We start from the raw sequence: 144,179 nt of genomic DNA on the forward strand, positions 1-144,179 counted from the left end.
TTGACTATATGTGTCTGCGACACTGTGTGTGTGTGTGTGTGAATAGTATAGTGTGTGTGTGTACACGTGTGTGTGTGTGTGTGTGTGTGAATAGATTAGGGTGTGTGTGTACCGGTCCATGATGACACCGTGGGGTATGTAAACACTCTCCACGTCCTCGTGGTAGTGCTCTGGGTAGGTGAACAGCTTCAGGCTGTAGCCGGGCCACTCGTCTTTGATCTGGGATCAGCAGTACACAGTACAGTGTCGGGACACGCAGATAAACAAACACTTTACCATAAATCGATCAACTATAGCCTCAATAGGTCATCCACGGTAGGCCTATAGGCAACAGGACACAAAACAGGAAAATATTTGCACTTACAAAATCGAAATATGAACTATACATTTTCTTATGAATTGTACACATTTATTTTCCAGCCATAATTCATATCTTTCTATGACCATCGAAGAACATTTACAAATAAGGTGGCTTTAGGTTTGTTATCATGAACTCAAAATATACTCATCCAGATCAGAAAGAAAGAAAGAAAGCCAAGTAGCCCAATTCATGCATCAAACAGCAGTTGGAACAATAAACACCAGTGTACATTGTGTGTAGAAGAGAGAGCATCTTACCACGACTCTCCCTTTGGTTGACCTGTTCTCCATCTCTGGCGCAACCTGTCTCGTCTTCTCCAGAAAGATGATTGTTATTACTCGCTTCAAAATAAGAAGCACCTGTAGACCTAGATTGTGGAGGGCAATAGAGCATCAATATTGACCTTCCATCTTCCGGGGTTGAGGACTAAATCGATGACGGCGTGGCTGTGGGCCACATCAGGCCATAGAGTCAATGATAACGGCCTTCTGAACCGCCGAGGAGGTTGAACAGGAACCGACTGGCCCCTAGCTATGGGGCTGATAACCACTGACAACGTCCACTCTCCTGAGTGATAACGTTGGAAAGGGTGCATCAGCGCCCTCTGCTGTCTGCGCACGGCACTGGTGAGACTCGCAATACTTCTGAACGCTTCTAACACCTGTACGATTATATACGAGTTTCTATCATATTAGAAAAAAACAACAACACCATTATAAATATAATGTATAGTATAATTTAACCTAAAAAAGTTGTGTGTTCGGCCCAAAGAGCCCGTTGTCCGGTAGAGGGTACACGATAGCCATTGCAGCCCTGTTTTTGTCTTTTGGGTTTAGCAAAATGTTTAGTTGTAGTAGGTTGTGTTTAAACCTTAGAACATCCCCACAGTACACTTCTCACTCATCCTTACACTACACACACAACTGATTTTACCGATTACATGTAAATTCTTCAATTATTAGTTGTGGTTTTTCTGATAAATACCTACTACTTATGCTTCAATCATTTGTGTACTCCCATATTTTCTCCAATCACTGAGGCTGGTCGCGTAACCCTTACACTTCTTAACATTTTACATTTTAAAACTTAACCAAATGCTTACCGTCTCGATCAATGACAAAAACTCCCAAAGTAGCGGCAGCGCGTCTTTGGGTCACTGAGCCCTCCTTGATAACTGCGTTACCCCCTACCCCTCGTGAACGGGACGTCATGGAGCCAATTACATGACAGCTAATGAACCGCATGCGACTCCTGCTCAGCGGTAGGAATGCCCTGCTTTTGTTTTTTTTTTTACAATGAAAAGTAAAAGAAAGATATATATATATCTTTTACTTTGCATTAAAAGAAAGAGATATATATATATATATATATATATATATATATATATATATATATATATATATATATGTAGCGCCCCCATGCCATGGCTATGAACATGATATTCTAATTAACCCAAAAGTTAATTGGGACGCTCCCAAGTTCACTTTAAACTGACCACACGCTATATGTGGTAATCTACCCGATTTTATGTTTAGTTGTGTTGTAGTGTCTTGTAGAACTAAACCCCTAATGTATAGGAATCACTGCATGGTAATGACAATAAAAACACACATTATTTACTATGAAAGATGGTTTCATTGAATTAACACGTTAAACGTTAACAAGAATCATTCTGTGCATCGACCCACAGGTAAATCAATTCACACATGAAACCAAATGCATTTTGGAAATGTTCAAAGCAAAATAAAGTCCTATGCCGGCACGAACTATTTATCCCCACGTTGCAGGCCTGTGTCGTCGCTTGGGTACGTGGAGGCCAAAAACAGAACAGCCGCTTCACTCACAGGAGCAAACAATCAAATGTACCTTTCACCTCACTTGGCGGGGTGTGTGTGTGTGTGCGTGTGGAAGCGATCGGACAGTCGCGGTCCTCGGGTCGACTGGTCCACGCTGGAGTTTTATCCAAACCGACCGCACTCAGCCTTCTGCCGCGTCCACGTCTGGAGGCAGGCTCAGCATCTCCAGAAACCTCAGAAGCACATCCCCGATCACTGATCTGGTGGTTATCTATCCGACAACCGGAACAGTATACCTCTAGTCCATTTCCTAGACAGAGTATTAATCGCATGTAGGTATAATTAGATCACGAGCTCGGACTAGCCGTCCGTACTCTTCCTGGTTCACACCCTTCAGCTGCCGAGCTTCCAACCTTCTAACCCTCCGGTTCAAAGGACACGTTAAGAAAACAACCAAAACGTACATACTCAAATGAAAATTAAATACAGGCCAGGCCATAGGAAAATAAAACATTCTGCATAATGCATTCAAAATCATTAAACATTTATTAACACCTTTTAACTTAAAGAAAATTAAAGGAAAATATAGCACAGGGCTACATATATATATACACCGGTATATATATATATATATATATATATATATATATATAAATATATATGAAGTCTTATCGAAGTTCCTTTCATCCCGTTTAGATGGTTCCCTTGTAGGCCTACTTTACACATTTACGTCAATATTTAACATCTCATTTTTGTATCTTCTTTTCCCCATGTGTGGAATAAAATACCATAAGACATCCGACCTCTGACCATGTCATGTTTAATCACATAGTACACATCACCGTCATGATCAGGGTTCTTGAAGCCTATCAGTACCAACGAGGGCTAGTCGTTGGCCACGTAGATGGTGGTGTACCGCTCCAGCATACTGATGTGGCTCTCCAGCTGCCGCATGGCGTGCTCCAGGCGCTCCTTGCGGTGCTTCTTGGTGATGGTGTCGGTGACCATGGACAGCCCCTGGTACTGCCGGTTCAGGTCCTCCCAGTTCTTCTTCAGGCCCTGCGGTGCAGCGGGGAGACCCAGTCCTCAACAAACCATAGTATAGTGTATATATAACCACCACACCTGTTTGTCCCCTGGCAGGTACTGTAACACTACAATTTGTATCACACTTATAGACACATGACATGTGACAAGCGTCCAACACGTAGGCTAGTACATATTTTGTGGCCAGTTTTTGCATGTTTTGATTGATTACTATTATTTTCTTTATTTCTATAAGAATCAAATACAAAACATACTAAATATAATAAAGTCATTAAAAAAATAAGCATCTAATTGAAATTCTTCTGTTGTTAATAATACAAATTTGGCCAACTTGGATTGTCGATGGTCCGACTCTGGGCCGACATGGGTCCGACTCTGGGCTGTCTTTAATACCGCCTTGAGGCTAGGAGTGTCTCTGCTCCGCGCCTTACCACCATGATGGAGCTGCGCTCCTCCGCAGAGAGCACCTTCATGGCTCCCTCCTTCATCCGGTCGCTGACGTACTGGTCGTACTCCTGCTGGGCCCGCTGCACCTCCTCCCTGCGCTGGTTGAGGTACTGGGGGGTCTCCCCGTAGTCCTGGGGGCCAGAGGGGGACGACAGGTCAGGCTCCTGATGAGTGACATGGACAGACACCTGTACCAATTCCTTTTCCTCCATAGTCTCCTGATCATTTTGTGGTTCAACAGAAACATTGTAAAAAGAAAGAAAGAAACAAAACCTGTTTTGAATTAGATCTTTTTCCCTTTAATTGTCTTGCCGTTTATTGCCCTGAGTGCTCAAGAACATTTATTTTGAGAGGTTTTTGCTTCATTCATCGTTGTGGGACTTGATGACCAATGCAAAGCTATTCAAAAACACCATCATTTTTAAAGTTGTCTTCAAACAGTTCAGACAACAACGCAGGATAGGCAAATAGAAAATCCATTAAAACCAACATCATGAATTGGTGTTATTCGTCCAAACCACCATAAGGATAGAAATGTTACAGCTGAACCCCTGAGTGAACCCCTGAGTCTACCCCTGAGCCGACGGCGAGTCTTCATCTCCAGGCCCCCAAGCCCTCCTCCTCCTCTACCTTCTTCTGGATGTACTTGGGCACCAGGCCCGAGTCCTCCAGCAGCTGCCTGTGGCCCCGTTTGGTGTCGGCGTAGATGGGCTTGGGCTTCCTGGGCTCGGACATGGTGGTCTCCACGACGTTGGTCTTCACAAAGTCCTTGTTGCTGTGGAGACCCATGAGAGGGACGTCCAACCTGGTCGGGACGTCCGGCTTCCTGTGGGTGTAGCTGTGCTCTCCGGCTTTAGTAGACGCTTTCTCTGAGTAAGTAAATAAATGTATATATAATATATACGTCATCTTTATATTATACATGAAGAGATGGTGCAACATTACAGGGAGAATTTGAAAACAAGACCTGGCATGTTTCTTTATTTAACACCCTTCAACACAAGCTTTATTGGTAGGGATCACATTATAAACACATTAATGGTTACACGTCGTAAAGACATTAAAAGGACAATGATTCCATGACAATGAAAGATGATCCATTAAAAGAGGAATGTAAAATATTATTTGATAACCAATAATAATATGGTAATCAAATAAATATAATAGAGAAAAGCCAACTGTCAGTGTACTAAGATAAGGCTTTTCAGAGAACAAAAGCCATCTCGTTCTTATGACTGGTGTACAGAATACGATTCATATCCTAGCACGACGTGCTCCACTCACTTTCAGGTAGTTTGTTGTCTCTGGAGTTCTTTTGTAAGTATTTGTCTGGAGACGGCATCTCCACCTTTGCAGGCCCCATCGTCTTCATCGCATCTTTGCTCGACTTCTTTTCCTGCACAACCGTCGTCCTGAACCTGGAAGTATATCTGGACATGCAACCAGTTTGTGATGAGTATGTTGTTATTATTCCAAATATGGATGTCTTATTGATTATTATTCATTCTCCTTTAAAATGTAAACAGAGACCGAAAGACAGTCAGACAGACAGACAGACAGAAAGACAGACAAGCAGGCAGGCAGACAGACAGACAGGCTTATACAACAGGGTACGACCTCACCTCTGAGGTTTCTCGATTCTGACCTCCTCCCTGGGGATGAGGGTGTGGATGCTCTCCGGTGGATACTCCATGGATCCGCAGGGTTCAGGTAAATGTACAGTAAGCGGTGGTTCAGGTAAACTAAACGCACTATGACACAAATGAGTGGTCTGCTGCAGGGGGGCGGGGCTTGGTTTGTTTGCAAACATGCACCCTGGGATACGGTTGCTAGGATACTCTAGGGAGAAAGCCGAGTAACTACTACAATAATTGTAATAATTGTTGTTTTTATTTTCTATTATAGGCCCATTTTCTCGAAAAATGAATAACGATTAAATGGACATATTAGCGGCAATCCACATTTATATTTTATTTTGAGAAATTTGACTTTAGCCGGGTTTGACCGCACGGCCACACCGTAGCTCGAATAGAGGGGCGTGGTCTGCACACCGGACAGTAAACAAGCCTGTTTTCCTTCTGTACCGTTAGACACGTGTCTTAGTGGTCAGTGAAGTACAACAACATAACGTAAGTAATATAACATAACAAGTCACGGTTGGAACTGGTCACAAATACATAGCGTTGACTTTAGCCGCAGAGGATGTCTTAAGCCGCCGTTCCCTCCACGGAGTGTCCTATTCATGAAAATATAAGTCTTATCTGAATGAATTTAACAGTGATGAAGTCACCAGTATTGCTCCTCTACTGACATCGTGCGTAATCCTCTTTGCATCTGCCTTTGGTTTCACAAAAATCTACGTTTGTCATGTCTGAGCAGCTTTCTGCTAAGAAGTCTGAAGCGTCTTCTTCAAAGTGTTCTGAGGTGACTTAACTTCAAAGCCTTCCTGACAGAAAGCTTCTCATGCATGAAAAACGCACATCTTTGTGAAACCAAAGGCCTGTGATACAAAGAGGTTCACCCAAGCTGTCCTTAGAGGGGCTATATTGGTGAGATTTAACTTGCAATCAGAGCAGATGGGGTTCTCCATGGAGGGAATTGCGACGTCCTTTTGGTCGCTGGCGGCTGGCATTGACATTAAACTGGCAACGTCAACACTATGAGATAGAACATTCTCGTTAAACATACACAATCCAAATAATGTCATGATTTATCTCTTTACGATTCACAGGCAAGCCCAATGCGTTGGTTAAACGCCAGCCGTGCTGCACTCGGAGCTGTCAGACGCTACAACCCTGGTCCCTCATCAGCTGCTACTGTATCATGGCTTTCTACCAAGAGCTGCTGGCTGGGAGACCAGAACATCTTGCTCATGGGCCCGCCCGGAGCAGGGAAGACATCTGTGGGGAGAATAGTCGCCCAAAGACTCGGGGTTCCCGCCATCGACGTCGATGACGACATCCTGGAGAAGGCGTGGAGGATGCCCGTCGCCACCAAGCTGGCAGCCGTCGGCGGCGAGTGTTTCCTGGAGGAGGAGGGACAAGCACTGTGCGGCTTCTCCGCGGCGGGGAGCGTGGTCTCCCTGAGCGGCTCCAACCCTCTGCACGCCGCCGCCATGCAACACGTGGCGCGGAGCGGCGTGGTGGTGTACCTGGACGTGGCGGCAGAGGACATCCTCCAGAGGCTGTCCCTGATGAAGGTGAACCGCATCGTGGGGCAGGAGGCGGGCGTGTCCATGCGGGACATCCTGGGCTACAGGAAACAGTTCTACGAGCGGTGGCTGGACATCAGGGTGTTGTGTGGCGTCGGGGACACGGTGGAGCAGGTGGCGGAGAAGGTGGTGACCGCCGTGGAGCGGTACCACCACCCGGACGCGGAGACCTACGTGTCGACCCGGGGCGACTCTGAGTCCCCCGCCCGCAGCAGGACACACTTCAGCGACGTGGTGATCGAAGGCCTGGCCCCGGACGGCGGCCTCTACGTCCCCCGAGGGGGCTTCCCCAAGATCGACGCCCGGGAGTGGCTGAGGCTGGCCGACATGTCGTACGCCGAGCTGGCCTCGGCCATCCTGGAGAAGTGCATCCACCCGTCGGACGTCCCGGCGGTGGACCTCCGGGCGATGACGGCGCGGGCGTACGGCGACAACTTCTCCAGCCCCGCCGTGGCGCCGGTGAGACACCTGGAGGGGAACCAGTACGTCCAGGAGCTCTTCCACGGCCCCACGGCCTCCTTCAAGGACCTGGCGCTGCAGCTGATGCCCCAGCTCTTCTCCCACTGCCTCCCGCCCGACTGCAACTTCCTGGTGCTGGTCGCCACGTCCGGGGACACAGGCAGTGCCGTGCTCAGCGGCTTCGGGGGGCTCGGCGGTGGCGGGGGCGAGGCCCGGGGCAGGACGGGCGTGCTGGTGTTCTACCCCCAGGACGGTGTCAGCGACGTCCAGAAGCTGCAGATGGCGTCGTATCGCGAGGGCAACGCCAGGGCGGTCAGCGTGCGTGCCGACTTCGACTTCTGCCAGCGCTCCATCAAGAGGATGTTCGGGGAGGGCGGGCTGGCGGGCCACCTGGCAGTGGAGTACGGCACGGTGCTCAGCACGGCCAACTCAATCAACTGGGCCCGGCTGCTGCCGCAGGTGAGGCGCCAGGCTGGGGCTGGAGCCCAGCGGCCCACGGGGGTCGGGGATGAGAGCCGTCCTAACTAGCCGTATGGGGGTCCACTGCATGTCGGCTTTCTGTCTTTGAGATTTTATTGTTGCGGTTACACAGGATCCAAAAGTAGGTTTGAATTTTTGTCATCAATCATTGTCTTTTTTTCGTGTCACTTTTTTAATGATTAGTATTTGACCTGTATTTGACCTGATCGCTCATGCTTGGTGTGTAGTTAATACTGTACACGGTTTCCCGCAGGACATGTGTTAGTTAAGGGGGTGGGGTTTGCCGTCAGGCCGGGAGGGTCTGCTAAACAACATTGACAAAATGACAAATGAAACAAGAACGGTTAAATAATATGTGCACTTTAAACTGAGCTGTAAAGTGCTGTTGGACACCCTGCTCTACCATGTTTCGCTGACCTATGACCTGTCTATCCCAATGCAGAGCTTTTCCAATCAGCCAACCTTTTCCAATCGTTTTCGTTCAAAGGGACAAATGCAGATGATTACTTTCTTTGAGATTGGTCCAGTATTGAGTTAGAATGCTGCAACCGTAATCCACAAGCGGGCTGCAAAGTCATCCTTGGGGGCAATAGCGCCCATCGATCTATTTCCTAATTTTTTCACCACTGACAGACTCGGATAATATCTATGGAAAGGATCTGAAATTTGAAAGTTAAATTGTCTCAGGATATTTCCAATCTCAAAATCGTACTCTGCCTTCTTCTCTTAGACCCAAAACAATCGGTTAATGGTTCCAGCTTTAAAAGTCGAACGGTTCGCCCCATGTTGCCCGCCAGGTCGTGTACCACGCCTCCGCCTACCTGTCCCTCTTCCGGGAGGGTGTAGTCCGGTTCGGTGAGCCCGTGGACTTCTGCGTCCCCAGCGGGAACTTCGGCAACGCCATGTCCGCGCTGTACGCCAAGCGCATGGGCCTGCCCGTCGGGAAGGTCATCTGCGCCTCCAACCGCAACCGGGTCATCGCCGACTTCATCAACACGGGCGAGTTCGACCTGCGGGGCCGCCCGCTCGCCGCCACCGCCTCGCCCGCCATCGACATCCTGAAGCCCTCCAACGTGGAGCGCCTCCTGTGGCACGCCAGCGGTGGGGACGGGCGCCTGGTGGCTGAGCTGTACGGCCGGCTGGAGCGCGAGCAGCGCTTCGTCGTCGCCCCCTCGCTGCTCGCCGCCGTGCAAGAGGAGGTGCAGGCGGGCTGGTGTGGCGAGCGGGAGTGCGCGGCCGTCATCCGGGACGTGCACCGGCGAACGGGCTACCTGATGGACCCTCACACGGCGGTGGCCAAGGCAGTGGCGGACAGGCTGCAGGGCGGCGGGGCGCCCGTGGTCATCTGCTCCACCGCGCACTACGGGAAGTTCGGGCCGGCGGTGCTCGGCGCGCTTCAGGTGAGCTAGCACGTTTGCTAACACTTGCGCTCGCGCGTCTGCCTGCCTGCCTGTCCGGACGTGCGGAACCCTCGAGGTGTTGCAGTACATGCTGGGGTCGACTGTTCTCCTCTGCCCGGTGTGCACGGGACTGTAGACCGACTCCTTATGATGGGAAGATGTAAATGTAAAAATGTTTAGAAGTCTTTTGTTTAAGATCCCAAAAGAACCGACCACAAGAGGCAGAAACTGGGAAGTTAAATAACATGGAGCATTAGCCCCCATCCGTAGTAAGACAGGGGGCAGACGTTTAACGAGTCACGGGGAAACAAGAAGTGATCGGGACTTTGATGTACTCTAAGTTACAATTATTTTGTCCTGTAATTCTACTTTGTTAACACAAACATTTACAAAGTGAATTTTTCTTTAACTTTAGTTTAAATTAGTTTATTCATTTGTAGTAACCTAACCTAACCTCCACCTCACCTCACCTCAGGTCGAGCAGGCCCCCAAGGACCCCCTGGAGCAGCTGCAGAGGCTGGGGTCTCTGGCGCGGTGCGGGCCGGGGGTCCACCGGCAGGTGGTCCGCTGCGTGGAGGGGGGCAGCGGGCAGCGGCCCCGGGTCTGTCCTGCAGAGTACGGAGCTCTGGTGGCGCAGGTGGAGGACATGGTGGAGGCCTGCTTCCTCAGAGTCATGTAGACACACGCTCTCTGTGATGGAGCTGGATTCATTGCATTGGACTGAATTCTATTCACATCATGTATCATGATATTAATTCATTGCATTGCATTTATTGAATGAAGAACTCAAAGTGCATTACAAAATAATGCACCATAATAATAATAATATCTTGTGTTGCCTGTTCCAAATCTTTTGATTCCGATTTTAGGATATTATTTGCCTGACGCTTGTAAATTGTCATGAAGGAAACGGACAGAGGAGGTTGTGCTTGTGATTAAGAATCATCTCTGCTACAAATACATCTGTTTACCACTAGATGGCGCTATCTACCTCATGGCCTTGACAGTCAGCGTGATACTGTAATGGTCTACTGTAAAATAAGGATGAAACAAGACAGGGAAAATGGAAACAGATCTATTTCAACCTCCCTCAGACCATCTCCACGGTCTTGAATGATGCCATCATCCATCGAGCCTCCAGACCATCTATCAACAAAGTCATGTCATGTGACTGTCAGAAGTTATAGCCATAACTTATGTTCGGTTGAGTTGACATTGTAAATAGGAGGGACAGTGTAATCAACATGTCTGAATCATAATTGTTACTTCCACATTCTATAATTACTCATTTTCAATGTGTATATTTTTCAAATATAACTATTGATAAAGGGATTTCAAATAACTTGTTTTTGCATACTGAAATATTTTTGCCAATAAACTACAAATATCACAGATTTTTTCTCTGTCTCCTTTCTCTCATCCCCTCTTCTCCCCCTCGCTAATTATCTCCCCCCCTCTCCTCAATCCCCCCCCTCTCTCCTCTCTCACTTGCTTCCCCCCTACCCCCCTCTCATTCTCTCTCCATTTCCCTTTTTCTCCTCTATTTCTTTGTCGGTCTCTCTAGCCCCCCTCTCTCCTATCTCCCCCCTTCTCTATTTTCCTCCCCTCTCTCTCTCCCCTCTCTCTAAGTCCTCTCTAATGATTATCTTATAGAAGGCTACGGTCCAGTGCCTGCAGAGTCGGGAAGGGGCCCTGACAGCTGTGAGTTCATTCCTCTGCTCATTACCAGTTGCTGCTAACCTAATATTTCTCCAACAGGGTGTCTCTTAAACAGTGTACGTGTTGGATATCTGGAGTGCGTGCCTCGATATTATCCTCTGGGACCGCAGTTACAGAGCTTTAGGACTAACAGTACCAGTTCCCAATAGTATTCTCTAGAAATGAGTGACATGTGTGTAGGAGGTCTTTGCTACAGCCTGAGCCTACTAGCTCTGTTTTACTCAGACATTGGTTTGAAGCTGCTGTAGGCTGTAGTAATGTATAGAGCGAAAGCAGAAAAAAAAGCTTCTGATACTAAACATCCTAAATCAAGTCCCTTCCTCTCATATAAGGCCTGGTGTGCTGATTGGTCAGCATATAAGGCCTGGTGTGCTGATTGGTCAGAAAGAGCTGGGAGCGTTCTAAATCTAAATCGCCACATATAGGCTATACGATACGATAATACTTTATTGTCAGGGCAAGTCTAAAATTTAGGGCAGAAAGCACAACATAATCGTACTTGGCATTTCACTCACCAATAGCTGAGGGATATAGCTATGCCTTTTCTAACACTCTACTTGTCTAAATATTTATTTATGAAATACAGTATGCGTTGACATAGTACAAGAATCTGAAATGGACGTCAAAGACCGCAGGCGATCGCTCCCAGAGGGAGCGGGCATGGCGTTGTAGCATTGCTGGCAGGGTGCATTATGAAGCATTGCTCTCTTTGGGAACAATATAACATGTTTTATGATTGCTCTCTGACCTCACGGTAAGTGATACGTAGAACCGGTTGACCGATCCTTTCATTTATTTGATCATTCTGGGAGTGTGTGTGGGTGATGGCTGGTCAAGCCTGGCAGAATCAGACTGATTGGACTCTGGGGCAGGGTGAGGCTTGCACACCCGTGCACATTGATTGCACAATGTGCAAAAAAAGTGTGCAGCCTCGCCCTGCCCCAGAGTCCAATCAGTCTGATTCTGCCAGGTGAGGCTGCTTAAACCAGCCATCAACCACACGCACTCCCAAAATAATGAATCATTATTTATCCTAATTATTATGCATTATTATTGTTTTATAGTTCATTTGATTGTTTCACCCCAGCAAGAACCAACAGAATGGGCCTATAGGTTTCCAAAGTATGCCTCACTTTAGTAATATCTCTCTCTCTCTCTCTCTCTCTCTCTCTCTCTCTCTCTCTCTCTCTCTCTCTCTCTCTCTCTCTCTCTCTCTCTCTCTCTCTCTCTCTCTCTCTCTCTCTCTCTCTCTCTCTCTCTCTCTCTCTCTCTCTCTCTCTCTCTCTCTCTCTCTCTCTCTCTCTCTCTCTCTCTCTCTCTCTCTCTCTCTCTCTCTCTCTCTCTCTCTCTCTCTCTCTCTCTCTCTCTCTCTCTCTCTCTCTCTCTCTCACGTATCTCTACCTGAGGGGTATTCCATCAACCAAGCTAAAGGGAAAGCCGGGCTTATTTCGCTTAGCCTTGCTACTTTCAGCTAGAGTTGCGTTCCATTAACCTGATTTATGGGAATCTCCGCTAAGTAACCATGGCAACTCATCCGACCTAACTAACTGGTCAGTAGCAGGCTAACTTTCAGGCTTACTTGAGCGGTAAGCCTGGATTACGCGGGCTCACGAGATATGTATTACGCGAGCTCAATATGTACGATGTTCAATTAAAATATGTTACACTTATGCATTCAACAGTTTGTCGATTTTTTTTTTGGTCTTTATTGACACTATATCACAACATAACGGAATAAATAAAGGGATTTATACGTTTCTCTTGTCCGTTCTGTTTTGTTTTATACTTAATTTTTTACTATTGTTTTCTGTAGTATGGGCTGTTTCACAGCGTTTTTTAATATGTTCTGATGAATCTGACGTCAACGGAAATGTTGCAGCTGTTGATGGTTTGATAGCATTAAAGGTTAAGAACACTGTTTTAAAGACCAAGGTTAAGAACACTGCCGCCGGCCGAGGGCCCGAGGGCGGCGAGGGCGGCGAGGGCCCGAGGGCGGCGGCCCAACATATCCTGAAGATCTCCAGGAAATGTTACACATTATATTTGTATCCTGGAAATGTTAGGCATTATTCTTAAACTTTAACTTCAATTCACCTGTGTCACCTTCATATGATGAAGGTGACACATTTGGACAAGTGTGTTAGTTATTTGGAGGCTGATTCCGACTTTATTTTCCGACCAATAACCAAATCTTGTTAGCCAGTTATTAAATGATAAGATTAAATGATTTCCAGGTTTTCCATGGATACTGGCGCCTGACTGGTATCCTGTTACAGAACCTCTGTTACATTTGTAAAAAGGAATCGCTATTTTCATAGTTTTTTCTCGTTTATCACGGCTCTAGTTTTGCGCTTGAATGTGAATGTAGCCTATATAGTCTGATACTTTTGCTTCAGTTTTCAGTGAGTTTGACCAGTTAAGATAGTTTAGATTAATTTGGCATTTTTACGCATTCTTTTTTTTTTGAATAATCCTGTGCTATTCCAGAGAGATGCTCCTAAGTAACCAGGCTGCGAGCACTCCCCTGCCCAATATACCTGCGGAGATACGAAGGCATGGACGTGGAACCAGAGCTGGAGTGAGTGTGAACCATGAGCTGGAGTGAGTGTGAGAGTGAGTCGCGAAAGAGGGGCTAAGGTACTGAGTCAGAAAACACTGGACATTGAAAGAGTGACCATAGATGGAGACGTTCCGTCACCATCGCCAGGTTCAGAAAGCGGCCCTATCGTCCGGCCTTGCCAGCTCTACTGCTCTCCAATGTAAGATCTATCTAGAATAAAATGGACGAGCTTTAACTTCAGACCCACAGCAACTGGAAGTACAAGGAATGCTCTGCCATCTGCTTGACAGAGACCTGGCTGGATGAGTAGGCCTACACCCCAGATGTGGGGGTCACTCCCCCCGGTTTTTCAACATACCGGGCAGACCGGTCAGCTCATCTATCACTCAAGTCTAAAGGAGGTGGTCTATGCTTCCTCGAGTCATGGTGCACCAACTCTACCATTCTAACACAGTTCTGCTCCCCGGATCTGGAGTTTCTTATTGTTCCATGCAAACCCTTTTACCTACCATGAGAGTGTGCGTCTATCGTCCTAATAGTTGAATAGTCTTTACATCCCACCACAAGCCAATGCTATCACTCAATCAATCAATCAATGACCGCACACACACATACACCGCACGCACGCACGTATGCCCGAAATGTCTTGCGATATTGATTTCCCCCCTCCCCCTGCCGACTGTTTTCGTTTTTTTATTTTTCTAATGTTTTTTAGGCTATGTGTGACTGTAGGCTACTGCTGCCTGACTTTGCTAGGACACGTGAAGAGCAGTATTCTTCTTGCAAAAAAAACATATAAAAAATAAAATCTTAAACTCTCACTTCAGGTAGCCAATGTACAATCCGCAATCTTGCCCTCACAAGCCCCCTTCTCCCTCTCCCCCTCCCCAACAAAATCATGTGCTATATTTCACTATAGTTAGGTAGGTTGCTGCCTTAGCTGTTGTTACACTTTCACTCGTTACTAGTTTGTTATTATTATTTTCAACTAACCAATTCTAGTTACCATGCATTTTTTGAATGTCAATGCACTTTGATCCCTGAATAACAGTAAAAGCTATTGAATAATTGATTTGCATGCGTAGTATACTACACTTTCCATTGAACAATTACCCCTTTTAACCCATAAATTGACTAATTTTACAATGTTGTGGTGACCCACAACTACAATGATAAGACATTCACCCAGGGACTATACCTTTTAAGGAAAAGGGCTTTGGGATAACAGTTCCGGTTTACGACACTTCCGGTTTACGGAAGTTACGTTTTGAGTAACACTTGTTTAATTAAAGTGGAGAGTAAAGCCGACTCGACCCATCTCCGTCTCTTGTCTCGTCATTTACCGCACTCCACAATTTACGACCCCCCTGATGCGAGTTGGATACGGCTGAATTATGTTACACATCGAAGGTGATAACAACGCGCCGCTGGCGGCGCGTTGATGACGCGGCTAACGTCGGCGCTATCTATGCTGCCACCGTCAAGTAACCGGACTTTTGGCAGCACAACCCACGGCCGTGGTTCCAACACATCGAAGCCCAGTTCCAGCTGAGAGGAATAACGCAGGACGTGACAAAGTATTTCCACGTGGTAGCAGCCTTATATGCCTCGATGACGGCCAGGTCTATGGCGTGGTTGGAGGCTCCTCCAGCTGTCGGCAAGTACGACGCACTCAAGACGTTCCTCGTGGACCTTTTTGAACTGTCGGAGCTGGAGAAGGCGGACCGGCTGCTTTCCCTGAATGGCCTGGGCGACAGCAAGCCATCCGAGTTGATGGAGAGGATGCTGGCTGTGCTGGGCTCGGCGGATCCCTCCTTCCTTTTCACCCACATCTTCCTGCGGCAGCTCCCAGCACCCGGGCGCATCACACTGGCCAGCTCCCCCCTCTTTGCCTCCAAGGACTACCGGTCGGTGGCTGTGGAGGCCGACAGGATTTTCCTCGCCAACAGGCAGCAGTTTGTTCATGCGCTGCTGCCCCCCCAGCACACGTCGGCCCCGCTTCCGCCCCCGGGGTACGACCCGGAAACCGCAGCCGCTGTGACAGTCCGCCGACAGCGTGACGACGGGTGTTGTTAATACCATGCCAGGTTTGGGGCCAAGGCCAAGCAGTGTCGCCAGCCTTGCAGTTTTGGGGCCCTGGGAAAAGCCCGGGCCAGCGCTCATTAACAGCTGTGAGCGCTGGTCTGTGGCTGAGCATGGTGTGGAGCACTACATCACTACGGTTGGCCCCCCGGTCTATGCACGGGCCCGGCGCCTCGACTCTGCCAAGCTCGCGATCGCCAGGGAGGAGTTCGCCACCATTGAGCGCCTCGGCAATCGTACGCCGTTCCAACAGTCCGTGGGCCTCCCCCCTGCACATGGTGACCAATGCTGGTACACGGTACCGCACATTCAGGACTTCTCCGCCCACCTGGCCGGCGCCGCCATCTTTTCGAAGGTGGACCTGGTACGCGGTTACCATCAGGTCCCCGTCCGCCCGCAGGATGTCCCCAAGACGGCGGCCATCACGCCCTTTGGACTTTTTTAATTTCTGAGGATGCCTTTCGGCCTCAAGAGTGCAGCACAGACGTTTCAGCGCCTCATGGACTCTGTGCCGCGGGACATGCCGTTCTTGTTTGTCTACTTGGACGACATTCTCGTTGCCAGTGCGTCCGCAGACGTCCACCTGACGCATCTACGGCAGCTGTTCGGTCGGCTCAGTGAGCATGCTCTCATTGTCAACCCGGCCAAGTGCGAGTTTGGCCGGTCATCCATCACTTTCCTCGGCCACCACGTCACCCCGCAGGGGGCGGTTCCCCTCCCGGTGGACGCCATCGCCAGTTTCCCACGCCCACGCACTGTGAAGTCACTGCAGGAGTTCCTGGGCATGGTGAACATCTACAACCGTTTCCTCCCCCATGCGGACCAGCTCATGCGACCCTTGTACAACGCCTTGCGGGGCAGGAGGCCGGCAGACGTGTTGGATTGGTCCACAGAGATGACGGCTGCCTTCGATGCTGCCAAAACCGCGTTGGCCAACGCTGCTCTGCTGGCTAACCCGTCTCCGACCGCCCCTGTTGCTCTTACTACAGACACCTCTGATTACGCCGTGGGAGCTGTGTGTGAGCCGTGGGTGGGCGGAGCCTGACAGCCGCTGGCCTTTTTCAGCAGGAAGCTCCGTGACAACGAGAGGAAATACAGCGCCTTCGACAGGTAGCTCCTGGCTCTTTTCCTCGCCACCCGTCATTTCCGTTTCCTGTTGGAGGGCCGTCGGTTCACGGCTTTCGTTGACCACAAGCCGCTGACGTTCGCCATGGCCAAGTCTTCGGAGCCATGGTCTGGTCGACAGCAGCGTCAGCTTTCCGTCATCTCTGAGTACACCACTGACATTCAGCATGTGGCTGGCAAAGACAGTTTTGTAGCCGAATGCCTCTCCCGGGTCAGGGCCTCACCAGGGACTCTGAGGTACAGGCCTACAGGACGGCCCCCACGGCACTCCTCATGGAGGATGTGGTATTTGGCACGGCCAACACTACGCTCCTCTGCGACGTCTCCACTGGCCAACCGCGCCCCATGGTTTCTGCTGGTTGGAGGCGTAAGGTCTTTGACACGATCCACAGCCTTTCCCACCCGGGGCTGAAGGCCTCTGCCAAGCTGGTGGGGGCCAAGTTCGTCTGGCCGGGCCTGCGGAAGGACGTCAGGGCCTGGGCCGCTGTCTGTTTGGCATGCCAGGCTCGTCATACCAAAGCCCCCTTGGCACTCTTCAAAGTGCCGGAGAGGCGTTTCGACCATGTGAATGTGGACCTGGTGGGCCCGCTTTCACCCTCCCGTGGTTACAACTACCTCCTCACCATGGTGGACAGGACCACCACGTGGCCAGAAGTGGATCCCCTGTCCTCCACTACAGCAGCTGAAGTGGCCCAGGGGTTCGTTATGGCTTGGGTGGACCGTTTCGGCACACCGTCCGACCTTTCCTCGGACCGGGGGCCGCAGTTCACGTCGGAGTGCGGTCGCCGGGGTCCTGGGGGTGAAGGTCCACCATACCACAGCCTATAACCCACAGAGCAACGGGCTTTGCGAGCGGTTTCATCGGGACATGAAGGCCGCGCTCAGGGCCAGCCTTACGGGCAGCGTCTGGGCTGACCGCCTCCCATGGGTTATACTGGGCCTTCGCTCCGTCCCCAAGGACGATCTTCAGGCCTCGTCGGCAGAGCTGGTGTACGGCCAGCCCCTGCGCATCCCTGGGGAGTTTCTTCCGGACGCCACAGCCCCGTGGTCGGCTGCCTCGCATAGTGCTGCGTCCCGGGACATTGCGAACGCTTTTGTTCCCATTCAGACGTCTCACCATGGCCTCCCCCGGTCCTACGTTCCCAGGGATTTACCGTTAGCCAAGTACGTTTTCATCTGCCACGATGGCCACCGTACCCCGCTGCGGCCCCCCCTACGATGGGCCCTTCCGCGTCTTGGAGGGTGGGCCTAAGAACTTTGTTGTGGATATGGGGGGCAGGCCTGAGCGGGCGGCTATAGACCGGCTCAAGCCTGCTCATGTGGATATTGGTGAACCGCTCCAGCTGGCTCAGCCCCCGCGGCTGGGGCGCCCACCTGCGGCAGCCTCGACACCTGCTCCTGCCTTTTGCCCTTCTCCTGTTAAGCGCAGCCGTTCTGGCCACCTGGTCCGCCCTCCTAGGCATTGATTTTTCTAGGGACTGTTATGTGCTAGTATGTTCTGTTTAACACTAGTGGGTGTCCAATGTTCTCTGTAGGTTACCTGTTTGGTCTGGACCTGTTAGTTTGGGTGAATTCTGGGGGGGCCTGTGTGGTGACCCACGACTACAATGATGAGACATTCACCAAGGACATCTGTGCCCTGAAAATCTCCTGAATAATAACCCTATGGTAATGTGAATGACCTTATATTTGAATGAGGAGTAGAAGGTCTGTATTTCTCACACCACTTGAGTGGGCTAGTTGATGATGCTTCAGCATGTCATTGAATGGCCCCTAAATGATAATAAGCGTGTTGCCTTTTGTTCGCGGAATGGTAAAAATCCCATCCTTCCACTCCCTGTATTCTCAGTTAAACAGAGAAATCCACTACATTTGTCCAAGTGTTAGTTATACGTGGAATAAATAAAAAAAACTCTCTTTCTCCGGTAACGCAGTCGTTCGCGACGCCTTTCTTCTTCGTTGTTTCTTCTATTAGTCTCTAACTCATGCTCCAATCTTTCATCGATAGATGCTACATATTTTATGGATGCAATGGAATATATGATGCATCATTTTAGCAACATTTAAGATGATCGCGATGAGTTCTCCCCGTTCTGCCTCCATATTGTCTATGGTCACCCTATGTCATATCCCGCCCCTTGCAAGCCCTCCCCTCTGAACCCCCCGTTGATTCTACTGATGTCTGAACGACATCGATGTTTGCATATAAGGCATCAAGTGTGAATCACCCTCAGGGTTGAATCTCCTGATATACAAATGCAGCAAAATGTGTGAAAACGGCTTATAAGTAGAAAATGATTATCTTTGCTTCATAACATAAGGAGAACATTATTATGCTTTATTCATTGCGTAATAGGTGAACCAAAATGTTATACGTGGTAACATTATAGGCAAAATGTTATATTATTATATTATGCGCTCAGAAATATGTTACATTATCGACTGGGGTAACCAAGCCAGTTGAGGGCATAAAAGCTTAAGCTGACACCTTTAAAAATAAAAGTGATCTTAAAGGCAGTATGATGTATCTTGTACTAAACTACAAACAAAAGTGTGAGAGTAATGTTATATGTTCAGAACACATTATTAGAATACTGGGGGAAGGCGGAAGCAAAGGCAACAATCTGACACTTAATAATTAACCTCCCTACTGATTTCCTTATCAACCTGTAGATGTGTTATTATAGGAGGGGTAACGTAGAAATAAGAGTACTTAAGGAAGGTAAATCCAAAATACCAAGCATTATTTTAGAGGGCTATATAACAAGGTAATACCTGCATTCTATTTCATGTTAAAGTGACTCATGTGAGTGTACCACTCCGACGTTAACACTACAGAGGAAAGATGCCTAAATACAAAGGGGTCATAACGACTGAAGACCGTCTCCTTGCCTCCACTTGGGATCATGTCCACATTAAACTAGTGGGGACAGAGGGGGAGAGCCGACGCAAAGCTCTTTCTACTGGACATTTTTTGTTCAAGGCTTGATCTGTAAGTTTGACATTTTAAATACATTCCTAGACAAATATTGTCAACTTGTTTATTTTACTATATTAAATAATTGTCAAAGTAGTTGACAATAATGTTTGTGTAATAAGGATTTACATGTAATTTACCTTTCATTGGACCTAATCTTTCTCAATGAAAGATTAAATCATCAAAGATGTTAATGATTGTGAATGCTAATGCAAATAAACGTGTTTTTAGAACTAATGACAAGCTATATATAGCTTTATAGAAGCTATATCACACTTCTCTCTCGCCCTGTCCACCTGTAGGTTTTAAAATTTGAGCTGGACTGCAAAAAGTCCATTGGCAAACTGGTACTGATTGAGCTGAACAAAAATCCCCGTCTTCTGCTGCCACAAGACCCCTGGTTCCCTGCCAAGGTGGAACTCAAGTCCCCTGAAGGAGAGACCTTCCTCTTCCCCATCCATCGCTGGATCACCAACAAAGAAGTTCAACAGTTCAGAGAGGCCACAGGTACATGGAACTTGTCACCAAATTGGTTATTGTATTTTGTATTAAAGTGCTATAACATACCTATGTTAGTTCTGGAATAAGTTGTATACAATTAAAAGGTACATTATGCAAGATTTTACATTTCAAGTTAGCTTCAGTCTAAACCCTGCTTCGAAAAAGTAAGGCATGTTGACATTTGTTTTTTAATGAAGCAAAAAGATTTCTCTATGCTGCCTATACCCGTTAAAGTTAGCATCTACATACGATTGTGTTTCAGAGTACAATCCAAACAATTATGAAAATATATGTATTTGCATATTTTACCTTTTTATGGTCTTCTATCATGCGTTGCAGCTTGTTTAGTGTTTGATGACATCCAGCCTAATGCGAGCCAAAGCAGAAAGAAAGAATTGAAACTGAGAAAGGAACAGTATTGGTATGTAATTTATATTCATAATTAATTAATTAAATAATTTATAATAGCACAAATCACATGCTTATTGCAATAATTGTATAATTGCTTGCTTAGGCAATGAAGTAAGATCCCTAATCTTGACCTTCATGCAGTTTGTTTGTTGCCCAGTCAGTGGGCCTAATGTAGAGATGATATGAGATCCGCTCACAAAGCAGCGAACATCAAGATCACAAGACACTTTGGTAGCAGGTGTCGGGGATCAGAAATCCCGATGCAGAATATCTGATCTGGCGTAGCTGAGACCAAATATCAGATTGAAATGTAGCGCTAGCATTTCTTAAAGAAGTTCCAAACCCAAAAATCTTAATCAAATGCATGAAGTTTTAAAAACGTAGAATAAAGTGTTAATATGGACTCAAATTGCCGACTAGGGGTTATACACATGGTAGTGCGCATGTTAAAGCTATACTGTACGATGTGAGAGAGCTAGCATGATTTGAAATTAGCTTCTCTTCGGAGTTCCGTTTAACTCCTCCCCCACCCTTCAGGACTCCCTGCCCCAACCCCTCGACACAGAGCCGTGCACGAGCGCTAATGCTGCTTACGGCTTACTTCAACGGCAACCATTGCGTCACTTTTCAGGCCATTCAACTCCCTCAGCTGTCGCCATCGCTGAAAAGAGAATCCAATATTTATTCTCGTTTTTCCTCGAGCATTCTCCAACTTTCCAGAGGGGAGAGAACGCGCAGGCTTGTGATTGGTTCTTTAGATTCGGGTACAATGTCTCCGATTGGTAAGCATTTTAACAGGTTTATAGCAGATACAGAATTCGTTTTTTTTCGCTTCTTTTTCATTGCCCATAAGTTATTTATTGCTGTCAGGATGTAAAAACCAATTTCAACAACATATTAAAAAGTGCATATCACTGGAATCGTACAATATGCCTTTAATTGTAACTGGGAGTTTTGGGTTACCAGATAAATCAATCAAAAGTTGGGACTACCCTCGAATCTATTTTAAGCTAATGGAACTAAAAAAGCCTGAAAGCGTTATGGCCGTTTTTTACCTTCGGATTCTGGCCGGGAATAGCTCCACAATGGTGTTTGGTTTTTCTTCTACGTGAAAGGTTTGCTTAATAACTATTAAAGGCTTCCACACATCATAGCTCAAGTGTATAGTGCAAAAGTAAGCTGAAGTTTATTGTTTCCTTGAATTCATCCGGAGGCATATTAAATCCTGCAAAGACTCAATCATCTAGTTCAATTTCAATTGATAAGCTGGACTAAAACGCATCCAAAACGCCAGGCGGGAGCAGCATAAATAGACCCCACGTTGGAAGAACCCCCTTTAAGAATAGCCAAAAAGCAGTGTTAAATATAATTATTTGTGAATATGTTTTTACAAATAATGCCGCATCCATGTACTTTGCTATCAAGAAATATGAAATACAAATTTAGGACAAAAGGACCCTGGTTCAAAATAGCTTTGGTGTGTGGAGCCCTCACGGGAGAAACTATTTGGTTAATTTTGCATGTTTCCCTAGCACATTTCAACAATTCATATGACAATTTGTTATTCTAGTGAAACCAATCTTACAGTTTTAAGCTAACTATTCTAGCATTGATAGTATTGAATTGTTATTAATAAATTGTTGTACTTTTATTATTAAATTGTTGTACTTTTTGAAATATTTTCCCCAGCTGGAGCATTTATGCAGAGGGGATTCCTCACTGTATGAAGGTTCACTGTGTTCTGTCCCTACCTGATGAGGTCCGGTTCTCCTTCACTAAAGAAGTACAGTTTGGACTCAACGCTTTACAAGGGTATTGTTTTTTTTGTAGTGTTTGAAAATTATGCTAATCATTTATTTGAGACAAACTAATAAATAACATCAATTGACAAACAGTGACAAGTAACACAATTCTGAAAATGGTGTGATGCTTTTTAAATCAACTTTCATCAATCAATAGGCTAACGCCTCGTTTCCACATACTTACATTCTCGTATGCGATCCAACCGTCTCCGACCGAAAGTCCATTCATTCCTATGGGATTCTCCGTAATGTCCGTTTTTCCTCCGAGACTCCTCCCCTCCGTAAAATTTCTGTCCGGTATGTCCGTAATATACGTTCAAAAAGTTTAACTTTCGCCGTCGTTTTACGGAGATACCGTATGAAAGTTTTTATGTTTTTCACAAAACTTGTAAGTACCTGGCAGGCCAACGATCTCTTTCCAAGCCTGGTTGGTTTTGTTTTTATCTCTGTATATGTCGATCCTCATGTTCCAAAGTACCGGTCTCCTAAAAACGGCCATTATCATACCCTCCCACATCTTTTGTCTCATCTAATTTTCGTCCGCTTATCCGGGGTCGGGTTGTGGGGGGAGCAGCTCAAGCAGGGGGCCCCAGACTTCCCTTTCCCGGGCCACATTGACCAACTCTGACGGGGGGATCCCGAGGCGTTCCCAGGCCAGTGTTGAGATATAATCTCTCCACCTAGTCCTGGGTCTTCCCCGAGGTCTCCAGGGAGACGCCAGCCACCCTTCTGAGAAAACTCATCTCGGCCGCTTGTACCCGCGATCTCGGCCTTTCGGTCATCACCCAGCCCTCATGACCATAGGTGAGGATAGGAACGAAGATCGACCGGTAGATCGAGAGCTTTGCCTTGCGGCTCAGCTCTCTTTTCGTTACAACGGTGCGGTAAAGCGAACACAATACCGCCCCCGCTGCTCCGATTCTCCGGCCAATCTCACGCTCCATAGTACCCTCACTCGCGAACAAGACCCCGAGGTACTTGAACTCCTTCATCTTTTGTCCGTAATTAAATTAATGCCCGTACGTAAAACACTAGCGACTCCTTCCGTCAATTTACGGAAGCACGGATACGAAAAACATACGTATGTGGAAACGAGGCGTAAGTGTGGTACTATGCTTAAAGGGGACATATTATGAAAACAGCACTTTTCCTGGGATTTGGGGTGTTGTTGTGGGTAGATGGTGCTCCCACACGCATACAAACTTTGAAATAAGTCTGTACATGATTCTTTGAGTGAGATACGCATTTCTGGACTCAGCTCGCCTCCGGCTACCAAACGAGCGAGTCAGATTCGGCGCACCATCCTACGTAGGAAGGGGGAACATTTGAATATTAGCTCCCACTTCCCCTCTGCCCTCCAATCAGAGCATCGCTAAGATTTTGTGGACCAGCGGACGAGCAGCTCCGGCGGGGTGAACTCGGCGCTTTTTTTTCTAATCCACTTATTTTGATTATTTGTCAAAATACAGCAAAAAATTTGAACTGATAATGATTAATTTTTAGTTTGACTACGGTTCATGGATGCCCAACGCTCCACCGACCCTACAGCGCCCCCCGCCGACCAACAAGGGAACTGCAGATGAAAGGTCCCTCCTGGAAACTCTCCCTGACATCAACGTCACCGTTCATGGCATGGCCATCATGTGGCTGCTCAGCAAGCAGTCCAGTGATTTTGTAAGTTTGCCACACTGTTATTTTGGGAGAACATATACTGTACATCCCTCAGTATTCAGTAGACCTATACTTACTTCCTTGAGTTTGTATACTTATTCCCTGGAGAATATGCAGTATACTTCTGATAATGCCCAGAGTAGCCTATGCTATTCAAGTGTTTAATGTATACTAAGGTTTACTTAAGGGGCGGCATGTGTTTCAGGAGGAAGAGCGGGTTGGATGGTAACCGGAAGGTTGCTTGTTCAATCCCCAGCTCCTCCTAACTAAAGTGTCGAGGTGTCCCTGAGCAAGGCAACTCACCCTAACTGCTCCCAACGAGCTGGCTGTTGCCTTGCATGGTTGACACCACTGTCGGTGTGTGAATGTGTGCATGAAGGGGTGAATGTTCGGCAATATTGTAAAGCACTTTGAGTGGCCACTGGTTAGAAAAAGCTGTATAAATGAGGTCCATTTACTCCCTGTCATATTTGTAGTATGCTGAATCAAATGGGTTATATTCAATGGGTTATAAATCTGTTATACTATAGGCCTAGGCATTTAACGTGTACGTGTGTGTGTGTGTGTGTGTGTGTGTGTGTGTGTGTGTGTGTGTGTGTGTGTGTGTGTGTGTGTGTGTGTGTGTGTGTGTGATGTATTTAACATGTGTTTATCCCAACAGGTGCCCCTTGGCCACTACCCTGAAGAGCATTTCTCTGAAAGAATTCCACGCCAGCACATGGAGATCTTCAAAGGGGAGCTTGGACTTTTAAGTGCACTTATTGAAGCCAGAAACTTGAGTCTGGAAATCCCGTGCAGGTTTCTGGACCCACCGTTTCTGGAGAATAGCGTAGCCATCTGAGTAGTGGAGCTATGGGGGGCAGGAGGCTCTGGTCCTGGAGGTGGACTCCCAGCTGAAGGGTTGGGTTCAAACTCCATTGTCTACAATAGAATAATTATTCGATTTTTATAAAGTAATTGAATTTGCACACACACACACACACACACACACACACACACACACACACACACACACACACACACACACACACACACACACACACACACACACACACACACACACACACACACACACACACACACACACACACACACACACACACCTTTCAATCTTAATTAGGTAATTCCATAGATCGTTTCAACAGAACTTTTGTCATTTGACATAATTTTGACTGTAGCCTACAGCAAAATCTATCCAGACATGGGTCTAAGAGGCTGAATCCTCAACATGCAAAATAAGGCATGTACACCAAGTTTCTTAATTTCTAATAAATCTATCGTTTTGATCTTTTAAACTCATGCCGCAAATGATAGCGCCCCCTACGCACCAAACTTTTCCAGTCCACCTCGGAGATACATGCATTACCAATCCGGAATATTAACACTCACACACACAAACTAACCAACACAGATGTATGGTAATTAACATACATTGAATTTGCCATAACTCTGCTATTTTTTACACAATCAAAACCATTCCTCAGGATTGTAATGAGGGTTATCATGAATATCAAAACCGTATTTCATTTAAGCTATGATTCTGAAGTACATTTCTGAAGATTTTCCGAAATTTTCACTGCACAGCAAAATCGTTCTTGTCTTTTACCAAATGTTATATCGCCCCCTATAGGAATTATGGAACGACGCTAGTTAGAGATCTGCTTACCGATGCTATGTATATAAATCCCAATTTTGAAAACTTTTGACCCCGATATGCTTTCGCTTGTTCTCTACCTGGTAGGCAAAATTTAAAAACTTTGAACTCCCAAACCAAATGTGTTAAAAATATCTCTAATCGAAACAGCTGTGCAAATCTATACCGTTAGAAACTCCATACACTGATCACACTGATCAAATTGTTATCAGTTTTCCCCAAAGACACATTGTACAATACAAAATAATTGTATTAAACCACTTTACCATAGAATCTGCAATGTGGATAGAAAGGTTTTGCATTTTCTATGGAGTTTCTTGCCTTTAAACTTGACATTTGGATTAAATGATGTATCAACACATATGATCACCCTAGAAAGCTCATGATTTGAGGAATAGATGTTATAAGATGTCATCACTGGTTTCCCCTACTTTCCTTTGATCCAAGTATTTTGCTCCAGAATTGCAATGTTCCATAGTGCTGCCTATGCAACCCGGTATCATGCGATTTCGTGCCCATGCTCACAAACGTTAATCAATTGAATCGTGTCCCAGAGCACGATTGTAAACCAATGCATTCTGAATGGGAGCCTTTGTCCGATTTTTTGTGCTGAACAGAATGAAATATAAACCTATTCATTTTGAATGGGAGCGTTTCTCAGACAAGAGACAGAAAGCGAGAGAGTATGCGCAGACACTATAGTGCACCCTTTAGTTATATATATCTGTCAATATTTCCGATTTTTTAAGCAGACCTCCTCAAAAACTGAAATGAACGTGCTCTGCGGAAGGAAATATAAACCAATGCATTTTGAATGAGCCATCAACTTAACGTGACGCATTCTGTACCAGCCAGTGTCGTTTGTGGGATAAGACTTTGCCAAAGGAATCAATGATACTCCACTTTTCTTTAATATTCGCTAGTACGTGGAGTTTCAGCTCCATCAGCCTGTACAGGGAAAAACACAAAAGCTTTTAGCTTAGTAGCACAGTGTTTAGCAGGCAGCCTAAGTAAGCAGCCTGAATATAATGACATGTTGGTGTCATGCTGAATGTGTGTGTGACCTTGTGTGTGTGTGGCTGAGTGAGCAAGGGGCAGCCAGCCAGCCAGCCAGCCAGCCAGCCAGCCAGCCAGAGAGAGAGAGAGAGAGAGAGAGAGAAAAAGAAAAGCTGTGATAGTAGGCGTTTCATGTTTGAAAACGTCATCCATCCATCATTCCATCAACCCTTTTAGGTTGTGAATGGGAAGACAAGAAAAAAAAAAACGGTCAGTGTTAAATGGCGTAGAATCAGTTGAGGTTCTGGGCCTCTGCTGTTGATCAGTGTTGCTTTTCTTTTGAAGAAAATAAGCTTTTAACGCATATATTCACATCCGCTACACATATTCACCCTCTCTACACAAACATAACATTCCCCCCCTCTACACACACATTCACCTCCTCAACAACATACAAATTAAGTCCCTCTTCTACACACACATTCATCTCAGCAACTCAAAAAATTAAAGGTAAAGCGATGTCGTCTAACTTCCGCCTCTCCTTGGGTTTGTCTTCTAAACTGATATGAGGGAGAGGGGGGGACCTCCCCTTCCCCCCCTGCTGTGAGTGAGGCGGGAGAATACATTTCTCACCGCCGACACAGAGTGAATGGATGACCCCGAGAACAGATCCGTGTGAAATGAGATATGAGGCCCGGGGGCCATCAGAGGGCCCCTGGGGGCCGGCGACTGACCGACAGCTGACAGGGGTTAAGGGCCTCAGAGGCGCCAAGGCTCTTGTCACGAGGCCCGGGAAAGTAGTATTGTAGTTTTGTATACACTCAGATACCCAAGTTTGTCTAAAAGGAGGAGGAGGGGGGGGGTCGATGCTTTCCACCATTACCACCTTTTAATAAGTAGGTTCTTAATAATATGAGTCTGAGAGGTTTAATCAGAGTGCACACACACATCCACACACACTACCCACACACTATTTCAATCAGGTGGATTACAACACCAAGATTTGAGGTTCAGCTTCTCAACGTTGCATAATGTTTATACGATAAGAGTTTTATCTCTCAACCTTTTTACGACTCTCCGTAAATCTCAGATTAAGGATGAATGGACAGTCCCTTCACAGCTTTGGGCTGACCTCCAGGTGTTATCCGTTTGTCAACCGCACAGCGGTATAAGACGTGAGCTAAACAGTAGCATGCATGTCATTAATCGCTAGGCAGTGATGAACCACAGTGATCCTGAGTTCCTGTGCAGACAGTGAGCCTCAGTGAGTGTGGTCTGAAAGTCCAGGCCACCTACTCTGTATAGCAATTAATAATGACACAGGCCTCACGGACAGGGACCCCTAACTCAGGGTTGACCACCCTGTGGGTTGTGCTAGGGGTTGCCAAATATGCATTTGGCGTCCCAGGAGCTTATCGATTAATAAGCAATTTGATGATACTTTGAAAATACCGGGTTGAAGGTTGCATGAAGGTCTTGAGTACACAAACGGATGCCTGAAGGATCAGCCACGAGCAAACAACTCCTAATCATGACGCTATGCGCTTAAAAACGGACCAGGAAGGCCTGTTCTCGTCTGGGGGTGTTGGAACCGGACTCCATCTGATGGTCGCCACAGAAAGGAGGACGCTGTCCCAATGCCGCCGTCTCCTTGACAGGGTCCCCACCTGCTCCTCAGAGCAGAGGAGTACCTTCAGCACCAGACTCTTGGCCACGAGGAGTGCCAAGGAGTGCCACAGGAAGTCATTCATTGCAGGGGCCTTCAAACTGACTCCACCCACTACCAGAAGTGAGTGATTCACTGAAAGACACCATTTTATCACATGATGACACAGATGACTTGAGCGATATGCTGCAATATACCTGTGACACTTTATTGAGCTTCAGTCACACGTAGGCTCTTATACTGTTGTTTTATATACAAGCGTATTTTATTCCATTCTGCTGTTGATGATCATTTGGAAACTACAAGTTTAGCGGTTTATTGGGTGCATAAAAATCTTGCGCATACGAACAGATTTCTGAAGGATCAGCCTTTTGATACATATTTGATCTAGAATGTGATTTTTTTTTGGTAGTTTTGTGTTTATATTGCTTTGTGTGTTGATGATATTAGATTAACTATGATGAAATGTTTCAGTCCATTATCGTGTCACAGATCTCATTTGTGTCAAGTGAGATTTAACTTTGTGTCCGGTGATCTTTGAGATGAGATTTGAAGTTCTATCACATTTCTACATATCTTCAACTGACTTTGTCTTACACATGAATAGGATATAATAATATTTCAAATGTATGTCTACTGTGTGACGTCAAGTATTCAAATAAGTATCACATGATAATCACCAACATGAAACCCGACACTTAACATGTCCTATGACAGTGGCTGTCTGTAGCCTTTCAGTTGCATATGCATATCAACTATAATTTGGATTATTAAAGTGAAACATGCTCTGTAGTAGTTGATTTTACACCACACACACACACACACACACACACACACACACACACACACACACACACACACACACACACACACACACACACACACACACACACACACACACACACACACACACACACACACACACACACACACACACACACACACACACCTTGAACTCGCCTCGGGAAGAATAAAGACCTATTGGTCGGTCCATTCATCTTCATAAAGCCTGTATATGCTACTGTACATTGATGACGTGTGCCGGCGCTGTGCTCTGCCTCTCATCATGTGAAGGGGGCTTCATGTGAACACTATCGCAGAGCGTTTTAGTCCTGATCATGTGAAGGGGGCTTTAGTGTTACCAAGGTGAAAAGACCAACCCATACAAGTTACATTTATAATAGATAATGGAAGGAAGCCAAGAATTGATAATAATAGTAAAATACAGCTGTATTTAATAATAGCTGTATGAAATAAGCTATACATATGAATAAGGAATGCTTGAAATTTATGATACATTAATAATTATACATTAAAGGAATAATACATGCTAACTTGATTGGCTCGCCCACGCACACCACCAGCTGTCACACACAGCGGATAAAAAGGTAACAAGTCTGAACTGAATTAAGCATGCTCTCATCTCAGAGGAGTTCTCAACTGCTGAGCTTTTAAACAGCTTAGTATTTAGGTTCCATTTTTATTTTAAGCTCTAAAAAAACAAAAAAAACCCGCTATGAACTATCACCTTAACTTGTAAGCTATGACCTATAGTTTTGATATTTACAGACAAAATGTCTATCGACAATAAATAAATCTATCAAAGAGTCTCTTCACGGGATCCTTCGCTACTCGATTTTGGAAGTACCTACTGGCACCTTACCCAATACAGAAGAGGCCACGCCACCATGGTCCTTGGAAAGGGAAGGGTTATGGGAGAGATTCCGTTGGTTGCAATCTACAATCTCCCCGCTAGTGGCCTGTGAGGGACCGGCGTGGTCGCCCCACGTATCTGGGATACGGCCAACTGGAAATTGCGAGTGTGGGCAAAAATGAGGGCAATGGACTCAGGACTAAGAAAAAGTGAAGTTTTAATCTCTCCAAAACATTCACAAAAAATATAGCAACGTTCCAAATGAAAAAGGAAATGACTTACCTTATTGAACCTTATTGAATGGTTCAGCAGGATCCTACTGGGTCGTCAACTTCTCTCGAAGGCCACCCGGCTGGTTTAACCAGTTAACAATGGAGTTGTGATTTCATGTCCTGTAGCCAGTTGTGGGGGGCTGATCAGGTATTCTGCCCAGGAATTCGGCCAGGTGCCATTTGAGTGTATCAAGGTTATCCTGGGTGTTGACATTTTTCGGTAGTGCGTTCCAAAGCTTAGCTCCTTGGACGGCAAACGAGGCATCGTATAGGGTTTTGGCAGACGTTTTCGCTCTGACATAGAGCTTGGGTAATCTAGCTCTCCATCCGAGCCTTCCGGTGTAGTAGAACTCCATGTTGATATCATTGGGCACTTTCTTGTGTAGGAGTTTCCAGACGTGGATTATGATGTATCTTTCACGCCTTCTCTGCAGTGACTGCATCGGTCAGCAAACAAAAACTAAGATAACATAACATAGGATATCATAACCAAAACATACGTCTTTCGTACTGGCCTCACGTCAAACCAGCACCACCTTCAGCCTCCAAACACCAAATGAGCAGCCCTTAAATAGGGAAATGCCAATTGGCCCAATCAAGGCCGTATGGGCCAGACCATTAGTTGGGGGAACATTTACCTAAAGCTACCTTACCACACTGCCCCCTACCGGGACGGAAGACTAACTTCACACCAGCCCAATCTAATATATATACACACACACACACACACACACACACACACACACACACACACACACACACCCACACACACACACACACACACACACACACACACACACACACACACACACACACACACACACACACACACACACACACACACAATATAATAATAATAATAATAATAATAATACTCTAATGCGAGACAGTGAGAAGGGGGAGGATTTCACCTTCTCACATTTCCCACCACCTCCGGAGTTTCGCCAACAGGATGGCGAGACACAAAGTCTGCGACAGTATTCTGCTTTCCCGCTCGGTACTGCACCGTGAAACGAAATGGCTGCAGTGCCAAGAACCAGCGGGTGATGCAAGCATTTGAGTCCTTCATGCTACCCAGCCACTGTGAGGCGCGGTGATCCACAACGAAGGGGTCACGCCCCCACGCCCCCACACACACACAATATAATAATAATAATAATAATAATAATAATTACTCTAATGCGAGACAGTGAGAAGGGGGAGGATTTCACCTTCTCACATGGCACCCTTGATTTAACACAACGGACCTTGATTTATGTTTTAAATTAAGGGAAGTAGTTCTACATCCAACTGTTACTGAGTAAACATTTAATTTTTCTCTTGAATGATCAAGTGAAAACTGTCTTTGAAAAATGAATTGGACCCGAAACCAATCATCGAACAATGAATATTGTAATTAAACACAAAAAAATATGGTATTTCACATCATTTGACAAAAGATGACCCTGGAATTGTCCCAAAATGCCCCAAGCGTATTACACAGGAGAAAAATAGGGTAAAAAAATGTATTGTCCTTCATAAAAAGACATTGAAAAAGAGAAACAACCATGTGCAGAACCTAAGTTCTGGTAAAGTTCAAGACTAATCAGTGAGCAGTGCGTGCACACAAAGCCCATACATCATACATAAACTATTATTCTGTTTTCTACTGGTTTCGTGTTCCTTTCTTGACGTCAAACCCCCTTGGGCTTATTTACATAGGTCTCTTATCACAGTCACACAGTCTCACACTGCTATTCACGAGAAACCTGTGAATAGCAGGAATCACACCTTTTCAAACTTGGCATGCCCACTCCTGAAGACATGAACTATTAATATATTTCACACAGGCCTTATTTAGTTATAACACTGGCTTTTAAATCAGTGTTTTCTTGATTCTTCCAGGGTAGCTGGAGTTCAGGAAATAGACCAGGTCGTTCAACTCTCGGTTGTGGATTTTCTGGTTTTGCATGAATCACATTGTTGTTAGGTCTTATTTATTAATTAGAGGTTAGAAAGGTTCAGTCCATTTGTAAACACTATTCTTCACTCAGGCAGCTGCTTTCATTCATTGTGTTTCCTACTGTAATTTCCCTCAGGGTTTCAACTATGCTCAAATACCACGTACTTCTTTAGTTTTGCCTGGATTTACAGAAATGTTTGATAACCGTTGAAGTGATGAAGATATTGAGGTTATTGGCATACCTTCCCTGCTATTAAAACACAGTGGATGGACCACAACATTGACAAAATGTTGTCAATGTTGTCAATTGATAGTTTGCTACATGCCAAAAGTGAGCGATGGTAATATTGAAATAAAACCATCTTCACCAGATGCAAACAGTGTTGTCATTTATTAGTTCCCTCAAGTTTAAATAACCACGGATGCTTTATGCCACTGTTCGTGCTCTGAATGGCTCAATTTCAGAATGTTATCTCGTGATTATTTTAGAAGCAGTTGCCAGTTGCAGGAAGTTTGGTTAGACATTTTTAATCTGAACTGGACTTTTTAAGAGCATTACTAAACATTACAGTAAACATTGAAATTGCCAAGGCGACGAGAGAAAGTTAGGTCACATAGCATTGACAACAAATTCTTAACACGCCAAGACCAAAGGCACTCTTCTTAATGGAGTGTTCCATTACTCTGTGGTCTCAAGCAGGCCCGCCGCTCCCTATACGCAGAGTACGCAGAGTGTGTAGGGCCCCAAGGCACCCCCCCACCGAAACAGCCAGCAGCGGCCCTGGTCTCAAGGCTAAACATTAACAACTGGACTTTTTTGTCTTGAGTTTTGCCCTGCAGTAACCCCTGAGCTTATCGTTAAACAAACAAAAGTGTTTATTTTTATTCTCCAGGAAGTGCTCTTAAAAGAAGCCCTTGATCCACTGGCATAATTACTGTAAGCCATTGAATCACAATGGATGAAGCAAAAGCGACAACGTTTTCCCCCCAATCACATGACAGGTATATAATACACAATGTTTAGGTCATGTGACACTGACAAAAACGGTATAAAAATGACCTCAAATCGTTCTTCAATCCACAGACCGCAGGGTTCACTGCTACTCACAGGATGGGCTGCAGAAGAACAGACTGCGTGGAAAGGCCGCTCTCACGACTTTTTGAGAAATTGGGCGGACTTGTTGGCTCCTATCCCATCGGATTCTTCATCGTTCCGCTGGTGGTCTCCTTCATTTTGGGAGGGGGGTTTTACTTCATTGAAAAAAGAACAGACAACGACATAGAACTGCAATTCACACCGAGAGATGGACCCTCCAAGAAAGCGAGAGCCGTTGTCCAAGAATACTTTCCGAGGCAGAAGTCAGAGTTCTCCAGCCAGAGGCTGGTCAGTGAAGGCCACTACGCCACCATCATCGCCGTGGCCAAAGGAAAATCCAACATAATGACCAAAGAAGCCTTTGAAGATATAATAAAGCTGGACCATAAGGTCAAGAGCGTCTCTGTTGTGGAAAACAAGTGGACCTTTGTCACCTTGTGCGTAAAGGTCAATGGTGGCTGCGTCCCAAACGACCTTCTTGAGATCATCGAGTATGACGCAAGCAAAATCGGTCACATGGACATCTTCTATCCTGTGCACAACTCATCAGCCCCCTCAAAGCACACCTTTCTGGGCTCCACCATTGGCGGGGTGAGAAGGAAAGAGAACGGCCTCATCGACTTTGCCAAGGCCGTAAAGTTAGTGTACTTCCTGGAGAACAAAGGAGGGGTGGAAAAATGGCTTCAGCAGTTCCAAAAAACCTTCTTGAATGACCATGGGTACAAAAACGTTATGGTATGTGAAATACATTTAGGAATAATAGATATCACAGATGTATTTAGAAAAAATCCTCAGGCAAGATTGTTTTGAATCAATGCCAAGGCCTTTAACGCATTTCATTTATTCTCTAACCATTTACAAATTTGTATTTGTTCATATTTCATCAATGATGTGGAAACCTAGGTCTCCTACTACACATCCCAGTCCAAACAAGAGGAGATTGACAAACTGACCGCTGACGGGATCCCGTTATTTTCCATAACCTACGCCCTCGCCATCACCTTCTCTGTGGTCTCTTGTCTGAGGTAAGGGGAGCACCCGGGGTCAAACAGAGGAACAAACGTCTGAGGTTACTTGACATCTGTGCAAGCCCTCTCACTGATTATTGCCCAGGTGTATAATGAGGACTACACACCTGTATACATAGCTAGTAGAAACATGAATCATTCAAGGTATGCATTATTGAACTATTCAAGGTACACAACACCATCTTACATTAGAGACAATCAAACATGTTGCTCATTCAAATCGAACAATAAGAAGTGGCTAATCAGTAGCCAGACCTGTCAACATTGAGAAAAATAACCACATTACCACACCGCTAACTACTCTACTTCTCAGTTTTATCTGGTAACTGTCGTATGTATACCATCCGCACCCCGTTCTACTTTTCTTTCTTTCATTTTATTTGGATAATTTCATTAATTTTGCTTGCCGTTTGTTATACTTTTAGTATATGTTTTATGTGTTTTATGTCCATTTGTTTGTTATACCTTAGGTGTATGTTTTATGTGTAATGGGTCATTTTATATTTTGACTCGCACAAAGATGGGTATAGTTCTTTTAGTTCTTATGAGTTACGTTTTTTTAGGTGCATGTGGCCTGTCAACATCGGCCGATGGACAATAGATAAACAGCTAATTCTGGCACATTGACATTTTCATGGTTATTAATGTGCATTGCCCATGTCTAAAACTAACCTTGAATGAGTAAACAAAGGTCTACCTCTATGTCAGGATAAATGATTCCCATCATTTTGTTTCCAATCTTCAACAAGCTTCGAGGTAGCCTCAATAGTTAGATTGTTATGAGTCCCGGTTTCCATGTGTTCATATGTGGAAGGATGGTTGTCACTGTGCTACCTGCTCGTCTCCTGTGTAGACTGGACAATGTGAGGAACAAGGTGTGGGTGGCGTTGATCGGGGTCCTCTCTGCTGGCCTCGCCGTGCTGTCCTCTTTCGGCCTGCTGCTCTACGCCGGTGTCCCCTTCGTCATGACGGTGGCCAACTCCCCCTTCCTCATCCTGGGTGAGGAACAGTTCTCCACGCCCATGGCCTACACCAGTGTTTCTGATCGTAGGGCTCAGGACTCCACTTGGTGGCATGACCTGCATGTGGGACCACGACTGATTTTTGTATCAAATAAAATCACTTGAAAGGTCTCATAAAGGTCCAGTGCATACGAACATACTTTGAAGCCGACTGATATTCATTATTTAGCGAGGTGAAGTAGGCGAACGTCGCCTGTGACATTGATATTATTGGCAGAGGATTGCACTTAAACAACAGCTCTATGCACTAAGAAATCTCTTCATGCGCTACAGATAATAGAGTGTAGAACAAACACTACTGTCACTCATAACACAAATAATCAGCCGGCTGTTTTTAAGTACCATGACATGGGAAGTAGACTAAATCTATTGAAGATATCACACATTGACCATGGACCATGCGCCCTGGTACCGAGCAGACCCATAATTTGTGTTTGCCCTACTATGACACATCTGTGAAGAGCCTGTAAGCATTTTCATAAACAAGCCCTTATTTATGATGACATGTTAGCCACCTGAGAAGACATGATGTTTTACTGCTTTGCCTTGATCTTCCCATTCCAGGTATCGGTGTTGACGACATGTTCATTATGGTCTCTAACTGGCAAAACACCAACGTCAAGGACTCGGTTCCCAAGCGAATGGCACACACCTACAAGGAGGCGGCAATGTCCATCACCATCACCACCCTCACCGACGTGCTTGGTTTCTACATCGGCCTCATGTCCGACTTCCCTTCCATCCAGTACTTCTGTCTGTATACGAGCACGGCCATCATATTCTGCTACGTCTACAACATTACCTTCTTCGGGGCCTTCATGGCTCTGAATGGGAGACGAGAGGAAAGAAACGGACACTGGTTGACCTACATGAAAGTGCCGACCGAAGCCCCGGCTAAGTCCTCTTCCTGGAACACCCTGTGCTGCGTGGGAGGAGACTACGACAAGGAAACTGGAGCAGAGAAGATTCAACCTGTAAATAATTTCTTCAAGAACTATTATGGTCCGCTGCTGACCAAACCTTGGGCTAAGGCTGCGGTCATCCTGATATATGCTGGCTACCTTGCTGGAAGCATCTACGGTTGCTTCCATGTAGAGCAGGGCATAGACCTAAAGGATTTAGCGGCCGATGATTCATATGTCATTAGTTACTATGAACGGGACAGGAAATATTTTTCAGGTTTTGGTCCAAATGTAATGCTTGTTGTGAGAGAGCCCTTTCCATATTGGGACACGACAAAGCGTTCAGAGCTCCGGAAATGTACTAACGACTTTAGAGAGTTGGACTTTGTAAGTAAAAGGTTGTACACATCCTGGCTGGACGCGTACGAAAATTTCGGAAAGAAAATGAATCTCAACCTCAACAACAAAAAAAGCTTCATGGCAAACCTTCCAAAGTTTTTCGTGGCAGTGCCGGAATTCAAGCAAGATGTGAACATCACGAGAGGAACCATTCCTGCATCGCGCTTCTTCATCCAAACGGTTCACATCTCCAACTCCTCGATGGAGATCAAAATGATGAATGGTTTGGAAGAGAAAATGAAGACATGCGGGGCGGCCCCTTTGATCATGTTCCACCCGGCGTTCATCTACTACGACCAGTACGCCGTGATCGTCCCCAGCACAGTGCTGAACATCGGGGTGACCACGGCAGTCATGCTGGTCATCTCACTCCTGCTGATCCCCAACCCGCTCTGCTCCATCTGGGTCACCGTCTCCATCGGCTCGGTGATCGTGGGAGTCACCGGCTTCATGGCTCTGTGGGGCGTGAAGCTGGACACCGTCTCCATGATCATCCTGGTGGTGTGCATCGGCTTCACCGTGGACTTCTCCGCGCACATCTCCTACTGCTTTGTCTCCAGCAAGAAGCCCAGTGCCAACGGCAGGATGGTGGACGCGCTCTTCATGCTCGGCTATCCAATCATGCAAGGCGCGCTGTCCACCATTCTGGGTGTGGTGGTGCTGGCGGCGTCCAAGAACCATATCTTCAGGACATTCTTTAAGATCATGACCTTGGTGATGGTATTTGGGTTGTTACACGGGATCACCTTCCTCCCGGTGTTTTTGACGCTGTTCTCTTGTTGTTCATCAGAAAAGGATGAGGAGAAACAGGAAGTGAAGGACAGTGATGCGGCACATAACGTAATGCATGACAGCAATAGGCCTGACGACCTGCAATATGCATATGACAACAAAGACTTCGAACAGTGCCACAGAAATATAATGATTTGGAAAGAAAACCTCAAAGTCCATAAGCAACAGCTTAATGTTTACGTAATAGGAAGTGGTCAGCACAAACATCCATGTTTGGAATATGATCCAGACTGTCCATAATGTATATAATTGATACGTCAATATTTCCATAATTTAATTATGACCCTAACCCTAACCTTATACTGGGACTTTTGGGTCAAATCTGAAAGACAACATTCAATGCAGTGATGTGAAAGTTCAATGTTTTTATTTATTTATTTATTTATTATTATTACATTGTCATCAGACTGAGTCGGTAGGCCGAGCTCGGCCTGGCTTGGTAACCAGTGGTAAGTCATATTAATAGCCAACGGGTGCATGAATATGAAATTTGAATAAACGCATATATGTATAACATTTAACCTTGCAGTATGTCTCAGTGTTAAGTAACACTTGCATAATAGAAATATGTGGATCCTGTTTCCCCTTTACATCTTGATCATAACGGCAAAACGGTATAATCTTTGGACAATCTATAGAATCAGGGGTCCCTCCAGGATCCCAGTGTGGCAGGCTTAAGTAAAGACGGGACGCCTCATGTGTGCGGATGGTAGCACACGGGGATGGTGAAATGCACGGATGGTGGCCAGGCAGATGCTAGGCTGACTAGGGGTCTGTCAGCCTCCGTCACGGCTGTCGACCGAGCGGACGACCGGTCACCCAGCGTGACGGGAGAGAGAGGTCTCTCCAGCAGAGGGAGTGAGAGACAGTAGTAGGTGTGGAGGGAGTGGGTGAGAGGGGTGATGGGGTAGACAGAGAGCAGGGGTGAATGTGGGGGATGTGTGAAGGAGAGGGTGGTGAAAGAGAATGGTGGGGAGAGAGGAAGAGCAAAAGGGGCATGAGCAGTTACAAAAGGAGAGGAAAGTGAAACTGGTAAAAGAGGGACAAATAGAGAGGAGGGAGGAAATTAGGGAGATCGAGATAGGGGAAGACCAAGACAGAGATAGCAGTGGAATGAGGGATGAAGAGAAATAGGTAGAGAAAGAGGGAAAGAGAGGGAGAGAGAGAGTCAGAGAGAGAGAGAGAGAGAGAGAGAGAGAGAGAGAGAGCGAGAGCGAGAGCGAGAGCGAGAGCGAGAGAGAGAGAGAGAGAGAGAGAGAGAGAGAGAGCGAGAGAGAGAGAGACAGAGTCCACAAATCCACAAACCCCCAATGCCTTTTCCTAACCATAAATGAGTTTTCCGATCGGAATCACACGCCGATTAAATTTGGGGTCCACAGATTGATGCCAGGTCGAGGTGTCGGGGATGTTTGCAAAATAATACAGGATTGGACTGGTTTGGAGACCATGGCCTGGTCGTAAATGTAAGCTTTTTTCAGTGATATCAGTCTGACTAAACCTTTTGGGCGCTGTGTCTATTTGTTGGGAGAAACTTACAAAAAATAGAGAAAAGAGAAGAAAAGAAAAAATACTGCCAGAATTCACTTCAATCCTTCAGGGATAGAAATATTTATCACATTTTGATCAAAAGTGTACTTCAGACCGAAATCCCATTTACACTGTATGGCTCTGTTTCAATATGATATGTTATTATATGAATTGATATTTAATTTATGTTCATGTTCAAATACATGTTGGACCCTAACCCTGACCAAACCAAAGAAGTCAATATGCATGCATTTATTTTGTATTATTTTCCAGATAACTCAAGTGTAAAATTTAAAACATAACGTATAAGACAACAGGTGAAAAGTTGGAAAAACACAAGATAATGAAATATAGCGTAGGCTACAACATGCTGGCATAATTCAGATAAAGGCATGGGTTTGTGACACTAACAATAAGTGGTGTTAAGTCACAATTTAATTCAGTTTGTGTTTGGCAGGTGTATTTGCATTAATTGAAGGGGTTAATGTGCTTATGGTCTGAATAGCTTGATATAAATTAGAAAGTTCAAATGAATAGTGATTTAGTCATAATCATTTATAATTCAACTAGAAATGACGAATAAACTTAATGTTTGATGTATGCAAGTCAAAGCAATTATGTAAGCATTGGAGTATTTCCTTAGAAAAATGTATTCGTGGACTGAACATTTCCTCATCATCATCATCATCATCATCACCACAATAATCATCATCGATGTCTGCAGTCGATATCAGCTACCTGTACTAAAAAATACAGGCTTTCATTTCATAAATGGAATAATGGTGAGTCATCAACCATGTTGTGTAATATCGGCCAATAACCACGTCCACCAGCCATCCAGGCATCACTACAGCGAGACGCCAGGCCAAGCCTTCACATTTCCATACACAACACACCGATGAACTGCAGCGGTAATTGCGAGGAGCTGGAAAGACCATATTTCCGATGTCTCTCCATCCTGCTTGATCGCGGGATCGCAGGAATAGGAGTCGTGGCTCGATCCGATCCGTAATCACAGCCTCGCATATCCCGCCAACCTTCGCTTTCTTCCTTTTTTTTAACAAACGATCGCAAGACAGATTTTATTTTAATCGGAGCTGTTATCGTCCTGATCGTTAACCTCGACCCGTGATTCTGAACGAAGCCCTCAGCACCGGACAGCTCCTCGGCCGCTCCGTCGAACCCCCACGCGGAGGCGACATCGTGATTGACACCAGAAACGACCAAACACGAATCAAGCCCACTTCACGAGCCCTATAAGATAATCAAGGAGACGGGCTCAGCGGTGTCTCCGCTGTTTAGTTACTGCTTGTTGTGTCGGAGGAGGGCGGAGTGTATTTGTCATCCAAGTGTGAAGTAGCCTGACTCGACTCCTACCCAAATAACCGGGTTTTTCCACTCCCTCACTTCCCTCAAACCCGCTCCATGTAGGAGACACTCATCATCACAATCTAACCCGCTGAAGACGTCAGGCGGAACGGCAGGTCAGTCTTGCTGGTGTCTTGGGTCGCACACGAAACGCGAGACGATCGGAGAAGCCACAGCCGCCAAGCGCATACTCACATCAGAGCGCGAGATCTGACATCTGGGGAGGAGGAGAAGAAGAACAGAGGAATTTACGAGCCCATTTCAAACGTTATTATAGATTTCTTGGTGGAGGACCGTAGCTTGGGGCTCGCTGATCCATCACTAGAAGTGATGGTTTAGAGAGGAATCGCCCGGATTGATACCAGTTCCCCCCATCAGCTCTGAACGACTGGGGGGTGGGGGGGTGGGGGGGAGATGGCTGTTTTCCGGTTCACGTTGCTGTTGCAAGTGGGAATTGTTATTGGATTAAGTCACACATATGCAGAATGGTCCGCGCGCGAGAGCGATGTCAGACGGCGGCCAGCGAACAACAGCACTGGGAGCAACCCTCGCCTCGCGCACCTCAGCGCCCTCCGCTCCCCCAAAGATGCGGCGGAGCGCGCGCAGAAGACCGGTGGGCATCTCCCGAAGGTGGTCACGGCTTTCCTACACACGGGGGATTCCAGCACTTTAAAACACGCCAACTGTTCCCGGAGATACGAGCTCACCTCTCTGCGGGCAAGGTCACACGCGAGCCCTCATCCCTCCATGGGCAGCGTGCTCGACACGGTGGTGCACGCCACAAACTTCCTGAACATGATGCTCCAGGCCAACAGGTCCAGGGAGCAGAGTCTGCGGCGAGACATCGAGTGGTACCATGCCCTGGTGAGGAGCGTGCTGGAGGGAGACCCGAAGATTCACCGGGCGGTGGTCACGTTCAACACGGAGCCGTCCTCCGCGGGGCCCTCGGTGCTTCTTCAGGCGACCCGGGCGGGCGGGGAGATCGTTCTGCAGGACCTTTCCGCCACGGCCCAGCAGCACCTGAAGGACCGCACGGTGGAGACCGAGTGGTACCATGACGTGAAGAACAGGAAAATGCCCAATTTTCACAAGCGAGTGTTGAGTCAGGACTTCACGTCTGTGGACAATTCTTTGAAAAGAGGCGAGAGTTTCATTCCAGACAAAACCAACATCAAGTGGTCTGCCCCGTACCTGGAGTGTGAGAACGGGAACTTCGTCCCCCGATGGCTCCTGACCCTGTCGGCTGGATTCTACGGCCTCAAGGCCAGCCTGGCGCCAGACTTCAGGTAGGACCCAAACAACATGGCCTCTGGGCAACTTGACTTGTGTCAAAGCAACTCTACTTCTACGGTAACACATGCTAGCTGGTAGCCTGACATATCCGTCCACTTTACAAGTTTACTGCTCTGTATGGGGACAGATATGACACTTAACCGTTTTATTCTTTGCAAGCTCACCGATTCCTCTCGTTTGTTGTTGTATGAAGTATTTTCTTGTCCTCGTCAGTCAAGCTGCGCGGGAACTCGTCACGTCAGGGGCCAATAGGGCTATAAATAGCTCACTATATTAGCTCGCTGTATTAGCCTAAGAAACACCTGGCAGCGTTAATTCATTTTTCTATTTTAGCGCACTGGGCAATTTATTTTCATCAGAGCAGATGTGTTTAATAACAGAATTTTTTTTCCCTAAAAAGTATTTTAATTGTAACTGCATGATATTTGTAAAATGTTTACAAATATGCAGTATGTTTCTCTTCAAGGCCTATAGTCTATAATCAATATGTTAAGCTATATTTAAACGTCTATCATCGCTCCATCTTTCACCTCTTCCCTTCTTTCAGTGTGTGTGTGTGTGTGTGTGTGTGTGTGTGTGTGTGTGTGTGTGTGTGTGTGTGTGTGTGTGTGTGTGTGTGTGTGTGTGTGTGTGTGTGTGTGTGTCTGTGTGTGTGTGTGTGTGTGTGTCCAGTGGGTAAGATATTAGGTTGACCTGTCCATTATACACATGGGTGGGCACGCCCATTTGTTATGTCACTGAGCGGTCGATTTTGAAATAGCTTGTCTAATAAACACACTTTTTTGATCATTTATGCCAGTTGTGACACCGTGTAGGATATCTCCTTACCAGTGCGTTTAGACCCAGTTGTGACACTGTGTAGGATATATTTCCTAATACCAGTGCGTTCAGACACAGTTGTGACACTGTGTAGGATATACCTCCTACCGGTGCGTTTAGACCCAGTTGTGACATTGTGTAGGATCTCCTAATACCAGTGCGTTCAAACCTCCTCATAATCCTGGCCGGCATCTCAGTGTTTAATATTTGATTCAGATTGCTGGTTGTATGGCCTGCGTTGGATAAATCTTTAATTGATACACAAGTGTTTCACGACCAGCAGTGTATCTGAAAGGATTCGCAGCATGCAGTGATTGTTCTGTAATGGTCTTCTGTCTCTCTGGTTTACAACTCTTCATTCATTTACAGGGCGGTCTGTTCTGTTTTTTGGGGTTGTATGTGAATACGCAAACAAACCATGAATCAAACAGAGATCTTATACCCCCAACCACTTCCATTATGGCATTTTTAAAAGTGTTGAACTCAATGAAGGATGACCCAAATAGTAAGTCTGAACCTTGTCAATGGAAAATGTTTTCCATTATTTATTTCTGTTTTCGTTTTTTAAGGTCTATGCCTCACAAAGGTTAAACCATCTCAATGTCGTGCATCAACATATATCCTCAACTGTATCACAATTATAAAAACCTTTTAGCAAAGTGCTCTACACTGAGTTCATTGAGGTATTGGGGGTTAGGGAATCTTGCTCAAGGATGACACTAAGATTTGAACACAGAGCCTTTTGGCTGGGGGTCAAACATCCAAACCAGCTATCCAGAGGATCCTTCTCCACCTAGCAGAGTTAAGTACTGAGGCGGCTGAAGCCCTCCTGTGTGGTCTGGTCACAGGACGAGGAGCTCTGAGACACAAGACATGGGCTCTTCTGGCTCTCTCTTCCCTCTCCTCCAGGCAAATACATAATCAATACAGCGCTGAATTAATGATGAACGGTGTAGAACAACAGCTCCGCACGGCCATTTTGATTCCTCCTCCTCAACCCCCTGCCCCCCCCTTCTCGACCCCCACCCTTTAATGCTTCACTCACTTCCTGTCTTTGAAGCTGATATTATTATTAAAACGTGTGTGTGTGTGTGTGTGTGTGTGTGTGTGTGTGTGTGTGTGTGTGTGTGTGTGTGTGTGTGTGTGTGTGTGTGTGTGTGTGTGTGTGTGTGTGTGTGTGTGTGTTTGTGTGTATATGTGTTTGTAAGTGCTGTGACTACCCTTGTGTGTGTGCAGTGGTGCAGTGAGTTTGTGTTTGCAGGCAGTGTATATGAGTATGAGAGTGTATGTGTAAGAGAGTGAGTTTTCGAGAGAGAGGGAGAGAGAGGGAGAGAGAGGGAGAGAGAGGGAGAGAGAGTGGTAGGATGGTGGTTGGAATGGGAATGGTTTGGTGAGGTTTACAGTGTGAGTGCGGGTATCTCTTTAATTGGTGTCGGCTGTTTATCTCTGCGGCCCCATTCTGTCAGCTTGGTCGGTTTTACTCACAGGTGCCCCCAAACACTGTTTTACTGTATTCTGAGCAACGGCAACACGTGTGTATGTGTGTATGTGTGTTTGTGTTTGTATATGCGTGTATGTGGTCAATTTATGTAGAGAGCAGCGATATTATGTAGAGCCTATCTATTGGTCTTTCAGATGTTAGTGGAGGACAGGCGCAGTCCTAATTGGCTGACTGCACAGGCTGCAGCAGGGACATACACCCACAGACACACACACACACACACGCACCCACGCACACACACACATACACACACACCGCAAACCTACACACGCATATGCACACACACACACACACACACACACACACACACACACACACACACACACACACACACACACACACACACACACACACACACACACACACACACACACACACACACACACACACACACAAGCAAACACCTGGAACTAATGTAAATATGCAGATTTGACTTCAGCATGCACACAGAAAGAGAAAGAGAGAGAGAGAGAGAGAGAGAGAGAGAGAGAGAGAGAGAGAGAGAGAGAGAGAGAGAGAGAGAGAGAGAGAGAGAGAGAGAGAGAGAGGGGGACGGAGAGAGCAAGAGAGGGAGAAGTGAGTGAGAGTGTGCGGTAAGTAGAGTCATACATTCAGTAGGGAAATCTCAACTTGCTTACTGTATGACTTTTGCTTTTAAACTTGACAAAATATTTGGTGGGTCCCAGACCAAAAGTCCCTCCCAAGGTGAGTCACGGCCTGAACAAAGTGGGGAACCCAGTGCTAGTGAAGCACTTGGGGGGAGGGAGGGAGCCGAGAGTGGGGATGAGTGAGTGGACAGTTTCCGGCAGAACAAGACCTAGAAGCAGGGGAAGCCCCCACAATGCCGTGGGGCGTCCGGAGGAAGACATGTGGATCATGAAAGATGAAAGGGCATTCATTTATCCCTTGATTTATTCATTGATAAATCTGACAACACCAGCACTTCATTGGGACATTAGACACGTCTGATAACGTTGGATTATTCAGAGCAGCCCAAGGCCTTTGTCACGACGCCAGCAAGCCGGTCGATCGGAGGCTCTGCATTCTTGTGATTTGTGTTATATTTTTCGAGCTATGGGATTGGATGATGTGGAACACGCCCCTACCACCTCCCGCCCCCCAAGGTGTTTCCTACTTCTTCATTGACGTCAGAGGGAATCCGCCAGAGAGAGAGAGAGAGAGAGAGAGAGAGAGAGAGAGAGAGAGAGAGAGAGAGAGAGAGAGAGAGAGAGAGAGAGAGAGTCGAGAGAGAGAGTCAGAGAGACGAGAGAGAGAATGATGGAGAGGGAAAGAATGAAAGAGAGAGATATGGAGATAGAGATGGATGGAGAGATAGAGATGGAGAGAGAGAGGGAGAGAGAGAGAGAGAGAGAGAGAGAGAGAGAGAGAGAGAGAGAGAGAGAGAGAGAGAGATTGAGAGAGAGCGAGAGATGGAGAGACAGAGAGGGATAGCGAGTGAAAGAGAGAGAAAGATCGTCAATAATCCTGTCTCAGCCAGTAAAGGTCAACATTAAGACTAAAGCAGTAGATAGGATTCTGCAAGTTTGCAGAGCCACAGTGAAGCGATGGTATTTCCTTAATGATGGCTGATGACCGGTGTGCTCCTATGTGTTCCAGTGTCTCTGCTGTGGAAACTTTTGACCTGACATTCCTGTAAGGAAGACAGGTGGAGACCTAATTGGCAATTTGGAACATCCCAACACATACCACTGCACACTGACACACACATGCACACGCTACGCGACATAGTATTATAATAATTGATATGGCTTATATAACATGGCTAATAAGGGATAGAATCAGTTGATATGGGGATTGAAGCGACGGCCAGCAGCAGCTGATCTAATCTGCTACAGTATGCCTCAGAGGACTCTCACTCTGTAATGGCCTTAGTTTAATCCTCTGGTAATCTGGGCACAGTGAAACCAAGCCACTGGGGGCACTGGGCGTGATCTATCTGATCTGTTTACCACTGTTTTTGAACAGAAGGGTTCCGGGTTGATGGGTAAATGATGAAGGATTATGGAAAATACTTTTGGAAACACAAAAGATGACGGAAAGCTCATTAGACACGACGCTCCATGGGTCAGGAAGCACTTCTGTTATTCAAGTGTCGGATTATCAGTGTACAAACTGGCTTTGGGTTTGAGTCCACAGCAAACAGAAGTTTGGAAAAGTATGCAAGCAGAGACGAGGTTTCATTCCCGATATACAAATCACAACCACAACACTCTGGAAGTAAATTATCATTCAAGTCCACTTGTCCATTCCCCTGTTGACTGTCCCTCGGCAAAAACGGCTGGAAACAAACGCTTTCAGTCAGTAGTCCTCGCCCCCCAAAACGACCAAAATATCGAAATCCCTTAACCTCCGATTCGTCAAATTTCTTTAATGAACAAATCCGTCAAAAGTCCAACAGAACATGCTCTTCCCTTTAATAATAAATAGGGGAGCGGAGGAACACGTAAGGGGTCATCCGTCTTCTCTGACAGACGGACAGCAGAGCACTTGTCTGTCCTGACAGAACTTGTTAAAGCGAGGTCCCCCTGGCTCCGGGAGGCGGTGGCGGGCGAGTTCCATCGGCGATTTTCTCGACGGCGTCCGTCTGCACTCCATCATTACACGATTAGCGTCTGACCTTAATGGATGAAATGCTGTGGCAGGTTTTGCAATTAAAAATTAGTACAACGGATCGTTAATCGTCTCTAAAATTACATTGTGCTCATCCCCCTGGGGTTGGATGTTAAAGGAGGTTAAATGTGTGGGCCTTTTTAAATTGTTCTAAATGTTGGATATTAATAGCTCAGCATAATCACAGGCCAATTAGTTGGACATTAAGCTTTTCACACTTAAACAAAACTAAACACATTCAATCTAAGTCTTAGATTTATTTACATTACTTAATTTTTCTTTTTGTTCCCATTTAAGTGCATCAAGTCATACGTCTTGGCTGTTAATCTTTCCTATATTCTGTTGGATAAAGCCCAGTACAATAATTTAATTATACTTTAGCATTACTAACAGTTTACACTTTAAGGAGATGAGCTCAAGTACAGTTGTGAGATCAACTCCTTTTATTCCTTTTAAGTTTTCTTTATGCTGCCTGTATAGCCTACAACTATTTATAATCTGGACAGCTCGTAACAGAAGACCAACGGAATTAACCAGTTCTTCGTCTTTGAAGCTGGCCAGTAATCCCTTTACTGAACTATATCTTCCCACCAGAACCACCCAGGCCCCACTGCACTGGAGAAATGGATTTGCTATCAAATTAGCGGTGACAGTGTATACGCACCTCTCCTCCTCAATCAGGTTCTCCTTTGGCTTAAAAACTCCATTTGTATCACCATCTTATTCAACAATGCCAAAGTTTAATCTGTATGGTGCTCAGGATGTAGTATTCAATGTTAATTTAACCCGACCTCAAAGGCCATCTTGGGATAAAGACACAGAGGAGGAGGCCCTTTCTCTCGATACACTTACTGTGAATAACCTTATTTTATAGGTCAGAAGACCTCCTCAGAATCAAAGCGACGTGAGTTTACGTAATGCCACTGTACCACATCATGCTTGAGCTAACAATAACACACAAGCCATGCACTTTGGTGGTTTATCAAAAGGAAAGAACCATAGGGTCCCTTAAGTATGGCCCCCTCAAGCCCCTAAATTAGCACAGGAGAGAGAGAGAGAGAGAGAGAGAGAGAGAGCAAGAGAGAGAGAGAGAGAGAGAGAGAGAGAGAGAGAGAGAGAGAGAGAGAGAGAGAGAGAGAGAGAGAGAGAAAACACATCTGTTTAACTGTCTCTATCTTGCTGTGATGAGCCTTCAGGCTCGACCAGCAACTATAGGCCCCGCCGACCCCCCTGTCGCTAGACCCCCTGGGACCCGAGCTAGAACAGCCCTGTGCAGTCCATTATATTCAACTGTAAGTGTTAATTCTAATGCACATTTAATCACGTGGACATTTGGTTCTCTTTCACAGAGGTGTCCCCATCTCTCTCTCTATGTCCCCATACGTGCACATGACTGCACCGAGCACACTTTGTTCTTCTCCTCACAAGCCTTTGATTTGAACGTGCCATCTGTATACCTTGTGTTTACACTCTTCACCCAGGGATTCAGGAGCTAAGGAAAACATACACGCTGTTGAAAGAAGACAATATCATCCTCTACGTGCTTCCTGAAAGCTTGACATCATGTCGTAGATCGTGATTAAAGACTTATTTGCATTCACCGCATTACTTCAGAGAGAGGACCAGCCCTGCAATGTGTGTGTGTCTGTGAGATTGAGTGCACATGTCTTTGAGTGAATCTATATGCTTTTGTGCATTTGTGTTTGTGCCCTGTTGTGTAAACAAATGTGTGTGTTTGGTATTTATGCTCATGCGAACAACCGTGTGTACTCCTGTGACCAATTTTGACACACATAAATGTTGTGTGTGTGTGTATGTGTATACTATGTGTACACTCATGTATGTGTGTGTTTGTTTGTACGTTTGTGTGTTTGTGTGTACTATGCGTACATTCATGTATTTTTGTGTGTGTTTGTGCGTGTGTGTTGGCTCCTGTGAACAACCATGTAGAGTATGTATTTGTGTGTTTGTGTGCGTTTGTGTCTGTATGTGTGTGCGTGTGTGTGTGAGGGTGTGTAAGCTCCAGTAACCATCCATGTTTGTATGTGTGTGTGTGTGTGTGTGTGTTTGTGTGTGTATGTGTGTGTGTGTGTGTATGTGTGTGTGTGTGTCTGTGTGTGTGTGTGGGGGGGGCTCCTGTGAACACCCCTGTATGTGTATGTTTGTGTGTGAGTGCTTATACTACAAGATGTTAAAGCAGCACTGAGTGGCCATGTGAGTCCGAACATGATGACATAAGACAGGTCGTGAGGCGGAGGTAATGTCTCCTGGCGCCGCGAGGAGCCGCGTGGCTCAATGTGATGAGCTCATCTAGCCTGGGGGCAAGTAGGTCGCCGTGGACGTTATTAACCGCGGCGGTGGTTAGAACCGCCCGCCGCTCAACTGGCAAACCACTCTCCTGCACCTCCGGAATGTGCTGCACCAGCAGAATGCTGTTTGTGTGTGTAGGTGTGTGTGTGTGTGTGTGTGTGGGTGTGTGCGTGTGGGTGTGTGTGCGTTGTGGGATCCGGCGTGATGTTATGTTCTTGTTGAAACGAGTTACATCATTCTTAACCGTATCACGGGCGTTTATGTGCGAAATGTCTTCATTCCCTCAAGTGATAATAGTGATGAGGACATTATTTATACTGCCGGATTTATTTCAAAGTGGTTGAAGGGTGGTCTTCTGAAGTGACGATAAATTGATTGTCCTCACACTCACCAAATACAATAATGTGTGTTCGGTGTGTGATATTGTGTGTGTGAGTGTGCGTGTGATATTGTTTGATATTTTGTGTGTGTGTGTGTGTGATATTTGTGTGCGTGTGTGTGTGTGTTTGTGTGTGTGATATTTGTGTGTGTGTGTGGGTGTGTGGGTGTGTGTGTGTGCGTGTCTGTGTGTGCTTCTGTGTCTGTGTGTAAGTGTGAGGAAAATTGAAAGAGCAATAAAGTGCTAGTGACAGCCCATCCAGAGAAATATGATTTTAGCTAACCCTGCGACGGAAAAGCACAAAGCTGTTTTCACCGAGACGTCACTCAGGCGCTCTGAAGCTCTTTGTTTCTATTGGGCTTCATTATCTGGAATGTCATGTGAACGACACTATCACAGGCTTTTATTGTGCCATGCGCAACATCTTCAAACACAAGCTAACCGTGTGTTTAGCGAGAGAGAAAGCTTGTCTAACAACCTTTTAGCCTGGGGCTGGTACGGCTTTCGGATGCGTGGCACGTCCGCTAGCCGTTTAGCGCTTTGCTATCAGAGTAACTCATCAATTCAGGGAGGTCTACTTTAAAATAATGTTTTTAACTTATCTTTGTAGCGAACGAAGAGATCATCAGGAGAATTTTTTTTAACAATTATCATAAACGATAACATAACATATTCACAATAAATACTATCTACATACTAAATACTATATCAAAACATCAATAAAACCAGCGCTATCTCTTCTTTTTAATGTTATTGCATGTAGCTTATTGTATTTTAGTTTACAGTCTCAGTAGTTCCTGTCTCATTATAGACCGAATCGCCTTCCTTCACTTCTTAATAGGGACTTAATGCTCCTCTCCTCTCCGTTCCAGGGGTGTGGTGCGCGTGGACATTAATCTACAGGATGTTGATATCGACCAGTGCTCCACCGACGGCTGGTTTGCAGGAACCCATCGATGCAACCTAACCACCATGGAGGTGAGTGTGTTGAAGACACTGACCCAAATGGTCATTGATTTGCTCTTCCTTGGACTGCCATAAAGCTCAACGGTCGCCTCCAAACGCACTGTGCTACGTCTATTTACGATTAATTATTTAGTTATTTAGCCGCCAGGCATTGTTGTCAAATGGGACAGTGATTTCAGCCTTAGGTCATTAAGGTGCAGATAGGGGTGAGGTACCTTGCCCTAAGCTGCCTACAGGTTAAACTGGCAACTTGTGATGTCAACAGTTATAAGATGTTTGATATTTAAATGTCAACAGGAGGGCTGGGCAAAAATTAATAGTTTTAATCGCGATTAACGGCATAGATAACAGCACGAGATAACTCACCAATAGGTGAGTTATCTCGTGATTAATCACACTTTTAAAATTACATTTTAATTCCACTCTAATTTAAATTAAATGAGATTATCAAATGGAATGACGAATTATCATTCATAACAGATGTAATTAATAAGCAAAAACTAGATCAAGTGATCTTGAGGGAGTTTTATTGACTCACTTAGTGTGGGCTGATTATGAAACTTACGGAACAGCACAGATTTTTATGAATTTTAAACAGGCAGTTAATTAGTACAATTGTAAACCAACAGTTACTCCAAGTGTTGTTAAATTTAAATAAGTAGTGCCACAGATTTGGGAATTGTAAACAGGCTGTCACTTGCAAGTTGCACGCTGCAAGTGTAATTGAATGTGGAAGTGGAACTAAAACCAAAAAACATTTCTGATATGAATGTTGACATTCTGTGGGCAAAACCTTTCAAACTAAATAGGAGCGCTTGCGTTAATGCGTCAATTTGTATTAATCGCTTTAAAATATGATTGCGTGAATGCATATTTAACGCGTTATTAACTCATTAACTTGCCCAGCCCTAGTTTCTCGACAAAGTACAATCTTGTTGTGTTGTTTGAGTAAGCGGCTTTTCGGAACACATTGGAGATCTTTGGAAAGTAATTCAAAGTGAAAATGAACAGGAGCTAGGCTACTGTAACTCTAGAAGTCAACGGAGGCTGCTAACAGAAATTCAATGCTAACCCAGAGAACACACCTTCTGGATGCACAATGATGAGTTTGGATTAAACAACTCGTCTGAATTTGGGTAAGACGGGCAACCGCCAATTAAAAGATATCTCGGCATATCCCTTTAAGGTTTTCTTTTAACGGTGAAGTTGAATTATCCCCATGGAGGATTTACTGTCAAGTCTCTAGTCCACTTTATTTGTAGAGCACTTAAGCCCCCATTACTGAGCGAAAGGGCTTCTCAGGCCCACATTAGGAGCTAATATACTGCTTCTACACTACACTTCTACTAAATAACCGCCAATCAGAACAGACATCTCTCTCTTGGAACATGTACAGTTGGTATGAACAATTTAAAGGTGCTGTAGGTATTTAAAGGTGCTCCCTTAGGGATAGGGTGAGAAGCTCAGCCATCCGTGAGGAACTCGGATTAGAGCCGCTGCTCCTTTACTTAGAAAGGAGTCAGCTGAGGTGGTTCGGGCATCTGGTAAGGATGCCCACTGGGCGCCTTCCTTGGGAGGTGTTTCAGGCACGTCCAGTGGGGAGGAGACCTCGGGGAAGACCCAGGACTAGGTGGAGAGATTATATCTCAACACTGGCCTGGGAACGCCTCGGGATCCCCCCGTCAGAGCTGGTCAATGTGGCCCGGGAAAGGGAAGTCTGGGGCCCCCTGCTTGAGCTGCTCCCCCCGCGACCCGACCCCGGATAAGCGGATGACGATGAGGATGAGGATGAGGATGTAGGTAAAAGGAAGAGATGTAATTGGAGTGTAGTTTGCTAGAAATACGACTTTGTCTGCCGTTAGTCAGCTAAATGCTCTGTGAGAAAGTCTATTTTAAGTTGAGTGCGCGCCTTCCTCTGATTGTGCAGAATTCTTCTGTTCTTTTCTGCTCCCTCCCGCTTTACAACTCTCAAATCTTACCTACGCTTTAACGTATTTAATGCCAGCCAAAGAAACATGGTGCGAGCAGTGTTAAGGTAACACAAAAACAAGTTAAACTGTCTAAACAATGAACTCAAACCGCCTCTACGGTCCGTGAAACAGACTCTGACATCTTTGTCTTCGAAAGTGAAAAACTGGAAGTGAATACATGTGTTATCGGTGGCCATCAGTGAACATTGCTACAATTTTGGTTGGCATGGCAACCTGAAAAGTTACGCTTGGAAATAAGGTGTCACAAGAAGTGATCAACCGACCAATCAATCAACAGCCTAGTTTAGCTAATCTCTTTGTCACATACTGTGAGTAAAGTAAATCTCAACTCAATTGCAGTTGCATAGACCTGCTATTATCACACTGTATCATTGGGCACATTTTTAACCCAAGATGATCGCTATTGATCTCTGATCCTGGTGATCTGTCGTTAAGTTAAGTCGAGTTGTTTGGGGTTGGGGAGGGGGTAGTTCACAGCACCGGACTAAAACAAAGACAGGAAGAGGCAACATTATGGTTGTATGTCGATACTGGTGACGTTGCGATCTGTTATACTGGTGACACTAGTGTCTACGGTTGCTGTGATACTGGTAATCTGGTCTTTGCCATGGCCCTAATACTGCTGACCCATTACCTTAGTCCTCCATTAACACTGATAGAATTTCGAAAATGTGCTTCATAATACATGTGATGTAATGGACGGCAGTGAGTCGTCCTGAATAATTAATCACTATGCACACACACCCGCACACATGAGACTCACCATGCTGTGAGAGCCAATACTGTACACAATCCTGTTGTGCTAGTGTTTGTATGTGTTTGTTTGTCTGTCTGAATATATCTATCTATCTATCTATCTATCTATCTATCTATCTATCTATCTATCTATCTATCTATCTATCTATCTATCTATCTATCTATCTATCTATCTATCTATCTATCTGTCTGTCTGTCTGTCTGTCTGTCTGTCTGTCTGTCTGTCTGTCTGTCTGTCTGTCTGTCTGTCTGTCTGTCTGTCTGTCTGTCTGTCTGTCTGTCTGTCTGTCTGTCTGTCTGTCTGTCTGTCTGTCTGTCTGTCTGTCTGTCTATCTATCTATCTATCTATCTATCTATTTCTCTATCTATCCATCTATCCATCCATCCATCCATCCATCCATCCATCCATCCATCCATCCATCCATCCATCCACCCATCCATCCATCCATCCATCCATCTATAGACGTATCTATCTATCAGCCATATCCCTCTCTCTATTCCTCTGTCTATCTCTATGTCCGTCTCTCTCTCTATGTCTCGGTCGGTTGGTTGGTTGGTCGGTCAGCTCTCTGTATGGTGTCCGTGTGTGTGTGTGTGTTTGTATGTGTGTGTGGGGGGGTGCGTAGCCGTTGAGCTATCAACATCTGAACTATTATTAGAACATTGCGGAATAATCTGGATCCACATCACCGCGCTGGTGTGAAACCAAATTAACGGTGTCGGGAAGCCATTTATATGCAACCGGGGAATTGTTTTGGGTTCATTGCCCTCTGTTTTCATGTTAAAGTGGTTATTTTCCACCAAAATGTGGATAATGGCTTTTTAATGTGTTTCTGTGGTGCTCTGCGTTCCTGTACACAGGCTTCTTGTGGTAGTAGAGTGATGGTGTCTCAGCCATCGCTGTCAGATGGGCCGGTCGACTGGAAGGGAGCTATAACATCTCTGAGGAGCTGTTACTCAGTCTTTACTGATTAGTTATTCAGCAGACCAAATCGGCTTACAGTGAGTTTTAGATTCATATCATTAAGGAGTAGGTAGAGGTTAGGGCGGGGGCACCTTCCTCATGGAAAGCCATAATAGACTGGAAGATCTGCGGTTCAAAACCTCAAACCTTCAGACTTTCTTTTTAACCTTTATTTTACCAGGTAAAAAGTCTCATTGAGATTAAAACTCTTTTTCAAGAGAGACCTTCTCTTTCTTTCACACCTTCTTCATGCTGTGTTGAACACCATCGATAGAGAACACATTCTTTTTACATTAATCTTTACTTTGTCAAAATCCATTTGGATGGATTAGAGAGCGAGGGAAGGCGTGGTGTGGCTGGAAAGAGAAACACAGACAGAGAGAATACAATATTGAAAATATGCTATTATTATTAATGTTACAAATTCCTCCAAGAAGAACATTTATCTTGCAGTAATGACTGGAAATTCCGGCTGCAGGAAAATCAATCGGGGCACTTTGGCCAGGGCGTGCCTTCTCCTGTCAGGGAAAATAAACGACATGTCGCAATACTGCGATGGAGCTGGCTGCGGCCCAGTATGAAAACTTTAAAATAAGCTTTCCTCATTCCTCCTATATATGAATAGGTAAGTGGCCAGGATTATACAGTGAATAAGACGAAGCCTATATACCACTTGGCTTGGCGGGCACGCTGCCATACATCGGGGCAGACACACCCATTATGGATATCACCTGAGGGTGGATTTTGAAAAAGGCTTGTAATGACACCTGGTGGACAACCACCGGCCCTTTACACAGGTTTTAAAGCCAAGCAGGGGAAGGTTGGGCACCAATCTTGAATCAAGACACTATTCGCTCCAGCAGCACCTCTAACCCTAACCCATCACTGCGTTGCTCCATTCCCTTTTTCCCCGTCAAAGTCTTAGGATCGGCTTGCGTGTTGGAGTTTGCCGTTCTCCAATGATGAATGTTTCAATCAATTAGCTTATCGCTCAGAACTAGTGGCGTCGTTGTGGCCCCCTGGGGGCCCCGGGGCCCTGACGGCGCTGATTCATAGCCTGAGTGGTTACCATGTCTAGGGGCTCCCTGCCCACCGAAGCGGCGGTGACATGGAACATATAGTACTTTTAATTTTTGCTCAAGTACTTCTTCTGAGCTGTTTGGCGATATTTGATTTAGCCCATTCACCATACACTGTATTTCAAAATACATGATCTTACTTAAGGTAGTTTTGCTTGAATTGACAAACTTATTGTGAATTATATTTTGAATAATGGATTAGAGTTAAATTATTTTTAATACAAATGAAAAATACCAATTAAATTTTTTTTATTTTATTTTATTGGTACAGCACTTAATCACCATTACAGTCTCAAAGGCCTTTACCCCTTGAGACTGTAATGGCAAGTTCTCATTCAAGTACTCAACATCTTCAAGACCCTTTGAATTAGACAACATGAGTACTTTCTGAGCGTTGAGGCTTAGTTTCCATCAACGATGGGAATACATTCATTATTATTAACAGAAGTAAATATTACACCTAATTTTTGTATTGTTTAAAGGGGACATATTATACCACCAGGTGTGAGTGTGATTAGCCTTACAAGCCGTTTCGAAAATCTGCCCCATATGACATCACTAGTGGGCATTTCCACCTAGATCTATACTGGATCCGGTGGTGTAATATTTCCCCCTTTAAGACCAAATAATGCCCAGTTGGAAAGTAACCAGTAGACAAAGTACATTTGAAACAACTGCTGCATTAATTGTTTGCCTGACTAAGTCATCGAAGGACACTTTACCTGTACACTAATTAACCAAGAGAAGGCATTGGCGAGATCATTTTGTCCTCGACACGTAATGTGGAGCAGGCTGTGTGAGGAAACAGTTGGAGCACTAATCTCTGTGTGTTCATTCGATGAGACTCTGAGCAGTTATTTTTGGCCTTCTTCGTCGTGTTATTATGAAACATCTTGGAGGGGCTGTCTTTTCATTGACCACCATATCTTGACCTTGGCTGACGCCTCCATCACGCCGCAATAACGCTGCACTCTACCTCTGCGATGGTGAACTAATGGAGCAATCAGTGTTCAACATCTCCCCTCCCTCCACATCCTGCAAATACCCAACCCACTGCTGCAAATGTATCATCTCCATCAGGACATCCTGCTATGTTGTCCACCATCACCTTGCACACCAAGGTAAAAAAAGCTATGGACTGACAGACATACAGGCAGAGGGACATACAGATGGTCCGGCAAACTGACGAACAGACACCGTGGCAGACAGACAGGAGGACAGAGAGACCAGATAGAGCCGAGCCAATAGGTTTCAGCGATTGTTTTCCGTAGAGAACATGACCCCATGCCTCCTCACAGTGACTTCATTACAGTTAATTCAAACGTGCATGCATAGATGTTTTTAAACATTTATTTACGTAAGAAACGGTTGAACGGTTGTTTTGGGAGGGTATCACGTCTTTCCTCGTCTATTTCTGTCCGCCTCGCAGCTCAAGTGGTCCCTCGATAATGAGAACGAAAACACAGAGAAAATGCTTACTCCTTCCTCTCCACCCCCCCCCCCCACCCCCCCCGTCCTCCTCCTCTAGTCACCCCCACCCCCTGGTCGTTAGCTATAAATAGCCCTGCCTCGCACGCCCCGGGAGGCCTCCCCCCTCCCTCCCTCTACTCTGAACAAGGCATTGTACCTGGGAAAGACGGAGCAGGCCGACGCCACGCACGCACGCACGCACGCACACACACACACACACACACACACACACACACACACACACACACACACACACACACACACACACACACCACACACACACACACACACACACACACACACACACACACACACACACACACACACACACACCACACACACCCACTCACACCCACACACACACACACACACAAATCCACACACCACAAACACACCACACAAACGCACGACAGAAACCCCCACTCCGCTGCACGCGGCTGTGGGTTCCGGGGCCGGGGGAACCTGGGGGGACGGGGCTCCGTGTTCCGTGACTGATCTAATGGAACTGGGAATGGAGTTTTCTTTATTTGTATTTTATTACTCGTCAGGCGTAAAAGTCTGTATTTATAGAATGCTTAGTCAAAGGTAAAAAAACGTGGCCAAGCGATTCACGAGCGCCTAATGATTAGCAGCAGAGGAATAGGAATAGGCCTTTGGAGTAATTCAGCACCGGCGTCTATTGGAGCGTGAAACCCTATTAAAGTAGACGGAACAGAGAGGCAAAAGGGTTTTCCGCCACCAAAGAGTACCCCCTGAAGTAGATTATACTTCTGCACAATATATATACACACGATAGAAATCCAAAACTTTATATAACCATCTGTCACGTTCCCTAGAATGGGACGTGATTGAGGAGGAAGATGTAGGAATCAAACGCACGCTTTATCTTAGCTAGTTATGCTAGTATTTTTAGTAAGCCAGTTCCATTAGCTACTTCTGTTCATTCCAAAGGGAGATTCCCTGATGTTGTGCTTTTCTGTTACCTGGTTCTTACATCCATTACATCAAATACATCAATGAACATGGCATATATATATCATATACCACGTCAGTAAACAAAACAGCTAAACAGCTGTAGCGAACAATTTCAGTATCCTTATTAGCAATTTAAATATTCTTTGCATTGCTACAACCTAGAATATGTCCCCCTCAACTGTGATAAAGCTAATTGCTGATGATCTACCATTGCTAATGATCTATCATTTATTTGACCCAAGCTGTGATTACGCACTGCAGTTGATGAGGATGATTAACACTGAAAATAATCGGCATCGGCATCGGCGCTTAAAAATCAATATCGGTCGGGCCCTAATCGAGGGTTTACTTTTCGCTATTTAGTCCATCGGCAGACATTCTCAGATACAGGTCATTAAGGAGGAGTCAAGCAGCTTGCTCAAGGAGCCTACATGAGGGTTGACTTTAGCCATTGGGAATCGGACTTAGTGCCTTTCTGGATGAGATTTGAAAGTTACTGGGCTCCAAAAATTTGACAAATTTTACTAAGTAGTCTGCCACAAAATCTCACTATTTGTTGGCAAAGGGAACACACATAATCTACTGGTTTAAGCAAACTCACAAAATCGAATGGCCTACAACCCACACAATCTACTGGCTAACACTGACGCACAAACAATCCACTGGCTCTAACTGACTCTCACACACATGGACTCTGGACAGAGGCCCAGAGTCCAATAACCCCTCTCTGAATGCGTTGGCACGTTGAAACGATAATGAGGTGCCCGGTCTGAATCTTGCAGACTAAATAAAAATCTCGTTCTTAATTCCGACCTCGAGTCAAGTAATATTTGTCTATGCTCAGGTCAGACTGGATAGCATGCAAATATCAGGAACTAATCAAGACCCTGAGCCAATCGGGATAAACAAGGCGGACGTTCTACTAGAATCCCTTCAAAAGCGGATCGTTGGGAAAATAAATCTTCGACCTGCTAGTCAGGCACATACATGGGGTCGGAGAAGGAGCACACGTTGCTCCGTTGCAGGGAAAATAACGTATGCTAGGAGGTGAGGCGAACATGACCCCGCCACTGCATGTTAATATGGGAAACGTGTTGTTCTCCACGCAGTGGAGGGATCTTCACCTCCTCTGACCTGACACCCACACGGGGTGTAGATTCACACATCATGTGGAAAACTCTCCAGCACGTGCAGGGCATAAAATACGTCATTCACTGCGTTATGCAAGTCACATGCATGCGAGTCCTATAACAGGGGAAAGCAACACTTCATTGTTCCCATAATCTCCAGAAGAAGCCTTGCGGTGTCTGGCTTCTTGCGGTGCAAACATGAAGCCGGGTGTGTTTATCTATGCTAGCCGTAGCCTGATGGCGGTGTTTAACCCCCACCACCGCCCCCCTGGGCCAGGGGGTTTAGCTGGCTGGCGTGGAGAGAGAGGCTTGGCTTCTGGATGACGTCCAGAGCCAGGGGCCCTGTTCCTGGCCAGCAGCTCTGGGGCTAACAGGAGGTAGTTTACCTTGTTTGGATGGACCTGTGGGCTTGTCTGGCTGACAGCCTGGCTAACTGGCATGCTGTCTCTCTGTCTGTCTGTATGTCTGGCTTCCTGCCAAGCGGAGAGAAGGAACATGCTTTCCTGTTTCTTTATAACGTATGTGTGTGTGTGTGTTTGTGTGTGTGTGTGTGTGTGTGTGTGGTGTGTGTGTGTGTGTGTGTGTGTGTGTGTGTGTGTGTGTGTGTGTGTGTGTGTGTGTGTGTGTGTGTGTGTGTGTGTGTGTTTGTGTGGTGCGTGTGTGTGTGTGTGTGTGTGTGTGTGTGTGTGTGTGTGTGTGTGAGTGTGAGTGTGTGTGTGACTGTGTGCGCTAGGAAGTATGCACACAACATGAACACAAATACATAGATTACTGTTTGTTTGCTATCATGCTTGGGGGTCTGTTTGTACTCTTAGTGTGTTTTTCTTTGTGATTGTGTGTTCACATTGTGTTTGCTATGCGTGTGTGTTTATTTTGGTTTACAATCTGCGTATTCTTCCTGGAGGTCTTTAATGCGTTTATTTATTTAGTATCTCTGTGTGTTCTTATGTGTGTGTGTGCATGCGGTCTGTGAGTGTAGGGGGCGTTGTTACGTAAGTTACTCAAAAATGTTCCGGATGTGTGTGCGTGTGTTTGTGTGTGCGTGCGTGTGTGTGCTCAGCAGACCGTGAGGAACTCTCCTGGTGCTGAACCAACTGACTGCTTCTCCTCCTGTCTCCCCTGAGCCGCACACACACACATCCCCTTCTCATGCACACACACACACACGCACTAACACACGTGCATGGTGCACATGCATGCAAACACGCACATGCATGCAAAGGCACACAGACAGCATATTGTGACGCACGCTTGTATGTGCACTTACATTATGCGAATGCACACTCATATATAAACACACACACACACACCACACACACACACACACACACACACACACACACACACACACACACACACACACACACACACACACACACACACACACACACACATACCGTACACACACAGGCACGCACAAGCGTGCGCACACACGCACACACCCACACACACACACACATATAGGGTAAATTAGTCTCCAGCCAGAGACTGCAGCCCCCACCTCCAACTTGGGGTCTCCAACGCTCCATAGGGTCACTCTGAACGCCCACCATGGGGCCAATCGCCACCTGATTAGGCCCAGGGTATGAGAGCTGGGCGGGGGGGGGGGGGGTGTGCTGGAGTGGGGGTCCTCATTAGCGGACTAGCTGCTGCTAGCTTCCCGGTCAGCAAAGATGGCCACCCCTCCATATCATTTACCAGGAGCTGTGGAATCTGGGGTGTGTTTTATCATATCGGGGAGGGGGCGAGAGGAGAGTGGCTTTGATGTCACGTCAAAATGTGTGTGTGTATGTGTGTGGCAATGTTTGTGTGTGTGTCTGTGAATGTTTGTGTGTGTATGTGTGCTTGTGTGTGGTAATGTGACATGTGCATGTCTTCATTAGCATGTGCCCATGCCTCAACACGGGGTTATATTCTGTCATATCCCATGTATATATATATATATATATATATATATATATATACATGTATATAGGATACGATGTATTATATGATACATTATGTCATACCTACAGTAGGTGTAAAACAAAGAGTAAAGGGGGCGAGAGAGTTACAGAGGCAGAAGGAACTAGAGAGAGACTGACACAGTAGGTAGAAAAACGAGAGAGATGCAGCAGGCGTATAAAACATAGAGTTAAGGGGGCTGGAAAGCTATGTAGGCAGTGGATTACATGGAGAGAGAGTTTGACCCGTCTTAAGTTTTCTGACAGAAGGACCCTGCTGTAGGTCCACCGACCAATCAGAAGGCCATGGCTGCAGGTCACAGACATGTCACCATGGTGATAAGAAGGTCAGAGAACACATGACTGCCAGCTGCTACGACTGCAACGTAAACAAAACACTACCGCAGAGGGGAATCAGGGATTAATAGTAGTATATACAGTATGTAAAAATATATTATGAGAATATCCTATCTCTCTCTCTTTCTCGCTCTCGCTCTTGCTCTCGCTCTCCCTCTCTCGCTCTCTCTCTCTCGTGCTCTTTCTTACCCTACAGTCGTAAGCTACCTGCACTTGTAGTAGTAGTATTTCTAGTGGTTTTAGTACTAGTACTATCTAATCCTGATAATTACAGTGTATCCAGGTAATAAGAACAAGGAACACATTATTATAGTTCAAGTGCATTTTATTATTCAAATGTGATGATGCCCTCAAAGATCCATCCATAGCATTAGATAACAGTAATAGTATATAATACTACTAATAATAGTCGTAATAGATCCTTTGTAGCACACACCCAAATCCCCCACCCCCAATACACAGACGCACACACACACACACACACACACACATGTTTGTAACCTCAAAGGGCCCCTCACACAAAGCTGTACCGCCCGGCCCCAAGGGGCCCTATTTGAAATGAGATTGTGGGTGTGTTTGTGTGGGTGTATGTGTGTGGATTTGTTTGTGTGTATGTGTGTGTGTGTGTGTGTGTGTGTGTGTGTGTGTGTGTGTGTGTGTGTGTGTGTGTGTGTGTGTGTGTGTGTGTGTGTGTGTGTGTGTGTGTGTGCGTGTGAATGTGTCCCTCTGTCTCCGGGCGGCAGCGTTGCCACGGTGATCAGGTGTGACTGATGGCAGGTAGCAGGGAGACGGTGTGCGCTGCTCAACACACTCCCCGGTCGCCACGGAGATAAATCACCGCCTCTGCCGCTGGCACCACACAGCCGGGCTATTCCTGGCCCAGAGACACACACACGCAAGCACGCACGCACACACGCACACACACGTACACACACACACACACACACACACACTTACTTGTATTAACATTTATACATGTCTGTATTTGATATGTGTGCATGCATTGTTTTGTGGAAAGGCATGGAGTAGCCCTAAGATAATACCTCTGTCAGTGTGTGGTGCACACTCTCGTCCATGCACATCCTGACGCGTATTAAGTATTATGCAGGTCCACAATCCATCAATAAAAAGCATGCACGCACTTTTACGTGTTAGCAAATGCCACAGAGACAGACAGACAGACAAACGGACAGACAGAGAGACAGTCGGATCCAGAGGACACCCGTCTCAGTCCGTTCCGTCCAGCAGGTGAGGCTAAATTGAGCTGAATGTGCTACCTGTTAAAGAGATGAGCTACTGGTTAGCCTTGCTGCAAAGCATTATGCCTGGTTCTTGTGTGAGTGTGTTTGCCTAATGTCCTTGTTCAAGTGTGTTTAGAGGTACATCATAAAACTCACAGGGGTCTTGTCTCCTGTGCGTTTTGATATAAAACCTGTGCAACTATATCAAAGCTTCAAAACTATTTCACCAGCCGTAGTGGAATCACATGACATCGTCACCTGCTGGCAACAACTTGAGCCAATCAGAATGAAGAGATTATAATAACACAATGTGTAGGTCCCACCAAGAAGGATGTCACTGAGTTCTTGTCTGGGACGTCCTTGAGCAAGGCGGCTAATGATATGCCCCCCCTACCACGTGGGACTGATAACATAGGCAACGCGCTCCACTGACTTTGTACTAGACACAATGACGTGTGATGCAAGCATCAATAGGACAGCTTGTGTTCGTGCATTGACTTGACAGGGGTTGAACTGTGGTTAACTTCATGCCAATTGTTGTGTTGTGTGACAAACATTTGGGTTGGACAAACTTTCAGTGAGCACTGGTGGACTTGCATTTCATGCATTTCATGTCCAGGTTTTGGCTTTATGTTGAAAACTCCCACAAAGCAGCTTGACGGTAAGGGAGAGACAATGGCCGCCAGCGGGGTCAAACCGCAACCCCTAACAGCTGTGCACTAGCCTGGGGACACTTGTATGGTTGACACCACATTCAGTGGATCAACATCCTCTCCATTGCCTCGTCCATCAGACTCTCCTCTCTCTGGCATCCAACACTCGGAGGAGGAGCACGTGTCTTTCATATACTTTCCCTCCCCCCCGTTGGTCTGCTGCTCAGATGTCTTCACACCTCCAGTCCTCCACCCAGGTGCGGGAGACAGTGGACCCAGGAATAGCTGCCCCTGTGCAGGCATGCAGAGCCAGGCGTGCAGTGCAGGGCTCCAGGACTGGAGCTGGATTTAGATGTAGCTGCTTAGCAACCCGACGGAGCCCTCTGACCACTGGGACCCGATCACAGATGCTGGACGCTGGGTGTTAACCGATGTGGCGTCTACACTGTAGGCCAAGCAGGCACAGCTTCGGTCAGAGGATCACTTTGTGTTGAATGCTTTGTGTCAGCGGAATTAGCAACTTAAAGAAATAACAAAGAAAGGAAGGCAGGATGGAAGGAAGGAAGAGATAGAAAAAATTAAGAAGGTGATACACAGGGAATGCAATAGTGTTATATCAGTTTCCTAAATGTGTTCTTCACACAGAACAGCGGAGGAAAGCCCAGAAGTCAGAGAATTAACAGTTCCTTTTTTTAAAGCACCAAATACGCTTGGTTCTTCATCTAGATGTTAATTACCTCTGCTAATTGGGGTGAACGGCAGCTGAAACCGGGCCAGGTTGGACTCTTAGTGACTCCGCTCTGCTATCTCAGTCCTCACCTGACGATAGAGCCCCTCTAATTTAATATCGACTGCATGCAGGTACAGAAAACCGAAAACTCAAATTCAATAATTTAACCTCATATAACCTTCAGACGGCTAATTTAATGTCATCACTTACTTTTAATCAATTTCAGCAATTTTGGCTGTTCATTTATTAAACATTGTTTTTTACCACCTTTTAATTGGTTATTCATTTAGTGTTACCTTCCTTTGTGCTGGATATGATAATCCTTGCTGAGGTCCTATCAATCTTAATTAGATCACATTGCCTTCTCCAAATTAGAATATCCTCTCTGAATTTCCTCTCTGAATGTTGAGTAGAGATCTTCGCGTATGTGTTGCAGGTGCATGCATTTGTATGCTTCTGGTCGGGTTAGGGTTATTGTATGAATTTTGAAATGTGAAAATGTGATTGCGAGAGCAATTGGCCTTCTGCATGTTAGCATGTCTTGTTCTCTCAATGCCTTACCAGTAGAGATGGGAATTGACAGGGACCTCAGGACACAATATTACAACCCTTAAAACAAATCAATTCGGTGTGATTATATCTTTTACCTGATGTGTATAATCTGGGGGTAGATGTTCTATAGGTCCACTGTCCACATTGTTTTATATCTGAAAATGGCTTATTTGATGCAAATCAACCATAGGGGAATCCACGATGGCAACCTCTGTAGGAAGGTACCATTACTATGTCCCCACTTAGATTACATTGACATTTCTGGGTTAATTTGTTTTCATAAAAATAATAATTTTCCCCAATCCTTTACTCGTATTTGGGAGGCAAAGAATCCCGATACTCACTTGAATCAATGTTTCTCCCCCTCCCCTACTAACCAAAGTGTGCTTTCCGTCTGCTTTCAGTGCCTGCCCATCGGTGGTCATGGGTTCGTCCTGGACAAATACACCTGCCTCTGCCGGAGAGGCTTCTACCATCCCAACCGTGTGGCTGTCAATGGGTTCACAAGTAAGTTGATGCGCCCTCTTATATTTGGTGCTTGCAACTGAAACCGAAAGTAAAACTGAAATTGAAACTGAAATTGAGAGGAAAAAAGAGGAATGGCAGTTATTTGTGTATGGCATAGAGAATATAGTTTTCGTTTATTATCTTTTTATTTCCTTTAACCCTCAAACAACCAACCATGCATTAGAACAAGACCAACAAACAGAATATGGAAATAAATAGCTGAACAGATGTGAGCTCTCATAATATATGTACACATTGTCTAAATTTGCATCGTCCCATCATCGAAATGTTTGTATCCGTAAAAGGAAGGCACTCGTAGTGAACCAAGGTAAGACGTGTTATAGAGTGTAGCCAACAGTATGTCCTATCACAAGGCCCCCAAAACCAACCACCACATCCTGCACTCTTCTGGGCAGAGGGAAGAGAGTCAGCCCCACTCTCCCTCCGCTGCAGAGCACCTCTCTCGCTACATAAGTTAGCTCAGCTCTGCGTGGCCGTCAGTCAGCCGGAAGAGCAAACAGCCAATGAGACGGAGCTATAGTGTGAGTATGAGTCATTGCGACTGAGTCACTGAGTGTTTGGGGAATATGGACGTTATTTGTTTGTTTCTTTCAAAGGCCAAATCCCTCTAAATCTCAGAGACAAAGGGTGTTTTCCCCATAAAGCGTCTTTTTTAAACCCAGCCTCCTTTATCTCTGCTGCCATGCGGGCCATCCTCGCGGCTTCACTTCCCTCCTCTGGGCTCCTCAGCCAATAGAAACCTTTCCCTTTCTCTCGTAACCATTTCCCCTTTGCTCCATTTATCTTCTGAGAAGAGGAGCCTGGTGTTGTGAGAGGGCACAGGGGTTGCTTATTGAAGTACCACCGACTTTAATTCTCTCACTTTCTCACATGACCTCCTGGGATCTTCTGAACCTCTGAGTCTAACACATTTAAACCACCCGTCCATCACTTCCGTCAGCCCCCCCCCCCCCCCCCCCCCCACCGCAGCACCAGCAGTCCCTTCGCCACCACCCACCACCACCACCACCACCACCCACCACGACCACCCACCACGACCACCTCCACCACCACCACCATCAACACCACCACTATCCTCCCACCACTACGAACTCTAACACCTCACCATTACCCCCACAATCATGACCACCCCCACCCCACCCAACCTAGCATCACACCCCCTCTTCACCACCACCACCATAGACCCACTTCACCACCACCACCATAGAGCCACTTCACCACCACCACCAAGAGCAATCCACCACAACACCATAGAGCCACTTCACCACTCACCACCATAGACCCACTTCACCATCACCCACCATAGAGCCACTTCACCACCACCCATAGACCACTCACCACCACACAGAGCCACTTCACCACCACCACCATAGAGCCACTTCACCACCACCACCATAGAGCCACTTCACCACCACCACCACCATAGAGCCACTTCACCACCACCACCATAGAGCCACTTCACCACCACCACCATAGACCCACTTCACCACCACCACCATAGAGCCACTTCACCACCACCATAGACCCACTTCACCACCACCACCATAGACCCACTTCACCACCACCACCATAGACCCACTTCACCACCACCACCATAGACCCACTTCACCACCACCACCATAGACCCACTTCACCACCACCACCATAGACCCACTTCACCACCACCACCATAGAGCCACTTCACCACCACCACCATAGAGCCACTTCACCACCACCACCACCATAGACCCACTTCACAATCACCACCATAGACCCACTTCACCCTAACCATCCCCTCACAACCTCTACCACCACCACCACCACCCCCACCACCACCACCACCACCACCACCACCACCACCACCACCACCACCACCATATTTTGTATCAATCAAGAAAGGTTAGAACATGCAAATAGCGCTATCCTAGCATGTCCTTGGTTTAACAATATATTGCAGCGCAGTATGTTTCTGTGTGCTTTAGCTTCCTGGGCTAAGCGATATCCACTGCTCATCCATATGAGGCTGATCCTCCGACTTCATGCCGGCCATGACCAGGGGGTCGGATGTTGACTACTCATGTTCACACTTTAAGATCTGTCTCTTAATAGCTGACAGGACACTGGTCGCGCCGAGGGAAGGACGCAAGTAACCTTCTTCTTCGGAAAAATGTATTTCATCATATTAACAATATTAGTAGGTGTCTTCTGTGGAAGTCTTAGGCCTGTTATAAGCCCGTCCAATCATTGCGTCTGAAACTAATGGATGGCATGCTTGTCTCTCTAACTACCTACCTGTGCACACTAATTGTGCACAACCAAAGTCTTCCACAAGGCAAGGCTAGGCAGGCCTTTTGCTAGAGCAAGCGAGCTAGTCCCGCGTGTTGGGGGATCGGATCAGTCAGGGGTGGGATTTGTTCATTTGGATACTTTCAAAATCGATAAATTCTGGCCTGTTTCTCCAAGGTCACCCGACCTTTATGGCCAAATATAGTCAAATGGAGCTACGAGAAAAGATCTACGGAGGCTGAAAAACTGGCCAATGTCAAATAAAGGTTGAATGAAGGTCAGATAAACTCAAAGTTGACCCATCGAGCCGACGTCGATCTTCTTCCTGTGTTTCCACAGGGGAGGCCGAGGCTGGGAGACCGTCCCAGAGGGAGGACAGCAGCCCTGTGGGGGACGAGGCCGGACCCTCGTCGTCCTCCAGCGCCTGCATGCCCTGCGCGGAGGGCTGCGCGTACTGCCGGGACGACACCCCCTGCCTGGCGCGCGACGACGGCCCGTTGCGCCTGGCCGTGCTGGCCTTCCAGTGCATGTGCATGCTGCTGCTCTTTGCCAGCATGGTGCTGGTCTACCGCTACCGCAGGAACAAGGTACAGCCTCCTACTTTTTTACTCTTTGGTAACTAGGGTAGTGCGTCACCGTGGAAACGGTTTGATGACGTTTAGAACCTTGCAGTTTTTATCCAATTAGACTAGTATTGGACTATTTAGTCGCTTAGCTAATGCTGTTATCCAATCGTACTATTTGACCAACTAACCAGTCACTAACCAGACCCTTTATTTATGATCGGTTGAATGCAGCAATCTCATTTTGTGTATCATACTTATATTACTATGTGTTTTTCTTCTTCTTTATTAACATAATCCAACAATTATGCCATGTAGTCATTAGGCCCGTTTATCCAAAGAGACCTCCAAATCACACAAATTCGTCTACTATCGTACTATGAAATCATTTAGAAGATACTTTTTCCAAAGTGAATTTACAGTAAACTACTAGTGACTATCTGCTGTGAGTCAAACAACCGACCCCAACAATATCCTGCCACTAACTGGAGTGCAGGAGAGTAGCTCTGAAAAATCTGAAACAAGGTTTATTTTGGTTCAAATAAGAGTCAAGTGCTACTCCAAAGATAGTGCTTATACACGATAGAATTACAACTATTGACGCACAATGTTTTGTTTATCTTATCCTTGCGGCTATAGTTTCAAAGTACAGTTTGCGGCCCAATTTCATTGTATGCTTGTATTTATCGCTGAGTGTGGGGTATTTAAATATGAGTCATATTCTGACTCATAATTCATGCTCTCCCTTATGGCCATGATGTTCTGGCCATCGACGCACTCTGAATGAATTAAACAGTGATGATGTACGTGGGCAGTTTCAATGAAAGCTTTGGAATAATTTGAAATGGCTGAGAAAGTGCAGTTCTGCCTGGAACAAGAACTAAATATGTATTGGTACCAAGCCTGAATTGAATAAACCTTTATTTGTATTTCTTCGTAAAGAAACCTTAACCTGCCACAGTTAAAATATTTACATAAAATATTCTGTCATGTATAGTCATTACAGAAATTCAATAGATGATTTCTGAGTCACAACACTATTCTATATAGTGTACAGTTGAGTGAGAAGATCTCCATTTTCTCCTGCGCCAAAATGTGGTGTTCCCCCTCCTGCCAACAAAACAGATCAACATTCTCCCTGTGAGGCTGGGAGCCGGGCTCTCTCTCTCTCCCCCAGCTCCCTCCTTTATTCATCTCCTAAACCTACCTTCTAATGGACGGCTCCGCGGCCCCTCTCTCTCTGAAAGCCCCTGCAGCGCTGCGTGAAACAGAGCGCAGACACGTAGTTGAATGTGTTCAGAAGGGGTGCGCAGAATGCCTTTGAAAGGGTGAGCGCCCAGATAAAACGTCCCCTGGGCTAAATATTTCACTTCTGTTTCACTGGCTCTCCGCCGTTGTACTTTCCTTGCTGTATTGCAGTGTGTGTCTGTTGGCTAAACACTTTACACTGCCCCTAGCAACTAGTAGGGACTAGCTCCTATTTTAGTGTTACGTTTTGGATTTATGGTTCGGCCGGAGGTCAGTCATGTACAGTACAGCTTCTTTTGACTCATCTACCTCCATGAGCAATTATAATGTCGTAGCTTATATTTTAAGCCGTTTGTTTGAGTGTGAAATGTATGGATTGAGTTTTTTCTGCTCTAAATGTGCTCTAAATGTCTCGTAGCGTCATCTCCACTGTCTTTTAAGTTCGATTCCAGGCTGATTGATGTTGTCCTGTGCCGTCCTTCTTCATATTTCACTCTATTGTATGCGCTCCTTGTAATCAGACCGTGTGTGTTGAGACTTGAGGCATGTTTTTGCTGAACAGCCAATGAATGGCCCCGTTCTGATTGCTTCCCTTCGATTGGACAGGGCATCCGGGCGTCTGGGCTGATTCTGCTGGAGGCCATCCTGTGTGGAGCGCTGCTGCTGTACTTTCCTGTAAGTACGTTGTGTGTGTGTGTGTGTGTGTGTGTGTGTGTGTGTGTGTGTGTGTGTGTGTGTGTGTGTGTGTGTGTGTGTGTGTGTGTGTGTGTGTGTGTGTGTGTGTGTGTGTGTGCTACCAGCCATGCCTCTGCTCAGAAGGTGCACACATGGGAGAGTGCTTTCATGTGTGCAGTAATACTCAAATGTTTGCTGATAATCTTCTCTATATTCTTCTTCCTAATCATATCCTTAATGTGTCCCCTCGCTGGGGGGAGGGCAGCCGGCACGACCTTCAGATGACATTGGGCCGGTCTCCTTATCCATCCAACATCCATCCATCACCATCAACTCTCCATCCCTCCTCAACCCTCCTCATCCATCTGTCCATCATTCCTCCACCCATCATCCATCAACTCTCCATCAATCTATCCCTCCATCCGCCATCCTCCATCCATCCATCCATCCATCCATCCATCCATCCATCCATCCCTCCCTCCCTCCCTCCCTCCCTCCCTCCCTCCCTCCCTCCCTCCATCCATCCATCCATCCATCCATCCATCCATCCATCCATCCATCCATCCATCCATCCATCCATCCCTCCTTCCCTCCATCCATCCATCCCTCCATCCATCCCTCCCTCCCTCCATCCCTCCCTCCTAAAGTGCATTATGGACCTGGTGGGCGAACAACACTTTGTTTTGTCAGGCTTGTCAGACACAGACTCAGCAGACAAACAGGTTCACACCCCAACCCAAACGTCTCTCACCCGCCTGGAGCTGTCGAGGTGTTGCTTTTTTTAGACCGGGGGCATCGGCTCAGATGGGGAATCTCAAAGACGTTGAGGGGGGGGGGGGATGATTGCTGGTTTGAATCCTCTGGTCCTCTTGGAATTGAAGTGTCGAGATGACAGCGCTGTTGACGTCTGAACAACAGGCATCCATTTTCCAACCACATCCCTGCTACGTCATGAACAGACCTGGGATCCAGTATGGTTAGGTAATTGATCATATGATGGATATTATTTTACGAGTCACAGCATTAATAGTGAGACCAGCGACTAGCACAGAGCCCTCGACATAGCCATGGTAGCTATAGATGAGGCTAGCCCAGCGCTGGGGCTTTCACTGTATGGGTGTGTGGCTGTGCTGCGGCTGATTCAATTCCAGCGGAGCCGACGCCGGGCTGCAGGCTTAGCAGATCATCACAGAGGGAATGTAATTAAAGGCAGTTGATGAAGTTCGGGCTAATCAATGCAATTAGTTGCAACAAGGTCCTGGGAACTAATACGCTCTGAAACAGGATCCGATGAGAAGTTCGAGCCAGGATGTTGGCTCGCGCTCCGAGAGCAACTTCCTGTTCAGCGGGTCTGTAATAGAGCTGGCTAGGATTCTGTTTGCTATGACTATTAAGCACATGGCTTTAACCAATGAGACTTGCAGAGGATTTCCTTCCTCTCTATGATGCCTACATGTAGACTTAGATATATTGAACCAAAAACCTTTTGGCTGGAAGTCAAACACCACGACCCCATCCCCCTTTTGATCATGTGTGTGTTCGAATCCTCGACCCTGTGAGATACTACACTTAGCTAGGTTTACCGGAGGCTCGGGTTACAGGAAGTGAGGGTCGACCGTTTCCTGGCAGTATTCAGTAAGAGGGAGCCGGTTACAGGACAAGTGTGTTTCCCTGAGTATAAATACCCTGTGTGTTCCCCGGCGAGGAGGCTGAAGGTCAGGTACATGGAGGCTTCCAGACATGTCAACAAGGAGGTCCTCTGTGACCTTTTCCCTAACCTTGCCTTGTGATTAATGAACAGGACACGACTATAGACCAGCGTTAGATAACTATCAATCTGTTCCTTCCGGAAGCTTCCTGGGAGCGTTTAACGAGCGTTCCGTCGGCTTTCGCATCCGTTTGGGGAAACACTGCCCTGAAGATCAAGTGAACGATGTCCACTGCGGTTTGCTACTGGCTCCGTCCGAACTGAAGGAAGTAAACGGGAACGATCACTCATACGCGATGACATCGTTCTCTGTGCATTGATTGTTTCTGACGTTGCCCCCTATGGAGCGCATGTAACGGCAAGTGGATGGTTGATGGATCACCGATGGCTGAGCGACACATTTTCAGTGGAGCCCAGGGGTTACGGTGAAGCAGGAGTCCGCCCGGGTCAGAGCGGTCTTCAGACATGGGTTTGATTTGTACATGGAGGTAACGTGTTCTAAATGGGTCTTCTCAAAAAAGAAGTGTGTGTGTGTGTGTGTGTGTGTGTGTGTGTGTGTGTGTGTGTGTGTGTGTGTGTGTGTGTGTGTGTGTGTGTGTGTGTGTGTGTGTGTGTGTGTATGTGTGTGTGTGTGTGTGTGTGTGTGTGTGTGTGTGTGTCCCCAATGGGATTGTACCTTAGCCCACTCCCTGGTCATGTGATCTGGGCCAGGTGATGTCAGCTGATCAAAGGAGCCAGCAGGACGGCTGAGCCAACAAAGACCTTTGGCAGGTCGAAGGTCAGAGGTCAGGCTGGAGAAAATAGCAAGCTTGCACTGCTCCGGAGAAAATCAACAACTAAGAGACTGTTCTCCAAAAAAAGCATTCGGACACAAAACATATCTAACCATAACTTCATCATTTTTATTATATTTTATACCAACGATAAGCTTGCACATTATCAGTTTGAATTAGCGTCTGGGCTCACTGATATGCCATGCTGTGGAGCCAGTAGTCAAAGCAAATCTTTATGTAATAATTCCACTGTTCAGGACAGACTCGTGTGTGCATGCACACAAGGACACACACTTGCACTTCTAAATGTGTCACATGCAATGTGGCCCGAATAAAATTAGAACATTTTCTGTATATGTGCGTGTGTTTGTGTGTGCTTGTGTAAGGCAGACGGAAGTGTTCCAGCAAGCGAGCACAAAAGAAGAGACAAAATTACGTCTCAGGCGAAGATGGCTGTTTCTATTTCTGGCTGTGGAGAGGAAAGTGTGTATGTGTGTGTGTGTCTCTGTCTTGCTGTGGAGATGGTATTCTGTGGATGGTGGGATTGAGTATTTATGTGTGTGTGTGTGTGTGTGTGTGTGTGTGTGTGTGTGTGTGTGTGTGTGTTCTGTCTCACAGAAGATGGGCTAGTGCGTGCGTGCCTACCTGGCTATTTGTGTGTGCGTGTGTGTGCTTGCCTGACTGCTTGTGTGTTCTGTCTGGCTATAGAACAGCTATGTCTGTGTGTGCCTCTGTGTGTGTACGTTTGCACATACACACGGTCCCACAAGACTAGAGTGTCTTTTGCCAACAGATATATTATATATATATACAGTTGCACTTGAAAAGTTGAAAAGTTACTTAAGTTACGTAAGTCTGAACTGTTCTGTTCCACAGCGTTCCGGTTCACTTCTCTAGCCTATTTGGCGCTCTCTTGTCGTTAGCATCGTAGCTCACCTCAGACTACCCGTCAGAGGGCATCCACCCCAGTGAGGGCTCCTCTGCCTTCATGCTCCTCCTCAGGACCCCGGGGCCTGCCTCCACTGGGAGCCCGGCCCTGGCTGGCGTGCGAGTTAGCAGACGAGACGTCAGAACTCCCCAGGAGGCTAATTACAGAGCGGCGCGGCCAGGTGACGCCGCGCCCTGACCTGACGGGAGACCACACAGGCCGCCTCACGCCCCTCCTCCTCCTTCCCTCTCCCGTCCTCCCCTCTTCTTTGCCATCATCTCCTCCCTCCTTCCCTTGTTTCCTTCCTACTCCTCTCCTCCCTGCTCTTCTCCGATCACCTGTCTCCTTCCCTCCCCCCCTCCCCCCCTCTCATCTCATCTTCTCTGTTTTAATGTATTCCCTGCTCCTCTCCTCTTAACTCCACTCTCTTTGCTACTGCTCTCTTTCCTCCTCCCCCCCCCCCCCCCCCACTCCCCTGTCTGATCCTCTCCTATTCGCTCCCATTTCCTCCTCTCCTCCCACCTCCTTTAATCCCTGCCTCCATCTTCCTCCCTTTCCTTCTGTTCTGTCCACACCCTCCTCCGTCTGCCTCTACCCCCCTCCTGTCCTCTCCTCCCCTCCCTCCCCCCCTCCTGTCCTCTCCTCCCCTCCTCCCCCCCGCCCTGTCTCCCTCTCCTCCCCATACTGACACCTTCACACTGAACTAAGTAGTTCTTGGAGTTGCTGCGTGTGTGTGTGGCGGAGCCTCGGCTCTGAGCTCGTCAGACCTCCGCTCGCCGTGCGGGGAGGAGTCACATGACCGTCCGACGCCCCCGCAACACAACGCCGCGAGGAGAAGATCAGCTGCACTCCGTCCAGTTGGATGGATGGGGTGGACAGACAGAGAGAGACACACACAGACACACAGACAGGTGGATAGATACAGAGATACAGAGAGAGAGAGAGAGAGAGAGAGGAGAGAGAGAGTAGAGAGTAGAGCGCAAAAAAAGAAACAATTTAAGAGAGTCTAATTCCTGGCTAACAGATACTCTGGGAACTCTGTTTGTCGATAGAAAATATACACCGAACGAAATATCAAATGCCAGAAAGAAAGAATGATGGAAGGAAAGAAGAAAGACTAAAAGAAAGAGAACGAGACAGAGGCAAGGAGAACATTGTTCCATGGAGATTCCTGCCGACCGGCGGACACGCTCCACAGCGCTCCGTCTCCCAGGGAGCCGTGTCCTGGAGGATGACAGGTGAGACGCCGTCCCCGGTCTGGGCTGAGAGCGATGTAATTTTACCACCCGCCCCCCTCGGGGAGCGCTGACGCGCTGGAGGAACCCATTAAACCATGGCCTGCCAGCCGCCAGCCACCAACCACCGCCCGCCCTCATATAAAAACACATTTGTCGCGATTACCACAGCTCCACCCCGCCCCCCTCCAACACCCACGCTTGACCCCATGGGTAACCCGCCCCCCCTATCCGCGCCCAGCCCCCCCACAGATGGACCTTGAGCATATTCACAGAACAAAGCCCTCCTCAGTAGGAACGTCCACCTGGCTACTGGGCTAATAAGCGCCGCTAGCTAACAAGCTAACTAGGCAGCGCAGAGGACCGTGCTGCATGGGGGCGGGGCCTGAAGACTGGATGAGCAGGAACATTGGAATCATACAGTAGTGGCAAAAACATGAAGTGGTGATGGTGGTCATGATGATGGTGAGGATGAGGATAATGATGAAGAGGCCACCAGCCAAGGTGGATCAGGGGTGAAACGTGATGAGTTCTGTTTTGACTCCGATCTTTTTTCCTTTCTCTTCACAGACAAAGCGAACGATAGGACAGATAACTTTTGTTCCATTGGGTTTTAGAAAAAGATTCTCTGAAAAACAGGAAACATAATTTCTGCCCCCAAAATACTCAGGTAACAAAGTAAAAATTGCATTTAGTTTATTCATTATATTTTAAGACCCCTTAGCCCAAATTAACACACTCTGCCTGTGATGCCCCCTAACCCTTACATGTTCCTTAATAACATGTATCTCAATTCACTACATCGCTTTAGATAAAAGCATGTGCTTCATCACATCATCATCATGAATAATTGAATGTAAGATGTAATCTGATGAAATCTATTAGTGGGTAGTTGATAAGTTTAACTTAAGTACATCAGGTATAGTGAGGTCTTCGTTTGGGTGGAAGCTACGAGTCTTCAGGCCTGACTAATCGATTGCCGAGCATCTCTGACCTTGACAGGAAGAGGGCTTCCGCCTGGCTAATCTATCCCAGAGGCATTCATCCTCTTTATTGATTGATCGTGCCACCCTATCACACACACACACACGCACGCGCACGCACGCACACACGCACGCACGCACGCACACACACACACACACCACACACACACACACTCAAACACACAGATTTACATGTTTATTACCTCCACTTTACAAAGTCAATTACAAGCGGGTTGCCGGTTCTGTGCCGGTCGTGCTCTAATTAAAACCCTCTCCACCGGCCATGTTTGCTGGCGTGTAATTTGGTTGTGCACGTGACGTTTTCGCCTCGCCGACGGTAGCTAATTATCACAAGCTCCCCTAACACAATGTGACCTGTATGTGCGTCTCGCAGTTGTGTGCGCAGACGCGTCGTGTGTGTGTGTGTGTGTGTTGACATGTCGCCAGAGAGAGCTGTTGACAGGCCGCCTGACACGCTGTTTCGGGACAGACCTCCTTCTCATTCTGTGTAGGTCTTCGGTATCATCACCGGAGCCATTTAAGACAGGACTTGGCTGCGGTGAAATCCTACCCACAATCGCTCTTGCTCTGTCACTATTGGTTTGGGCCTCTCTCAGATTCATTGCTAGCGGCGCTGGGTATGTTTGTGTCTACGTGTGTCTGTGTGTCTGTGGTGTGTGTGTACGTCCAAACTTGTGTGTCCGTGTTTCCGCACACCCTTATGTGTGTGGAGTTGCGTTACTCAGTGTCCACCTAAGTGAGACCCTTCTCCATTTTGTTAAGAAAGACTTACAGTTAACTAGTAAGTTAAGGGTTTGATACACCAAGTCAGGTCCATTTCATCTGTAAAGCCCTTAGTCACAATAAGTCTCCAAAGGGCTTCAAAGACTTGCATTATAACACTCCCCTCAATCCTCTTAAGGACATGGAAAATCTCCTATAAATCCCAGATGGAAGAAACTTTGAGAAGGAACTCAGAAGAGGGATTCTTCCTTCCAGGGACGGTTAGGAGGGCAAAGGTTGCCCTATGGACAGAGGAAATATGCTATCAAAAAACAAAGCAGAAACAAGGGTTAGGTAAACAAGCATTCGATTCAGAGTACATTCTTAATTCAGAGGGAAATGCTCTGTAAATGTCCTATGTAAATGTAAATTGTTCATACTTTGACTAGCTTACTGTGAGAATTCCTCTACTCACAAATAAATATGAACACAAAAAATCAGTAACCATGAAAAATATCAAAAAAGATGAATTGTAATTTTTACTCTTATTATTTCTTTTTACTTGGATTACCTGGATATTACCCTTATATATGTTCACCCTGGAACCACAGCCAGAACAACCACAGCTGGGGGTGTGCTGCGTCATCCCCATGCCCACGAGGACGCTCTCTCACTGGGCTCGGGGAGCCGCTGAACGGGGGTGGGGCGTGGAGCCAGCTGGTGGTGAACGAAACTGGAGGTGATGGTGAGAAGCATGATGGGTAATCGAAAGGGACGCAGGGTGTGAGTGGCGTGAGTCGTCATGACGCACCAGCAGTTTTTCCCCGCGTCAGTCCGGATGCTTCTCATGTCGCTGACGTCATCGTTTCAAAACCTCTCAAATATATCGTTAGAATGTCCCCACGCATTAATTTGATGTGACGCGTGAGTCATCTGTTTTTGAGGTAAGGGTTAGGGGGCATCTTGCTCAAGGATGCCTCCAGGTGGCCAATGGACACTGGGGGTTCGAACCCAGAACCTTTCAGCTGGGAGTGGAACACGCTACAGTTTTAACAGATTAAAACGCAGCCCAGAACATCCCAACCAAGCCGCCAGGCCCACCCGGCGCGTGACAGAGATCCAGATGCCGTTCCTCTGTTTTTCTAAAAGTGTGTCTTGAACCCTGCTGTCCCCTTGTGATTTTACTCTTCTATTTTTTTCTGTTCATCCGTGTGCGGTCGGTCCCTCGGGAACCTGAACGTGCGTCAGCAAGTTGCTTGGCGCCGGTTCGCTCTTTATCGAGTCCTCGGTCCCCCAGTGTGGTCTGGGAGATACAGGACAAGTAGATAACATATACACAGGGATATTGTTGTTATGAAGGCTGTTTTACTTTCACTCTGCACGGTTAAGTCGGTGAATACCATACGTGGAAAATGTTATGTAAATAGTAAAACTAGGCTCACTCGGGAGGCTAGAAAAGGGTTTCTCCTCGGTTAAGTCTATTCTGCAGAAGTGTATAATAGAATTGTTATTATTTTGTAAACATGCCATTGTGTAGATAAATTAAAAGACATTCAAATTAAAATACATTTCTAACTGTACCTCACACCTCGCCCACTCAAATCAACGACTTAGTGCTAATTCAGAGGATTACAGTGCGCGCCAGCCGACCAGATGCTCAACAGAAGTGACTTTACTGTAAACGTTGTTTACAAAGTTGAAGCAAGACCATGGCTCCTCCCTTGGGTCCTGGCCCCTCCCACAGGCCCCTGCTCCTCCCACTGGGCCTTGGCTTGTCCCACCGGGCTCTTGGCGTGCCCCAACTGACTGCAACCCAGCATGCAAAAAACATCCACGCAACCCGCTTCAGTAGTACCGCCTAAGGGAACGAATTAATGCTTCGGCTAATCGGATTAACATTAACAATCCCACAGGGAAAATCGCTGCACATCTGCAACCAAAAGATAATTATGCTGCTCAGATGGGTTTTTGCCGCCTTTTATGTTTTTTGGAAGACAGTCAGTGTTTGCTTTGTGTGTGTGTGTCTGTGTGTGTGTTTGTGTGCGTGTGTCTGTCTGTGTGTTTGTGTGTGTGTGTCTGTGTGTGTCTTTGTGCGTTTGTGTTTCTGCGTGTGTTCGGTTGGGCACCATTTCAGTGATTTGTTTCTTAGTGGCAAAAAACACATGGCTTTCTGCCCTCCCCTTTGGGTCAACTCTCTCTGGGTGTTTTGTTTATTTTTAACGCACAAAAATCGTTTTCTCTTGCAGTTAGAGTACGAGAAACACAGAAACACATCCTCCGTCTCATATAGGGTGCCGTGTTGGAACGCCAGCAGGGAATTAAAATGTTGTTCGTGTCCAATGCGCCTCCCCCACCTGATGACACGCAGCCTGTACCAGCGTTGCCGTGGCGCGGGGAACAGTCACAGCGTTAATTACTCTGCATGATGTGGAGGAATCTTCAGGTGCATTCTGGGCCGGAGACATTCATCTCCCCTGGAGGCTTGCCAGTTAATGAAAAACACCAGAAGCGTGTGTGCGTGTGTGTGTGTGTGTGTGTCTATGTGTGTCTCTTGCACGCCCGGCTGTACCAGGGATATCTCACGTGTGCGGACGCCAGATGCGCCGTGATTGCGGGGGACGTGTCACAGCTGAGCGCCACCTCGCTTTGTGCGTTTCCAACACACTGCGTTGTGTTGTGCGTGTCGTGTCGCGTGTTCTGTGTTTTTTGTGTTTATCACACAGAATTATGGATCGCTTTAAAATGGCAGAATCTTTGAGTGGTATAAAGGAAGAAAGAGGCTGGAATGAAAGGAAATGAAGAACCACACGCTATGACCTTGAAGGGATTTCAAGGTCAACGCTTTTCGTCTAATTGGCCAATTAGCTCAGCTAAAGGCTGGCTGACTAATTGGTCATTAAAAAGTGCCATCGATGAATACAAATAGATGACGTCCATCGTACACATGAACTAGAATGAACCAGTTCTGTGTTGTTTTGAAAGCGGTCCAATGAGGACGGATGCAGACACTTCCTTTGACTCGGTTCACCGTGTAGAGTATGGAGGTATGAGCGCGTGTGTGTCTGTGTTCCAGAGGTGTGAGCGTGTGTGTGTCTCTGTGTTCCAGAGCTGTGAGCGCGTGTGTGTCTCTGTGTTCCAGAGGTTTGAGCGTGTGTGTGTCTCTGTGTTCCAGAGGTGTGACCGCGTGTGTGTCTCTGTGTTCCAGAGGTTTGAGCGTGTGTGTCTCTGTGTTCCAGAGGTGTGAGCGTGTGTGTCTCTGTGTTCCAGAGGTGTGAGCGTGTGTCTCTCTGTGTTCCAGAGATGTGAGCGTGTGTGTCTCTGTGTTCCAGAGGTTTTAGCGTATGTGTCTCTGTGTTCCAGAGGTGTGACCGCGTGTGTGTCTCTGTGTTCCAGAGGTTTGACTGTGTGTGTCTCTGTGTTCCAGAGGTTTTAGCGTATGTGTCTCTGTGTTCCAGAGATGTGAGCGTGTGTGTCTCTGTGTTCCAGAGGTTTGAGCGTGTGTTGTTCTTGGGGGGTGTGTTCCAGAGGTGTGAGCGAGTGTGTGTTTCTGTGTTCCAGGTCCTCATCCTGTACTTCCAGCCCAGCGTGTTCCGCTGCATCCTCCTCAGATGGGTTCGACTGCTGGGCTTCTCCACCGTCTACGGCACCCTCACCCTGAAGCTGTACCGGTAATACACCCTCACACACACACCCTCACCCTCAAGCTGTACCGGTAATACACCTTAACACACACACCCTCACACACACACCCTCACCCTGAAGCTGTACCGGTAATACACCCTAACACACACACCCTCACACACACACCCTCACCCTGGGCTGTACGCGGTAATACACCTAACACACACACCCTCACCCTTAATCTGGTAACCGGTTAAGTACACCCTAACTCACACACCCTCACACACACACCCTCACCCTCAAGCTGTACCGGTAATACACCCTCACACACACACCCACACCCTCAAGCTGTACCGGTAATATACACACACACACCCCAAGCTGTACCGGTAATATACACACACACACACCCTCAGCGTGTACCGGTAATATACACACACACAATCCAACCCTCCAAGGCCTGTACCGGTAGTACACACACACACACCTTCAAGCAGTACCGGTAATACACACCGACACAAACACTCAGGCTGTACCGGTAATACACTCACAGGGTGCAGTGCGGTACATATCCAGGTACTTTAGATTCATGGCCTGGCGATGCACAGCTGGACGGAGCCTCATGGAAGCAACATCATGGTGCAGCACCACTGCTAGGATTATCAAAGGCTCACTTGTGGGGTTCTCCTCGATGAATGAACACCTGCTCACACTATGTGAGCGTAACATGTTTCCATAAACTGCCGGGTCAGGTTAAAGATATGTTTTAACATAAATTATCAGGCAAAATGACAATGCGCATTATACATTCTCCCAGTGGGACTGTGGAGGCCGGGTGAAGAGCCTTTGAAACCTTTGTAAGTGTGCTGCCCGGACAAAATCGTATACTCAATGCTAGCATACCAATGAGATGCAATGGGCAGTCAATCCAAACAAGATTAACTGAGAGAGGGAGAGAGAGAGAGAGAGAGAGAGAGAGAGAGAGAGAGAGAGAGAGGGGAGAGAGAGAGAGAGAGGAGAGAGAGAGAGAGAGAGAGGGAGAGAGAGAGAGGAGAGAGAGGACAGAAAAGAGAAGGAGAGACGGAGGGACAGAGAGACAGACAGACAGACAGACAGACAGACAGACAGACAGACAGACAGACAGACAGACAGACAGACAGACAGACAGACAGACAGACAGACAGACAGAGCGAGCCAGGCCCCAGGGGCCAGGAGAGAGATTTTAACGTGAATTGACAGCCTTGTTTGTTTTGCGGGGGTACGGGCGATATTCCGGTTGGTAGAACAGGAAAGTGGATCGTGATTCAAGTTGGAGGTGTGTGCTTCGATCCGACAGAAGTCCATTAACCTTTACTAGGTCCCAGTTAATCATCCAATGTACAATAATAGCAACACGTGTGCAAACCTTCCAACATACATGGCGACAACTGCACACTTGAGGTGATACATTGATGATGTATTATTAACTACAATATATATATACAGTATATGGCCGAAACCAGGGCGTTTTGGCTGTGAGTCAAACAACCAGCTTATCTGGCGGACAGTTGGCTGACCGACCCTCAGCCAGGTGGTCCCGTCCCACCAGATGACGTCCCTGGTTAACGAGAGGGCGGGGCGGCCCAGCCCAGGTTCACGTGCACAGTTCACGTGCACGGACCGTTGACGTTTCCATTAGATAACGGCCGCTCGTTGGGCAGGAACACAGAGGAGGGGCTCACACCAGCAGGTGTGGAGGCGGCGGGCTTAACGAGGAGCTCACCCCCCCCCCCGTTTGGCTGCGCCGAGGTCGTCGCTCAAAGCCTTGTTCTGCTCCGATCAAACAACAGCCGGTGTCGTCGTAGGAAAGGGGCTTTCTGGGAGTCGTTTTGAACGATTTGCTGTTCGATTTACATGGAGGTTACCCAGGGTCTGAAATCCACTTCTGTGCATGTCATTAAAAGAGCTACTCAGCTTAATTAGTAGTTTCACTGGTAGGAGTCCAAGGTTTATGGGTACGTTTATGATTTGTAAATCACCCTATAGAAGCAACAAAATGTTACGCCACCATATTCAATTGATTAACTGGATTAAGTAAATTGTATACTCATGGTCAAGCTGTTCAAGCTGTTATACTGCAGTCCCAGAAACCAACTGGACAGAGGTCCGACCTAACTGTCTCTCACTCAATCCCTGTTTTCTTCACCTTCTCCTCCCCCCACATCCCCCTCCGCCTCCGCCCGCAGGGTCCTGAAGGTGTTCCTGTCGCGCACGGCGCAGCGCGTCCCGTACATGACCAGCTGGCGGGTGCTGCGTCTGCTGGGCATCATCATGCTGGTGGTCTGCTGGTTCCTGGTGGCCTGGACCTCCGCCGTGTGCCAGCACCCGGACCCCCGGGGGGCCCTCATCCACGTGGGCTACACCCCCGACCGGCTGCAGTTCAGCATGTGTCTGATGGACCGCTGGGACTACATGATGGCCGTCGGTGGGTCCCCTGCTTTTAATGTGAGACGGCGGCTCAGGAGGTACAGCGGGTTGGCTGGTAACCGGAAGGTCGCTAGTTCGATCCCCGGCTCCTCCTAGCCGAGTGTCCAGGCGTCAGTGAGCAAGACGCTCACTGCTCCTGATGAGCTTGGTATCGCCTTGCATGGTGGACTCCGCCGTCCGTGTGTGATTGTGTGCATAAACCGTTTGGATAGAAGCGTCTGCTAATGTCAATTTAAATATTATTTTTTCATTCATTTAGAATTTTCGAGGCCGCATGACGGTTCTATACGAAGCGAGCAGAAACATACAACAAAGTACCTTCGCGCTTCGCTCAAGTAAATCCTTAGGTTTCTATTATTTTTACGGGTCGTGCTACAAATATGAACTAAAATCTGCGCTCTGTGCGCAGGCTTTAGAATCATGACTGGACTCTTATTTTGCAACACAATGTGCAGGTTACATTGAGGCAACATAAGGTAGGGCTGGGCGATTACATTTTATCGAATTTCATTCGAATTTTCGATCTCGATTTAGATTTTAACGTAAAATGATCACAAAACTAATGTAATCAATTTCTTTATTTTGTTTTATTGTTTTATAGAAAGAAAGAACAGTTGGATACATATCTGTACATTATTTTTGGTTTGAACATTTTCTTTTTGAACATTTTGTGTATTTATTTGAGGCGAAATTTTAAGCTCAGTTACAAAGGGATTTTGTGAGAGACATGCTGAAAAAATACATCATGTTTTGAAACTCAAAAATAATCGTTTGAATAATCATGATTTCAATATTGACCAAAATAATCGTGGTTAGGATTTTTTCCATAATCGAGCAGCCCTCACATAAGGTAACAACATAAATATATCTATCTCAAATGTATGTGATCAAAAATGAAATGTGTTTATAAAAATGCATTTGATTAAAACACACATAACTATAAGCGCCTGTATGTGTGTGTCCCCAGCTGAGTTCCTGTTCCTGCTGTGGTCGGTGTACCTGTGTTTTGCCGTGCGCACCGTCCCGTCGGCGTTCCACGAGCCGCGCTACATGGCCTGCGCGGTCCACAACGAGCTCGTCCTGTCGGCCATCTTCTACATCGTCAGGTAGGCCCCAAGCTCCTCCCCCTGGGAACGGAGCTCCCAGCAACACCCAGACGGCTAGCAGGGGGCAGAGGCATCGCAGGTTATTTCAGTCCTCTATTGTAGAGATAAGATGACAAATATAGATTGTATATAAATATATTTATACACATTTTGATAATTCGACTTAATCATCAAGTAATATACCAAATAAATAATGTCTAGCTTGTAGAATGTCAAGCAGCAAGCAAGCTAACTGCTTGATAAATCCTAATATTATTATTTTTTCTGGTCAATTAAGTTCAGATCTAATTCAGTTAAGATTTAAAACAAAATTCTTACACTGCTTGTCAAATTTAAACATCCCTTTGGTCTATGGTTACTTTTGATAGGCATTTGCCCTTTATTATGACATTTAAAGACATATTGATCAATTGATAAATGAATCAATAGATTAATAAAGGACAATTGCAGCACAATACATACAGTCTAGGGTCCCTGATGAAAGTCCTCAGACTTTATTGTAAAATACGACTAGATGTACTTTATTAATCCCATACGGGAAATGTGGGTACCTAAATTAAACAAATAGCCCCCCCCCCCCCCAAAAAAAAGACTCTATCTACACAATTTCACTTCACTATAGGTAGTAGCAATGTAAAGGTAAAATGCTAATTGAAAATAAACATTGCTGACAACATGCGTTGCTGTGGACCAATAGCGGTGCAGTGTGGCTGTCGGAGAGAGATCTGCTGGTGTGGAACATTAAACCGTCTGGCAGGGAGGTACAGCCAATCAACAGCGGCGGAATCCAATGTGCTGGCCGAGACAGGAGCACACAGATCCACTTAAGCTCAAAATAAATGCAGTGTGTCTCCTCCTCCCAGCTTCCCCTAGCTCTGTCTCCCTCGGTCTCCGGGAATGCTCCAGACAAGACCGAAGCAAACGAAAGCTGATATGTGTTCTCGTGCTAACCGATCTAGAAGGCTGGGCTAATGGAGTCACAAAAAGTGCTTGCATTTATTTTCCACTCATTTTAAAAAGTTCATTAATCAGTAATCAGTAATTTATTCATAAATGTTTGGTTTTGTGTTGGCAACAGGGAGACAGAGGCATAGCTGTTATTATGGTTCTTAAACAGAGTTGATTCATGATATTGAGTTATGAGGTTCGTAGTGTGGTAGGTACTCTGTGAATTGGTTTCTTAATGGATCATTGCGTAGTGAAAGGTTGCGCTGCAGGAGGCTGTGACACAGAACCCATGTGACCCACATCCTGTTCCAGGTGGATTTAGATTCTTGTGTTTCAAGATTGTGTTTTAATGTATTTTCCGTCTCTCTCTATCTCTCTTGATTCATGTCTCCTTCTCTTTCTCTCTCTTGCTCTCCCCCTCTTTTCCCTTCTCTCCCGCTCCCTCTCCTGCCTAATGCCTTTCTGTCCACTCGCCCCTGTGTGTCTCTCTCTCGCTGTCTCTCCACTCTCTCCTTATGTCTCTCTCTCTCTCTCTCTACTCTCTCTCTCTCCACTCTACCCCTATGTCTCTCTCCCCTCCAGGTTCACACTGGCTTCAGAGCTCCATCCAGACTGGATGCTGCTGCTGTTCTTCACCCACACCCACCTCACCGTCACGGTCACGCTAGGCCTGCTGCTTGTCCCCAAGGTACTCCTCCTCCACCAGCACCCCCACACAGAGTAACAGGTCCCCCTTCACTCACCTGCTCTTCTAAGGCCAGCCTCACTTCATCAAATGTGGGCACACCTTCGCACAGACAACTCAACTTTTTTGCTCTGAAAATACTGTATAAGATATATGTTTTAGATATTCTATTTACTTCATTGAATAACCAGACAGGTCCCACGTTCAGAAAGTTGTCCTGCTATTGACTATTTGGTAATTTAGTAGACACTTTTATCCAAAGCAACTAACAGAGATTTATTTAAGATCCATTCCATTCAGGGAGCGTGAGGGGGTAGCTGGCTCTAGGATGCCTACATGTAGACCGCAGACTTTACGGTGTGAACCCAGAAACCCTTCAGCCTCTCATCCATCATGTCCCCTCCTCTCAGTTCCTGTTCACCGTGAGCCACCTGAGAGACGACATCGCCTCCGAGGCCTACGAGGACGAGATGGACATGGGTCGCTCCGGGTCCTACCTCAACAGTAGCATCACGTCGGCCTGGAGCGAGCACAGCCTGGACCCCGAGGACATACGGGTAAGCATCCCCAACCCCTCACTCCCATCATTCCTGACCCCCCCTCGTACCCCCTGATCCTTTACCCATGTCTTGTCGACTACCCTTTCCGATGTATAACCCTTTGGTGATAACCTCACTTCACGGCTGTGAGGCCCACAATGCATTTTTTTCGATTGCAGACGCCGGACGAACCGGTCCATCTCAGTGCTATTATTGGCTGTGGTGGTGGTGGTGGTGGAGGTGGTGGTGGTGGTGGTGGTGGGGGCGTAAGGTCTTGCGACAGGCATTGGGAAAAGCGTACCAACGTGAGCGGACGTGTCTGTTTGTCTGTTCAGCGCTGAACAAGTCTCTCTCTACCCTCAGAAAGTTTTGCCGAGGCTATGCCCGAGGCTTCTTTCACTTTGTTTACCTGAAGGACTGATTAGATGAGTCCATAAACTGCACAATCTTACGAGCGGGCGAGGGACGCTAAAAAGAGGATAAATGAAGTAGCAGAGCTATGAGGCTGTTTCAGACCTAATGTGAACGTTAACCCACACTCACGTTTCCTTATTTTGACGCTGTTCCAGAACCGTCTTGTCTGTCCTTGGCTTTCGATATACCGCCCATGCCGCATCATCGAGTCACTCTTGCAGTCATACACATGCTGCATGTCTCTGTGCAATCAATGTGGGCTTTTTTTGTATTAATGTGTATTGTTTATAAACATGCATCTCAAACATCTCAAAGAAGATTCATCTATCCTCAATTGATCAATGACCACACTGTTTCTGCTTACTATCCTCTATCCCATCCCCTGCTATTTCTCCCCCACCCCCCCAAAAAAATATCAAGGAGGAGCTGAAGAAGCTGTACTCCCAGTTGGAGATCTACAAGCGGAAGAAGATGCTGGCCAACAACCCTCACCTGCAGAAGAAGCGGAGCTCCAAGAAGGGTCTGGGCCGCTCCCTGATGCGGCGCATCACCGAGATCCCCGAGTCGGTGCACCGGCAGTGCAGCCGCGACGACAAGGAGTCGGGGGAGCATGGCAGCAACCGCAACAGCATCTGCCAGCTGAGGAAGAACCCCTTCGACCCGGCTCTCCAGCCGGGCAAGACCACCCAAGTCAAGGAGGAGCCCCTGAAGAACAAGGTCTTCTCCCTGAAGAAGTCCCACAGCAGCTATGACCACGTCCGGGACCCCGGCGAGGACTCCAACGGCTCTGCCATGGACAAGATGGAGGTCTCCGAGGCCGAAGGCTCGCTCCTGGACACCCTCATGGGCAAGAAGCTGGTCCGGAAGAATTCCGACGAGAAAGTGGACGCCGCCAGTGAATCCACCGAGTCGGTTCCTTTGGTGTGCAAGTCGGCCAGTGCGCATAACCTAACGGCGGACAAGAAGCCACTCCACCCGAGGACGTCCATGCTGCAGAAGTCACTAAGTGTCATCGCGAGTGCCAAGGAAAAGACGATGGGCTTGGCGGGGAAGAGTGTGGAGGACAGCAGCAAGAGGAGCCAGCCGAAGAGCAAAGACACAAAGACGTCGGCCCTCGACCCGGAGGACGAGTGCCAGCCCAAGATGATCAACAGCCAATCGGTGGAGTACAAGCAGACGGCGGCCAAAGGCGGCATCATGAAGCAGCAGGTGAGCGGCAGCCAGCCGTCCATCTGCTCCGACCCGGCCAAGAGCAAGGAGCTCTACGACCTGTCCGAGGTGTGTCCCTGGGAGGTGGAGGACCTCCCAACCCCGTCTGAGAACAAGGTGCAGAAGCACGTGTCCATTGCGCCGAAGGAGACCACAACGCACCATGGCGCAGGAACCAAAGCGGTGAAGCCCCAGCAGCAGCAGAAGCAGCAGAAGGCTTCGGACCTGTCCCCGTCCAACCCCAGGAACTCTAAAGAAATACCCAGAAATACTGTGGAGCGAGCCGATGTATGTCCATGGGAAGAAGGGGGTGGAGGTGAGGTTGGCCATTCGGAAGAATCAAAACCCTCTGGTCAGACTAGAAAGCCTGGACAGCCTGCCCCGAGCCCTCAACCTCAAACCTCTCGGGTGGATGTTTGCCCCTGGGACGCTGAGGAAGCTCAAGTCCCAGACGATTCGGCGCACTCGCAGGACACATCAAAACAGAGGAAGTCCACGACGCAAGCCGATGGGGGCAAGGGTAAAAGTGGCCATTTGGACCCCTCCAAAACAGACAGCTCTCTGCAGACCTCGATAGCAAGAGCTGATGTTTGTCCCTGGGATTCGACGGCAAGAGCAGACGTGTGTCCCTGGGAATCTGACGCCGATCCCTCAGAGTCTGTGAATACCGAGAGGCCGGCGAGGTCGCCAACAGCTCCCATGGTTACGGAATCCCCTTTAAGTAAGAAGGTCCCAGCGGCGTCTTCAAGAACGGCAGAGAGAGACAGGGCGAGGGAGAGGTCGAAATACCCAGACGACGAGAGAATCCGAACGAAAGCCAAGGAAAAAGGCAAATCCTCTTTGGAGAAACACGCAAGCAAGCCGAAGGTGGTTGAGGTTTGTCCATGGGAGGCGGAGGTGCAGCAATCACAAGCAGTGGAGAAACTGAGAAGCGTCAACATTGGCGCGGCAACGGTGAAACCGGCTGAAGTCTGCCCATGGGACTTTGATGAGGCGGCCGGTCAGAAAGACTTGAGCGATCCAACAGCGAGGAAGACCAGCCCGAAGCCCAGAGGGAAGGTGTCAGGCAGCCCAAAGAAGGCAGATGTTTGTCCTTGGGACTTTGAGGACAGCACAGCGTGACCTTCAAACCGAAATGGACGATTGAACATGTAGTTCTTGTGTGTCTTTTTACTTTTATTTTTTTACTTCTGAATCCCAAAATATTAATTTTTACAATTAGTAGGATGACTTGGAAGAAGAAGATTATGAAACTCCACAAGTTGCCTTCCTTTCTGTGGTTTTGGATTGAAGTTGTCTATTTTGAGAGAAAAAAGGGTCAATATAAAAGAAAAATATAACAATAAGCATTCCAGTTTATAGTATCGATGGAGGTGGTTCGTAGTCTATACTTATGCAACTTTCCATCCATCAAATTTTTATTTGACAGTCAATGCCCAAAAACATTTCTATACTGTCAACTGTTTCTTTCTTTTTTTACATTTCCAAGACCATCCAAGCTTGGTTTGGAACATGACACGAAAACAATGAAAGGAAAGTGGATTTTTTTTTCCATGTATAACCAGAAACGACAGCAAAATACTGCTAATATGCGGGTTGGGGTGGGGGGAGGGAAACTCCAAAGCGCCAAAGAAAAGAGGTAAAGAGGAAAGAGCGTTGTGTCCGCTCAGATGGACTCTGGTCGGGGAGTCGATGGTGTATCCAGCAGTGCGCACTGTTTTGTAGAGGAAGCGGCCTATAGCACTTTAGCAACACCTGCTAAACGGTATTGAGTGTAGGCGGGGGATAGCATCACCTAGCAGTTAGATCATCCTGATTGCTCTCTGTTGCATCCTTAGCATGACATTACCCGTTGTGAAAATCGACGTGGGAAATGGTTTTGTCTTTTGAGTTCAACCTAATTTAACTGTATTTCTCAACTAATGCTTCCAAGTCTGCAGAGATGTACTTCTGTATGTGCCTACATAACTAGAAAGGTCTTGTATTCGGTCTGTTTGTACAGTAGTCCGGGCTAGTAGAGGGTATATACACAGCATGCAGAGCCCGGCAGCCAGAGAAGTCCTACTGCTTGCTCAGCTCAGACTTAGTACTCCATGCTTTGACGAATGCGTTCACATGTGTATTCTAACCAATTCTAATCACTTTCACTTCCTCATGCCTGTAAAATCATCCTTTGCTTCTTGTTCCCATATCACTAAAGACTTGTTTGGTCCGGGTGGGCGAATATATTTCTTTTTTTACATGGGGACAGTGCACTGTAATGGCAATCCGTCACAGTACACGCTCAGTAAAAAGAGTCACCTACGTCACTTTTGTACATGAATCCCACGTAGAGTGTCTGTGTGTGAGTGTGTGTGTGTGTGTGTGGGGGGTTGTGTGTGTGTATGAAATGCGTGTACATGTCTTTCTGTGTACTACATTAAGATGTTGTCAATCTCTGGTAACGTGTGTTAGGCTGCACTAGGTACAGTCTTCGCTGTTTGCTGTTCCCGTACTCAAGATGTCATGCATGGTAGCTGTAAGAGCCATGTTCTAATCCAGCAGAGGGGTTCTAGTTAACCAAAATATCTAGTTTCCGAACTATTTGTGGAGTTTGTCGGTACACTAATATTTGAATAATATGAGTTGTGTAACAACTAGCACTAAGCCTAGTCCCCGATCTTCACCCGACTAGAATCTTAATCGTGTAGCTTTCAACTTAACCCTAATGTTTACCCAACCATACTACAAACGTTTACCCCCAGCCGAAGCTCAAAAGCAACAACACAATCACATACATCAATATAACATTCTGATATATTTCATTTAAATCTTTGAGACAAACAAACCCCATCCAAACGTTTTGTAGTCTTCAATTTGGGCTTAACCAAACAATAAATAAGCAGCTAAAAATAGTACAAAAAGGAAGAAAGTAACATACATACACAGGTCAATATATCCGCCATGGCGACGCTAAACATGATTTAGAGGTTGCGAGTAATGGCCGCTGCAATTGAGTTATTTGTCCTATTGACCCAGCGAGGATGCTGGGAAATATTTCATACTTGGCAGCAGTGGCCCTTAAGAGTGCCACATTTGTCTCGGCTCCTGGAGTATGAGCTCCTGGGGGACGGGGGTCCGCGGCGGCGCAGCTCCTTGCCAGGATGATATATATGCTCCAGACCGGTCACATGCATTGTGACGGCGGAGGGCCCCTAGCGTCCAATATTAAGACAACGCAGCCAATCCCCCTCCTCCACTCTTAACATGACCCCCCCATCGACTCAGGAATTGGCTCTTCTTAGTTCTGGCCTTAATGTTGGATCAGCAAATGACCATAAACATATCTAAACATAATGTTTTGAACCAAATCACATCAATGTTTACCTATTTAGTGCTCAGTTAAGATAATAACCGGAACCTCCGCATCTAAATTCATATTGAATCAAAAATGTGTGTATTGTTACACCCCTAGTGGGCCTACCAAGGCAATTACATAATATAGATATATACATACATGAAGAAAACAGAATTCTTTGCCTCCATAATTTTTTTCCTGATTAGGCCAGAAAGGGCCGGATAGATTAATACAAACAATCCATGATATATATCTACTAAACTTCAGAAATATGGATCTTACTTTTACCAATACAATTATGAGTTAATGGTTTACTTAAATAAATGACCCCTGGTTCTAAAGCCTTTCACCCAGTCTCTCTGTGTGCGGCTGTCTCCCTGTTGAATAGTGTGTACACAGCGATACGCGTCTTTGTCTGTCTCTCTGTACCTCATCGTACTTTGCTCGAGTCACAAGCGAAAACATGGAAAAAAAAAATAACCATGGCAACCGTTGTTACTGTTTTTCCGACTGTACAGCAACAATTCTGTGCCCGTTGCTCTTTCTCCAAACCAGTCGTTTAGTGTCTGCTTTTTCATGCTGAGTGACCAACTTTGTATTTCAATAATCAATCTAAAACCTGACAACTCTGGAGTCAAATTACATCAAATACTACGACCAATATAACTAGTACCACTAATTGTACTACTATTACTGCTACTTCTATTACTAACAGGTACCACTAACATTACTACAATACTACTCAATGCTGTTAAGTTGTTGCTCTTGTGGCTTCTGCATGATTTGAAGAAATTAGTAGGACTGATGTTTCACTGCCCTTGACTGAACAAAGACAGAAAAAGTTGAAAAGAGAAAAAAATAAATACGAAAAAAAATACACAGACCGAATCTTTTATGGACTGTTACAAGTTGTATAGTGTGTGATACTGTACCTAACCCACTGTATTGCGTGCTTGTTAAACCTACTGCTTAATAGCAGAGCAACTAAATAACATATATGAATATTTGTTAGATTTATATATTGTGTTATATTGTGTTAGCATGTACATAAAACATACCTCCACTGCAATAAATATTTATATGAAATGGACCAAACCAGTTATTTGATATGATATTCCAAAACATTCAAACAATTACACATGTGAACCCACTGAATGAATGTGTGATCATATTTTGTTAAAACCAAAGTATTATCTCCCCATGAAGCACTTGCTCGGTGTTAACTTAAACATTTAAAGCTTTAGTTAAACTGACATGTCAGTAACAGTATGGTGTGATCTGTGGTAAAGCAGTGCATCATGGGAAAGAAACGGAAAGTGCCAGAACAAAGCATGTGCACCCCCCCCGCTCTGTGTTGGGTGGGTTGCCTGGCGTTGTTTCAGGTCGGTCGAGTTACTGTTGTCTCGCTGCAGACTCTCAGATGGGGAAAATGGGCGCCTCCTAAAAGCTCCCTGATTCATAACCACTTTAGGACGTGCGCCTTGGCTCCGATCCTGGAATGCTTTTTACGGCTTGTTGTGCTCCTGGACAGAAATCATTGGCAGCCACGCAGAAAACAAGACAAAAGATGGTATCAATGCCTGCTAGCCCTGATGCAGCAAAAAAGACACATAAAACCTAATATTTTTTTAATAATTCCTGAAGCTAGTGGCTATTAGCTAAGCAAACGCATGACTTTGAGGGCCTAATGCTTATTACCTTGAATGGCTTTGATTATTTAACCAACATAACAAAGTAACCCCACAAATACCAAATGATGAGTTCATTTTTTAAGGAAGAACATATATTGCAATGCCCCGTAGACAATGTATGGGGACTTTAATTAGGCCACTGCTCAGTGCTCGGGCCTGTAAGTATAGTAGCCTAGTCAGGAAACTATTATGTAAACAACACATGTTAGCATTAATTACTATTTTGAAGAGCAATTTTCACGTCAGGGAAGGAAACCGAGAAATTAAACCCATGTGAGAAATTAGCTGATGATCCGATACTTATTGATTTCCTGTTGATTTTAAATAACAATGGGCTGCTAGGAGGTTGAGTAAACAAAATATGTCACGTTTGCTATTAAGAGAGAACCGTTTTTTAATATTAACCTTTGAGATTTGATGTATCACATATTTTAACTAACCTAAACTGTATATCAATACCATGTATCATCTTGAGATTACAGATAAATAGCTGAACATTTTGGATAGAGCCAGTGTTCCAATCTTTATAATATAAATATTATTATATATATCATACTGATATTATTATATTTGACAATTTTATCAATGCATCTTACGGGGATACGTCAATAATGAGCAGGTAGGTGTAAGGGAATCTTGTTCTACTATGCTACATGTAGACGGCCGAATTTGGGGATCAAACCCAGTAACTATAGGTAAACACAGCAATAAAATAAAATTGATTATTGTTAGCCTAGAGAATGTTAATGGAGCGCAACTTGTATTGATCCGACAACAATATCAAACAACTTCCAATAGTTGATTATCTCACTAGCTCTTTCAGGTTTAGGTTAAAAATTCAGTGATCAAAATAACAAAAAAGAGCTGTCCGCCTGTAGAGGAACCAAGTGCTCTGTGATTGGTTAATTTATTAAGCCCGTCATCACCTAATCAGAGAGGTGATACAGGTTAGCTGACCTCAACTGGTCAATAGGCTGGGAGGATTTTCAATCATATTCTATCACATTATAAACGCTCATAGTCCTATAATAGTGTATCATGGGCAGATGAGTCTAGTCTAGTGGCTAGCTCAAAATGTTCTGGGTTCAAAGTCTACCTGTATAGTTAGGCATCTGTAAAGAGAAATACGCCTTAACCCTGATGTCAGATAGTCGTCCTACTGGGGGAAGAGTGCTGAGGGCCTGGAGGGTTGAAACGCCCTATTCACCCAGATTTGTCTGCTTAGTGAGACCCTAACCCCTACCTTCTTCTTACTGAAATGTATCTCAGGGGCCACTCACACTAGGGCTGTTTGCCTGTTCCGTGCTGCAGGAAGATTCATCACGATTCCCCCCCTCCCCACTCCCCCCGCTGGCCCGTGGTCACTGCTGGTCACACTGCTCCCAAAGGCCGTGGCCTGGGCACGATTGCTCCTTTATACATACGTCATCACGTCGTAATACGATAAATACATCATCACCAAGTGTCCTCGCCGCCATAACAACAATGGAGAACAACAACGTGAATGCTGTCGTCGGCCCAAATTTCAAGTAAACCCTCGACTTCACTATCGCACCAACGTAAACCCACTCGTGAACCGCTTGCCGCCATTGTTTAAAATGATTGTTGTGGGGAAGAAGGGCATTGACCTATAAAGAAAGAAGGGTCGCGCAAGGACTACGTCATCCAGCTCACGTTGCGTATCCGCGCGTGTCATCTCATTAGCATCTGTACATTAGCCACGGCACACCTCTCCCAAGTGTGCCGTGGCCAAGGGGCTGTTCCGTGCTGGAATACGGACGGCGTGGACACACTAGCCAAACGTTCTCGACTTTAGTATGCCAATGAGCTCGGGCACGGGGCCGTGGCCCTAGCGTGAGTGGCCCCTTAAGTCAGTCACTTTGAATTAAACCACATGCTACATCAGTTATAGTGGAATATTAGTCATGAAAAAGCACAGATCTACATCGACAATTAATTGATTTCCATCTGTAGAAAGTAGCTCAGGTTTGCTGAATGAATGGATAAAAGCGTCTAAACTAAATGATGAACTAAATGTAAGTAATTGCATCATACTGTGATCCCCAGACTGCATGTCGTAGCTGGTCTCCACAGGGTGCCAGATGTTCTCCCGGTTCTCCCTGGGGCTATTTATAAACCTCCCCTCCCCCAGCTGCACCCGTTGGTGGGGGAGACTGAGCTGGGCGGTGTGTGTGTGTGTGTGTGTGTGTGTGTGTGTGTGTGTGTGTGTGTGTGTGTGTGTGTGTGTGTGTGTGTGTGTGTGTGTGTGTGTGTGTGTGTGTGTGTGTGTGTGTGTGTGTGTGTGTGTGTGTGTGTGTGTGTGTGTGTATGAAGTTGTGCTTCTGTGTGTGTGTTACACTTCCACCAGTCTCTTGTTCTCATCTAGTCCTAGTTCCAATATCCTCACAAACAGAGGCAAACAAGGCCAGTCTGTGATGTAACACATTCCACCGGACCAAAGTGCCGGTTGATAGGCGGGGAGTCTGAAGACTCAGGGGGGGCACACCCTACACCCCCCCCCCCCCCCCCACCCACCCCAACGCTGGGTGTTCTCCTCCCTGGCAGCAGAGAGGAGGAGGAGGAGGTGCAGGCTGGGATGCTTCATCCATCCACCGTGAATCACCTGGAGCTCCTGTTCACCTCCTCCTGCACCTCCTCATCACAGGTTCACCTCCTCCTCCTCCTCGTCATCACAGGTTCACCTCCTCCTCGTCATCACAGGTTCACCTCCTCATCACAGGTTCACCTCCTCCTCCTCCTCATCACAGGTTCACCTCCTCCTCCTCATCACAGGTTCACCTCCTCCTCCTCCTGCACCTCCTCATCACAGGTTCACCTCCTCCTCCTCCTCATCACAGGTTCACCTCCTCCTCCTCCTCATCACAGGTTCACCTCCTCCTCCTCCTGCACCTCCTCATCACAGGTTCACCTCCTCCTCCTGCACCTCATCACTGGCTCCTTTCCTCCTGCACCTCCTCATCAGATGTCCTCCTCCACCTCCTTGTGGCTCAGTAGAACATAAACTCACACAGATACATCATGCATACACAAAAACACAAATAAAAGACCTACAAACACATAACACACGCAACAAAAACACACACCCAAAGAAATATGTAATATTTCCATGCATGGCTTGGCTATGGCTTCTTCACTGAGTGATGGATTTATAGCGTGATGACTTATTTCAATAACACCTCATTAATGCATGAATAAATTCCGATCACTGTCATTCAACTCGTAGCTACAACATTCGGTAACCTTGGCTCTTCTTACATGTCTGTAGGACCAGGTTTATTTTAGGTGAGCTGTTATGAACCCATCAGAGGAGGAGGCGCATGGATTGTGAGTTGAGTTTCAGTTTGAAACCGACACCGCTCTAAAAGCCACGCTACGCTAACAAATGAACTGCTTATTGGTAATCAATGTCATGATTAGAGATTCTGAAACCCGAGGCGCGCTTAATCCCACGGCGACTCCCAGGCAGTCCAGAGGACCGCCGTTACTTATTTATGAGAGCAAGAAGATCCGTCTGCAACGGCTTTAATCAAATGATTAAACCTGGAAACACACGCTCCTCCGTTCAGACTTCATTGTTATATTTGTATGCTAATTGGCGTCGGAGAATCTTTTGTTTTTCCCTGCTCCAGATAATCAGTCTTCTTCGACTCTCCCAGCAGCTCTCTGCAGCTGTGATTAAGTGAAGCACTGCCATGACACTTCTCTCCCAATTAGAGGAGCCCTTCGGCTTCTCCTTCCTACGGCGTCCACTGTGACCGTTTATCTAAGAAATCCCCTTTCTCTGTTTCCCTGTTTTAAAGATGCATTGTCTGCCCGGTTGTGTGTGTGTGTGTGTGTGTGTGTGTGTGTGTGTGTGTGTGTGTGTGTGTGTGTGTGTGTGTGTGTGTGTGTGTGTGTGTGTGTGTGTGTGTGTGTGTGTGTGTGTGTGTGTGTGTGTGTGTGTGTGTGTGTCTGAGAGTGTGTGAGAGGATGGAGTTATAGGTCCATGCCGTTGTTCAGCCCTCGCAGCTCACCACTGCCCCCTCGTGGCCAGAGCAAGCAATGCTCTTAATTACGCGACGTATAGGGTCATTCCTGTTAAGTTTATGGCGTCGGTCGTATTAAACTAGTAACTCCGTCTCTTCTCTCTGAGTCACCTTTGATTGATTGATTGATTGATTTGATTCATATAGTTGCTATTTGAAAGGTGACAGAGGTGACAGAGGTAGGAGTGTCTCTTGCTGTATCAATTGTTCTGTGTCTTTCTCTCTCTCTCTACCCCTCTGTCTCCCTCTCTCTACCACTCTGTCTACCTCTCTCTCTACCCTTCTGTCTCCCTCTCTCTCTCTACTCCTCTCTGTCTAGCTCCCTCTCTCTACCCCTCTCTACTTCTCTCTCTCTACCCCCTTCTGTCTGCCTCTCTCTCTCTACCTTTCTCTCTCTACCCCCTCTCTGTCTACTCCTCTCTCTCTACCCCTCTCTGTCTACCTCTCTCTATCATGTATAGGACGTTTCCAGATCTTGTCCCAAGCTCTCAGTGCCCAGCAGGACCATCTGTTGCGATTTTACGTTGACTTTGAATCCTTTGAATTAATTCACACTAGAACAGGAAGTCGCCAGGTGTCGAATGGTCATGTGACTTTGGGGTAGGAGATGTGTGACTTGGAGAAGAGGTAGAGGAGGAGTATGTCTACAACCTTGTCAGATCCGAACGCCAGATGGCTACAGCCCGGTCCTCTTACCCAGAATGCCTTGCAAACCCGCCTATGGTTACAGCAACAGGAATACTAAATATGGCCCTCTAAACGTGGACCCTATGTGTTAGTGACCCGTTAATGTATGCAATGTGTCAAGATTAACTCATATAATTTAATGTCCTAGTCGACGACGCCATAGATGCCTGTATGGATCGTCTCAGTATCATAACGAAACCCATTACCACGATATATGTGTTGTGTTGGGTAGATATCCCCTCCGGTTACTATTAGAAACTATTTTTAAAAACACAACGGGTCTTTCAGTGGCGCCTAAAAACATCATAGGTGTAGCTGAATCTATGCTATGTGATTTACTATCCAAAACCTATGTTATGGATAAATTGGACGAGATAAGCAGAAAGTAGGCCTATGTGGCCCCTGAACAGCAGAGTAAGATAATTGAAGCAACACGGTTGTGGCGTCGTACATTGGAGTGGCGTTGTGCGTTACAAGCTGTAATTTACAATAATTTGATTTATTTTGCTTATGATGTGTTTAGTGAGTCTGTTTCGATAGTAAAGTAGAAAATGATGCTTTTAGCAATCATAATACTCAGACGTGTGTATAAGGATTGCAATGAGTTGGTCATAAAATTCTCATATGATATGCCCTCAGATTTAATGTTATCTGCTTTAATTAACCGTTCCTCTGGTGGTAGGTGTTTTACCGTCGCTCATGTGTGTGTGTGCATTTGTATCTGATGTCTTAAAGTTAAATAAGGATAAAAAAGCAGAGTGTCTAAGGACGACTCGAATTGTATCTGGTAAAATGGTCCAGAAAAATAAAACTGTCTGCAAGTTGTATCTCGACATTATCAAGAGAAGGTGGAAGTTATAAATCAAAAAGGTGTAAACTCACACTGATCAGTGTGACAGTATTCAGTTTGTCACCGGCAGACGATATGGATATACTGCTTTCTAAAACTTATTATGACCCCGCCGGCAGGGGCGTTGCTAGACCTAGAGTTTTACTGGGGCACAGGCCCCCAACTGCCAACATTTTTTTTTTTACGTGTGCACAATATGCCATATATGGATACAGAAGGGTATGTACGAGCTTCAAAATTGTTGTCACTGTCATGCTGTAGGCTATATTAAAGCACTGGTAAAGGTAAAGACGCAAAGATGGATTCATGAGTACCGTACAATTATATTTATTTAAACACATACACATCTCAAAGATTTACAAATAAGGTAACTGACAAATAAACAAAAAGTCTCTTTATGACCTTCACCTCTTTATCAGGAGAAGTCTACACTTCTATATTTATTTAGAAGCTGTGTGGAAACAGCATAATTTTGCCAGAACGACATGTACTAAAAAGGCAAGAAACAAGGTTTAAAACTAATAGAATTTCTGACTTAAGGTGAGGTGGCTCATTGCCACCAATCAACCTGGAAAATGTTATAGAACCATCAAATCTCTTAAATTAAACTAAATAAGGCCATACACTACTGCATAGAGCCTTTTTAAATGATTATTTTTTCACTATTAAGCTGTATCGCTGCGCCTTCATGGTGGCAAAGCGGTCAATAACGTGGCTTTGACTCACTTTGAATAGTTGCTCCTTTTCAATGGACAAAAGAGAAAGTTGGTGAAGCCTTCCTTGCCCCATGGTTGACCTAAGCCAGGTGTGGAGCCTTCTCAACACACTGAAAGATCGCTCACAACTACAACTGTTTACAGGAATTGTGAGTGCAATGATCTGAATTATCTGTGTCAATGTTGGGATCATTGTTGGATCCAGTATGTTAAAAACACCCTGTATATCCATAATTTCCTTTTTTGTGTTAAGGAAGTTTTTGTCTAAAACGTCCTCAAGTTTTGAAGACAGACAATTTTTCATTCATTATTCATTTTCCGCGTGTGTGCGTGCACGCATGGTGTGTGTGTGTGTGTGTGTGTGTGTGTGTGTGCTATAAAACTACAGGCTACAGACGCTCAGTATTGAAAAACTGGTGCTAATTATGTGGGCAACATTCTTTAACAGCAATCAAGTTGTGTGCGCCTTTACTCTAAACATCCTTTGGTTGGTATATCGCAACGTTTTCAAAATAAAACCCTTCACCTACGTGTGTAGAGATATAGAACACTAGCTGTCTTACGGCGGCGTCTAGAACGTCCGCACTTGCTGCCATCTTGCCAGTCAGCTGTTCACCCATAACATTGTGTTGGTATTGACTGCGGTCATGCCAGCCGACTCATCGAGATCGGCGGTCAAGCCAGCCGACCCAGTTTTTTGCCGTACCTGTATATACTAGCCATTACGGTAATAGCGTCTCAGAACTAGTTTAAAGTAAAAGCATTCGTCGGGTACAAAAAGACAGTCAATAAAAGCAAATACTATCAAAGGAAGTGTACGGCCGTTGTGGTATTTACTTTCAAAATAAAAGCCCACCAAACATTCCAATATGAGACATATTACATATGATTTTGGATACGATTGAAAAGAAAATGCCCTGTTATTCCAGGCTCATTTCACTGCAGGGCGATAGTTCAAGACCCCACAGGGTCACCCAAGAAGTTTCAGGACATTCTGATGCGTAGTTTCAAAATCTAACCAAAGTTTCCAATATGAGACATATTACATATGATTTTGGATTCAATTTAAACGACCCCATAGGGTTAGGAAACTTTGGTTGGCTTTTTTTGCCGGTGGCTACTGTGCAGAGTTAGGGAGCTGGGAGCACGTTAAAGACAGTAAGTGGCGAACCTAGTGGATTGTATGAAGACTGCTTGGGTGTGAAGGACTCCAAAGCGGATAAACTCACTATAGCCATTGTATTGATATCAACCAAGTCCCAGAGTAGGATAGTTTAATTCTAGCCTTGGTCCCATGTCCTGGGTTCAAACTTCTCGCCTTCCTTATCTTATCTGCACCTCATTTGTAAACATCCGTGAATATCCTGGTTGTAGAACTTGCTCCTGAATGACATATCTGCTCCTGAATGACATATCTGCTCCTGAATGACCTGCTCCTTAAAGATCTGTATCTCCTCCTCTATGACCTATATCTGCTCCTCAATGATTTATATCTGCCCCTCGATTACATATCTGCTCCTGAATGACCTGCTCCTTAAAGATCCTTATCTCCTCCTCTATGACCTATATCTGCTCCTCAATGATTTATATCTGCCCCTCGATTACATATCTGCTCCTGCATGTCCTATATCTCCTCCTGTTTTACCTTTTATCTGCTCCTAAATTACCTATATCTGAATGGCCTGCCTCTGCTGCTTTAGGACCCTATCCATACTTTGTAGCTACTGTAAAGAACTTGGGGTCATATCTCAGGCTGGTATGCCCTACCAAACATAACTCACCCGCATCATTGTGACACATTATTTACAGAGACAGCTGCACTGACACCCAGCAAGCTCAAAGCCTGGCCGACCGGCCGGTGAGTCGCCGCCTCCAGCGGCTGAATCAGCTCCTCTCCAACGCGCACCTCACGGTTCTTTAAACCTCTAAAGGGAGCATACCGTGTGTGTTTAATCTCTCTCTCTCTACCTCCTCCTCTCCTCCTCCTCATCATTGTCATCATCAACCTGCTCCTATAGTCAAAATCTTCCTCCCCCCCCTTCTTTTCCACCCTCCACCTCCTCCTCCTAATCCTCCTCCTCCCCTTCCCTCCTTCTCTTCCCTCCACCACCTTCTCCTCCACCTACTCTTCTTCCTCCCTCCACCTCCTCCTCGCCTCCCTCTGCTGATCCTTGTCCTCCTCCTCACTTCCCTCTTCCCTCTTTTCCGCACCTCCTCCTGAACTCCCTTCGCCTCGTCCTCATCCTCCTCCTCCTTTTCCCCTCCTCCTCTTCCTCTTCCTTCTCCACACGCCTCCACCTCTTCTCTTCTTGCTGTAACACCTGTGTTATCTTATTCTTAGGTAAACGGGTTGAAAAAGTACTAAAGTACGTAGAATTGGTGGTACACAAAGAAATAGTGAACTGCATTGATGAGTATGTTTTAGTATCACTCTATTCTTCCATTCACCTGCAAGTCATTCTCATCTCTTTCTCTATCTCTGAGCTGAGGGGTTGGCTGCCTTCTTCAGTGGGGGGGAGGGTGTGTGCGGATTCCGCACACACCAGCAGATGTCACACACAGCGGACACCAAGAGGCATGTCTAAACTGAATTAGGGGAAGTTCTCAACCACAGATTTATTAACACAGTTGTATTTAGTGTCTAATTGTAGTTTCACTTCACTAAAAATGACCTCATAGCTGATACGGGCATGGCTGTAACCATTGGTTCCACCTCATTCCCACACCACTGTATGACTCAAGCAGCCTCAAATGAAGGCCCATTAGGTCAGGACGGGCTTGGAGTGTGGCCAAAAACTAGTGACACTACTGTTAAGGATACATATCATGGATAAGTCAGCGTTGCGAAAAAAACAGCAGCCAAACCCAAATCTAAAAACGTGTTTATGTGTAAATTATGAACACTAGAGGGCAGTGTTGGTACAGTGTCTGGCCGTTTCAAATTCCCGATAAAAAATATAATCTGATATTAGACATACGACCAGCTCAATATGCAACTATAGGGGAGAGCTTAATCGCCAATACCAGAATATATACCTTCCTGATCAAACTCCCGACAAAAGCCCCGGAAACCCTCTTACATCATCATAGAGCTGTATCCCTCACTACGACACAAAGGAGACATCACCAGGGCCGGACTTTCACTGGTTGTGATTCGTCCAGGGGAAGAAGATGCTGTATTGCAGACCTAGGCAGACAGGTGGAGGAGAGGAGTCAGAAGGAAGAACAGCTGAACTGACAGATCAATACTGACCACTCAATAGGCCGACTGGTTATATACCTGCCTCAATGCAAATTGAAGAGCAATTATAGGATTCAAATTAGATGTTTATTTTCTATTTATTTATTAATAAATAAAAAATAAAAAAAGATCTACAACCGCCAACAATATTGTTTTTGTCTTTATTATTGTGTCCAGGCAAAATTAAAGACGTAGGGCTAAACAGAAATATCAAATTGGCTAATAATAAGAAAAAAGGTTCATGGACATTAAAGACATCAAGAATGTTTTATTTATATCTTGTTTATAGGTTTACGGTACCACTAGTGTGTGCATGAGTTCGCCTCCTGCCATGTTTATCTGGCAGACACCATGCAGCGATGGCCTGCGAATAAACCGCCTTTGGTGTCTCTCAAGGCCACCAGGGGGCTATAAGATCTCAGCTTTGCGTCCAGCTTGGTCTCTACGCGGAGGAACAGGTAGAGACAAGAAGGACAATGATGATGATTTTGCAAGGCGATTTAACCTGAAATTTTAATCAGTGGTCATGGAGCTGAAATGTTTGTTAATGTTGGGCAAGAAAGCTGAGTGGAGTTATGGTCAGTAGACCATAGCTGAGTGCAGTTATGGTCAGTAGACCATAACTGCACTCAGCTATCCGGTTGTCCATTAGACTCTAATGGATCTGAGTTGGAGCCCAAATGTCAACAACCGGTAGCATATTGAGGAAGATGACCCCTTATCCCTACCTGCTCCTTAATGACATTTAATCACAGTTCACTGTGCATTATTTGTTTTAAAGTGTCGTAAAATATCGTAAAATAGTAGCTCCGAAGGGTCTGTTTGATAATCGTGGTTGCCATGGTATCTTGTATCTTACATTATGGGTCTCTCTCTCTCTCTCTCTCTCTCTCTCTCTCTCTCTCTCTCTCTCTCTCTCTCTCTCTCTCTCTCTCTCTCTCTCTCTCTCTCTCTCTCTCTCTCTCTCTCTCTCTCTCTCTCTCTCTCTCTCTCTCTCTCTCTCTCTCTCTCTCTCTCATGCAGGTCCTCTACAAAGGATCCCTGGGTCTCGTTCCCGTTCTGGCTGCGTGTCAAACCGGGCCCATGTCAGCCAGGGGAAACTAAGGACACTAGTACTATAAAAACACAGACACAGACATTAAACCAAAGTTCAGTGGAGAACAGTCCGCACAACACGTTGCCCTCACGCGGTTTAGCAACCTCACTTCCGTTAGCTTTTGGATTTGTGATTATAGTCAGCCATTGGTCCCACATTTAGACTCATGGAATCCAGCCAATCAGAGCTCAGACCTGTCCCAGTGGCCTGTCCAAACAGTTAGGGTGTCCTTCCAGGCTGCATTATACGAAGTGTCACAGGAGAAACTGGATTAGACGGGTTTGTGGACCAAACTCTGTATTTGACTCTGCCCTTTAGTGATAAGTTATCTTTCAGCCTTTGTGTGTCAGTGATGACTATGGGCAAATTTTTGCATACAAATACCTTCAGGTGGCGAGAAGTGTGAACAGGAACACACACACACACACACACACACACACACACACACACACACACACACACACACACACACACACACACACACACACACACACACACACACACACACACACACACACACAGAAAGCCTGTGGTTGTTTCATAATATATAACATAATAACATAATATATGACAGACACACGCATACAAACATAAACACACACACAGAACCGACCAATGAGCGGGGGCTGAGGAGGGCTGCTCAGGTCAGTTATTATAACTGAGCACACAAAGCAGTTGCCTACTTGTTATTAAAAGTATAGCAGGTCTTCTCACTGTAATGCACATCAGACAAGCAATACAGAAGACTAAGTAGACATTTGAGAAGTTAGTTTGTAAGTTAGTTTGAATCAGTTTGCTCACCTTGTCAAGGGCGCCTGTCAAAATCATAATAATACAAAGTGATGAAATAAATGTAGAATGTCACTGATAAATGAGTCAAATGTATCATCAATTCGTATCGGATGTCTTTAGTTTTGTCTCAAACATTTAAATGATGTTAGAAGCAAGGGAATGTGGTGCACAGTAAATGGTTAATTTGACGCTTGACGCACTCCTTCGCCCCCGACCTGCGTGATGACGTCTGACACTGATTTCCCCCCCCTGCTGAGCGCCTCTCTTGGACGGACCCGCACCACAACCAGCGCCGCTACACAACTTTGACCAGCGCCGTACTGCTACCGCTACAACAACCCGACAAAACTCAAAATGGGAAACTGCCAAGTGGGTAACATTATTAACCGTTCTACACAGCTATATATAAATTGCTTAGCGATGAGGATATCTTAGTAGATCCAGATCCTTCTACACCCAGGACAGGGCTTTCTAGGGTGTTTATTGTAACGTTAGGCCAACCGGTTATTTCATGAAGGTAACGGAGCGGGGATGGGAACAACCGATCGCCTTAAGACTAGATCAGTATACTGATCTGGAGTCTTAAGGTTTTATCATAGTATATAGTATTTTTTTTTTAAGGTATCGCCAGCATTCCACCGTGGCACTATTTTAGTATTGGAATAACCCGTAACAATGCAAGCCTACAACCGTGGCTATAGGAAGAGTTTCATTTCAAGGTCCCTTTAATCGTCGTGTATGATACGATTCATAACAGAAGTGTTTCAATGTTAAAAGGCTGTTTGTATTCCGTTATGGTGCGTGTCTACATCTGACGTGGTGCATTTGTGATCTACAAAGTGCTTAGGCTCCGTGGCAGGGGACCGGCCACTCCCCTGCGGAACCCACGGCTCCGTTACACGAGTCTGGGTCAATAGTGAGGAGAGAAGGGAGGGAGGGAGAGATAGAGGGAGAGGGGGAGGGAGGCCTTTTGACGAGGGCCCAACTCATGGGCCCCTTTCCCTGCACCCAACCAAGTTTGTTTTAGGGCAGACAGCAGCAGCTGAAGCCGACCAAACACTTGGCTATTTGGTCACTCAACACGACCATAACCCACATGCCTGCTGGTCTACTATATAATGTGTACCACATCACATAACAAGCCGAAGTGATTCAAACTAATAATATGGATTACACTTTTGTAAATATTGTATTCATCAAGTATTTCTTGTTTTCTCTGCTTGATTAGCCCACCGTCTTCCCCTGTGAGGACTTTGATGTCATGGCCGACATCAAGGGAATCCGTAAAGCGTGCAAAGGCTTTGGTAAGACTTTTCTGGAAGTATTTTACTGTATGAGTATATCCCAATCTGTTTTGTGTTTGTATGGGTTTAGTAGACTACCATTACAGCGTTTTTTTTTAATCTTTTGGGAACCAATTAGCCAGCTGACTCATTTTAAACCAATCCGATTCTTTGGCTGAATGGACTGGGTGTGTTTGTGGTTCCAAGAATAAAATCTAAACCTCATGACACACTTCAGTCAGTACAGCCTGGCTCGGTAGGAAACAACCACAGGCTTTCTGTGAGTGTGTGTGTGTGTGTGTGTGTGTGTGTGTGTGTGTGTGTGTGTGTGTGTGTGTGTGTGCGGTATTCGGTTAGGCGTCAATGGCTCTATAAATGTTTGTCTATAGATTTGTATCTATAAATATTAGACAGATTATGTTAATGTTAAACTAGTTCAGCTCGATATATAATCTTCCAGCTTTATTACACCCCGTACAGTTATCAAAGATATGCGCACAGTTATCAAAAACATGTTAGAAGATATCATTTTGTCTCCGCTTTATCCCAGGCACCGATGAGCAGGCTATCATCGACATCCTGGCCAACCGCAGTGCCGACCAGCGGCAGGACATCAAACAGGCGTACTTCGAGAAGTACGACGATGTGAGTCAACCCTTCACACCATATCTCTACCTTTATTTTCACCTTTCGTTATCGTCTATTAGGGCTGGGCGATATGGACAAAATCCTATATCACGATATGAGTAATTTTATATCACGATATGGATATATATCACGATATGGTATTTTTGAAGTAAATTAAAATAATAAATGGCTTAAAATAACCATACTTCACATTTGATCAGTTTTTTCTTTTATTTTGAACTTGAATTTCCATGCTTACAAAGGAGTAAGTAGCGAACAATCTGTCATATAGTGCAAACATCTTGTAAACATTGATGTTTACAAGATTGGCTGGTGAAGTTTCTTCTTCTGGGAATAGTTAAATGTCTTACAGCTAAGCACTCTGCTGCAGGGCCCCGTTGTGGCGCAACTGCAGTTAACTGCAGTTCCATCCACCGCCATTATTATTATTATTATTATTTTTTTTTTTTCCTCTCTCGGTATAAACGATATGGCCAAATCTCTCCCGGTAGACACTTGTCGTGGCAATTTCTCTATTAGATATTGCGTCTGAGACAGATGAGATCTTTAGATGCAAAAAAGCACACAATACTTGTAGGCAATTGCTGGTCGCATATATTTGTATTAAAAGTATGAACAAAGATACATCACAACATGCATCAACAAACAACATAACAGGCATACATTACAATAATCTGAGGCCCCAGATGGGAGCTTCTCTTTGCGTGTTACTTCATTCTCTGAAGGTACGCTGGGGAGAAGTCCACCGAGTGTCTGAATCGATGAGTTCTTATTCCACTGGGAGTTGGGCTCTGGAGGAGGTGTGTCCCCCAAAAAGCCTTTGTGTACCAGATGGTTATCTTTACAACTGCAGCTGTGGGGAATGCCATTGGAGGGGGTAGCGGCCGTGTCATCTAAAACCCCTGGCTTGGTTGACGCTAGCCAGGGGGTAGAGGAGCAGGCCCATACATCAAAGGATTGCATGGAGGGTCATTTACAAGACACGAAAACACAGGAACAGGCAGGCAATAAAAATGTATCACTCAACCCTTGACGGTTTACACTTTAAATGACCCGCATGGAGTAGAACGTAGGCCCTATATTAAATTACACAGAATAACAACAAACCTTAAATTCATACATAGACCAAAACAATACAACATGTAGATTTTCCATCACAATCCCCCCTTTGATTATTTTATAATCACAAATTCAAAAATCTATCATGTCCGACCATCAGCACTTCTCCGCTTTTATAGGAGGTTGTTCAGACTATTTATACCACCGTTCGCTTTTACAGAAGGTAGCATAAAATCACCTAACATCACAATCAAGTCATCTGTTTCCATATATTCAAAAGTCATAAAAATAAAAACAGAAAAGAAAACCAAAACAAAGAAACAAGGCTACCTTTTAAAAACATTTCTAAACAAAAATATTCTTATTTGATGTGTCCTTAATGCTGCTTCCGTGATACAAACACATGAGTAGTTGGCAAGCACTTAATGTTTACTACTCTAAACATTAATTGTCAATCCAGTCAGTATTAATATTACACAGTATAACCCAACATTTAAACGGTATTCCTCTTCTCTTTCCCATTGTCCTTCATGATGTCTCTGAGGGACCTACATGGGGTTTGTTTAATAATTTTTTTTTTTTTTTTTTAGTAATTATTTCCTTTGGTTTGCTTTAGTATACCCAAGGTTGTTGTTCAAGGTTGTTGTTGTGGGCTCCCCATCCCCCCTCTTGACGCATGGACTTACCCATGCGTCAATTTACCATAATAAGGGAAAGCCCAGGCCTGTAAGCATGGCTTTCTGTTGCGAGCGCACCAAAAACCCTCTACTTTAATTCTGAAAAAAAAACATTTCTTTAACTTTCAACTTTTCTACTTGTCTTTGATCCTTCAAACTACTTTTCCTAATAACTTTCAAACCTTTCAGATATACTTCTTAGAAACTATCACACACTCATATAGACAGTATTGCTGTGTCTAGTGTGATACTTTCCGTACACTGCTCTTCTCTCCCTCCGCCTGGACACGCCTCCACCTCTCTCTCTGCTTCCTGCCTCTCATCCGCATCCCGGGCTGTCCTTTGAAGTGCCTGTCCCCACGTCTCTCCCGTCTCTGAGACCCTCCTTTGTCTCAATGTTCAGGCCACTTCAATGTGGCTACACAGGCACCATGGAGGCCACCACTCTGGTGCTGTTGGTCCTGCTGGACTGTCTCCTTGTGTCGTCCAGCAGACCGTTCCGTAGCTCTTCAGGTGGGCCTCCCATGGTCTGTAACTTCATAAAGTCTGATGCAAAGGAGTTGTGACGTGGGGTATTTGCACTGTATTGGGCCACTGGTCGGGCTGAAAGCAGGAGAAGGAGGAGCGTTGTCCAGGTCCGGATCTATTTGAACAAAACTTGATGCAGATGGGTTATCTTTCTCCCCACCCCTTTCCTTATCTTGTCTTGCCTTACGTTCTTATCTATCTCTTCTCCTTCCATAACACATACTTCTTCCAATCTCTCTCATACGTTCATTAATTCACCTTCTTGCCATTTGGCCATAAAACATTAACAAAATATCATAATATAAAAATCTGCATTTTTCAATATTAGGCAATACACTTCTGTTGTCAGTGGGGGTCAGTCGGGGTTAGTCTGGGTCAGTTGGAGTCATGTCATGGTTGTGTGATATGGTTGACCATTAAATTGGTTGTGATAGATTGTAATAATCGAGTGTCCACTGTCTACAATAGCCCGTTGTTTAAAATAACCATATCTAATCTTAAATTTAGCTGATTAGCTCGCTTAAGGCTGGTGAGAACCATACAACAATCATTTGGTTGGTTGTGTTATGTGTTATGGTGCTCATACCTGCTCCTTGGACCTGGTCTGCTCCGGCGTCCCGTCAATGCGAAATCCCCCCTTCACCTCTGCCTCTTGGATGATTCACAGTCACTTCACGGGAAGGTGCGGTTTCCCAGCCGTCCGCTTCATCGTTTTCCTCATTTCTAATGGGACAATCTTTTAACCAATGATCCTTGGAGCCACAATACAAACAGTCCCGGTTGATTACTCCACGGGACTTTCTCTCTTCTGGCCGATCGGTTCCTTGGTCTTTGTTGCGACGGGTTGGCTTAGGATTCTCCAGGGCCTCCAGTTGGGCGAGCTGGAGCTTCTTGGTTCTCTCTTCTTTTCTATTCTTCTCGAACTTTTCTTTCTTCATGAAGAGATTTTCTGCGTGGGTTGCGTGACTTATAATCAAATCAAGTCTGGCGGTACGCCACCCAATGCAGTGTGTCTCTATGAATTCCGATATTTTGTCGTCCAACGCATCCAGGAAGGCCGCGGTGAGATTTTCTTCGTACGGAGTCTGAACCACCCGGTCGGTTGGTACAGGCACTCCCCCGTGGATCTTGAACACCTTTTCGACGCGGTCCATCAAGTCAGCCACCGTCTCGCCTTCTGTTTGTTTGATCTTTCGAATAGCGGTCCAATCTCTAACCATGGGGAACGCCCCCCTGGCCCGTTCACACAGTCCCTCTACCAGCCGGCGGTACACGGACCCTTGATCCCAATTGAACATTAAATCCGAGCCATTCCGCTATGTCCTTAATGTCACTGGGTCTCCATGCACGGAAAACGTATGCTGGACTGCCATCCTGGGGGTTCAGTACTTCGATCATGGGGAATTGTCCATTCATCACGTCCCCGTGTTGAGTAGTTGGGGAGAACGCCATTCCCTGGTTTCTCAAGCGGCTGGCGACGGGCTCCCGCTTGGTCGGTGTGGCCGTCGCCTGCTGTGGAGCATTCCTCTGGCTACGAGTTGCAGGCCTATCTCCTGTCGTGCTGCAATCGGGTGCTTTCTCCTCATCTTTGAGGTCAGGGTAGAGATTGTCCGATGATGCAGCTTCAGGGGCGTTGTCATACGGGGGAGGAGAAGGGGGATTCGCACGCGGTCCGCCGGTGCAGTCCAGGTCCGGGTCTATATCTCGGGTGACATTGAGATTAAAAATCCCTACACTCTCTACGCTCTCTGTCCCTGGCTAATTTTTTTTCTATCCTGGCCCTCTCTTTCCCACAAATAAAACGCACACCAACATAGTTTGGAACTTTTCTTTTTCATTTCTGATTCCAACAATCGTCTCTCTAACTCCTGTAATCGTTTTAAGCTAAAACTCCCCATTTCAGGAAAGCCCAGTTTGCACCAATATTTTAAACCCTCCAGAGCCGCTTCACCATGCTTCTCCAACATCACCTTCGCAGGTCCCGTTATCTCAGTTTTCCCAGATTTGTTCCCCATATTTTAGATCCTTTTACACTAGTTATTATTTATCCTTTTACACTAGTTATTATTTAACAAATTATCTAATATCGCCGACACCTCCTTGTTACTACACACATATACATATATTTATTAATGAATACCTATTATTATTATTTATATATATATGTGACCCCAACAGCGCATAACGGGTTTCCCTTTACCGTTTTGACAGACCCTCCTGCCCTTTCTGTTACATATATAACATATAGTTCATATATTGACGGAACTTCACCGGAGTTGCTTTACCGTATGTTCCTATAACAAAGTTCGAACGTGGCCGATTTGTTCGAATATACGTTTTCAAAACAGTATATACCGTTTTAGTAACGGATTTTTTTGTAGCTTAAAGGTATTTTCAAGCTACAGAAGTATTGAGATCTCACCTGCTCGAATTCTTTTGTTTCCTTCTGGATACCGTACTGAAGAAGCCTTAGTTTATCCCCCACAGGCACTCTCTCCTCGACCCCATTAGTCTGGTTACAGTCACCTGGAGGCGGGGTAGAGCTTTGGGACCGACTCGGACCTGTTTTGGAGCGATATTTCGTGGAATCTTCAGGTTAGATATCCCGGACGAGCCCCCAAATTGTCGTGGCAATTTCTCTATTAGATATTGCGTCTGAGACAGATGAGATCTTTAGATGCAAAAAAGCACACAATACTTGTAGGCAATTGCTGGTCGCATATATTTGTATTAAAAGTATGAACAAAGATACATCACAACATGCATCAACAAACAACATAACAGGCATACATTACAATAATCTGAGGCCCCAGATGGGAGCTTCTCTTTGCGTGTTACTTCATTCTCTGAAGGTACGCTGGGGAGAAGTCCACCGAGTGTCTGAATCGATGAGTTCTTATTCCACTGGGAGTTGGGCTCTGGAGGAGGTGTGTCCCCCAAAAAGCCTTTGTGTACCAGATGGTTATCTTTACAACTGCAGCTGTGGGGAATGCCATTGGAGGGGGTAGCGGCCGTGTCATCTAAAACCCCTGGCTTGGTTGACGCTAGCCAGGGGGTAGAGGAGCAGGCCCATACATCAAAGGATTGCATGGAGGGTCATTTACAAGACACGAAAACACAGGAACAGGCAGGCAATAAAAATGTATCACTCAACCCTTGACGGTTTACACTTTAAATGACCCGCATGGAGTAGAACGTAGGCCCTATATTAAATTACACAGAATAACAACAAACCTTAAATTCATACATAGACCAAAACAATACAACATGTAGATTTTCCATCACACACTTTCATATCGTCCACGGTATGATATCGTCATATCGCCCAGCCCTATCGTCTATTCTCTATTGCTGCGGCTGTCTTTGCCAGATTTCTGGATTTATTGTTTGAATTCAGTTTAAAGATTCAATTGAAACGATAAGAAGATAAAATAACATATATTTAACTCTCATTCAGTGTTTTTCTCCTGCTCTAACTCTGACTCACATTTCCAGCCGTGTTTCAAAAAATCCTCTCCATTCTGCATCCCATTTTCTTTGGTGTTTCCCTCCCCTCATTTTCCTTTCTCTCTATCCCTGTCCATTGGTTGTGTCTGTCTCTCTCTCGCCCCCGGGTTCGGAACAGGAGCTGGTGGAGGTGTTGAAGAAGGAGCTGGCGGGGAACTTTGAGAACGCCATCTTGGCGATGCTGGACCTGCCGGTGATCTACGCCGTGAAGGAGCTGAGGAAGGCCATGAAGGGGGCGGGTACGGACGAGGACGTCCTGGTGGAGATCCTGTGTACTGCCACCAACGCTGTGAGCCCTAAACTGTTACTGCTACTGTGTTGTTCTATATCGAAGCTTTATCTACTGTGAGCTGCTCAACTGTTACTGTTACTGTCTTATTATCTATAGAATCTTTGTCTACTGTGGAGCTAAAGAATCTCTTGCTTTCTTTCAATTCAATAACATTTATATAATATAATATATATAATATAATATATAATAAGACTATCGGATATAATCTAGACTTGATTTAGGCGCTGTTTTTCGGGACCATCCTGCTAAGCATGCTAGGTAGAATACCATGCTATATTACTTGCTAGGTACACCAACATTCTAAGTATCCTAACATCCAAGGTACCCTACTGTGCTAAGTACACCAATATGTGTCTCTGTAGATGTCGGAGGACATGTTAGCTCTGATAGATGGATAAACTGTGTAGAATATAATATTTTTCAACGATTACCGTCAGCAATATAACCCTGATTTGTATTTTCTTATTCGTGTTACCTTGCAGGACGTTCACATGTTCAAAGAATGCTATTTCCAGGGTGAGTAATCTTCAAAGGTTCAAAGGACTCTAATATGCTTTAAAAACTATGACAATCTTAAGTTTCATGTTCATGGGTCATTTCGACAGGACATATCCGCCACCACACTAATACATTAGTACAACATTGAGTCCACTTCCTCAGATTATGAACTTTGAAGGAAGTTCAAGCCTTGAGTCAGTTGTTCCGGGCAATGACCGGGTCTTGTGTTTACGCTTTGTTAGCGACAGCCAATGAGATCTTCCCAACCTTGCACTACTTCCTGTTGATCGCCCCTTCAAGCCCCTGATTTTCCATGACGTTGACTAAACACAGTCTTCAGTCAACGCTGTGTTCTCTACACATCCCATGTAACATGTAACAGCACATTATGTCTTTACAGTAAATAGAAAACGTCATACTGTGTGTTATTTTGATATTTGATATTCAAAATAACAGTCTTACTAATACCTTTTGGAAATAGTCTTAACTAGAAAATTAAACTTTCAATCCAGCTGAACAAGAATATTGAATATCTCTAAATGGCTTTGAAATGCTATTTTTCTTTTGAAGGACCTTTTCAGCTCTGTCTAACTCCATGTTACCTTAAAGTTTGTTTGTCTTTGTTAATATAGTCCACGAGCGTGACCTTGAGGAGGACATTGACGGAGACACCAGCGGGGATGTGAGGAACCTGCTCACTGCTCTGCTCCAGGTACAGTCCTACTGGGGTAGGAAGGGGCTATGGAAGTGAACTCACCATGTCTACGGTACTGAGGCCCACGCTTCTGACCTGCATTGAGCCCCTAACCATCCCTCATCCTGCGTTTATATAATATATTTAGTCATATATTCAGACCTACATTTAGCTACATATTTATCTGTTTAGTCATACATTTATTTAACTATACATTTAGTCATAGATTCAGTTCCATATTTTTTCATACATTTGGCCATGTATTTATTTAGCTATACATCTACCCATACATTTTGGCTATACATTTAATCATACGTTTAGTTCTATATTTAGTGGAAAATTGAATGGACACTTTACAAGTGAGGCTGAAAAACAATCGAGCATACAAGGTTACGATCCATAATGGAGCAACTCATTAAATTCTGAGTGCTGCATGACCGAACAACTGGCGAGAGTGCAGAGCAACAATAGGAATCAGGTCGCATAAGATCTGTTCCAAACACAACACTACTATTACACTGAGGCTGTAACGAATCGTGTATTTTGGGACTCAAGTCAAGCTCCTAGCAGCCTCATTTTCGCTCTTGACAAACCGGCAAGCACTCACATACGTGCACACATTCAGACGCACACATGTACACACACGCATGGTCACAGTCGCATTTACAAACATACAAACACACTCCAGTCTACACACACAGGTATAAACGCATGCACTCACTTATACACACACACACCCACACTCACATTCTCTTCCATGTAACTACCCTCATTGTCTTCTCTCTCACATATGCACGCTCCCACGCACACACACACACGTACACACACGTATAATAAGGTACAAACGACAACACACAAAAACACACACCCAAACACATACACACACACAAACACAGACTTGCCCTCTCTGTCTCTGGCAGCCTTCCAGGTACATATCCATTAGTAAGGTGGGGTGAGGATAGGGTGACTCCTGACAGACAGAGGAACCTCACATCAGCATGCAACTGACCGCTCTCCCCCCCTCGCTCCCACAATCTCTCTCCCCTCCTCTCCCTTTTATCTCTCCTTTTTTTTCTCCCTCTCCTTTTATTCTATTCCCCTCCTCTTTTTAATCTGTTTGCTTGCTCTCTCCACTCGTTCCTCTCACTCTCACTCTCTCACTCTCACTCTCTCTCACTCTTCCCCTCCCCCACAGGGTACCCGGGATGAGAGCTATGAGGTGGACGAGGAGTTGGCTGAACAGGACGCCACCGCGCTGTTTGAGGTAGAATGACATCAGTGTGATGCCCCAAAATCTTTTTTTTTTTAAATCCAATCCAAACCAATAGACTTCCCCTATGGAATATTAGCAGTGTCGTGGTTACCTAGCGATGTCAGAGCGTGAATCAAAGGTTTGTATAGACAGTACACCCCATCTCCCGGTAGGCTGGCGAGGGATGCTTCGGGACAGATGAGTCCACCTTCAGCTTCGTCCTGGCAAACAGGAACTACCTCCAGCTGCAGGCTACCTTCAAGGCCTATGAGCAGGTAGGACAAACAATGTAGTAATAATATAGCAGTAATAATAATACTAATACTAATAATGCTATCTAAACGAATAATAATGCTATATAAACCAGCAAGAACATCAAAATAGCTGAATATATATATATTTAATATGCCATTTACTGGACGCTTTTATGCAAAGTGTTTTACAATAACTTATGTGAATACATTCTTAGCATTGGGTATTCCCAGTGGGAGTCAGACTCTGGATGCCATGTTCTAATATAACATAATTAATGAGGATAGAAGTAATTGCTATGCATGGCAGTTTGGGAGAAGCATCTGACGATGCCTTAACTTAACTAATCGTTAAGTCTAGTGTTGTGATTTAGGTGTTGTCTTCTCTCCGTAGCTGTCGGGAACAGAGATCCTGGACGCCATCGAGAACGAGACGGGGGGAACTCTGAAGAAGTGCTACGTCGCTCTCGGTCTGTATGACTTTTAAATGCCCTCCCACTTACGGAATTACAGTCAATATTGAATTAAGAAATAGTAACACAATTGCTGCTATTGCATCATTTCAATACATTTCATACATAAATACGTATATACAGATGTATTCAATATTAATTATTATACTATGTTTGACATTCAAATTATTTTTTTTTGAGTAATATCAATAAAGTAATTAAATTGCAATACTGCATCTGCCAATAGATTATTTGTATTCGTTGGATTGATTTTCTTATTATAAAATATTATGTTATATGTATTTACAATCAACAAGGCTATCTTCTTCCTGTTGACTCGTGTCACGTGACAACGATGGGCCAATCACACGCTGTCGTTCCCCCCTTCTCCCCGCAGTGCGAGCGGCTAAGAACCCCCAGCTGTACTTCGCCAGGAGGCTCAACAAGGCCATGAAGGGGATCGGCACCGACGACGACACGCTCATACGCATCATCGTCACACGCTCCGAGGTAACGCTTTACCATACCATACCACTAATATATATATATATATATATATATATATATATATATATATATATATTATGTTATACTACTGTACTGTACTGTACTACACTTTACTATCATCATCATCAACTGCTCCGAGGTAACGAGATACTATACTATAACACTAATATATATACTTAAGCAATAGATCACGCCAGGCTGTGGTATGTGCTCATTATACCACTGTTAAGGGGCGTTGTCCGGCCCCGACGCGCAGCGGAGGGCCGGCGACCCCCTTCACAGTGGTATAATGAGCACATGCCACTGACTGAAGTGATCTATTGCTTTTATACAACGGTTACTGTTATGGCGAAACGAAAGTCATAGACACACTACATTTAAAAAGAAACCAATAAAGTCAAAATAGCCGTTTAATTAAAGAATACAAAAAAGTAGTCCCTCCTGGCTGCCGCTATGCATCGACGGTCGCTATGCAACACACTTTAGCGTCCCTCCGAGAGAAGGCTCCGATAGAGCGGTTCGCCAGCAATTTATCCTATGGAGCAGTTCACTCGCCGTGTGCCTAAGCTTTCGTTAGTCTCTCCATCGCCTTGCTCACTCCCGGAGTAACAACATTTACACGCTCTCAATCATCCAACATATGTTTTACTTTGTAACTGTTTCTACTTCCAGGCGCGGAGTGATATGCAAACTTTCACAAAATGATCGGGCGTCATAGCAGTTATGTATACGCTCATTATACAACAGTTGGGAACCAATCAGATCGCTGGATTTAGGTCCCCCGTTGTATAATAAATGTTATATTACTGTACTATACTACTCTATATTATCATCAAGCGCTATTGCTAGACTACTATATTATATGTATATATATATTTGTACATATATACTATACTACTGTACCGTACTGTACTGTACTACACTATAGGTAAAGGTAACAGAACTATAATACTATATTATACTGTACTGCACTAAACGATACTATCTGTCAACTTTTGTGGCGGCCGAAATGATTGCATTAGGAAGAGGTGGTGGCTGAATTATAATATATATATATTTTTTTTTAATAATAACGTGCTATTATCCGTGGGCAGTACGACCTGGAGACCATCAAAGACATGTACCTGGAGAAGTACGACGTGTCCCTGAAGGATGCCATCAGGGACGAGTGCAGCGGGGACTACAAACGCCTGCTGCTGGCCCTCTGCCACTAAACACACACACACACACACACTCACACGCTCACACACAGACACACACAGACAGACGGACGGACGGACAGGGGGAGAGACAAAAAGACAGACAGACTGGCAGGGAGACAGACAGACAGTGAGACAGAAAATCAGTGGGGCACACAGACAGTGAGACAGACAGACGGACAGTGGGTCACACAGACAGTGAGACAGTCAGACGGACAGTGGGGCACACAGACATTCGGACAGACAGACAGACAGACTGATGGAGCCAGTAGGTGGTCCTAACTGGGCTACGGGTTCTGCTGCAACTGAACTAACACTATTTACAATCGGTCCAAACTTCAAACTCCGGAACTTTCTGTTGGGGCGAGCGGGAGGGAGAGAAAGATGGAGAGGGTTAATAACAGCTAGCGACAGAACTCAGAGAGGCTAAGTTTGTTAGCGCTGAATCTGGTTTGTGTTTTGTTAACCACTATACACCTATTTTCCTGTAGCATGAAATGCAAATCAACAATCTCCCGAAATCCAATTCCACCGTGTAGGGTTTCTCGTCGTCAGTATTGTATTTAAGTTTAGTTCAGTGGGTCAATGTTTTGGCTCCTGCTGATGAAACTCTACAGCTAGATAACATGATAACCAGTATTGACATGGATATCCCTGGCCCTAGTAGTTATTAATACTCAGTCTGCTGCCCTCACTGACTGTAGCGCCCAGTTTAGCAACTTGCTTTCAATGTGGCATGAACACAGCATTTTGACAGTCTGGTCGGTCTACAGTACGCCTTGATTATATAAATGATTATATATTACCGCTGTGTGTGCCGTGCAAAGCCCTGTCTTTTCACTGTTATGGGAATCAGAGGGAGTTAGGGGACTCAACTTGAATACAAAAACAAACATTTAAGGGTCAGTATCTTTGGCTAGGTGCACCAACACTGAATGTTCAGTGAATGTTTAGTTTTACCGCTAATGCTAAATGCTATGCAACTGTTGTACGCTGCATGTCGTAATTTTTGTTTGATGATGGTAATAACGATCTATAAATATATATGAAGGAAATGAAATGTTGACATGAAGGACTTTTTTGATCACAACTGTTCCACAATGGAGACTTTCTATTTTTGTGAGTGTCTTTTAAAAGTTGTGCATTGATTGATGCTGTTTTTAATCCAATGTGCACAAAGAAAACCCAGTTTGGATCTGTCCTCGTCGTGTGCTATTTTTTCATTACCAGACTAACGCAGTATAGCCTATTAAAACTAAAAATTGTATTTAGTGTAGGATTGTAGATGTGTTAACCTTTGTGCAAACATATTCTTTATTTAGGTGGTCTTAATATGTTACACAAGATGACCTAATCAGAAACTGCCAACCTCATTTAATGACACTTGTTTGTGTATTCTAAAATGGCAGCTGTATTTTAACCTATTGAACACTCAAAATGTTAGTATTGTGAACATTGTTAAACATTGCCACTGAAATTGGAAGAAAGATGACATGATATGTAATGGTGCAAGTGTAATGGTATTAATATTGTAATATCTAATATATATACTTCGGCCTGGTTAGTTATGAAATGGGACCAATAACTGTCTCAATTGAGCCAAAGAACTTAAATCTAACTCGAAATAATACATAAAATAAAGAGTCCTAAGAAAAAAATCATTGTCGGTTTTATTTGCACCCTATGGTTATTATGTTATGCATATTATGCACCAAGGCACGTCAAAAATGCATTTCCTTCTAACCAGCCTTTCTATTGTCTTTACATTAACATGTTGATGATTGAACTTTGCCCTGAAATTCGTCCTTTCCAGGACTGTTTCCTGGTTGGTTAATAATTAATGCTGATGGATGAATGATTCTCTCTCTGCTGGAGGAGCGGTGCCTGTGGGAGACAAAGCGGTTCTCTAGCGCCACCCCCCCCACCACAGGCGTGTTGGTGTCCCCACTATCCCCGATGGTCACCGCTTTCACAATCGGTTTAAATATCTAAATCTGGGGTAACGTTCAACGCTGTGCGGTGCAGACAGAGAGGAGGACGCGTTTCGTCACGGTTGAGTAGTGGAAAGGTAAATATGAAAGCATCGTTCGGTGGTTATTTTCCAAGCCGGTGAATTATTGAAGCTCATAGCTTCCATTTTGCTAGCCGAAAGCAATTATAGTTAAACGATCATGCACTATAACCGACACTACGAATAGCGCCCGCTATAAGCGCATATAAGATGATATGTAGGCGTATATGTTATTAAATATCTTTTATATGTGTGTGGTTATGCTAACTGTCGCTCTTACGTTGTAAGGTGCACGTTAATCCACGCTAAGTGGTTGGCTTGCAACCATGATGGAGGTGTTGTGGTCCGCCTGGGTACCATTTCCATGGAAACATGAAGTGATGATGAATGATGCACTACGTCCGGTCTGGTCCCTCATCGAGACAATCTGACGTCTCAGCTCTTAGTTGTGTATTGAATCCTCCTCTGCTCCTTTATTGTCCCTGAACAGCTTTCCGGGGAACCATGTCGTCTCTATGGCAGACATCCTCGTACTCCCCGAGTGGGGCTCTCCCCGAGATAGACTCCAGCTCGGTCCGGCTTGGAGACCACCGGGCCCTGAACCCGGCCTGGCCCAAGCAGGAGCAGGACGAGCTGAGCATCATCAAGTGGGAGAACCTACACACGGGGGGGAACGGACCCGATGTCGTGCAGGACAACACGCCCAGTAGCGCCATGTCATGTAAGAAACCCAAAGACTTAAAATAATTAGATACTGTTGTTTTAGGCTATTCATTCTATTTGTGTGTTTATTGTGTAAATTAACTCTAAATAATTAAATTAAGAGCTTTATTGGCATGTTAAAACACATTTACGGTGCACAAAGCACAACAAAGTACGTATATATATTTTTTATACAAACCCATACACATATTTGGTTAACCCATCCATCCATTAGTGAGACATTTATTTGCACAGTGGAGAGTGCAAAATTATTTTGTAAATGTACACCTGCTCTTTCAAGGCGGGTTTCCCTCAGCAGGTAAACATACAACAAATAGCCCAACTTGATAACGGCTGCAACTTAGCAACTCTGCCTTTAATTCTCTCTCTCTCTCTCTCTCTCTCTCTCTCTCTCTCTCTCTCTCTCTCTCTCTCTCTCTCTCTCTCTCTCTCTCTCTCTCTCTCTCTCTCTCTCTCTCTCTCTCTCTCTCTCTCTCCCTCCCCCCCCTCCCCCCAGCGGGCTCTGCCACTGAGGGTCTCCCGCCCAGGGTCCTGATGACCATCACCAAGCTGCAGTGTCTGTTGGAGCGGAAGCAGGACCGCATCGCTGCCCTGGAGCGGCAGGTGGAGGACCTGATGCAGGACAGGAAGTTCCTGCGCAGCCAGATCGAGAACCTCACCAGCAACCGCCCGTCGGCTGCCTACGCGCCGCCCAGCCAGCCCGCTGCCGCCGCCGCCACTGCCACCACCGCCGCCGCCGCTGAAGGTCGGTCACCCTGTTGTCGGTCACTCTCCTGTCGGTCACTCTCCGGTCGGTCACTCTCCTGTCGGTCACTCTCCTGTCGGTCACTCTCCGGTCGGTCACTCTCCTGGCGGTCACTCTCCTGGCGGTCACTCTCCTGTCGGTCACTCTCCCGGCGGTCACTCTCCTGGCGGTCACTCTCCGGTTGGTCACTCTCCTGGCGGTCACTCTCCTGTCGGTCACTCTCCTGTCGGTCACTCTCCTGTCGGTCACCCTCCGGTCGGTCACTCTCCTGTCGGTCACTCTCCTGTCGGTCACTCTCCGGTCGGTCACTCTCTGGTCGGTCACTCTCCTGTCGGTCACTCTCTGCTCACCGTAGGTCACATGACATATTGTTGACAGTAAGGAGATAATCTGACCAATAATGCCCCTGAATGTGTGTCATTATGTCGGTCAGGGGATGATCCTTGATTATATTTGCCAAAAATTGCCACTGAAAATGTGATATTCAGTAACGCTGTTAGGCTAGTGGCTGTGGTGTGCAAATCCTTGCCAAAGAGGCCTAGGTTCGATTCCCCCCCCCCATGTGTGCAAACTAACTGTAGGCATCCTCAAGCCCTGCCTCACTTTGGATAAACCAAAGATTATCGTCATAAATGAAAAGGAATCTTCTCAATGCAATAAACCAAAATATAACCCTGAAACAACAATCCTGGTCGTCCTCGGCCCGCAGGTCCTAAACCGCCGCACGTGGAGGCCCGGTCCCGTAAGAGAGAGCGGGAGCGCGTGGCGTCCAGCGACTCCCTCAGCAACGACAGCGACTCGGATGTGTCCATCTCGACAGACGTTTCCATGGCGACCAGCGAGCACCGCAGGAAGCGACGCAGCAAGGACAGGAAGAGAGGGAAGAGAGGGAAGGACTACAGCAGGAAGAGAGGTGAGAGCACCTCGCTTCATTTAGTTTATTTACTTCATGCGGCTTTGGAATTCAGAAAAGAGAACTAAATGAAAATAATTAGGATTGTTATCATTTATTATTCATCATTAATAAATTATTCTATGAGCATCATTATCATCACAAAGGGATGCATACCACTTTTTACTGCACCAAATACAGGTGGCAGTTCTTACTTGAGTTCTATTTGAGAAGAGAATTTTAGTTGCATCTTATTTTCTGCTTTAGCTAATCTCCTGCTCTCTTCCCTCTCCAAGCCACGGGCATCCAGTACGTCATCCACCGCTACAAGCAGGTCCTCGCCGCCTACAACAAGAAGAAGAACATGACCAAGGCCTTCCGCCACTACGGCATCGACCGCAACACCATCGCCAACACGGCGTCCATCGCAGAGCTCCACCTGGCCTGCAAGGACACCGCCGCCCTGGTGGGCACCTTCCGCCACGGCGAGGAGACTCTGGTGAACTACGCCCAGCGCTGCGCCCTCTGTATCGACTGTGACGCGGACCTGTCGAGGAGGATAGACCTGATGAAGACCAATGGAGAGCTGCTGCCCATCTCGGTGAAGAGGGGCCGCGGGGTGCAGCCTCACTTCCAGCCACTGGGGGGCGACATCGAGAGCATTGTGCTGAGTTAAGGAACGACGGTAGCAGGAAATACAAGCGGCCGTCTGTCTGTCGCTCTGATGTGCAGGATCATTTTCGGGCTACCTCGGTCACACAGAGACCCACGGCAAAGCTAGGCTGGCTTTCCAACGCTGACTTATCGTTCTATTTTTGGAAGAAACACTGTGATGTGTAGCCTATTTGTTAATTCTTCCCCGGGTTCTAAAGGTCGTGTTTATGTAATAACGCTACCATAGCCTTGTTTTTAAGTAATATTATCCTTGAAATGGACACTTCCAATTGATTATATATGTTTTTTAATATACTTTATTTAATTAACAATCACTACTGGTATCTTTGTATGGTATTTCCATTACTGGAGTTTATGTGCATAGCCGTACAGACTGTTTTGGTAGCAGCTGAGAACTATTTTAAGTTTGTGCAGAGTAGCAAATAGACGCAACATACATGAGGTCAGAAAATAGCTTCCAATGTTCTACCTATTTTTCTCACATATTTTGAATGCTTTTATTATGTAAAGGAGGTGGAAATCTACTAAAGCATATGCTGTATAGGCCTATGCACACTAACTTTGTTAAAGACTAACGATTTTCAGTAGGTCACAAATGAATGGGTCCTTTTAAATAGCCAGGTTTTTCTGCATGTCTGCAAGACCCTCAATGTAATATAGCCTAAAAGTTTTATCCCAGATATTTTGAATGTTTAAACAGGTGTGGAAGTGCTATGATGAAGATTTCCACACGATGGCAGTGCTGACCTATACAAACCCATTTAAAGTCAAATAGTGAACTTTTCGTTTTGATTTACAATTTAACATCCCCTTTGTCGTTATTTGCACCATACATTTTCTACAATGTCGGCTATTCCTAACCTATTGGGTAAGTGTACAATGAGAAACTGTTGTCTTTACAACTGTTTTCGTGGACAACCTTGAAGATTAATATTACTCTGAAATAGTCCTACTCAACAGTATTGCCCTAAATACCAATTCTTCACCTGTGGGATTCTTTTCATGATCACTTTTGTATAAAATTGGATAGGCCTATACGTTAAAAACATAGTTTTTACCGTTCAATGAAAATGACTTGGAAAACAGAAACCATGTCCATGAATTAGTAGTGGGCTTCATATAAGCTATCAAGGAAGGTAGGCCTACCCTTTATTATGTAAGGGCCATCGCATCACTGCTATAATGTGTATTTCTCTCACTCACTCTCTGTCTCTTGAATTCCAAATGAAATCCAAGTGACGTTAACAGAGTTAGTTTAACAGCCTCCCCATTGCTGTTCTGGTTTCACACCGAGTGACAAATTGCTTTTACAAAGCTAGAGGTTGTTTTTCTCTCGCTCTCTCTAAGCCTGTCTCTCCCGATCTCGTTAAATTATCCTGTTTTTCCTGTAGCCGGCCTACTCTTTATCCATTTCGTGACCTCGTTTAAATGGATGATGCTTATTTTCATAGGCTTTAAACATTTTATTCCCGGCTACCAAAAAAATCACCATGACAAAGGCCTATATATATGTCTAATAGGGCCTGACGCAACGCAGTGTTGCCTGTCGCTAGCCTGCGATATCAATCACACCGGCAGGGGGCGACCCTCGGCCTTGGGTCTGGCTCTTCAGCCTGAAGGGACAGGTGCACCGTGCACGGCAAAGTCGTGAGTGGTGAGGGTGGGCTGGGTTAGGGGTGGTCACGTCCCCCCGCTCTGCCAGACCGCATCAACCTTCCCGCCTCATACGGGGCAAACAAAATGTCACCTCTGCTCCTCCCGGCGACAGCGGACATGGAGGTTTTCTCACGTGTCCCCCTGATTAAATATCAGCGATGCAGTTGTTGACAGAAGAGGATCTGACTGCATAAACGGGGATTCTTTTTTATTGATGAGATTTGGCTAACTTTATTTTTTGTTGTGATTCACATCAGCACCTAGACCTCCCCCATCCCTATCTCAACAATGTCCTCCAGTCCAGACCAATCCACCACCACTGCCTCCGCTGCCACCCACCACCTGCTGATGGCTGTGGTGGCAGGTTGGCAGCTGGGGTTCTAGCAGTCGATGAGCAGGGGGAGGGGGGGGGGGGTGATGGAGCAAAGGGCTGGAGATGGCCGATCGAAACGTGGGTCTAATCGAGCCTGAAGCGATGTCCCCCCACCCCTGCTGTCCAGACACTGGCACACTCCCACACGCAGCTGGGACTCCATTTTGTGTCGCCATTTTCTCCGTCCTTTCAAACTGCCGGAGTGGCAGCAGGTGCCGAGTCATCGGCGTGCGCCAGGAGCCCAAGGGGCATGATGGGTAGAGAGTTTGTATTCTCTTTTTGTGGGAGTCCTCGGCTTTAGAAGCAGCATCTGGAGGCTCTTAGCAAACGGGAAACATCCGCTCTCCATCCTCTCCTTCCTCTCCTGTAATTGGCTTTAGTTTTCTACCACTTAGATGGCAACATTCAAATTTAGTAATGATCCTGCTGTTGTAGCAATCTTTCTAGTTTTTCTGAAAAGGCCTAGAATCTCCAGTAGTAATAATCTCCTTCGGTAGTTAATATTGTCTGACTGATTTCCCAGCTGTTGTATAACAGTGCCCCACTTAATATGTGCGGAGGTTTGGATTGAAGCAGCACTTAATGTGCACACCTACAAGAGCACAAAGTGTCCAGGTTCAGTAACTAAACCACCTGCCCTTCCGTCAACACCCCTGGGTAGGGGCTTATTAGCAAATTTGCGTCGGCTGACCCAAAGAGACACTTTGTCCTGCAGTCTGAAAACCACAATGCAACACAATTAATTCCACCCTCACTGTTTGTTTACTATTTAAATACAATTAGTATTTAGCTTTTTTTCTGTATAACAGTGAATGCAGGTACATGTCATTCATCTGCAGGTAGGGCATTAGTGCTTCTTGCCTAGGGCATGATGTCTGCAGCTAAGATGCAGACTGTGAGGAATTCAGCCAGCACCCTTCAGCTGGGAGTCAAAGCCCCTGGCCATGGAGTGAATGGATGTGTGGGAATCGTCAGCTGGTCAGACCATACCCCCGAGTCTGTGGCTAGCAACCGTTCACCTCATCCATGTCCCCGCAGACATCCCAGTAATGACATCCCAGAATAACCTCACTATCCAAAAGTAGGTCAGTGCACCGAGCCGTTGCTCGATTCAACACAAAAGAACAAAGCATTGCATTGTGGGTGACCCCCCCGAACCCTTATTGGAATTAAGGAGTTGAAAAGGAGGGGGGGGGGCTGGAATCTACAGTGACGGTGCCAAAGATGTTGTTTTCCTGCTCGAGGACATGAGATCCAAGAACATGTTTCTCTCCACGTCATCAGTAGTGAGAGTTGGTGGGGGCTGTTGCGGACCCCCAACCCGCACTGCCCGGGGCCAGTGGCGTCAGACTGCTGTCAGGTCCTTTTGGTTCTGACAGGGGACGACCACACTCTGGCTCTCCAGACGCACCCAGCTCCTCCACGGGCGTCTAAACTCCGTCTGAGGAGGATTGCAGGGACCGGATTCATCCTCACGTCCTCACATGGTCGAAACTCGCAATGTGTGTGAAATGGGAAAGAACAGCAGACATTCAAATAAAAATAAACATTTAATAGGATAGATCTATCCTTTTGTCGTAGGATCAATAATCCCTCGATCACTGTCGATCCTTCTTTCCCAGTCAGGTCCAGGTCCTGATCACGACCGCAAATCAACACACAAACATGCACAATTTAATCACGGGCATTCGATTGCGTTGGCATATTCAAGAATGAAAAAAATGAGAAAAAAAAGGTACGAAAATAAGATGCTAATTTGGAATCACAGCATCTCGCTTGCGTGAGCATTTTAGCTAGCAGCATCATTCCATCAACGAGCCTTGAGGTATTGACGGGCGCTGGCTCACGCTCCAGCTGGCCAACGCTGATAAGAAACTTCCCAAGGGCTGCTGGGTAATAGAGTAGAAGGCTTAAGAGCAGGGGGCATAATGTATTCTGGAGGAAGAGGACGGAGGGAAGGGGAGGGCTAGGCCGCAGTGTTACCCCAACCTCTCTCTCTCTCTCTCTCTCTCTCTCTCTCTCTCTCTCTCTCTCTCTCTCTCTCTCTCTCTCTCTCTCTCTCTCTCTCTCTCTCTCTCTCTCTCTCTCTCTCTCTCTCTCTCTCTCTCTCTCTCTCCCTCCCTCAGTCAGGCCCTAAAAACACACACACACACACACACACACACACACACACACACACACACACACACACACACACACACACACACACACACACACACACACACACACACGGACAGACAGACACACTCTCAGGCAGGGAAATGGGGAAGGGCCATGTGTGTGTGTTTGTGTGTGTGCGTGTTTGTGTGTGTGTGTGTGTGTGTGTGCATGTGCGCACGTGCATGTGTTTATTTTTGTGTACAATTGTCTGAATGTGTGTGCGTGTATATCTTTCTGAATGTGTGGGTGTGAGTGTCTGTGTTATGGAATTTGACATCCTCTCACAGTCATGGTCAGAAGATGGCAGCATTCATCTCTGCTAACATGCTAATCCGAGGATCGGGGCCAATGCATAAATACATACATCCAGGACAATAGTATCCCCATGATTAGAGGCAGTATACATGTTTACATTACTGTCTCACTGACACCTCTGGTTGATCCTGTGCCTTTGGTGTGAGGGGAGAGCTATTTATGGGCCATAATGATGCGCTGACCTCTATTTTCAGGGTCACCAGCCCTGCTCCAGCCCCCTCCCCCCAGGTGTTGTTGGTATGATAGAGGGGGCTTGTGTCTGAATGCAATCACACCAATTCAGGAGGCTTCTTGTTGTGGTTTTTGTAATGTCAAATGTGTTGTTTAAATACTATTTCCTGTTATCTGACGTTAGCATTATTGTAACACATTATATGGTACATGTTTACTCATATAAATATTCAGTTAAACGTTGGAATGAGCTTGGTATAAAAATGGGGTTTTGAGCTGATGTTAGTATACCTTACATCAAATACATGGCTACATTTCTTTTCTCAGTGTCAACGCCATACTTCGACTAGAATTGCTCCCTAAAACATACTAATGTGGATACGAGAAGGGGTGGGTGGGTTTCTGCTTCTGCGTTATTACATGGGGATGTTTGATGTCCATTTAATATGGCAGAGTGACGGAGGCGCGCCCAGTCTCTCCGGCTCTCCTGTTGGCTGTGAATACCGTGACGCAGGACCAACGTGACATCCTTCCCCTCGTCACTGAGAGCGGGGTTTATGCGACCAGACATATATTTTCCGACCGCTCTTTCCTTTGCCTGCATCTCCAAAACACCCAGTCTGTTTCACCGGAGGCTTGCATGTTTGCCTCTGCAGATGTGCTTAAGGTTGTTTACGGCACTGTCCGCGATCCCTCGTCCACACAGGCTGATCGTAACAGAAGGAAGAGGTCACATGGCCCTGTGGACACAGTGTAGGAGCCCGCGTGTGTGTTCTGCATGAATCAGCCCGAGGCCTCCGGTAGATAACTGTGTTCACCTTCCAGCCCCCGTCCATGTCCAGCGGCTAAGATGACACACAGGCAGGATAAAACATTCAAGTATTCAGGGGGTGGGGGTCCAAATGCTACCGGCCATTAAACACCAATCAGAGCTGTCGTATTATCTGGGAACACAGATAGATGAGGGGCTGTGCCAGAGACCAAGCTGTCTATGTCTGCTGGTGATAAGAGCCACCGCCGAGCGATTTGTCCGGTCGCGGGCGGGGGTGAGCTGGGGAGCAGTTCCCAGTGATCCCTTGTTCCCAGTAGGCTGCAATCTAGCGAGGCAGCTTGCGTCCCTTCTAGTACAGAACCTTCATATTATTATGTGGGATAATATATATTCCTGGTTTGCAGCGAAAGCCAGTGACCTAGTATGAAAGAAATAATGTTTACAATTTAATTATAAATTATTTTAGGATTTGTGATTTATTATTGAGTTATAAGCGCTATCCCACATGATGCAAGTTCCCGCTGTGATTCAATTCATATTTTCTACAGATAATATACATTTTCAGATTTCCTAGAAGCCAGCCTCTCTATGTTATAGATTTTTTAACATCCTAATGTGTTTGAAATATTGTGAAATTGCTTATCAAACATCCCTGTCATAATGTGCATGAACATTCCATACGACTTTAAGTCGGTATGCCTTGAATGTCAGGCTGAGGTTGTGTTGTGAAATTCCCATAAAGTTTGGGAACCACTGATCTAGCAAATAGTGCCTCTTCGTCATAAGCCGTCATAAGACGTCAGAGTGACTTGGCAGCCTGTGGTCTTTTGTTTTAAACAGAGGGGTTGCTCTGTAGAATCAACCGAAGTGGGGCTCCTCTCTGTGCCTCTCCCTCCTCTACGTCTTTGCCCTTCATTAATGATAACAGCTGCTAATTACACAGTCCTGGGTTTTCCAATCAATGGGTCACTCTGCTGCCTTTCACACTGTGCAGCCTCACAAACGCAAAATGGATTCGGTCTCTGATTCAGAAGAGATGCCTTCTGGGAGGGTTTCACTGAGACATAACTTTGAACTGAATCTGTCTTCTCTATTGTCATAAGATAAGGCCAAAAATGACACATCAAAATAAGACACACAAATCTTCAGCTATAAAATAAATGATGCAACTTTACAGTAAAGGTACATTATTAACCATTAATTAACATTAGATAATACAGTATGGGCATTATTATGCATTGGCATAGAGGTTGGGGTTTTGGTTAGATAAGGGTTAGTGGAGCTAGGGTTAACCCTAACCCTATTAAATATTGTATCAAGTAATAATTTAGTTAACATTATGTTAGTTAATGCTTACATCACTGCATAAACTATGGTTAATTAATGGTTCATTCATGTACCTTTATTGTATAGTGTGAACAAATTAACAGTCGAGTACGAAATGAGCCATGCATACAGCACAAGTGCATAAATAAATATAAGAGGAAGTCCACTGTGTAGAAAAGCACTGCTTGGTCCGTTGAGTCATTGGCTTCTAGGGTGTTATTGAATCCACTATGCAAATACTGTTTCTAGGAGATAAGGACACAGCAACTGCATCTGCTTCTTAACTCGTCTACCCTCCATTATATAACTCATTACAGTTCACAAAACGAAACTCTAACTCATAATACTGTACTAATTTGCATTTCACACAATCCTGACCATTGTTGCGACTGGAAGTGAGCTATTCTTGTTGAAAGCCAGTCGTCGTTTGACCTTTGTAGAAACCCAATTCCATCTCAGCCAATAGAAACTGCTCGTGGCTTTTAGGTCCACAGATGAAAAGACAGAGAAAGCTGTGTTCAAATGTCAAACAGAAGCAAGTTGATCCTTGCGGGCGGCCATTATTATTATTTACCCGGGAATCAAAGACGTAGTCGTATCATGTGCTCGAAAGACATCAAATAAGCCACGGAGCACGGTTCATTAACTTGGCCTTAAAAAAAGCTACTATTATGATAATGTTTCCGTAATCCTGATGTATTTTCGGAACATTTAATTAAATTTGACGGTAGTCATGATTCGCTGTGTCTGTCGCTAGCTGAATTAGCATGTTATGTAAGCGTCCTAGCAGGCATGGCTCACTGCACTGTCCTCAGAAATAACAAATTAGAGATAAATAGTGAATATGAAAAGTAAGCCTATTTGTTTTTCTCTCTCTTCAACTGAACAAGTACAAGTAAAAAATTGCAGGCCATTAGTTGTGGCATTTGGTTGGCCCTCTCCCTCAAATAACACAAAATTAGAGGTCATATTATAAGCCTATCTTTAGTTCAAGAATACCAGTAGTAGACCTAGTCAAAGTGGTTTTAGTTTGTGTTAGTTTTTACCTTCACACAATAAAATATATGATTACCTTAGATTAGATTAGATTAGATTAGATTAGATTAGATTAGATTAGATTAGATAAAATAAACTTTATTGTCTATTTACACAAGATCAAATCCTTACATTAAACAGCCCGGGCACACGCATTGTCAATGATAGCCAAAAGTCAATTTTTTCCGTTTTTAGCGGCTCTTGATAGCTTGTAAGGACGGACACAGCTGTGGACGCCATGCACCAGTGGCTCCAGACAATGGCATCCGCCAGTCAGCTCATGTTGGCGGCTGCGGCGGAAGCCATCTTGTCAGGCATTCACGCCACTCATGCAGTGTCCACAACAATGGCCCCATCATTAGCCTCATTCACTCAACCTTCACAGCTATAGGACGTACATTTGCCATGGTGCCTCCCCCTAGCCCATCCCCTCCTCCTCCTCCTCCCTCCCCTCCTCCTCCTCCTCCTCCTCCTCCTCCTCCTCCTCCTCCTCCTCCTCCTCCTCCTCCTCCTCCTCCTCCTCCTCCTCCACCTCCTCCTCCACCTCCTCCTCAGTCTGGCTGCAGACAATCACAGCATGTCTGTTTAAATCTACTTAAAGACGTCCCTGATTGCTGGCTGATTGGCCAATTAGGGTCTGTGGAACTGTGCTGGCCAGGGAGCGTGGTTCATTAATTGTCTTTGAATTAGTATTATGGGAAAAGGAGTTCAATGGAGACATACTATAGCCAGAGCTGGCTGATGTTATGTATGTGTTTGGGTTTACTCTTAAGGGATGTACAGACACAATCATATATTCAGCATACACATTTCTCTAGGCACATTACAAAGTGATGTTGATTGTTGACTGACTCAAAAACAGCTTCTACTCTTTGATGAACTCAAAGACAACATCCACCCTGTCATCGACTGCTAGGAAGAAGTGTGTTTGATTGCCTATTGATTCAGACATGTGTACACACACACACACACACACACACACACACACACACACACACACACACACACACACACACACACACACACACACACACACACACACACACACACGCACATTGACATACACACAAACATACACAAATGCACACGCACACACACACACACACGAATACAAAGAAACACAAAAACCGACGGAGTCAATCAATGTAGTCATTAATCAATCAAGCTTTTTCAATCAAGCAATTCTAACCACAGTGGCAGCCAAATGCCGGTCAAAAGGATTTACATAAAAGTGTGTCTCGTCAAAGGTCATGTCGATATTTATTTACTTCTAAAAACGAGTTGGGTTTTGGTTTCGGCCTGTAAGTAAAGTGCTTTTATCTGGTTGTAAACAAGGAGACAAGACTTTTGATTGGCTGCAAAGCCCATGGTTTATAGGCTGGTGTTCAGAACTAACTTTTACACTAAAATACTGTTTTTGTTAACTGTATATAATAATACAACTACTAAAACTTCTCATTCGGTATGGCATTAAACAATAAGAAAAAAAGGAGGATTATTTATAAAAAAAAATGATGCTCGGCTAAACAACACAAAAGCCGGTCAAGGTTCAACAATGTTAAGTCTCCAGCCACTGTTGCAAGACACCTGACTTTAGCTCCAGCAGATACCAGCGATTACCTTCATGGCTTTGTTTTTACTAACTATCAGATGACTCAGGTGTGGATGGGAGTTTATGTAAGATGCTCGTAGCAGATTCGTAACAGTTGCTGACTAATCCATTAACGTGCATGTAGCAAGCACTTACAGGAATGAGTGTATGTTTGAGTGGGCAGCGTTCAACAAAGAACAGGTATTTTTTATTTATTTATTTCTAGTGCCGATGCCTCTAACAGCAACAACATAATTGCGTTTAGAGCCTTTCCAGAGGTATGTTATGAAACATTTTCTGTTGCTGACACATGAGGATGAGACGCATTCTGAAAAGTAGACACATCTCTAACTGGTAAGAATTGTTTTACATAATTTTATTTTCTCTTTTTAAATATTAATTGTATTGAATGTCTTGTACTTAATTTGTTATCGGTGTGTGTGTGTGTGTGTGTGTGTGTGTGTGTGTGTGTGTGTGTGTGTGTGTGTGTGTGTGTGTGTGTGTGTGTGTGTGTGTGTGTGTGTGTGTGTGTGTGTGTGTGTGTGTGTGTGTGTGTTTACTTTGTTCGCATTTTACATTTTATTCAACTTTTTTACCCCAGTGGAAGATTATTGGGAGATGAGATATTTCAGATCTCTAATCCTTTGCTGTCAGAACACGGTGACTCACCAAAATGTCATATTTTTTCAGCAGTGTGTGAGACTCTAGGGATTTAGTACAGAACCATCTAGGTTACCCGTTATGAAATAAATCCTATTAACTCGGAGCTTGCGTGAAATATCTCACATTTTGTTGCCTAAAATAGCTACTGTATGCGCCACATGAACCATGGCAGCTCTTGACTTATTTGTTTCTGTATTAAATTGTAGGAGGTTGGGATGAGTGTAATACTTAAGCCTCTGGAATCGTGGTTTCGTGGCTAGATATGAAGAGGTGTAAAGGTTCAACAAAATAGTTTATTCAGAGGTACAAGGTTAACGGACATGCGCTCTGGAGTTGGTTCATGAAGCATCTGCTGAATCCAGGTAAATCTTCTGTCTGTATTGGTATTGGCAGAATGGTAAAAAAGTCTCGCCTATAGGGTCTCATTTCACTCATAACCATACAACTATATGGTGTTGTCTTGACTACTCTGAGCGTAGAAGCAGAAACTAGAGCTGGAGCTGGTGGCATTATGAATTGGTGGTCAAATTAGGTACTTATATTAGCTCTAAAATCGCAGGGGTCTATTAAGCTAATGCAAGAAACGTATTCAGCTGGTCAACCTCATTATTATTTAAAAAAATCGTATTATTTATTTTAGCATTTTTATGCTTTATTATAGAGTGAGATAGACAGGAAAGTATGAGGGATGAAGGGGAGGACATCCAGCAAAGGACCACTGGCAGATAGCTTTGTGGGCGGTTCTATGGTGATGTTGCTATTTTACCGGCGGATAAATCACTCTTGCGCCCGGCGAAAATCTAAAAAGGGTTACCCTGAAGTAGCCTAATTAACCGTAGGTGTGGTTTGGGCGTAACGTGCAATAAACAATTGAGAGTGCCACCTCCCATCCCCTTTAAGAGCCATGAGCGCATTTGAATCTGACAAGGTGATATTTTGACAGCACATTTGCAGTCTCCAATGAGACAGATGCATGACCACATGAAATTTAAACATCAAATGGCTCAGTTTATGGCCAAATAATATGGCCTAATTCAGATATGGAATAGCGTTTTCATCCACAACTTCAGAAATACTTAGTCCTCAAATAAATTTCAGCAAAGAAAACTTAACACATATGATATGCGGTAACTGTGGTTCTATTTAATGATATAGGCTACGCAATACATTAACAAACATGTTTTCTTATCAGTATTGTATGCATTATCGTTATCGACTTGTGTTCCTAATTTGCATGCGTCCCCCCGTTAATATACATTGCCATGGACTGTATAATGCGTTACTTGTTTAGTTTGCGTGTGTTTAAACAGATTGATGCACACAAGCACGTCCGCATTCGTTCATTCTTTTAAACACTCGCTCGCGGTAAAACTACTCATCAATCCTAAAAGTTATGGGCTCGTACACGATGTCTGTGTTAAGAAAATATGTGTTTGCTGTACGGTGTTTGCAGATGCATTGATTTAAAAGTACAATTGATTAGCTATATCAGCTGTTCTTTCCCAAATAATTTACCAAGAATGTGTGGCTAGGTAGATGAGAGAAGCGAACTGTATGCGCGTGGTGCACAAGCAACATTATGCATGCACCCTTAAAATAGCATCTGAACAATGCGCCACTGACTTTAAACCAGGTATTTCCTGGTTTGTGGCGGAATTGTTTTCTGAAACTGCAAAATAGCACAAGGGAATGTTTGCGCCAGAACAAGCACCTCCTTTCGCGGAACCGCCTCTTGGGGCGCAAGATCATTCCCTCATTTAGCGACGCGTGCCTGTGGAGGGAAAAGAACGCTCCACGCCAGTTGCAAACACGCCAGTTACAAAACATTCGTCGTGTAGAAAGTCAAGATGCAAGATGGATGCACGATATGGCCCTGAGCCTTAATGATACGCGCCCCACCCGATTAGCCACCGGAACTTGCCTTGATCTCAGTTTTGATACAATTTGTAAAAGCAGGTAGGGTAGCTCATCCATCAACTAGATGGATTAGCGGGTTACCTCAACTAACCCTAACCGAAGTGTTCTGAGTGAAAGCCATACCTGTTGTTAAGGAGCTAGTCCTCACCTAACATGTTCCACTACAACACCATCGGTGTAGGCATGCACGGGTGAATGAAAGTGGCTGTAGTGGTCAGGAAGAGCGTCTAATATAAGAAAAAAGGGATAATTTTTTCTTATATTCAATACTATTGTCTAGCACCTGTGGATTACCTTTGGATGTGTGCATCACACCTCTTTCTAAGAGCGCCTAATGTAACCATAAAATGCTGTCCATTAATGAGGGGCGGCATTAGCGCTGTAGCACCTAGCAACGGCCCGCCACCACCTGTTGTTTATGGCGGCTGCTACGAGCTGTCAGACACCAGGATCCTCGGAGGTCGGTCTCCGGCAATGTACCCTCATCCCGCTCCCGTCGTGTGGCCATTATGACCGCCAGACCGTCACCTAGCGTGGATCACCGTGGATACCAAGATAGTGGCGTTGGAGGCCGGAGGGCTCGGTTTCCAACGTGCCATTTGTGAGGCAGTGGAGCGTGAAATGAGGTTGACTCGTCGGCCAACCCTGAAAGGGACTCGCTCGAGGGGAGGGGCTTTTCAAGGCGGGCTCACCTTCAGAAAATTGGGATGCGGTGGGTATTTGGCTGAAGTGTGGATGAGGCGGGGGTGTGTTGGTGGTCGGTGAGGCTTGTGGGGACGTTGGGGAGAAGCAACAAAGGTCCTTTATCCTGGACAAAGACATCAACGCTTCATTGATTCGTCATTGGCAAATAAAAACACCACCTCCCTAACCCCCCCACCCACTCCTCCGCTAGCTGATTGATGACTTCTCCTGTGATCATCCATCGGCCCCTGCTGCTCGCCTGTAATTGCTGCTGATTGACGAGCATTAGCTGTTAGCGTACCTGTTTGATGAAGGTTTTGCAGGTTGTAGTTGAGCTACTCAGGGATTGGACATTATGTGTACATTGATTTGTACACTTGTAAGGGCAAGTAATCTTACTTGAAACCACGTTATCAGAAAACAATGTGATATTAGTAATAAAGATGACAGCGATAACTAGTACTTCCTAAATCTTCACGTTCCTGACTTCATGTTGCTAACTAGTACTTCCAAATTCCTCAAAGTGTACATGTTCTGGTTTGGTTAATCTGCAGCTCATTTTTGTGAATTTTCTAAATTTTCTACAGCCCGGAGATAGTTTTGGGCATTGTATTATTAGTAATTTTCACCTTTTAGGAGGAACACAGTTGTTTTAATACTAAAGATGCTAACCCACAGCAGCATATAGAGGAAACTACTTTACCTCAGCAAGCTAGCTAGCTAGTTAATTACAACTAAGAATCAATATTTCAACCCCGGAAGTACTTTGTACCGACCAATGAACTTCAACCTATGACTACACACACATTTCCCCCTAAAGTCTTGTGTTACTGTTGCTGAAGACAATGTTTTTGAGAGCTCCGCCGGGGAAAAAAACAGAGAGTTAATGTGTTTTTGAGGAGGTGAACTGGACACCACTAATAGGTTACTTTAGGTACTGGAGCAGATCAGGAGACGTCTAGAGTTCCCCAGAGGTATCGGGTCCCCTTAAGAAGCAATGACAATATGCAACTGACGATTTAACTCCTCTTCATCTTCGCTAGTCTTATTTTACGGTACCTTATCTTACCATATCTTAACCAGTCTTACCTGTCCCTATCTTATCTACAGGCAGATTTGATATCAGAATTCCAAATCAAGGATACATTTTTGGAGAAGAAAAAATTGGTTAAGGGTATACATACAGTATGCAATGGCAGTTGCTTCAATTTGTAGAACATCTGAATGCATACACACACACTCAAGAAACACAAATAAAAAATACTAAAAGCATATGAAGCATATAGGCCGGATATTGGCGGTAACACTTTATAATAAGGTGTTACTAAATTGTTTACTAAAATATCTATTTGGCACAAGTTAATAGTTTTTCATCATTAATTAAATATTAGTTGTTTGCATACCCCCAACCCAACCCTAACACACGACCCTAACCCTAACAGACGGCCCTAACCCTAACACACAACCCTAACCCTAACCAGCGACACTCCGTGGTCAGTGAAAAGAAACGATTACCTTGCGCCAAATAGATATTTTAGTAACAATTAACAAATATTAACAAAGGGTTAGGTAATGACTAGTTTGCTATTTATAATGGCACCTTATCATCAAGTATTACCATATTGGCAATTCATTATTTCATAAATTTCATAATTAAACGATCTTATTATATACTATTGCATATTCATTGTATGACACATGCGATTCATATCCATGGGACACATTTCAGAATTTCGTATTGGAATTTCAAATAGACTTTTCCCACTTGGATGCGACACCTCTGCCCTGTTCATCCATCCCTTTTCCGGTTTCCATGTCCTGGCCTGGCATGGTCTTTTCCCTGGCCGACTCTCCAGATCCGTAAGAGATCCCTGCCTCAGGTTTCAGGACACCCACTGGAGGCCTCACCTCTCCTGCCCCCCTCAGCCTCCCCATGAACCGTCCAGGCAGCCTGTAAGACCAGCCTCTGAATCCTACTCCCCCCTATCCTATCTTGTCATCGCCATGGCGGTTTACTTACGGGACCAGGCTTGCTGTTTTACCTTGACACATTCAACTAATTATCTGCCCCTAATAACTCTGCCCATAGCCGGGCAATATTATGTTCCTGAGGCTGATCAATAATACATGGCCGGCCAGAGAAGTCATTCAGGGACTCCCAGGTGCTTTCGATTACAGTTGCCAACATCCAGAGGTGATTGTTCAGCATGTTGTCTTCCTCTGAGAGGCATCAGTGGGAGAGTAAACCATTTAGAGACACAGGGAGGCCTGAGGCACTGCTTTGTGAAGGGGGTTTGTGCGAATGTGTGTGTGCATGTGTGTGAGTGTGTCTTGAGTTGCCAACTCGCTGCATTTGTTTGTCTGTTGAACTGAAGGAAAGCCTGTGCGTCGGTAGTATTTGCATACTCTGGGAGTGGCTTGAGATGAGCGTTGTGTGTGTGTTTGTGTGTGTGTGTCGTGTGTGTGTTTGAGTCATAGTGTTTGTGTGTGTGTGTGCAGGGGAATCTATGTTTTGCTCGCAATATCGCTGTATTTATTGGTTTTATTTATGCAACACTCCACCACCAACCGCAGGTCAGTAAATAGTACAGGTTATAACTTTGTATTCTCTTTGCCTGCTATAGATTCTTTGCTAAATGTTGTCTATGAAAGTCAGGATGTGTTTTTGAGGCTAAGCTATAGTAGTTGTCCCTTGTGTTAAAGATTGTCTTATTTAGTTAAAGTTACCGGTTCTGTATATTATAAAGTTATTTTAGTTCAGTCACAAGTAGGTATTGATTGTGGTATGATCAGTCATATATTAGTGGATAATCATTGCAGTAAAGATCTAAGGGTTTACTCCTTTGTGAAAACACTTTATACAACTTGAATTATCCGAGTGGGATATTAGGGATGTATGCACAGACTATGACATAATTTCATAATTTCACGATGTCACAAGAAAAATCGGTTTCAATTATGTAAATAAATACTGTTGGTAACTTTAGACCAGAACGACCAGTCTCACACTGGTGTATGTGAAGTGATCTTTAGTACTGTTATCAGTCCTTTGTGAAAATATAGAAAAGACATACTTACTCAGACTGAGCTGCGATAGGTTGTCATATGAGCTGGGATGTGTTTGAACTGAAAGGTAAAGCCAAGTGAGGGCTTGTGGGATTAAGACATCCTGTCCGCATCTTATGTTTCAGTTTAAGTGGACAAAACCACTGTCCTTTTCAAACTCTCCTCAGACTCATACAGCACTGGATGGACACTCAAACCATACATATATATAACCATATACATTGTTAACCATATATACACACACACACACACACACACACACACACACACACACACACACACACACACACACACACACACACACACACACACACACACACACACAGACGCACGCACACACACACACACACACACACACACACACACACACACACACACACACACACACACACACACACACACACACACACACACACACACACACACACACACACACTTGTAATGCTCTTAATTACATGCAGAGCATTAATAGCATGATATACAGACAGAATGTAGTATCTGTGTATCCCTGAAAGCTAACCAGTAGTGGCAGCTTGCCACTGGACTAGGGCTCATCCCAATTAGACTCTCTCTCTCTTTCTCTCTCTCTCTCTCTCTCTCTCTCTCTCTCTCTCTCTCTCTCTCTCTCTCTCTCTCTCTCTCTCTCTCTCTCTCTCTCTCTCTCTCTCTCTCTCTCTCTCTCTCTCTCTCTCTCTCCTTCCAGAGAGAGTGTGGGCTTGTGTGTCTCTGTATCTGCAAGTCTGTGTGTGTGGACGTGAGGTCTGTCTGTTTATGTGTGTGACCACGTGTGTGTCAGTATGTGTGGTCCAGTGTGGGGCCTTAGGTTTCACCCTGGACTCTCCCGTGTCGCCGGTTGTTGTCACCCATAGTCCCGCTGGTGTATTATTGAACAAGTCTGCTGGTTAGGTAGCCACCGTCGTACATTGGGCCAACAAGTGCAATTACCTACACGACTTACCTCCTTGTATAGTACACTAATGGCTCGGAACATGCAATTAGGGATAAGATCGAGTCGTGGCTGTGCGGAATCACAGTTCTGGTCTTGTCTGAGCTCTGATATGAGTTATTAACATGCTCCCGCTGACAACAGCTCTAAAGATGCCCTAACATGTCAAGACAGAATTAATAGTAGTGGTAAAGTAACAGCAACAGATCTACATACGATTTAACAATGATAATGTCCATGGATAGTGTTTATGGAAGTGGTGTGTCATTTGCTATTTGAGCGACAGCTTCAACCCATCCATCAACATTGATGATGCTTACCAGATACAGGACCCCATCACAATGTGGGAAAGCTCTGAAGGCCTTTGCTAAGGCCCTGGCTACAGGCTTGCAAACACTTTGCAAACCAGCTTTACTCTGTGTATGAATGGGGAACCTATATGTGGAAGGGCTCTCGCTGCACCAGGGGCTAATTCCTGCTAATCCCGCGGCAGTGTCTCCTACCATTTACAAATCGTTAGCTCGTTGGCTGGCAGAATAGCTAGTGAGATTAGCTCACATTGGCTCCTCCTACTTTAGCCTTTCACATGCGCAGCCTTGCTAGCCTCTCACTACTTACATTCTAGTATGCTAGTATACACACAAATGGATTAATGCTCGTCAAAACCTCAACAAACAGGATGCAGGACAGGTTAGGCAGACAATGTAAGTTACTGGTGTTCTTTTAGTCCTTTTACTGTAATTTATTTGAGGTCATTTTGTGGTTTGAATCTTTGGATAGAGTAACAGGTAAGAGGTTACAAAGGTGTAACCTTGCTCTCTAGGATCTATGCAAGGTGTGTTTGAAAAGCTGTGTGCTAGATGGTGTCTTCATCTTATACTACTTACGCTATTGGTTCTGTAGGCTACGAAATAACAAGTTGAACATTTTTCACATGGGTCAACCATGGGTAAAAGTCCTTTATATTTATACCAACACAGAATTTATCTTAGGTTATTTTAAGTATGTGATTATCTTATATTGCACTGTAGGTCAAGGCCAATACAAACATGATTCACATACTCCTGGGAGGAACAGTAGTGTTTGAACATCCACCCCCACCAAGAACATGGTGGGGGTCAAAAAAGGCAAACAGTCAGACAGTAGCTGGCCTGCGGCCCAATGGAGTCAATGAGAGTGCAGAAGTAAAATATGACCTTCTACAAATGTTTTAACTTTTAAATGCAGCAAATGTCTTTTATTGAATCCAGAGAGATTTAATGACTAAATTGTTTAATTATCATCATTTTATGTATTCACTATTGTGACAATGTCAGACTGTCTCAGACTGCTTCATTGACACCAACAAAATTAGCAGACAGACAATAAAACAGAGTTATGTCTGTTATAAACAAGGTTCCCAGACTGCATGGACACAATGAGATGACACTAGCACCACAGACAGCTATGGACAGCTGATAATGGCACCTATGACCACAACAAATCAATCAATAATTATCAAATGTCACTACCCTAATACATATTCCCCCTAAAAGTCCTATCCATTTTCATCTCTCTTGAAAATGCTCATAAACACAGGCACCATTTCAAAACCTAATCAAAGCCACAAAGGATTAAAAATTTCATCGTAGACTGGCTAAATCTGATCCTGACCCAAATATAATAGAAAGTGATTATCAGTCTCAGACTACAGAGTTAGCCCATGGTGTCCTCCATGTCCCATACACACCAGCTAACATGTAGCTAGCATATTACTAGCATGTAGCTAATATCCAGCTAATATTTATGAGCTATAACTAATGGCATTCTATGTGTCATAAATGGAGTGATATAGGTACATCTTCTCTATTTAATAATAAATAGGTGACGTTAAAGTGTAAGTGAACCCCTTTTTTGAGTTTGAATTTGAAGAATCAAGATTATTTCAGTTTTTGGCTGAGATCTCAAGGGGGGGCGTGTTTTGTCCCCATGGTTAAGACCCACAGCAACAGAATCCTCTCTCGGAAGCAGCCGTCAACAATTGCTGCCCTGACGGAAATTCACAAATCCAAACACACCCCCACTGGGGTCCCATAGTCATGACGTCAAAGAGTTTAATGAAAGGCACAGTTTACTATAAAGAATGTTACCTGATTTCGGAGTGGATCATTCACAAATGGCAGAGACGGCATAAACATATTATTTTACTCTGTTTTTCTCTAAATTATGGGCTTATTTCAGTAACAGTGAAGTAGTTTGAGCGAGACATATAGACCTACCACTGTGTTGAAGATCATATAAAACCTAGAACCATGTACCAAAACAATTTTGAGTTCACAGCCCATTTAAACTTTGTTTTGAATGGTTCTTGTTGGTAAAAGGTGAGATTTTCTTTCACAATAAACAACCTACACAACAATGTCTAAGTGGACATAAAAGGAAAACACATATTTCACATAGTTGAAACCACTATTTAATCAGCTCCTAATCACCACCATTCTCTAAGCTAAGCAGGGTTATCCAAGGTTATAAGGCTGGAAAGCACAGTCCTGTTTCAATTGGCATTTTCTCTCCATCAACAACACAGTGGTCTTCAATCTCAGGCCTGCGGCATGATTGTCAAAACTCTTTGCTATTTGAGTCAGATAATTAATTTTGTTGTTTTCGTAAACTAATAATCATAATATCGATTATAAATAGGATTTATCTCACTATTTTCGATCTGTAAAGTGAGTAAAATATTTGGTGACTTCAATGGCTTTTTCTTTTCGTTTTCAGGAGATCTCTCCTCAAGATGTTTCCACAAACAGGAAAATCAATCGTGTTTGATCACTTCCCCGATCCCACGGACACCTGGGACATCGTGGAGACCATCGGGAAGGGGACCTACGGCAAGGTCTACAAGGTGCTCAACAAACAGGATGGCAGCAAAGCAGCCGTGAAGATACTGGATCCCATCCACGTGAGCGCTCTCTCTAACTACCTTCAGAGTCTGGTCCGCTGTGTGTTTTATAGTATGAGCTGATTATTATAGCTTTACCATACAGTACTAAGAGTACTAGTTACAGCATTAACATAAATACTACTATTAATACTATATAATGCCAATATTAGCATCAACATAACTATCAATATTGATATTGGTACAAATAATAGTCAATAGCAATACTACTACTTATTCCACCAATCCTACTTATAATACTAGTACTGATAATCATAATGCATAATATCTATTCAAATACATAATCATAATAATAACTTCAAAATGGGCTCAGTAGAGCACGTAGCTCAGCCAAAGAAGCTGCTTGACAGGGGAGCCTGGCTTGGAGGCAGCCTATCGGCTGGTCTGAAATGAATCCGATGACACCCCCACAAGGCCCCCTTTCTAAAGATTCTCAAGAAGTGGTAGGGGCTGGGAATGGTCACCAAACAATCATCATCAACCCTTGGCAAACCTTTCAGGATCATTTTGTGGTGTTGTTACGCAAGTCGATGGGATGTTGTGTACCTTTTTGACACATATCACTCCCCCTTTTGGCGAATAGGCACGAAAAATGAACCATGTCTTACTTGGCCCATAACCAACCTACCCACCACATTTGGTGTAGATCCATGCTCAACCTTTAGAAATATCCTGCACAAAGATAGACACACGTCGGGGTTGAAAACATAACCTCCTTGGGGGAGTTAACAGTAATATTCATGTCAACACCAACAGCTGGGGTAGGAACTGGGCCAAGTCCTTTAATTTAGGGTATTACGATTAAATGGATCATGGGGAGTTTGAGCAGAACCGTGTGCTTTTGGTGGGAGCGGTTTATCCTCTGAAATCCCTCCTTGTGCCAAGAAATGTTTAGGGGTGGGGAATATATGTCAAATCCTTTTCTATTTAACCGCCTACTCCTAGCCAAACGGAATTGTGTTCAATCTCCAGTGTCCACTGTCTACATGTAGCCTTGTAACCTGTAGCCTTGAGCAAATGCCTCAAACTAACCCCGTCCTGCTCCCCGATGACATGTGGCTGAATGCACAGGACGTGTCTTTGGATGAAAGCCTCTGCTAAATGATTAAGTAGTAAACACGGAAGTGTAACAGGACTCTGCATTGAGCTGTGCTCGTGTGGGATATACAAAGTATGTTCTTGGATATTACCTGTAAATGTAACATGACCCATGCATGGAGCTCTGCTGGTGTGGTACATAGAAGTATGTTATGCCAACTGTCAATGTAACAGGACTCTGCATCGAGCTCTGCTAGTTTGGCACATGTAGGTTCTTGGATGTTACCTGTTAATGAAACATGACTCATGAGCTGGGGATGTGTCCCCATGAGCTGGGGATGTGTGTGTGTGTGTGTGTGTGTGTGTGCGCGTGTGTGCGTGTGTGTGTGTGTGTGTGTGTGTGTGTGTGTGTGTGTGTGTGTGTGTGTGTGTGTGTGTGTGTGTGTGTGTGTGTGTGTGCATGTGTGCGTGTGTGCGGGGGGGGGGGGGGGATTCTGTGCGTGTGTGCATGCATATACGTCGGCGTGTAGATCTTATGACAGTACTCATCACCTTACTACACCCCAAACACATACACAATGGCCCATGCTCCCAAATAGTTCAAACCAAAATGATGAGATAATATTGCCTAAACGTATTTGTGGATATGTGCCGATGCACCTTGTTTGTTTAGCTTAAATAATCTCAAAGTCTTTGAGTAAACTTGCCTGATGTAAAATGGTATATCACCCTACAAGGATAATATTGATGTATTGATCTGAGTGGACTAATGCTGGTATTCACTCATCAGTATTTACGTGTTGCAGGACATCGATGAGGAGATCGAGGCGGAGTACAACATCCTCAAGGCACTCTCAGACCACGCCAACGTGGTCAAGTTCTACGGCATGTTCTACAAGAAGGACGCCAAGTGTGGAGACCAGCTGTGGCTGGTCCTAGAGGTAAGCTGTGGCTGCTGAACGATGCTACGGTCATACTGCTACGCTTACTCTCGGAGGAACCCAGGGGTATGGCTGCCTTTCATGCTTTTTGTAATTAATGAACTTCACTTATCTGTTCTTTAATGAGGAAAAGCTTTTCTGCCCCCAGCTACCTTCATTCAAGCTTTATTTTGTGTTTTTTGTGGTTTTGCTTGGTATTTGGATTTCTTGCCGAAGTTAGCTTTCACCTCGCTTTCGCCTCACATACTGTTAATATCCTTTCATTTTGATCAGAAGGATTTGGATTTGAGGAACATTAGGTGGACCGGAATCCCCTGGTGGCTGACTTGAAAGCAGATAATCTTTAATGCAGGAGTTCAACTAGATTAAAGAAAGTACTTTCAGTTTGAATTACTTTTTTAAAGGTGATGCTTTATCATGCAAAAGCGCTAAAAAGGAAGTATTTAAAAAAAATTGAATACAACATTATTGATGCTGTGTGTTCATGTGAAACAGGATGTTAGTGATGACTAACATCCTGTTAGTCATCATGACCATGGCCATTCATCATCCGAATAGGGGCAGCTGGAGCACTTGCAGGAAGCCCCAACAGAGTTGACCATGTTATTTTTGGTTGAAACCTTGATCCCAGCCCTCTCTGACTTGGTGATTCAACCATCAAAACCTCTCTGTTGTAGAGGAAGGTACAGAGTTACATGGCATATGTAAAGCATGTCTAGGGTTCTAGGGTTACAATTATACAAAGGTCTAGCTCCTTTAGCATAGGTCTAGCTCCTCTGCTAGAGCATGGTTTAAATTCTGCTAGGGTTAGTCGTTTGATTCCCTGTCTACCTCAACTGGCAGAGAAAGGCATTAACACTGCCAGGGTAAGAAGATTGATTCACAGTCTCACTCCACTGGTAGAGCAAGGCATTAACACAGCCAGGGTTTGGGGTTTAGTCCTCCCTCCTGCAACCCATGCTAAGTACCGTATGTTTGCACTCCCAGTATTGCAAGACACTTTTCATTAAAGCATCCACCAATCAGCATGTACAACAAGCAATCTCAGTCAGTCTCATGCAGCTTCAAAATGTGGACCTCATCCCCTAACCAATCTTTACTAATGGGCAGAGAAACAGCCAATGGGATCAGACCCCGGTGGGAAACAGCCAATGGGATCAGACCCCAGTGGGAAACAGCCAATGGGATCAGACCCCTGTGGGAAACAGCCAATGGGATCAGACCCCTGTAGGAAACAGCCAATGGGATCAGACCCCTGTGGGAAACAGGAGGCATGAGAGGGGTTCTCCAGCTGCGACTGCCGTGGGTCTGGCTGAGGCCATGTCTGTAGACGTAAACACAGCCTTCCTCTGTATGCCAAGCCAGGTATAAACGTAGCCACCTGCAGCCACATCCAGTATTATGTAACTGACTAAGCCACTGACTCTAGACAGTCTAGGCTAATTACTTCGTTAGTTATAGATCCCTTAGGGTGACATGCTGCCTCACCCCAACTTGGCTGCTTGGGAACT

At 45.4% G+C, this 144,179-nt stretch overlaps 8 protein-coding genes and 2 long non-coding RNA genes across 13 annotated transcripts in view; 7 read left to right on the forward strand and 3 right to left on the reverse strand.

Annotated features, from left to right (window-relative positions):
• Positions 1-1,619, reverse strand: part of prtfdc1a (phosphoribosyl transferase domain containing 1a) — a 10,353-nt gene extending 8,734 nt beyond the window's left edge. The window contains exons 1-3 of one of the 3 annotated variants that reach the window (XM_056584277.1): positions 1,464-1,619; positions 619-672; positions 113-219 (exon numbers count right to left, since the gene is read on the reverse strand). In XM_056584277.1, the coding sequence (XP_056440252.1) occupies positions 113-219; positions 619-651 (140 nt within the window). In that variant the 5' untranslated portion in view covers positions 652-672; positions 1,464-1,619. Of the gene's footprint in view, positions 1-112; positions 220-618; positions 888-1,463 lie in introns of those variants that run through there. The other 2 variants (XM_056584275.1, XM_056584276.1) reach the window with 2 other exon arrangements.
• A 1,260-nt stretch (positions 1,620-2,879) lies between these two features.
• enkur (enkurin, TRPC channel interacting protein) lies at positions 2,880-5,440 on the reverse strand. Its single transcript, XM_056584633.1, has 5 exons — positions 5,274-5,440; positions 4,936-5,081; positions 4,282-4,520; positions 3,636-3,782; positions 2,880-3,216 (listed from the first exon to the last, which is right to left on the reverse strand). Exons 1-5 carry the CDS (start codon positions 5,342-5,344, stop codon positions 3,043-3,045), a joined length of 777 nt encoding a protein of 258 aa, XP_056440608.1. The 5' UTR covers positions 5,345-5,440; the 3' UTR covers positions 2,880-3,042.
• Positions 5,441-5,686: 246 nt separating this feature from the next.
• On the forward strand, positions 5,687-10,633 carry LOC130377200 (threonine synthase-like 1). Its single transcript, XM_056584224.1, has 4 exons — positions 5,687-5,780; positions 6,383-7,780; positions 8,599-9,201; positions 9,677-10,633. Exons 2-4 carry the CDS (start codon positions 6,392-6,394, stop codon positions 9,878-9,880), a joined length of 2,196 nt encoding a protein of 731 aa, XP_056440199.1. The 5' UTR covers positions 5,687-5,780; positions 6,383-6,391; the 3' UTR covers positions 9,881-10,633.
• Positions 10,634-19,385: 8,752 nt separating this feature from the next.
• LOC130377700 (uncharacterized) lies at positions 19,386-23,778 on the forward strand. Its single transcript, XR_008894289.1, has 5 exons — positions 19,386-19,679; positions 19,967-20,171; positions 20,505-20,586; positions 22,266-22,388; positions 23,637-23,778. It is a non-coding gene; the product is annotated as an uncharacterized LOC130377700 (long non-coding RNA).
• A 1,029-nt stretch (positions 23,779-24,807) lies between these two features.
• Positions 24,808-30,949, reverse strand: LOC130377701 (uncharacterized). Its single transcript, XR_008894290.1, has 3 exons — positions 30,302-30,949; positions 30,029-30,172; positions 24,808-24,970 (listed from the first exon to the last, which is right to left on the reverse strand). It is a non-coding gene; the product is annotated as an uncharacterized LOC130377701 (long non-coding RNA).
• Positions 30,950-33,344: 2,395 nt separating this feature from the next.
• ptchd3a (patched domain containing 3a) lies at positions 33,345-38,150 on the forward strand. Its single transcript, XM_056584792.1, has 5 exons — positions 33,345-34,064; positions 34,233-34,354; positions 35,211-35,356; positions 35,944-37,585; positions 38,111-38,150. Exons 1-5 carry the CDS (start codon positions 33,345-33,347, stop codon positions 38,148-38,150), a joined length of 2,670 nt encoding a protein of 889 aa, XP_056440767.1.
• Positions 38,151-40,781: 2,631 nt separating this feature from the next.
• On the forward strand, positions 40,782-88,145 carry gpr158a (G protein-coupled receptor 158a). The gene is made up of 12 exons (XM_056584310.1): positions 40,782-41,653; positions 50,173-50,278; positions 64,512-64,614; positions 67,240-67,487; positions 69,318-69,386; positions 79,295-79,404; positions 81,583-81,821; positions 82,791-82,929; positions 84,460-84,565; positions 84,973-85,119; positions 85,936-87,345; positions 87,382-88,145. The coding sequence occupies exons 1-12, from the start codon at positions 40,782-40,784 to the stop codon at positions 87,844-87,846; spliced, it is 4,014 nt and encodes a 1,337-aa protein (XP_056440285.1). The 3' UTR covers positions 87,847-88,145.
• A 15,288-nt stretch (positions 88,146-103,433) lies between these two features.
• Positions 103,434-117,227, forward strand: anxa13 (annexin A13). 2 transcript variants are annotated; one of them, XM_056584138.1, is made up of 11 exons: positions 103,434-103,549; positions 104,409-104,484; positions 105,014-105,108; positions 111,001-111,171; positions 111,657-111,690; positions 112,305-112,384; positions 113,562-113,630; positions 113,792-113,893; positions 114,264-114,339; positions 114,719-114,831; positions 115,923-117,227. In XM_056584138.1, exons 1-11 carry the CDS (start codon positions 103,535-103,537, stop codon positions 116,040-116,042), a joined length of 951 nt encoding a protein of 316 aa, XP_056440113.1. In that variant the 5' UTR covers positions 103,434-103,534; the 3' UTR covers positions 116,043-117,227. The 2 variants fall into 2 exon arrangements, with proteins under 2 accessions (XP_056440113.1, XP_056440114.1); XM_056584139.1 differs by having other exon boundaries at positions 111,004-111,171.
• A 106-nt stretch (positions 117,228-117,333) lies between these two features.
• zgc:174877 (uncharacterized protein LOC570025 homolog) lies at positions 117,334-121,917 on the forward strand. The gene is made up of 5 exons (XM_056584137.1): positions 117,334-118,095; positions 118,529-118,759; positions 119,258-119,506; positions 120,216-120,419; positions 120,695-121,917. Exons 2-5 carry the CDS (start codon positions 118,543-118,545, stop codon positions 121,072-121,074), a joined length of 1,050 nt encoding a protein of 349 aa, XP_056440112.1. The 5' UTR covers positions 117,334-118,095; positions 118,529-118,542; the 3' UTR covers positions 121,075-121,917.
• Positions 121,918-140,506: 18,589 nt separating this feature from the next.
• Positions 140,507-144,179, forward strand: part of myo3a (myosin IIIA) — a 38,643-nt gene continuing 34,970 nt past the window's right edge. The window contains exons 1-2 of the mRNA XM_056584793.1: positions 140,507-140,689; positions 142,534-142,668. Coding sequence (XP_056440768.1) covers positions 140,522-140,689; positions 142,534-142,668 — 303 coding nt within the window. The 5' untranslated portion in view covers positions 140,507-140,521. The remainder of the gene's footprint in view (positions 140,690-142,533; positions 142,669-144,179) is intronic.

Source organism: Gadus chalcogrammus, chromosome 23 (genome assembly GCF_026213295.1).
Source record: "Gadus chalcogrammus isolate NIFS_2021 chromosome 23, NIFS_Gcha_1.0, whole genome shotgun sequence".
NCBI classification, from domain to species: domain Eukaryota; kingdom Metazoa; phylum Chordata; class Actinopteri; order Gadiformes; family Gadidae; genus Gadus; species Gadus chalcogrammus.

Coding starts and splice junctions, on each gene's coding strand:
- LOC130377200 (XM_056584224.1), top strand. CDS start 6,392: ATGCGTTGGTTAAACGCCAGCCGTGCTGCACTCGGAGCTGTCAGACGC. Junction 7,781..8,598: donor GGGCCCGGCTGCTGCCGCAG/GTGAGGCGCCAG, acceptor GTTGCCCGCCAG/GTCGTGTACCACGCCTCCGC. Junction 9,202..9,676: donor CGGTGCTCGGCGCGCTTCAG/GTGAGCTAGCAC, acceptor ACCTCACCTCAG/GTCGAGCAGGCCCCCAAGGA.
- enkur (XM_056584633.1), bottom strand. CDS start 5,344: ATGGAGTATCCACCGGAGAGCATCCACACCCTCATCCCCAGGGAGGAG. Junction 5,082..5,273: donor AGAATCGAGAAACCTCAGAG/GTGAGGTCGTAC, acceptor TTGCATGTCCAG/ATATACTTCCAGGTTCAGGA. Junction 4,521..4,935: donor AGACAACAAACTACCTGAAA/GTGAGTGGAGCA, acceptor TTACTTACTCAG/AGAAAGCGTCTACTAAAGCC.
- zgc:174877 (XM_056584137.1), top strand. CDS start 118,543: ATGTCGTCTCTATGGCAGACATCCTCGTACTCCCCGAGTGGGGCTCTC. Junction 118,760..119,257: donor GCCCAGTAGCGCCATGTCAT/GTAAGAAACCCA, acceptor CCCTCCCCCCAG/CGGGCTCTGCCACTGAGGGT. Junction 120,420..120,694: donor GGACTACAGCAGGAAGAGAG/GTGAGAGCACCT, acceptor TCCCTCTCCAAG/CCACGGGCATCCAGTACGTC.
- ptchd3a (XM_056584792.1), top strand. CDS start 33,345: ATGGGCTGCAGAAGAACAGACTGCGTGGAAAGGCCGCTCTCACGACTT. Junction 34,355..35,210: donor TCTGTGGTCTCTTGTCTGAG/GTAAGGGGAGCA, acceptor TCTCCTGTGTAG/ACTGGACAATGTGAGGAACA. Junction 35,357..35,943: donor CTCCCCCTTCCTCATCCTGG/GTGAGGAACAGT, acceptor TTCCCATTCCAG/GTATCGGTGTTGACGACATG.
- anxa13 (XM_056584138.1), top strand. Junction 111,172..111,656: donor TGTGTACTGCCACCAACGCT/GTGAGCCCTAAA, acceptor GTTACCTTGCAG/GACGTTCACATGTTCAAAGA. Junction 113,631..113,791: donor ACGCCACCGCGCTGTTTGAG/GTAGAATGACAT, acceptor ATCTCCCGGTAG/GCTGGCGAGGGATGCTTCGG.
- gpr158a (XM_056584310.1), top strand. CDS start 40,782: ATGGCTGTTTTCCGGTTCACGTTGCTGTTGCAAGTGGGAATTGTTATT. Junction 69,387..79,294: donor CGCTGCTGCTGTACTTTCCT/GTAAGTACGTTG, acceptor TCTGTGTTCCAG/GTCCTCATCCTGTACTTCCA. Junction 84,566..84,972: donor GCCTGCTGCTTGTCCCCAAG/GTACTCCTCCTC, acceptor CCCTCCTCTCAG/TTCCTGTTCACCGTGAGCCA.